Here is a 142,128-nt window from a genome sequence, read left to right as displayed (position 1 = left end):
AAAACATCTTATTGCTAATATTGTTTACTTTACAATACAATGCAACTTTATTTGTATAGCCCATTTTACTACAGCAGAATTGACTTTGACCAGTATTACTGATTAAGGTCCTGGATAGATGACATGTCAGCTCACACATTGAGGCTAAATATGTTTCGGAAAAAAAATCAAAAATAAGTCTAATAACATCCACATGATGGAACTGAATGTAGGACGCATATATTGTTGAGCAATACTTGTGATAGCGTTTAGGCTAGCAAAGGAGGCTTCACTTAACTTCCATCCATTAGCCGGTCTGCTTATCCTCACGAGGGTCGGAGGCATGCTGGAGGCTATCCCAGATGTCGGCCGGGTACACCCTGGACTCGTTGCCAGCCAATCGCAGGACACACAAAGACAAACGACCATCCAAAGACAGACATCACACCTCGGGACAATTTAGAGTGTTCAATCAACCAACCATGTATGTCTTTGGGATGTGGGAGGTAACCAGAGTACCCGGAGAAAACCCACACCGACACGGAGAGAATATGCAAACTCCACACAGGAAGGGCTGTGCACCTTCAAATTGTGGGGCAGACATGCGGCAAAATGCGACCCCTCTGACAAAAAAATAAAGTTATATAATGAGAAAATATATTGCATCCAAAGATTCCTTCCAGTGCAAATGTCAAAATATAGGCGGCACCGTGTTCCACTTTTCTTTTCTTTGTTATCAAAGAGATATTCTTAAAACAAGCATAATCCTTTAAGACCTGAAGAGACTTGTATATCATAGCAAGGTGACATTTGATAGACAAGCTTTGAGCTGTCAAACTTGAACAACAGAAACGCGGGAGGCAAATAATTGAATGGGGAGCTCATTATTTGGTTTGCCTGCTCAATTATATTGCAGCTTTCTTAAAGCCCACATCTATGGGGCATTACTTGGGTTTCGAGAACACTTTCTGGACCATGAAGTGAGCATACCGCAAAGCAATAATGAAGCTTGAGAGCTTCTCAATCCTTTTTTTTTTTTTTAAATTGTGGAGAAACCCATGAGGGTGCCTCAGGGCAAAAATGAACTATGAACCTCCTTTTGACCCAAGCGCTCCTTCAATTCCCAGTGCATTGTGAATGCACACTTTCATGGCCAAGTATACAATCAACACACAAGAGGCTTCACACAGCAGGTTAATTATGTTTTGCCTGCAGGCTGAGAGCCAAGCAGAAGTCATATATGGAAAGCTTCCTGTTGCTAACGTTTTGTGTATTACTCATTTTCTAAAAGATGTCAAACAGATAGTTTGTTTTTAATCAGGGGTTGCATAATATAAACACGAAATTGAGATGAGCTTTCAGAAATAGGAAGGAATTCAAGATCCAACTAATTATGTACTAAATACTTCCTTTTTTTTTTCTTTTTAAGTTCATCATATTTTTTTTTCAGTGTACCAACACAAATGTGCGGCACGGTGGATGACTGGTGAGCATGATGGCCTCACAGCGCAGAGGTGCACGGTTCGATTCCGGCTGCACACTTCCTGTGTGGAGTTTGCATGTTCTCCTCGTGCCCGCATGGGTTTTCTCCGGGTACTTTGGTTTCCTCCCACATTCCACAACCAAGCATGGCAGGGTGATTGGACATTCTATATTGCCCCTTGGCATGAGTGTGAGCGGGGATGGTTGTTCCTCTTTGTGTGCACTGCGATTGGCTGGCAACCAGTTCAGGGTGTACCCTGCCGACTACCCGAAGACAGCTGGGGTAGGCTACAGGACCCCCGCGACCCTCGTGAGGAAAAGCGGCACACATAATGGAAGGATGGATAACACAAATGTCCACATGTAACTCCACTGACCCACTCCACAAATCAACTATCACACAGTCAGCACATATTTCCCTAATACAAAAAGCCTCTAGACTCCGAATCCATACGGACATCATATTAAAGTGTCATGGGTGAACTTACATTTGATGAATAGATTAAATACACAAACAGCTGTAAAGAAAAGATCACCAGACTGCCTAATTGTCATTCCCTTAACAATATATTTTTCTCAATTGAGACTGTGCTGTGTGCCAGTCTACTGCAGTGTTCTCTCAGCTCTTGTTATTTACAAATAGAGTGGAACCTCCAGTTGCAAATGCTCCTTTTTACGTACAATTTAAGTTACTACTTTCATTATATGAACGGTCTTGACAAGGACGATCGGCTCTATGTTCGTCTCACCCTGCATCACCATCATTGGCAACATGCTTAATGCATTGCTGTGATCTAAGGACAAGTGATATTATATATATATATGTATATATATATATATATATTTTTTTTTTTTTTAATTCAAGTTGGGGGAGCACAGCCTGCTATGGCTCGCCTGTGGTGACGGATCCGTTTATGTGTATATGCTGTGTTATTAGCTAAGTATTACCTGGTCATTTGCAACTGTTTTAGTCCAGGTTTAACTCGTTGGGTTAAAGTTGACATAAGACATCGTTTCCTGATTTACTTAACCAATTCTGACGTCAGTGCAATACCAGGGCTGAGCGTTGGGGCTGAAGTTAGAGGCAGTGCAGCAAGGTCGGAGAAAGGACACTATCAACTCTATTCTGTTTATCCGGAGGTGTTTTATAATATTTGAACTGCAACCTCCTTTGCACAATTTTTTCATGACAGGTTGGAATGGGCAGAATTAATTTTTAATTTTTCACTTTTGATCTCCGACGAACACCGCCAATTACAGCAACTGGTGAGAATCAAGCACACACTCCCCACTGGTTGTTCTTCATTCATGTACACCGCAGTGTGCATTGATTTGTTGCGCGCTGCAGGCATACATTGCTAACTGGTCCTTCTTCGTTCATGTTCGGCGGCTTCCACCACGCAGCAAGTTGGGATCAAAATTTAACATCAAAATTACACGACTCCAGCTCTATCTGCTGCAAGTGATAACTGGATCTGGCCTAAAAAACTCCCATCTGTAATTATATTAACCTGACTTGGTCTCAAACGGTCTCTTTTTAACGGTGTAATGCTTGGCCACTTATGGTAAACATGAGCAAGCAAATATAAAGGTTTTTTTATGACCAGAAATCGCTTGTATTAACTTAAGAATTCACTTTCTGCCTTTTTGTGTTGTGTGCATAATCATGGAATATAAAAAGTCATCGTTAGTACGGTTTATTTGTTTTCCCTATTCTTGGATGAACTGCCATTGCGCTTTAGACTCGTGTAGTCTGTAATAATTAATTTTGCTTTCTCCGGAACAGGAGCTAATCTGTTTTAAATGTGTGGGTGCAATGACAACCATGTCCTGAAGAATAGCACGAGTGTGATATGCAAGCTTGTTGGGAACAAGTGGGAGCTGTGACAATGTGCGTCCTTGGAGAGTGGGTGAGCGTGTTTGTCATGTAAGGTGAATCACAAACACCCCTCTGTGAGTGTGTCAGGTAAGTTGTGATTAATGGTGCCTTTTAACTCTCATACAAAGTCAGTGTGGATGATTAGGTCCTGGCAGAGAAAATCAAGGTCACTTTTTTGTACATGTCAAAGGTGTGATAAGGAGAAAGTCAATTGTTTGTTTGCTGTTGATACTGTAAATGTGCATCATTTCTCAGTGAAAACTGTTTAAGGTCAGTCCATTCACAAAGTCTGCACGGGATTGTCTTGGCATGATTGTCTTGGATCCAGCACAACCACCTTACTTTTTAAAGTCATGCTGTCTTTGTCCAACAGATTGAAGGAGGTCCATATGTTCCTGAATTTCTGAACTTTCTTGCACAAAATAAGGTTCATAAAAGTATAGTTGCAAATTGAGCGCTGACATCTTCTGTTAGGGTTGCCGAGTAGGACCCAAAAGCGAGATGGAGAGAGTTGAGATTTGGTTTAATTTTTTTTTTTTTTTTACACTGTACATGAGCTGGCTCCAATCGTGAATCCAAATCAGGCAGGGAGTTGGTGGAGTTGTCCAGCGAGGAGTTGAGGCGTGACCCAAGGTTGGACTTCATTAATTCTCTGGAGATCCGTATTGTGAGAGCAGGAATCATCTGGTCTGACTGTCTCTTAAACAGTGTTGATTGAAGATAGCATGCAGGTGCAAAAGGGTGGCCACGAGAAAGAGCCACGCCCAGCCTTAAGTGTCAACCCACGCAGGACAGACAAGGTGCAGAACAGGAACTAGTCCCGCCAAAATGAAACCCGTAATCCCAAAACACCACATTTACAACATCAATAAACATTTGGGATTAAAGATTGGGAGGCTATCGTCAATGATTTGTGAGTGGAAACGTTTTGGTTCTATAGCTAATTTATAGTGAAATATTCAGAAATGCGCATTTTCGGGTGCACAATTCTTCCATACATCAGATTGTTGGGCGACTGGTTCGCTCAACTTGCTTGACATAAACATTGATGACAAAAAATAAATAAATAAATCAAGTCATGCAACCGCCAAAAAACACAAATAACAAAATTGTTGGCTTTCTGCATTGGAGGAGTTAATACTGACGTCAGATGTGGAAAAACAGCTTTTATATGTAACTCAAAATGTTTCAGTCTGTGCACTTCAGAGCATCTCGTTTGACGCTTGAACAACTCCAAAATAGAAAATAATGATCTGATGTCATAACTCCAGAATGTCTATCTAGCGTCAACAGGTTTGTTCAGCACTGTGGGGTCATTTCTTTTGGTACTATTTATACTCTGTTTTTCTCCGAATCTTTTCAAAGGCAATTGTGCTTGTCATGACATGTTTGCGTCCCCTCAAATCGAAAACAAAATCACAGCTTTCAAACAACCCGGCCCTGTGTCTATAAAGTCCCCTGCTGCATTAATAAGAGACAGTTGGAGTCTACATTCAGTCTTTGTTACACGCTGCCGTCAAGACAGAGCCCCTGCAAGGGGAATAATGGCTGTTTGCTTTGGCTGTTAGAAAAGGCCTCTGTGGAGGTGGCAAGCTCATAGATCCTGCAACTGATGGGCACACGGGTACCAAAAGGGGGGGTTGTTGACAAGATTATCTGAACTGAGGTGTTCGGCTTCACTTTGATTTGGATGCACCTGAATGAAAAGATAAACTAACATTTGCAGTGAAAGGTATCCCATCACTGTGCTGCAACACAAACGCGACTGTAACAGCCACAATAAGGAATTATTGGCCTGTGCAGCTGCTGCCGGTGTCCATATAAACGCAGCATGCCTTTTTAAATAATCATTTATCATTTTAGAACGGCTTCTTCCTTAGCCAATGCATGACCCCTACTCAAGTTTTGTGTCAATCTGTTCAATCTAATTGTTCATACAGTAATTCTGGTCAATGGACTCAATGGAATAGTAACAGTAGCGCACAGCAGCCGCAAAAAAATAAAGAAATAAATACATTCAAACGAATACTGGTCCTTCCACAATATTTCACTTAGATCACAAAGAAATCCTAAATGTTAACGTGACATAAAATGGCATCTAATTGTTACTTGATCTGGTGAGATTTGAGAGACAGAAAATAGTCAAATGAAATGGTCCAATTATAATGTGAATTGCTGCAAAAATGCAGAGTTTGTTCATCTTAAATTTAGTCCGGATTTTGAAAAAAAAAAAATCTTTAATATCGCTGGTGATCCTCAAGACTTTTGGAGAAATATTCTGTGGACTGTTGAGTCAAAAATTGAACTTTTTGGAGGGTGTGCAGCCCGTTACATCTGGCAAATATAATGGCACAGCATTTGATGGAGGGGTAAGGACGGAAGGATGCCCAGGTCCCGAAAGGCAAAATACGGTAAAGTTCCCGTCTCTGACTGCAAGAGAGTTCCTTTTGTTGCAAATGCCAAAATGTGGATCACAAGATGTACTCACATTGTGAGTGTGAGTCGATCAACGATTGATCAACAGACAAGCTGAGTTTCACAGTTAATTATATTCATAGCTCGTATGTCTCTTTCATACTAAACTGAATACCGGTACAATCAAATCTAATTTTTTGGGGGAACAATTTCAGCTGATCATCAACTCAGCATGCTTTTCAGTCCACTCTTATTCCACCTCTTATTCGATGATTCTCACCTGCTGTCCCGACATGTCCAGTTCAGTTCTGGATAATGAAAGCCCATCAAGAAGATATCAAGATGAACATAAAAGTAGTTGCGGGTTGACAAGAAAATAAGAACCATCAATCAAAGGGCTTGGCTACTTACAAAACATGTCAGAAAGACCTCAGGGTCCTGAGCGCCCAGTCGGACTGTGTTTATTTCTGGACACTCAACTAAATCATCACATCAGACAGCTGGACACGGACATCAAACCAGAGAGGGAAAGCTCTTAAATGGCTCTTAACAGTGCTGACCAGCTTGTGGCCCAGTTGTCTCACCGCTGTGGGAGATAGTAGAGGAGAAAGTATTCATCATCCATATCACACTATCAGCATCATTCCTCTTATTCCAGTTCCACATTGACGGGGCTTCTTGTTTTCATAGTCATCAACCTATGGGTTCATGTCGCGTGCACACATGAATGGAAAATGCAGGCTTCATCATATCCGTGTCATCGCCTATGTCACAGATAAGGAAATGTTTATACAATTTTGTCCTACCTGCTAGTGTGTGCTACTGTTCTGATTCATGCCAAATAAACGAATCCCTATCTACAACTTCATCTCGCGTTCGTCCTGTTTAATAAATTCCCTTTAGGCTGTCGCAAGCGTTGGGTTCACATACATAAAAGGATAGTGGACAGGAACAAAAAGGCAATTACAGTGCATGCCTTTCTACAAATCAATTCAAGGGCAACATTACAAATCGATAATGAGGGTAATGATGCAGTATATTAGGTTTGGCTATCTGTGAATTGGGCGTGATGATATTGGAAGGTCATTAAAAGGGGAGGACATTACCTTGAGTATATTTCAAAACCACATTTATGAATCGCTTCCTTCAAGTCAATACTTCATTATGAGGAAATGTTAATGTTCCCAATGCAGATTTGTGTTTACGTAAGTGATAGATTTGTCACCGACAAAGCCATTCATATTCCGCAACACAGCCATGGCTGCACTCTGATTCCTATTCCTGACTAAACAACAACTCCTTCATCTGTGTACGGAGGCCAATACCCTCCATAGGAAACAAAATATCTCGGGGTGCAAATTAAAAATATCTCTAAATGAATTCGCTTCAAATGCGACCTGCGTGCCGCACAGCGAAATTGAAAAGTGGCGTGAGATGCAGTGTAGCATTGCATTAGAATATAATACATTCAGTCTATGGCAGTTCAATCAGGCGTCTTATTTTGGAGGTGATTATTCCTTGCAAATAAAAATGCATACTGAAATGAGATCAAATACATAATAAATCTGTTAACTGAGGAAAAAAATAGAAACAGTTCAGACGACTATCCTGTGTTCGCTACTATAAATTCACCATCTAATCAAACGGGAAAAAAAAAGGAAAATAGCTATACATAATGATCATTTGTCCAAGATACTGTTAATTTGCATCGTTTAAGCATGCTCATCATCCAAAGAAGTGCACTCATCATCAAGAGGAAGAAAGAAGAAAAGAGAAAGAAATGTATTTAGTTATTCTCACTATTGCTGTCTGGTAGTAATGCGACAATATCAAAATGTCACAAAACTATTCCTTCAAGGTATTAATGTGTATTGTTAAAAAAAGTAGTAATAACATAGCAATAACAAGAGTAACAGTGAATTGGTTTGCCATAGCCAAAACATATTGTATCCACTTCAAATATCGAGAATATTTCCTAACCTTTGACCTGACCTCATTTTTAACAATAGGTCCTTCTCATGCAGCCAATATATGAATATATATGCAGCTATATAGATAGACTAAAGATATAAAGATAGATTAATTAAAGTATGTCTTTGTTTTGTTTCCTAACCTAAAAAAAAAACTAAGATGTTGATTATTGGCCCTTAGCGTCGTCGTTCTGTTTAAAGCTGCCCTCCTCTGGATTTTGCCCCAAAGTATCTTTACAATTTCATTTGACCATTTAGGACTCACATTTCTTATTTATTAGCAGTTTAACACGTCAGCTGTTCACAATGGGTATTCTTGCAAATCTATGGAAAATAATTTTCAGACTAGAATCGCTCTTTCTGCAGATGTCACGTGATGCGGGTTCTCGTCATTGTCTCACAGAGTCGCAAACAGAAATTTGAGCGGTGTAGAGTGCTGGGATCGGACTTGGGCTTGAAAAGTAAGGCACAAATGTATCTATCTACAGCAAAGGTAAGAGGTGAAGATATTGTCATTTAGAACATGCATTGTGCATGCGAAGAAAGGAATGTGCAATTTTTTCGGCAGTAACCAATAGAAACACAAAATACTGCAAAGTGCGGCTTTAAGAACATCACTCAAAGATTGGACTGTTGCCGCTGAAAACATATTTAATTGCACTTCATTCGCACCCACGTAATTTAGGATGACATGCCTTGTACATGTGAAGCGTTCCCACATTGCTCAGATGTCGCAGGTCGTAATGCTTCCCGTCAAAAAAGAGGCATCCACGGGAGTGCCAAGTTTACACCGGCTTTTTCTGGGTGTTATTTGCGTCACTCAAACAGAGTGTGGTTATTAGTGCTGGCATTAGTGAAATACACATTGTTTATCAATCAGGCTCATTTGCATAGAGGTGGGCTGTTTATGCGCCAAATACATACATATCAACAAATTTAAATAAGAACAAATACCGCCGACGCACCAAGACGCACTGAGCTTTTTACCTCAGTTAGTGACGCATTTCACCATCTACGTGGCCTTTGTGGATTGGACATTATTTGTTTTCTCAAATTAGACCCGTTTCAAGTTTCAAGATGATGCATAGCACAAAGTCAGCCCTGCTATGAGTTTTGAATTATATCCTCCTTGCAAGTAACACTGGAGACTATGTGTCTTTTTTTGCTGCAGCGTTCGATATGGTGGACCACATTATTCTTCTGGCTCCTTTACTGTGCCAGGTGGGCATTAGAGGCAGCACTCAAGAGTGGTTTAGATCCTATTTAGCAGGTAGGACTTTTTGTGTTAGACAAGGTTGTGCTCTGTCCTTCTGTCATATGGTGTTCCACTGGGTTGTGTTTTGGGGCCTTTGCTGTTTTCATTGTATTTGCTGCCCCTAGGTTCCATCCTACGAAAACATGGAATTTCCTTTCACTGCTACATAGTCTATAGTCAATTTTGTCCTCGCTAGAAGAAATTAAAGACTGGATGTCACTGAATTTCAGTCCCAGTGGCCCTTCAACATTCAACCCTGTTGACCTGGGCCCGATGACATCTTATCTCAAACTTGGGTTTTAAATTGGACGATGATTTGAAATTGGACCAGCAATTCAGTACAGTTGAAAGTTTCATCTTCTTTCATCTTCAGCAGCTGGTTAAGGTGAAGTCTTCTCTTTCCCAGCCGCACTTAGAAACAGTAATGCATGCCTTCGTTATATCTCAGCTTGATTATTGGTTTGGAATCAACTCATTTTTCTTTTCTTTTCTGTTCCTCTGGAATGAGCTTCCATTAAATGTTAGGCAAGCCCGCTCTCTGTCCACCTTCAAAACTCGTTTCAAGACAAAGCAAACAGCATTTTTATTCTTTGGCTTTCCACCCAACTTGAGCCTATTCACTGTTCTGCTGTTTTCTGGTTCCTACTGTGCATGTGTTAGTTCCTTAATTTGTGTTTTACTACTTTCACTATCTTGGTTGTTGCATTATTTAAATTTTATTATACTGGAAATAAAGTTCTTCGTTACAGCACCGGCTGTTGCGAAATGCACTATATGAATAAAATTGTATCGTATTGCATGGTTTGCTTTGAAGAGCTGTTGGCACCTGAGCTCATTCAGGATGGCAAACAAATGAGATATTTCCTGTAAACTCCATTTTTTTTTTTCTGTTATTCCGTCTACATAAAAAAGAGTGAATGAATATATATGGCTTTTATTAGCTGTTGTGATTTGAGGTAATACATCAAAATAAGTATGACACTTTGAATAAAGGTGATATTGTATAATTACAGCGATCATTAAATGAGGTGTAAGTGGCACTTCTTTGTCTTCTCCACCGTGTGAGCAGTGAACCGGCTGTCACTGTGAAAAAGCAAGTCGGGCAGAAACCTGCAGTTCCCTCACGTTCACTTATTATCCATTCAACTCCATGGTTCATCCCCACGCTATTAATTATCTTCCGTGAATTGGTGAGAAGCTCGTGTGGGGTGGAGATGGAGACATATGAGACAAGTGCTGGGACCTGCTGTCTGTAAGCTCAAAAGTGTAGGAGGAATCTTAAAGTACGTACTGCAATTACTGGTTAAGCCACTTTTTTTAGGAACGTGTGCAGGCATCAAATTCAAAACGTGGGGAATATTTGGGGAAAACAAACAACAACCAAACAGCGTTCATCAGTTTGAAAGTTAATTAGTCAATTAAATCAATGCTGAAAAGGGTTTGGAAATAATTGTACTCTGTTTTCACCTCCAGTTTACACAACGTCCCAACTCCATTGGAAGTGAGGTTCGTACAGTGGTGGGCCGTCAAGACCTTCTCTGCGAGCCTAACATAATCAAGAAATCATATATCCCAGTGTTATATTTTTAGGTGAGAGTTTATAACCAATGACAATTCAGCTAGCTTGTGTTGTCAGGCAGATCGTACCAGTGGCACATGATATTTGTCCAAGGCCTTCCGAATGAATCGTACGGGCGTCTGTGCTGAGTGAGTGAACGGGCTCTCACAGTTGATAGACAGTTGCGATAGCCAATCAGATCAGGAGCTGGTTACAGTAAGCTTTCTCGCAGGCCTTACATTAAAGGTGCAACATGTCCTGTGATTCAATAATAAATTGTGAGAGGGCAGCGCTATGCGAAAAGCAACAACAGACAGTCTTTCCCAGCGACCGTCTGAAAATGTAAAATATATTCTTGCTTTTTTAACCCACAATGGTCAAAGAAGGGAAAAGTGTAGATTTGATTCGGTTATAACTTGCAAGGCCAGTTTCAAGACAGAGCTTTTTAGAAAAGCTAGCACTCCAGAGCTAAGGTGATATAACACTCAGGAGTGCATACGTGTGTGTCTGGATATTATTTCTCCAACCGTGGTGTCATAAATGATGGTATTATGAGCGGTATTATTTAAGTAGGACAAAGTAAGACTTCACTGAAGGCCGAGGTGTGAAATGCACGGCCTACCACTGGGTTTGTATAAGGACGGAATGACTGTTTGGGAATTTTTATTTTTTTTTAGAACTTCATACTGTCTATCAAATGTCTGCAGAATTTTCTGAGGTACTGGTTTCACCACACTTTTGAATGGCTGCATAAAGCGAAAGTGAGTAACGCTATCTGTGAGGTGTTATTTATATTTGCATTGTTGAGCAAAGGCCGTGCATTGTTGGATACAATAGTTTAGCGTTGTGCCAATGACCATATGCTTCGCCGGCAGTCCCACACTTCCACTGCCGTTATTATTTATCGTTTAAGTTTAGAGGCAATCACACTACAAAAACTAACGATGCGAGGGTAACCCGATTGGCAGATTGGAAGGTGAAATGCAAAAAAAAAAAGGCTACTTTGTCAGGTCAACCCCTATTTCCCATACAAACGCATGTGGAAGCTGATCTACGAAACTGGCGCAACCAGGCTTGTGACTGCCAAATATGCTAAATTGCAGCACAGTCCATTTTGTGCGATGTCAAAGGAGTTTATGGAACCTGATTAATTTAGCATGCGCAATGTGATTTATCAAATCCAAGACGAATTGCGCTGGCCGATATTACATCTTTAAATAACGTATCTGAAAGGCAGGTGCAAACCAGCAGACAAAGCGGTACCAGCCGTGCACAAACAAAATGAGAGGTGGCAGGGAGATTCTGCTCGCGTAAACATTTTTGGAATGCCAGGAAAAATTAGCGTCACATATCATTTATTTAGTAATGCAATTGTGCAGCTCCTGAATGAGTCCAAGGGCTGACTTGGGAATTTTCCATCGTGAAAATCTTTAGGGCGACCTAAAGTGCAAAATCCGCTTTTAAACATGGCACTCTCCACTACTTGCACACTTGGTGCCACAGCGAGGGCAATCTGTTAAAATGTGTGAACACTCGATTTAGCTCCCGCTATTAAGGCTCTGAATAAATCATGCCTTGTTTTCCTTGGAGGTCAAAAAGTATGATGAATTTATTAATTGCTTTCTCTAGGACAGGTATTTGGGGCAGTGGTCTAGACTCAAGATGCTTTTTTTGAACAGGCCTCGACCTCATGGTGTGTTATTTCGACGAACACTTCAAAGAGCTCATTTTTACGACTGCCCCATTTGCGTATATGGTAATAAAAATAAGTACACAAAGTTACCTTGTACATCAGCCACTCATGCATTCTTTCTCCTTCAATGTCACTTTGTCCAAATGGACTTGGTTTCTGCAGACAGCACTTCTTTTAAATGCCCCCGGTGCAATTGACAATTTGGTGGCTGAAAGTAGACTAAACTTTAAAACAGCTGGAAGCAGGTTGATGGCTACGTTCACACTGGAGGGCATGATGCCATCCATCCATCCATCCATTTTCTGTACTGCTTCTCCTCACTAGGGTCGCAGGGGTGCTGGAGCCTATCCCAGCTATCTTCGGGCAGTAGGCGGGGGACACCCTGAACTGGTTGCCAGCCAATTGCAGGGCACACAGAGATGAAACACCATCCGCGCTCCCACTCATACCTAGGAGCAATTTAGACCGTCCAATCGACCTGCCATGCATGTTTTTGGAATGTGGGAGGAAACCGGAGTACCCGGAGGAAATCCACGCAGGCACGGGGAGAACATGCAAACTCCACAGAGGATGGCCGGAGCCGGGATTAAACCCACGCCCGATGCTGTCTCTCACTGTGAGGCCATCGTGCTAACCAGTCGACCACCGCCCGGCCTGATGCCAATTCAGATTTATTTATTTTTTTTAAATTCATATCTTTTTATGTACTCATTCACAATACAAATCAAATGCAACTTCTAATATGATGACATAGTGACAAGAGACGAGTGGGCGGACCGGTGAAATTTATTGAGGGAAGTGATGACGGTTAAAATAACATGAAGGACTGACCTACTGTTGATTACAATTTAGATCGGTTTGAAAAAAAAAAAATGAAAGCCTGATGATGACGGACAGATAGTCAGGTTGCTAATGGATGACAAATGACGGACCGGCAAAATTCAGTAATTTGCCCATCTCTGCTTCTACCATCGCAAACATCCACTCAATGCTTAATTTTTCAGGTGGGGTTAAACTGAAGTCAAAGTTAAAAGGAACTATATTGCTCAAAACAACTTTTCAGATTCATGGACTCTGTTCAACTGTCCCCCAAGCACTCTCCCACACCCATGCATCGGTCGGATGCGTACGGATGAGCTTTTATAGTTATCGTAGATGTTCAATTTATATTCACCACATAAAATTCAAATTATTTGGGAGTGAATTGTAATGATGGTATCAATTATATAATGTTATAGATCTCAGCATATTGCCGCTTACTCGGACTGCCTGCATCTTTCAATTTAAGATGAATAATCCTGCTTAAAGTCGCAAATGAGTGTTCACTCCAACTGATCTTTAGATATATTGTAAATTAACATAGACCGACATGACTGCTCAGTAATTAACACAACTTACATTAATCAAAAACTCAGTATATAAAAAAGTATGTTCGATAAATCTCTCAACATTATGCAGAGAGGTTCTCACTGTTTACGCGCAGTTTAACATCATAATTAATACAAAAGTAAAATGAAAAATATTCAATTGATATGAATGATGATATCAATCAGAGAACGCATGACCGATTAAATCAACGATCATATTACCAAAAAAAACAAATGTCTCCATTGTAATAAAATAAAGTCAGAGTCATTTTAATTGACTGTAAATCCTTTTGAGTCTGCTTTCACTAACCTATTATACCCGTCACACCTGTGTGCATTAATCCAACATGGAACAGAATGACATCAATTACTGAGATGGCAGCTTTAAATAGAAATACCTTATATATACTGAAGAAGGGTTATTATGTGCAGTGAGGGGTTTCGAGCCACAGACACAGAGGATTCATAAATCCAGGGGTTTTTATTCTAATTTTAGGATGAGAGCTGCACCCTGTCCAATTAGTTCTGGATGATACAAAGCCTCATAGATAAACTCTAAAATGTTTTCTCATTTTTTTGTTTTTATGAATATATATGTGACTTGATTTGGCTTTACCAGTACATTTAATGTAAACGGGTCAAATGATTCTGTGTGGGATAATATAGCTGGAATTCGACTGGCATGTTACAGGATAATAAAATATGGGCAACAAAATGTCTCATCTTAGACGTGCTCATCTCCCAAATAAAAGAGGATTTGATTCGTATCTCAATAAACGGGCTGCAATACGATTAAAGGAAGGTTCAATTTTCAAGTGGAACAATTAAATTCGGTTCAATTCAGTGGGATTAATGACTTAATCTGATGGGGGTTTTTTTGTTTGTTTGTTTTTATTCACCCCACCCCTTAGTGTAAACAGAGAACTGCAATAAATACTTATATTAATGCATTAATTCAGGACAAATATGCTATTGCATCTTAATTGGTGATCTTATACTCTTACTCTTCTTTGGTATACCGAACGTTGTGGTCACTGAATCTCGTCAATTAAGTGTCATTCAATAATGTGCTTTCAAGCAACCATGGTCAATTTATAAAGGATTAGTACTCGATAGATGCATTATTTACATAATGACCACAGCACACCACCTCATATTGACAATGCTTGCACCTTTTGTGCAGCCAAAAAGAGGTGATATTTTTCCCAGATAGTAAAAGCCTTTTATTTGAAATGAGTCAACCCTTGGGAAATAACAGTTTATGATTGCACAGCTGCTTGGAATAAATATGAGCAAAAGTGTGCGAAGGGTAAGCTAAGGTAAAGTACGAGGATAATACACAAAATAATGTCAACCGTTTACAGTAGAAAAACAGATGCGTAAATGCATGTGCACTGTATATGCATGAAATCTCAGCCATTAAGTTTCAAATAAGATAATATGCCTTGAACTCTTATGGAGCATGCTGCTCAACAAATTGATCTTCAATGCAGACTTGTACTTATGTGAGAAGTATTGATGTATACTCAGCCGAACGAGAAGAAGGCCCAGCGCAATTAAGCGCTACAGTGCTGTGAGTGTGCCTTGACGAGTATATTTCTCCTCTGGTTTGTGAGTAAAAAAAAAAAAAACGGCATGTCTCGGATATGTCCACGCAAGCCATTTACTCATGTTGGCTTCTTTATTTAATCCAATGTGCCTGGGTAGCACATTTTATTGAGCTGTGTGGGAGTATGCTTATGTCATTTTTCTACACACTGCAGCCAGTTTGTAAATAAATGTATATTTTGGACTTCTGCTCTGTCCATCACCCAAGAGGAGGAGTAGGAGATGTTGGGATCTTGAGTAAGTGCTGCATTTGAACGGGCAAACTATTGGTTATGTGCTGTGTGGCTGTTCTGATGCCATCAAGTAGATTTAGTAAAGCATGCCTACAGGGTTTACCTTGAGCACTCATCGTAAAAGATTTATAAATATATACAGTATGGACTATTTTCTCTTCTTCCCATGAAATGGATAGTGGATTAAAAGCCGGCCATTTGTTGCCAGATTTAGCACCTCAAGAGACAGCGACATTGATGTTTCATTCAGCACATCAAACAGATTATAGTGGGGAAATTACAGTGGAGGAGAATTTCCTATTCAGCTCTTTCCAGACAGCTGACCTCCACACCTTTAGCTCAGCTTGCTTCACGGGCTTGATGTAGTGCACAACAGAGCGGGATCCCTTAAACGGGGCAAATGAAAAAGAGAGCCAAGCAAACACAATAAACGGCCATGACGCCTCATCTTCATTCTTTGCATCTGTTCTTCTCTTGTGCGATTTTGTTCTAGCGGGCTTTCATCTTCAGCTAGATGAATAGTTAATTGAGTGAACATTCCGCCATCTTTAGGAGGAAAATTCATTTAGAATATTGGTACATCACAGAAACAACACATAACCTTTCCATCCTAAATGACTTCTGCAAGTCAATTCATTTGTCTTGGTCACTTATCGGCGACTTCGTTAGGTACATGTGCCTAATCAAGATCAGAATGGATAATTTTGCATTTGGGGAATAAGGCATTCTGTCTGACAGAGTAAAATTCTTGTGTTTTCAGGCTATGAAGCAGCTAATAAATGTTTTTAAATCTGATTTGGAATAGTTTAATATGAAATCTTATGCTGAATTCTCCCGTGGAACTTGAAAATAGGAAAATTCATACTATTTGGATTCAGACCAACATTTTCAGGACAGAAACCCTACTGTAAGCCTTAAAAGTTGTACAAATAGTAATTAAAAAAAATGTGTATGGCATGACATTGTTTTAACGTTTACCACATTTGCCATGAATGCTAAAAGAGCAATTGTCAAGGACGGGCAGGGTCTAGGACCCAAAAAACAAGGAAGCAAAGGAGCAGTGCTCATGAAAGGATTTCATTTCCGGAATATAAAAGGACATGCTCCCAATATATAATTGGGTGAGCAAAAAGACATCTTTACGACAAGTGAGTGTGTGGTCAGTTACAAGCATGAGTGCCATAGAAAAGTGATTGCTGCTGAAATGAAATGGAATTAAAGGTACGAGGACGGCGGGCGGTTATTTTTATGAATAAGGACGAAAGTGTAAGGATGGGAGGATGCCCAGCCCATGTCGCGGACGGAGGAAGCGGGACAGACCGGCCAAATAGGGTAAAGTGACCATATATGGTAAATAACCATAACCGTAAGCTTAGAAACCATAAGTGACCTGTTAAGTGTTTCATTGTTTAAACAATATGACTGGTTAGCTTCTTTTTACAGTTCAACAAAACAATGTTGAAATGTTGCATAAATCATTGCCTGTGCAGTTAATCAAGGATTTGTGATGGCAAAAGTTTGACTGATGAATTTCATTTCCATTATTTGCTTTAGGCAGTGGTGGGCAGTGAGGGCCCTCACTGAAGCACTGACCTACATTTAAACCCAAATTCAAATATGTATGCCACAAAATGAAATTAATTTATTCCCAAGAGTCAATTCTCTTCATTTTTTTTTTTTTTAACTTTTCTCTACTACACTGCAGCCAGTGTACGGATGTTAAGTTTTCGTCCAATCAGATTTCAGCCTTAATGTGCTACCGTGTTAATCTATTCTGCCCTGAGCACTCCGAATCACGAGTGCTGGCCAATGTAACTTAAACTATATTAGCAATGGGGCTGTTTCTTAAACAATCAGATTTGCCTCATAAGGCCACAATATTGGCGCCTTCTGATAGGTTGGACAGAGAAAATGTGTTACAGGACACTTGCAATCTGCACACTTTAATATGTGTATTTATTTTATTATATATTTGTTTTTGTCACATTATAAGATCAATAGATTTTGCGTGTTGACAATTTTCAAAACTCGTCTTGAAAAACATTTTTACTCTTTGGCTTTTGCATTGTTTTTAGTTTTATTGTGTGTACTGTAATTTGCTATTAATTTATTGTTTCATCTTTTTTGCTTTTTATATGTCTTATTTGTTCTTTTTTACACAGCTGTTGTTATTAAAATGCTCAACGGAGTTCAATTGAGTTGAGCTTTGTGTAGTGTTGATGGTTTTGAGAATTGCAAAGTGAAAGTGGTCCTGTTAATAAATGGTGGATTCCAGTTGCTACTTTGGGCCCAGGTACCAAATGTATTACCTGCAACGGGATTTTTTTGGGGAAAAAATCTGAACAAATTGCCTTCAATTTAGTTCCCTTGACTCCAGAAGTAATTTCCCACCTGTATGAAAAGTGTGAGCTTCTCTGTTGCTCAAACAACAACAGACGGGGCTTTCGTCGTTAAGCCTCATTTTATCCCTTCAGGTTGATGCTGAAACATTAGACATCAGGGAGTCCTTCAGATGTAGTTGCACAGTGATAAGTGTTTTGTTGTCCTCCCTGCATATCAAATTCTGTTCTTTGGAGCCTAAATCATACAAGCCGGTAATTTGGCTTTCGTGCACAAATGCTAATCCATCTCAGGCAGAATTCGGAAGTGGTTGTTTTGTACATACAGCAATAGATATGTATTTAACATTGTTATTAAGTGATCAGAAAAGTGTTCATGTTTCTATCAAAAGCAGTTATGGGGAGGTCTGTGGCCACCTGATTATTTTTGGGGTTGTTTTTGTCAAACCCATTTAAAAAAAATGAAAAAAAACAATGTACTTTTTCCACAACAAATGTGGGGGAATCCTGGGAGAGAAAAAAACCCGGGAAAAATCCAAAATATGAAAAAAACAATTGAAAAAAATTTGCAAAACCGTGGGGGCTGGACTGTAAATATGCTGGGTCAACTGTAGTTTTAAGTTGTAATATCACCAATTACCACTAGATGCTAGAAATGTATAAGTTGCGCATACACTGGGTCTATACTAGGTGAGTCGGCCTTATAATTTTTTGGTGGATTTGAAATTATATGCAGGGGTGGTCTGGTTATGCCTCACTTGCCTACCACAAGTCCCTCAATGCTAAGGTATATAAAATTTGATTGATTGATGCAGACTCTGTACTGGTCTGTCATGTTGAAGATGGAACTGAACCGAAAGGTGAAGCCCTCAATTTACCAATTTACCCTCATTTATGGGGACACAAGAGAACAAAATCAAAGATATAAGTGGCCAAAATGAGTTTCCTCCACAGGATGTACAAAATTTCCTTTGGGTGAGAAGCTCTGTCATCCTGCGGGCGGCTCAGAGAAGAACCGCTGCTCCTTCGCACGGAGAGGAGTCACATGAGGTGGCTCGGGCATCTGATTAGAATGACTCCTGGACGCCTCCCCAATGATGTGTTCCACCAGTAGGAGGCCTTGTGGATGCTGGAGAGACATGTCCTCGGGCAGTCTTGGGAATGTCTTGGGATCCCCCCGGAAGAGTTGCTAGAAGTAGCTAGAGCGACGGAAGTCTGGGCTTCTTAAGAGGCTGCCCTTGCGACTTGATAAGCAGAAGACAACAGATGGAAAGTTCCACACAGACATCAAGCTCACTTCCCCATATAAAGGAGAAGTTGATTCTATGAGAAATAAAATGAATGCAAGCCCCATTTCAGCCCAATGACAAAAGTTTTAGAGCACAGCAGCTGTCACGAGTAACGTGCAATACACTTGCAAGTGATGAAAAAAAATAAAATACTTCTACCAAAGTATCAGTAAAACTTTCTTTACTAAGTAGTTTAGTTTCACAAGATGTTGGACCTTAACAACAAGAGTTTTGCCAAGTAATTAGTCCTGATTGGCTATTGTTCTCAGTGCACTAATTAGCCTGGTCTAATGGTGCTCCAAGATGTCTGAGAATGTCTGAACAAAGCATGGCGATTCATTTTAAAGAGTCACCCTTTTCGGCACATTCCCGTTGCAGAATATTGTCAGCTCCTTTTTTTCTTTTAATTGCCTTCCTGCACGTTCAGCCTGAGGTGGTGCTTCAGTAGTTGCAGGAGAGGTAAATGCTGAGGAAGTAATCTGACGTTAATCCCCATTTTTGGGATTATAGTTGAGTGTGAGAATAATATGTCATAGGAGTGATTTATATAGCAGTTCAATTAGTACTTACGCACGCAACCTTCTTTGGAGAATTTGGAAACAGAACGCAGTAGAAATAGCCACGTTGTGATTTTAGTGCCAGAACAATGGTTTAGTTCAGCGTGTTTGTAAATTTGGTAAATGCGCTACGCCTCACTGGAAGTTTCTGCCTCGCCCCTTATAGCACATCTGCAAATTTGATTACAAAAACCAGGTTCAATTTTAGACGTGCTTAAAGGGGTCTATTTTGCAGCACAGGTGGTGGAAGTTGTGGCATTTCATTCATAAATATGTACCAGCGTGGGACAATGACTAAAAACTTTTTTAAAATAGTCTTTTGTAATCGGGTCACTGATGGTGGTGTGGTGCACTCGCCTGGCTTGTGCAGCATGTGATCAGGTTCCCGTTCCCTGATGGTGTCCATCTGTACCCTGCGACTGGCTGGCAATCAGTTCAGCTTGTAGTCCGCCTTTTGCCCAAAGTCAGCTGGCATAGGCTCCAGCACCCCCGCGACCCTGTACAGGAAAAGCGGTGATGAGGATAATGATGATGATGGTTATTGCAATCTCTCTCCTGTATGTCCAGATCCTCTTCCAGAGCCAGTGCAGGTTGTTGGGGACCACTGACATCCCCAGGCCATATTGTACTGAGCAGCCAGGAAAGAAGTGTGCAACATTTTAGGTCATTACCACAATTTTCCTCTTTGCCATTACTTGTCCCAGGGGCATCACTCACCAAAAACACCCCCCCCCCCCAAAAAAAAAAAAAAAAAACAAGTCAATGAAAAAGCAAATCACACTGTCAGAAATTCATCCATTAGCTGCTCATAAACAATGCTTAAGTCTTATCAGCTATCCCGTGTTATGTTCATCTCCAGATGTATTGCATGACTGTGAATAGAATTCTAAAATGTATAGATCATTTTATAATGTTTATAAACAACGGCAACCAGGATATTTCTGGGTGTCAGAAAAGTGATTGACTAGTGCTAACATGAACTGAAACAATGATAAATACCTGGTGTGTTTGGGGGTTGAAGTTAACTATACGGCAAAAAGGTTTTTCTTGCCAAAAAAATAAAAATGTTGCACAAAAAAAAATGCATTTTATCCTCATTCTTCCATGTTGTCAGATACAGTGATGTAACTGTCTTTTTTTTCTCCACAGCATTTTGTGATCATGTGCAACAAAGGACTGCAACGCAAGCATTACTTCAACTCTCCTAATTGTACATTTAACTCCAATTTAGAGACATTTAGGTCTCTCGGGAAAACCTCAGGCCAAACACTCCATATTTTAATAACAATTTCCACATCGTGTAGCAGCTAATTATTAAAATGGGCGCTTTAAAAAAATCTTTACACACTGATTAACAGCACTACCTTGTGGTAAATCTATAGTATTACAACGTCAGACAAGACATGGCCAATTGTGATGGATGGAGATAAGAAAATAAATAAATACATAAAATATCAAGCCTAAATTTGGTTTATGAATAAAAAGGTTTAAATCTCTGTTACTTTCATCAACACCTCTGCTGTGGAAGATATTTCAGTGATATATTGTCACTTTAGCAATATACTTGTGTTTCAAGGGATCATCTTGCCAAAATGGTCCATTTTTCAACAACAAGCTCAATTTATGATTATTTTTTTTTTCATTTTTTTATTAGTAAGATTATATGTTTAATGGTATTTAAAGCCCAATAGCATTCAAATTTGTTAAAAACATGACTAAAAGTCACATATTTGTATAGTTTCCATATTTAACATGCGGATAATCTCACACCACACCACAAAACAAAAATGTCCCAAAAATTGGTTAAACTTTGTCAATGCCACCTTGGTGAAGAGCATTTATTTTATTGTTCTGCCTATCACAAAGATGGGGGGAAAACAAATATACATTATTTGCAGTAAACAAATGATTTTTGGACCAATCAAGCGAAACTGAATCATTTCCCACAGCAAGCCTGCTGATCTGTCACGGCGCACTAACACACACAAGAAAATGAATGGATTGAGCTCCTAATTAAATTATTGCAACTACAAACTTTGTCTTTATTTTGTTATTTTTGATGGGTGTTTATTTGGGCAGGATGCCTAAAATCTGCTTGGTGCTTTAAGCTGCTAATGCAAAAGATAATTGTCTCTTTACAGAACAATAAAATCTACTGAGATATAAAAAAAAAGCTTCGGGGGATGAAGTTGGTAATAATGGATAATTCTCCAAGGTTTTATCAGATTGCGTATTCAATTTACATAAAAGTGGTGATTGTTACAATAAAAATAACTGAAAAATAGAAAAACAGCAGTAAACTTTATGGAGATAGTTTACTCTCTACTGTGTAATGAAAGACAACTATTGTTGCATTTTCTCTGTGCTGTAAATATCGTTTAAGACTTAATAGCGCAACGCATCAAAATAAATGATATCACAAAAGACCTATCAAACCATTGTTTTGCTTTTTTTACAGTAGCATCCAGGAATCAGCAAACCTGAAATGTTGCATCATTATGCAATGTATAGCTCAATGACATAATTATGCAACCATCAAAACTTCAGTAGGGACTGTGATCTTTCTATATCTGCATTTTATGGGTTAGGAAGGCTGCATAATGAGCCACGTCTCACTCTCAACTCATATGTCGTATGAAAGGCAATGACCGTAAGCTCTGTCATTTGTCAAAAGTTTCACAAAGTCAAACAAAGTAAATCCTACACAACTTAGAGTTAGATTCCATGTGGGTTTGGGGTAAGAGGGCATGGGTCACTTTAATATACTCTGAAAGTGAGGCTTCAAATGCTGCTCCGTGATGCTGGCCAGTGGAGAGGTAAAGAGGCGCAGAGCAGAAGAGCAACAGAAACCAAAAACCAGGACGAGAGATGAGAAGAGAGCCAGCTGGAGAGAGTGAGTGACGCATTAAAGTGCTGAAAGGAGGACCAATGACCAAAAAAAAAAAAAAAAAAAGGGCATGGCACATGGGAACTCGTAAATAAACTTGTGACAGTAATAAATATTATTTGATAGGTAATCAGCAGAGTTAGGATTTGTCCCTCAAGGTTAGTGCATGAGCAAACGCTTTTTTCGGACAGTGGGACTGTCCAGTGTCTCTATGAGGCTGAGCGATGGACATCTGATCAAGGCTTGGTGTCGAGTGAGATGCTGCAAAATCCCCAGAGGAGAAGCTGAACAGTGCTAAGAGTCGATATAACCTTTAACCTGTGCCGTAAACGATACGAAAAGTGAAGGATCGAAGCCAGCGGCAGGAGCTATCAATCACCTGGCATGGAGAAATATTGGCTGTTATATACGGTGACAGTGATCAAGCCTATCTGGAGGAATGCTTTAATGTGCATTGTTTCTAAACGGCCTCATGGGCAACGACAGCAATATCTCGTCCACTGTGCCACTGACAGATGCTTACATTCTTGCTGAGTTTTGCACAGCTGCTCACTCTTGGAATTTACTGTATACTGGTTGCCATTTTTATTTTTGGTTCGTAAGCAGGATCTAGCAACAACTACTGAAACATTTTCAGAAAAACTGTTTTTAAAGTGCATTGGCCATTAGGAAGAAGCTATCAATGTTCAAATGTGTAATCCATCCATTAATCCATAATGAGATCCAATGCAGCTGGCCTAAACATTATCAGAGGCACTGACCTCCATTTACATCTTTCGTGAGTGACGAGCAACTGTGACGTCAAAATCATAGAACATAGCAAATTTGTTAAATGACATGTTGATTGAAACACATTTTATCAGTTAAAAATTAAAATGTGCATTATGTTGCACAGCAGAATGGGCATGTCAACAATTCCATGAAAAATATGTTTAAACCCTTTTTTTCATGCCAAAAGATGCTAAAACACTGAGGGTATTTTGTAATAATTTGAACGAAAGGGTTAACATTCATATTGAGCAAGAAATTACAAAAATCCTTTTGCTAGAATAATAGCAAAACCTTCAACTTGAAACGTCTGCACCAAAGTTGTTTTAACAGCCACTCCCGCTTCTGAATTGTGGCATGATGGAAAGTTCAACCTTGGTTTCACAAACCTAACAAAAACACATTTAAAATCTCACAAATGCTAAAATGTGTTGTCATGTGACAAAACCAAGGTCGAAAATATTGGCCATAACTCGAAAAGATATGTTTGGCTTGAATATGAAACTGGTCATGACCAAGAGAAAACCTTGCCGACAAAGTAGCTTTATGTTGGCAACATCATGCTTTGGGGCTGCTTTTCTTCAGCTGCAACTGCAGCCTGTCATGGTGGGGTGGGGGTGACCACAAAATCTTCAGGCTTCAGCTCAAAAAAGTCCACTGGAAGGGCTGAAGTTGTTTCGACAGGAATGAACTGACACCCATTTAACATGCATTTGAATTTGGGTGGTTAATTCTAAAAACAGCCACATGATTAGTTACAAGAGGGTGTGCACACTAATGCAATTACATCGCAAACGATTTACAGTATCTTGGTCTTTTTTTTTTTTTTAATATCATAAAATCTTGTCTTTCAAACCAGGCTGTGTAGACTTAAAATCCGTCTTTTGGGGTGTGTAGACTTTTAAAATCCATGTAAAGTTGAAATTCCAGTTTCACTGACCAACGAATCTCTCATTTGATCCAGAAGTGAAACTGCCGCTGCTCCTCTGTGATGAAGTCAATGAAAAATAAAGAATCAAATCAATTAAATTAAAAAAATAATAAAAAGTGCCAATTCCACCCCACGTGTGACAATTAAGGTGTTCTAACCCATCTCACACTTGAGAACGCAAAGGTTCAAATCAAGGTTTCTGTGACGTTTGCATGTCTCCTCGATGTTTGTGTGGGTTTTTGCCGGCTTCCTGACACAAACATGGACACAAGGTTAATTGAAAACTGGATGCTTGTTAATGCAGTCTGTGCTCAAAGGCTCCAGCTCACCCATGACCCGAGTGAGGACAAGCGTGACAGAATACGGATGGATGAGGCAAATAAAGCCTTTGATATAACAAAAAGGAGTTGAAAATATACCATCTGCAGCAGAGGAAAAGATGAAATTTTTTATTGAGTATAATTATGTTGGGTTTTTTTTAAGCGTATAGTGTGCTTGCCCCATTTTGTTGCTATTATCCTTGCATTGGATCTCATTAGATGGTTCAGGTGTAAAGAAAAGTAATGTTGTGTGCATGCAGGATAGAACTATACCGTATGCATCGTCAAGAAGCTTCTGGCAGTTGAACGATGAAGTTTTTGGGCAGCTGAAGCAGATGTCTTAATCATTATAGAAAGATGTCAAGCGCGGTTTTCTGGTTCTCCTGGAAAGGTGGAGGAAATTGCGCTGCACTGAGATTTGGCTGCAGCTAGTTATCAATCCAGCTTGTCAAGGTTGCTCTAAATGAGACACAGAGGTGCTATCAGAATGGTCGCACTGGGTTGAGGCCAGACCCATAGAGAAGAGGAGCAAGCATCACATGAGAGCCAAAGAGCAAGTGAAGAAATTGTCGGCTGCTCAAATTTTACGTTCAATCATAATCAATCACCGGACATAAAATTGAGGTTATGCTCAAAGTGGCGACTCAAGTGTGACGCTCCCCTTCTGCAGACTGATGACTGAATCAGTTTTGGGGGGGAAATGGAATCCCCTTTGGGTGTTATAAGAGTGTTATTAAATTAGGTTCCGTATAATTTAATATTGCATTTATGCAGGTTCCCTTGCAATAGGTCCTTAAGAAAAATCTTAATGTCTACTAAATCCAAATCAATCATTTGAACAAAGGTCTTTTCTCTTTTTGAAGTCAACTTGTAAGCAATTTTCCTGCGCAGACTTTAATAGCCTTTGTCAGACAAATCCGAAAGTGAAGGGGTCCAGGATGAACCACAGGCCAGACAATAGACCCGATTGGATTTTTAATTGTGTTTTTCTATTATGTGAATGATGAAGCTGAAGACAGAAAATAAAACGCTTGGAAAGGAGAGTGCACCACAAATCTCTCCTAGGTGAGGACGAACAAAACAGACGTGATCTGATGATTCAGCAGACAAATGAAAGTGAAAGAGAGCATTATATCAAGGGTGCATTTTAAACAGCAATTTCTCAAGCGTTGCAAACGTGTGGAAAAAAAAAAGTCAACTCTGTCGTATATGCAGCCATCTATGTGTTCTCCTCGTAAGATGGTAGAGTGAAAACGGCAAAGTCAATTACTTTGTTTTTCGTGCTCGAGTATCAGATCAAAAGATTAATTTCGTCATCCTCTTGAAATAATGGCCAAAGCCACATTTTGGCAGTATTTTTTTTTCCTGCCTTAAACATGTCAGGGTGCTGGGCACATTTGCTAATATTGGTTAAACCTGCCAATTCTAAACAAAAAAATAAAATAAAATACATTTTAAATAAAAAGGAAGTATTTTATTAATTTAACATTACATTAGTGGTTAGAAAATGCACATATGTAAACAGTATAGCCCATTCGTGTTCCAGGTGTCAAACACTACCTAATCAATATTGTTTTTCATCAACATTGTGAAAAAAGTTCAAATTTCTATGAATGTCAACAAGGGAAAACAGCCATTGCTGATCAGCCACCAGGATTTTCTATGAATTCAACTGTAAAGCGACGGGGAAAAAAAATCTCATGCAGGAGATGGGAATTATTAAAGAGGACGACTTTGGTGAATTTCCAAATGATTCCGTTGTGTTAATCTGTGTGTTCTACTTTACATTCCGCGACTTAAATATTTGACCCTGTACCCAAGGGGCAAATAAGGTCGGGTCCATGTTGTTGAATTAGGTTAAAGCCTAACCCTTCATAAAACTATTTGCTCAAATTGTGTGTCTTGGCTATAGACCCAATGTGAGCTGTGCAAGCAGGAAAAAGCTGCTGAGGCACACTGACTAAAAGGCCATGGTCAATGTCACTGCACATACAAAACTGGTGATGCGCTCTTTCTGGGCACTTATATGTTGATAAATGATCACATAAATGCAGAATGGTTTGCAACTTTTTGCATTTGTGTGATCATTTATCTTCCACACAAAACCTGATATTTGGGTTAAAATTACATTGGAGAGCCGCACTTAGCTTTATCAGCATTCAGCTTTTGAAAGGCTACATTTGCCATACATGACATAAACAGTAATGGATTTTCTGTTAAGGCTGAAGAAGGTGCCTTGAACATTTAAGATCCCCACACTCACTAGCCTGCTCAGTGTCACCACCTTGTGGACAAAAGATAAGTTGTCATTCTACATGTAACAGAGAACTCATAGAATGTTTTTTCTCTGACTGCATCACTAAAAGCAAACCTAAAAATCACACCAGAAGAGCCCAAACATGTTTAAACTGAAAACACCAAACACCGAAATGACTTGAAAAACAGAACTATTAAATAGGTGCAGTATTATATTTTAATCTCATATTTTACGGAATACAAAGCCCTTGCACCCCACACACTCTTACATTCACCCCAACCCACCCCACCCCATCAAGAAAAACGTGTGCACAACATAATCTGGTGGAATCTACTGTAAAAAGAAAAGGAGGGGGGACAACAGCTGAGTGAGAAAACAAAATAAATTGCTTTCTGTGCACAAATGCAGCTCCAAGTGATCTCAGATTTTATATATATATATATATATATATATATATATATATAAAATAAAAATAAAAAAAGTCAATTTAACCCTTGCAAGCCAAATTTGAATATTGAAGACATTGGCCACTAGAGTACAACAAAGTGAAAAATCAATTTTCAAATTTCATTTAAAAATAAAAATAAAAAAATAAAAATCACCTATTTCCAACTAGGTTTTGCAGTATGACAACAAGCACAAACTTAATCATCAATAATTTAGATGACTGTTAATTCAGTCACTTAGCTATTTTACACTCACTTGCTACACAGCACAAAAGGAATGAAACATTTCTCCCCAATTCGGGTATTAGGGAAACACGTTTTACAGTTATTTAAAAAAAGGAAAGAAAAAAAAGCAATTATAAAGCAGAACAGATCAAGCAATCACATTAAATTGACCTTATCATACTAGCAGCCGTCCTAGGTCCAATAATGTATGCTCCCCCTAAAAAATGGCTTTCAAACATCAGGAGTTACTGTGATTACCCAGTGCAGTGGCGTCAATGGAACATAATAAATTCCCATTAATTGGAATACCAACACTTGAACTTTAGAAATGTCGGGTTTATCTCATATCCCAACATGAGAATGAGCTGCAAGTTGAATGGAATGGTGATTATTCTGAGGGTGAAAAAAAAAACACAAAAGTAATAGTAACATTGTTGCCAATGAAGCCATAGATTTCAGAAGCATGACTCATTGGACATAAACCAAAGACGTGTAAGAGGCTTGGAAGGCGGATGTGACTGACAAGGCCATGATTCATTAGACACTCATGGGCAATGTTATGGTATTTTTGAAGAAAATTAACTAATCTTGTCCTGACCACAACACCTAAACACACCTGCAAACAAACTGTACGATAAACACGATCCAAGAAGGTGCCGTTTGATAAGAGCCTGAGGTCCTCCGTGTCCAGCTTGGTGAGCCATCCTTTCACCTTTCAATGAGAGCGACTCGCATGGAGATTGTGGGGGGTGTGGAGGCGGGGGTGGGGGGGGGGGGCGGTGGCAGACATGTTTCAGGATGATGAATCTCACCCTTGGAAAGCTGCTGCCGTTTAAGAGCCTCTCTCAGTTGCTCTGGTGGGGGCGATAAACAGGCAAGAGCAGCTGCACTCGTCTGGCCAGCTGTTTATAGACATTGTAAGCCATCCGTCCCACTCTGGTCCATCAGACCATGTAAGAGTTCTGGTTCTTCAGCTTGTCCAGCTCTTTGCTTTGCTGCCTCAGAAACAGGATTCTGCAGATAAGGTGCAACAGGACCGTCAGCCTAACAATGAGTAGCATCAGTGATAATCCAGATATTTAGCATCCTCTGCCTCACCTTTGTTCCCTCAGTGTGGCTTGAATTTCACTGACTCGGACCAGTGAGCGAAGGTTTTTCATCTCGGTGCACAGCTCCGACATGTACAGGCTGCCCATGTTGTGGATGTCCTCACGCAGCCGGGCCGCCTGGCACAAAGGCAATGTTTATTGTGGGGAAACAGCATGACGATCGCTTCATCTCTCGCAATCGCGAAACAATACACTGCGTAGACATCTGCCCGGGATGAGCAGACGACAATGGAGCAGCTGCAGTGCAGTTCATTAACTTTAATCATTGCAATATACTGTTGGAGTTGAATAAAAATGGTAGAGTGCGAGCACATTTCAGTACCAAAGGATGACATAAATGTGTGCCTGTGATACAGTTCTGCTTAAAAGTTGGTCAGACCTCAAACATGCTTTCTTGTACACAGACCATGTAAAAATACCAAAAATGAGTTTTAATTATGTCTGTCAAATTGGAGTATTGTTCATTGCAATGGTGACGTACAATAATAGGCATGGTTAGCCAACCGGTTTGACGATTTAACATGCTAAATCAAGGTTTCACTAACCGCAAATACTGTATTCTGTACCAGCGATTAAGTCTGGTAGGTCGGCGCATCAAGCGCATTTCTGAGGCGGGGAAAACCGAAGCAAACGAGTGTTTCTGGTCATTAAAAGGGAATTTAATTCTGAATGAAACAATCTCGCCTCTCCCACACGCCATTTTGGATGTTGTGAGGATGGACTTCCGCCGTCGAAGAGTGACGTTACTCATGAAGCAAGAAAAAGGAATTTGAAAGGACGGCTCGTTTTGAACCGAGGCCCAGACGCGGTGGAGGGTTTGGTCTCCAGAAGACCCACTTTCATTGTGGGAGTGGTTTGCTCAATCTAACATAATCCCACCACACACAAAGGTTTGTGAACAATTTTTTTCAATGCATCGTTCGTCGTATGAAAAAAAAGATTCTGCATTGATTCAAAGGTATTAATAATCTATATTTAAAGTTTAAATTAAAAAAAAAACGAATAAATAAAAGCCATCGTTGTCGGTCCACATATATAAAGCGTATGTGCGTTTATACGTCAGTCTGTGCTGAAGCTGAGTTAAACGTGACAAGATGGCAGAACTAGCAAAACTCACACGAGTGGTGCAATCCTCGTTGAAACAAAGTTAAGTAAAAGTAGCGCTCATTAAGTTACTCAGATGCTGCATAAAGCACTTCCAAGTATTAAAATACAAATTAAGTCAAAATATTTTTTTTTAAATGTTTTGTTATAGGTGAAGTTTGACGTGTTCCGGTAAATGCTGCCATTGGCACTTTTTTGAAATTTGTTTTAACACTATGTAAACCAGGTTGTCTTGCCGCCTTAAATGGTTAAAAAAAGATTAACCAAAAAAGTTTTTGGAGCCTTGGACCCAAATATGTACATGAACATGAAAATATAAGCACGGCACTCACAATCACAGGTCATTTTATGTTTTATATTTACTTCTATGGCAACGATTGATTCCAGGGAATTTTACATTTAGGAAAAAAAAAATTGCCTCTATGGGGAACTTTTGATATTGCTTGTGAAGCAGATAGCAAAACTAGAACACTATCAAATTAGAGTCAAGCAGTATACGTGATTATCAACACGTCTCCTTGGCTGTTTTATTTCATCTGCTACTCAGGGAATCAGGTCACTTCAGCAGTCAATGTTTCTTTGGTGAATTTATTTGTTCGGGAGGATTTTAGAGGCATCCTCATTGCATGTTTTTGAGAAAATCCCCCAAAATGGTTGTCACTTGTTATATTGCTACTTCATTCAGACTGCAAGAGCCCGTAAGAGGATCTGGACAAGCCAGACGAGGCCCGCCCATAGATTTGCCCAGGTCTGCTCGAGACTAACAGAAACCGACTGAAAAAAAAGTTTGTTGCGATAACTTTGGCTGTCTACCTGTTTCTCAGTGTTCTCTGAAGGCCATCCTTGGATATGTTTGATGAGATTCTCATCAAAATGAGCTGCCAGGGAGGGGGTGAAGGACATGGGTGCGTCAGGTTGACTTTGACTGGTGGTGCTGGAAGCGGGGTGGGACAACGTTGCACCAGATGTGTTTGATCCCGTGGAGAGAATCTCCTGGCTGCAGATGATGCAACAACACGAAAAAGTTCAACTTCCACAATATTTGGCAAAGAAATCCCAACACTCAGGACCTATTATTCAACACATTTCACTTGTAATTCACATCCTGCCTCCTTACCTTCTTTGCTGGAGAGTCCTGGGGTCTTCAGGACGCTTCTCTGTGGTCTGACCCGGAGGGCCGCAACTTTGTTTAGCTGAAGATGTATTGCCCTACAGTGACAAAAAGGACTTCAGATGAGGGAAAATGTGACACAAGCAGCAGCTACGGTAAATATACCCAACAAACAAAGACGAGTGTTGTCACAAATATCTGGATTTAAGAAAAAAAACAGCAGTTTGGAAGCTTGAACAGGGTTTCTCACCCTAGTCTGCAAGGATGCAATGCTACTCGGGTGAACGCTCAGAAAGTTTTTCTGGTTACTCTGTGGCGTGCCATTCCGTGGTGACGAGTAAGGTCGTGGTGACGAGGCGTCCGAAGTCAGAGACGCGGGGGACTGACTGGAGTGCTGAGCTGAGGATGGCAGAGGAGGACAGTAATGGAGAGGGTAATGCATTCATGTCACACGAGCAGTGACCCATAAACACTGGAATGTGCTGTGCAAAAGTATCGAATACGCTTCACTTAATTGTAGGGAGAATGTTTGTCTGTTCGCTAATGTATATAAAACAACTACTTTGTCCGCCAGCAATATATAGTGACTGGCAGAGCATTAAAATACTCTTCCATCACCTTCATTAGCAGCCCTCGGACTTTTTACAGCTCCTTTTCTTCTCCGAACACTGTCAAATGACATCTAGATTCTTATCTAACTACTCTGCTGGCTACAATTAGCCACCTTTCATTTGTAAATGAGGACATTATCGGCCAAAGCAGCAGTAGCAACAAAAGCGCCTTTTCACACCTTGATGTAGAATATTACCTAAAAGCTGTGGTGTCAATGGACAGAACTTCAGTATCAGTAGGTAGAAGTAGGGCTGGGCGATATGACCTCAAATCAATATCGCGAGAAATTGAGCAATTTTACCTCGATAACGATAAATGAAGCGTTTAAATCCTGTGCACGTCACTAACTAGAGGAGCTTTATCTTTAGCTATGTGCTAGGCTATCGCATCCACCTCTGAGACGTTCTCTCGTATGGTGTCGCCTCCTAATGGGCTGTTGTCACTTGTCGAACCTTGCTTCTCACTTTGAACTTTCAGCACAGCATGGTTGTGTTGTGGGTGGCGAAAAAGCTTCTGGATTTGAATCGCCAGCTACGACAGCGACGTCTGTTTTCTTTCTCGATCAGACGGGTGGAGTCACGTGACTAGAGGCGCTGTAGCGGTCTTAAAGGGGCATGAACATTGCCGCAGACAGAAAAGGCTTTTCTTTTTTTTTTAAATACCGAATTTACCGACATGGGCAAAATGATTTCGGTCATTGTAATGAATTTCGGTAACGGTAAATTTTCGGTTTATCGCCCAGCCCTAGGTAGAAGTGTCAAATGACCGTCTTTGGATTGTTCTAGTGCTCAACTCATGGGCCACCCAATGGCCAAAGGTACAATTGACCCATGTATCCATTTGTTGCCATTCATACAACAGAATAAAAGGATTGTATTCAACTAGAAAACTGAGACGAGTTTATCATTACTAGTAATAGACCGATTTGCTTTTTTCAGGGCCGATACAATACCTATTAGTAGTAGTCATGGAGGCCGATAACCGATATTTGAAGCCGATATTCGTTAGTTGAAAAAAGGGTTCAAATGGTGTCAACATTTTGAAAAATAAAAACTCAAAACTTGACCTGGTTTACATATTTATTAAACAACGTTAGTGATTTACAACATATTAAAGCTTTTTTAGATCTTAGAAAAGAGAGAACTTAAGTTTTAAAAGTCGAACAAAAAGTACACAGAGCTCCCAGGCTCAGCTGCAGGTCTTATAGTTCAATGAAAACAAACATCTCTTTAAAGTTTACTACGACAAATTATTTTCTATTGGCTGGGAGTTGTAGTAGACTTGACATTTATTAAAATCTCGGCAAAGTCTGTTTCCTTTCCTTCCTACGCTCGCGGGACCACTCCCGTAGTGCGTGTGACTCGAGGTGAAAAAGCAAACAGGCATCTTACTGCTGATTGGCTGCTACAAGGAACCAATCAGATAGTGCTGTGGGCGGGACAATCTGCAGGCAGGGCCACAAGCAGAGCAGAGCGAGAGCGAGCGCAAGAGCAAGATGTGTGCTACAGCGAGTCAAAATAAGCCAACGTTTAATTTATCGGCCTAGAACATTAAAAAAAAAAAAAAAAACAAGGCAGATGCCCATAATCGGCGAAATGCCAAATATCAGCCCCGGTAATCAGTCGATCACTAATCATTAAACTAGATACTGCATAGACCTTTTGGAACATTTTTGTTTGATGGAGTGATGTGAGATTTTTTTTTATAGAAAATATGTGCCTCGGCTCAAACATTAGTGTGTAGAATATGTTTTGAGTATTCAAATACATGTCATATGCCAGCTTGAAAAATTGCATAAGGAACAAGTCTGTGATATTGAAACTAAGTTCACTTTCAGTAAATGCAAAACGAGTGTGTGTCTGAAAGTCAATGACATCACGGAGGGTTTTGAGAACGTTAAAAGCATAAAGGACAGCAGGACTTTTGAAATAAGTGTTTGGTTGGCAGCGACAGATGGTGAGGAACAGCGTGGAGGTCGTACCTTGGTTGGCGTGCTGTGCAGCTGAGAGCAGAGCAGTGATGTTGAAAGCGGGTCCAGCAGTGAGGAGCTTGTGAAGCACAGACCGCAAGGAAGCTTGGGTGACAGCAGCGGCCAAGACTGGAGGGATGAAGATGGCAACGCGCACACACACACAAACAGGTGAGTGACACAACATGTGAGTGCGACGCAAAGTACAGCAAAGTCAGAAAACAGTGGAAATAAACGTCACCGGCAATAGTCACTTTTAGGCACACCCTGGTTAGGAACTAAAGAGTGGGGTCATTAGGCGTGGGAATCTATGGCTACCTCACGATTCAATTCCGATTCACAGGCCGACGATTCGATTGGATTCCGGTACATCACTACATTTAAGAATTTATCAAGTTCATCCATCAAAGTCAGAGGGTTGGTTTAATGCAAATTTCCATATTCCAACTCTTTCACATTCTTCAGACCTCAGCAAAATATTTGTGGCTTGGAAGCTGGGTCAGACGTTTCCAGCATGCTTTTGCAACGTATAAAATAAGCACTACGTCTCTGGAGATGCGCAACGTGAGTGATTCCATTTGTTGTCAAAGAGAATACAATGCAAAATTAATTTCTCTCATGACTGTTTCGTTGCGAGATTTAAACTCTTGAGTTGCTTTTTTAGGAAAATGCTTGTTAGAGGGGTCAGGGAAAACGGTAACACGTCAACGCAGATCAGCTTTGCGTGAACTAGCAATACTAGCTTCGCAGCCATGTTAGTGCAAGCAGTGCACGTCAGTAAGAACAGAGCAATAGAAGGAGATCAAAAATATTTTGTCTTTTACATACATCCTGAGCTAAAAACTTGATTTAATCAATAGAATCAATTCAAGTGTTATCAATCGCAAAATGCTGACACCATTTTTTTTACATCATTGATGGACGAACAAGATGCATAATTTGGATTCAATAACATCCTAATGGCGGAACGAAGACATCCACTAATGTTTGAAGGTTCAGCACAATCCATTTGTCATTCTCACCCTCATTGAGTTTGGCCATGTCCATCCCGCCGTTGTTCATCTGCAGAGTAGCTTGAAGTGCAGGCAGGAGTTGGCGCAGCAGGGCAGGGTCCTGAAGCAGTGCGGGGGATGAGGACTGCACACTTTGACTCAACTGCCCAGTCGAGGAGGAAGAGGAAGACGAGGATGTGGTAGATGTGGTGGAGGATGGGTTCAGGGTCTGAGAGGAAGAGGACATGGGGCCAGAAATAGACGCATTGGACTGGTCTACAGAAGTGTTCTCTGTGAAGACAAGAACAAACATGCTGACAATTTAGGTGGTCAAAAATAAACAAGTCGCATCAAAACTATTTGGCCATCGCCTTAATTAAAGTGCCTCTGAAGCATAAGCTAGTACATAACTGGTTAATTCTGAACACCACATCCCCAGAGTATAAGGGAGAGTTGCAAACATGGCTTACGCTAATGATGGGGAAAGTTCTAAAATGGTTTAATCATCGTCTCTCTCATTTAATGTCACAATAACGTGGCATATGAAGAATGTCGAGACAGATTTTCTACATCCACTGTATGTGAAATGTCTTCGATGAACAGCAGCACATCATGACGATTCCCGAATGTCTTTTATTGACTGAATGCCACTGGGTTCATTAATAGATGGTTAGCAGTTATGACTGTTGGTTCAATGCTCAGCTGCATCTTATCGGCTTAATTTGTATGCAACTAGGCTCAGCGCTCACAGCTGTCTCCTTGGGGTACTGGTGAACTAAAGAAGAACAGCACAAAGATTTATTTTTCTGCCCGAATGAACAATTAAATAGGAATACAAAGGGGACGATTGATGAATCAATTCTGAAATGTTGATGTCTTCTCAGACTGTAAACAGTAACCTGTGAAGTCTGATCAGAACGAGGGAGAGTCTAGATATTTTCAACAACCTGCAAACACGCTCTTTGACCTATTAATTTGTAAGAACACGAAACAGATTCTTCATGCACCTACAACACTTACGATGACGGTGATTACGAATTGAGCCGTTGGAAAAAATATATGTATATATATTTTTTTTAATGCCCATAGTGTGATATGTACTGCATTTCATTAAAGTCAAGTAGCATTTTTTTGAACATGACAGAGTTAGCTTCTGTCTTACTTGTAGCTTTGTCCTGCAAGGCCTCTTGTCTGTAGTCCATGTCCCGGGGGAAACTGTTGGCCGCCAACTTGGCAGGGTCTTTCTGCCGTTGCTCTCTGGAGGAGATGCAAAACAGCAGTTACTACGGGTAAGAAACAATGTGTTCTGACTAGGCGCAAACACATGTCGGTTCAAGTGGTGCATCCACCGCTCTTATCACAAAACAACTGAACACTGAATAAAGCTCTTTGTTTAACCACGTTACACTCAATGTTTGAATTTCATTTAAGATGGCTTGCCTCTCCAACAAGTCCTTGGGCTTCTCCCACTGGGAGATCTCCGTTCTACAGTTGTAGTAGTACTTTTTCCCAGAAGAGCTGATGTGTTCTGTCCAGTCATCTGCTGGGTCCTGCTCATAAAACACAGCATATATTTCATCATTATTAGAGCCAAATAATGTTAAAAAAGGAAAAATACTGATGTTATGTTTTAAGTGAGGAAGTGTTCCCCAACCAGGGGTAACTTGGTGTATGCAAGCACAATGCAAGTAAAATGCAGAAACATTTAATAATGTATTTCCTAAAAGATTAGGGAATATTTTCACTCATTTCCAGCTCAAGTGAACATTTAAGCAAAGACGAGTCATTAACAGTTTATGAGGGGACACTCCACACAGGTGACATTAAAAACAAAAGCAAACGCCATGCTGAATATTTTTAACAAGCAAGAGGTGGGAGATAAGCTTAACTGCCCGAGGGAGGGAGGATCTAGGAGGACATATTAGTTACAGCAGTGGTCCCCCAACTACCAGTACACAGCCCATTTGGTACCGGGTCTGCCACACTTCCTGGTTGAAAGGTTATCCACAGTGATCTTGTGACAACAGACCATCCAGCACTGCATCTTTCACATCAAAAGTGAAATCTCACTCGGGACATTTTTTCATAGTAATGGCAGGAAATGATAGCCTTTGTACATAAGATTATTTGTCAATAGTTTGACATATTTTTGCTAGAGAGTCAACAGCTTCAAAAAGAGACTGAAGGTTTAGCAATGTGGCCTAAAATCCATCTCATCATATTAAGTGAATTTCTGGTCCCAGCAGTAATGGCGAGTGCAGAAATCATAATGGGAGTTTTTTGTGATTGGGTTACTTAAAAGTGAAAAGGTAAACAATTCCTGTTAAAAAAAAAAAAAGGTCGGAAAGTAAAATATTCATTATTCTCTTCATTCAAATTTAACATTTTCAGGTAAATATGTCTGCTTTTTCTTTTACAAATAAACAAAATTGTTCCGAAGCAAAGTTAAATTGACTTAAAATATAATTTTGTGATCTATTATTGTGTAGATTTCCAAACTCTGTGGTGCAAAATAATGCAAAGAATATTGTTGATACAATAAATGCTTAATAAACATTTGACATCGAGCTCTTTGTCATAGCTGCCGTCAGCCGTTTCCGCGTTCCGGTCTTAGCGCTTCTGATAATTTGTAATGCAGACGTCATCTTATTTTAAGTCTAGATACGTATTGATATTCATAGCTGCTGGCTCTCTGCCTTAACACTAGCCAGACTTCTGTAAAAAGGTGACAGTACACTTAAGCACTTATTTTGAGTCTTTCTCAACTCTGCAGTTCACTTTAACGATTAAAACGTTAAGCGACTCCTCGTTCGTGTGAAAACGCTCTTTGTTAGTGGGGTAGTTTGTCACCATGAAGGAGCGGATCCGTGCGGGGACTTATATAGTACATATAGTACAAATAAAGCCTGTGCTGCTATGGCGCAGGCCATCATAGCGCCGAGCATTCGAGCAGCTGTGATAGAAATCAGTTCCGGGAGTACGCGCGACAGCGTGACGTAGATGGGGCATTTTTTTTTTTTTCCACCAGTTCGGCGCTGGTGTGACCTGTTCAAAGTAATATACCACTGATTCGTGAGCAAGGTGATAAGAGCCCTTTAAAAAAATACGCAGCTTTGATGATCTCAGAATCAGAAATCCCTTTATTGTCATTGTACTCAAGTGTGCAACGAGATTAGAGAGAAATCACGTCGCAAAATGCTACATATTTCAGTCCTACTCTGTGCTCCTTTTGGTGTCTTAGTGTGTGTTTCGGGTTGATAACACCACTCTATGTTAAGCAGCCTGCATATAGTCGTCAGGGTCTTCTGAGTTATGAATTAAACTGCAGAAAAACATCTAAGGGAAGGGAACTGATCATGAGCTCGGTGAGGCAATAAGCAAAAATGCTTGAGAATACTTCTGTTGATTCGGAGTCAACGGTAATTAACTGTACACAACTATATATAAATGTTACACCGTGCCAGGGGACTACAGATGAAAATTAGCCTATGGCTATAATCTTGACGAATTTTCATTCATGTTATCTTCTTTGAAATAAATAAAAGCAAAATTGAAAACTATATCTATTATATATAAAGACATATTGCTGCATCTCGTGATCGGCTCGGTGATCGCTTACTGTTTTTTTTAAACTCATTAATCAGTGACAAGTGTTTGGCCCCAAAAATCATGTAAAGACCATTAATAATAAGTGATATTCATATGAAGACTGATCATGTTCATGTTTAATCACAAAAATGATCAATAAACATTGACAGTAAATATGAACATAAACAACATTTGGTGAATGCCCAGAGGGATATTATGTGTGTATTTCCTATGGGAAAATCAGCTTCAAAATAAAAATGTGGAAAATTGACCACCATCACAGACATATCATTTTTGACCTGTGTGTGTTCATGTACTCAAATGAAAGTTCAATTGAAAGGCTCACCCACTGATGGCAAACAGTGTTGTTACTAAATTGAGGAGAAAGTGGATAGAATCTTACTCGATCTGCTGGCTTGCTCTGAGCTGAATGTGAGTCGGCACCATGGTGGGAACTGTTGTTTTGAGAGTTCTCATGAGGAGAGTCGCTGGTCCCTGCAACAAAGCCATTCATAATGAATACCAAAAAAACGACACTGCTAATCTAATGACAGACACCAGTATGAAATATACCGTATTTTACGGACAGTTTTCACAAACCATCAAAAGTAATCACCAAAATAATGCATTAATCCAAATTAATGATCCTCTGTCGGTCACTTCACACCAACAAGTGACACTGACTGGGATGCCAGATTGGCGTGAATGAAATAATTTCTTCTTTGTTTCATGCTTGCTTTACTTCCTAAAAAGGCAAAGTTTGTTGAAAAGGCAGACCTCAACTATAAACAAAAAAGAACTTCAAGTCATGCATTTCAAGTTTAAGTCAAGTCGAGTCAATTTAATAAGGAAAGTCGTGCCCAAGTTTTTTGCAAGCAAGTCGCAATCCAAGAAAATGCAACTTGAGTGAAGTCATACGACTGCAATCTCCGATCTCTGGTACTTTCCACACAAAAAAGGCTGGGATAGCCTCCAACACTCCCAAACCCGAGCAAGGGAGAATAAGCGGTTCAGAAAATGAATGGATGAACATCGGGTAGAATATTACTTTGTATTATTTACCAGCGCTTCCTCGTTCGTCAGTCAGACAGCTTCTTAGATTGTCTACATTCCGTGACAACACAGTTTACGGAGTCAACCAGGTCGGGAAAAGTCGGCTATCCCCAACAGACGAAGACTTTTGGTCGGAAATATTCAACACGTTCACTGATACAGGCTTACCATTTTTAGCTCGAACAGCGTGGGAGATTTTTGCCTTGCCATGTCCTGTGCTGTCTCCATGTTTGCTGACAGGGCTTTCATCTGACCGGCGCAGCATCTTATAAGGAGGCGTCGACTCTGATGAGCCATCACGTACCTTGTCGTAGCGGTGAAGGCTGCTTGTCTGGCTCTTTGGCTGAGATTTATGGGTCTGCAAACCAGAAACATAGCACAAAGCCATTAATTGGATTCTGATGTGTTAGATATTTCATGGAGAATGTATAGTGCAAGGGAATCTGCGCAGGATGTTTGCAAAAATGTAAATGTTTTCCAATTAGAGGGGAGATGATCAAATGTCATGTTGATATCGGTTCTTGTATAAAACGGGTACTAGCAAATTGGCCTGACTAGCCATCATATTGAAGGATATTTTTCCTTCTTTTATTCATACCTGATAGGACTGGGAATCCCTTCTGTCGGTGCACCTGTGTAGATGGGAAAAAAATAATGTTCAAAGCAACACAGGCTCCTATGACAGTCAATGCTTTTCAAGAATTAAATCATGAAAAAGCAGCTAACATGTAGCTTAACTCGGGATAGCATTGGCTATTTCAATCTTGTCTTGTAGCTACATTCAGACACGTCCTTTTTTTAATATAACCAAAAGCTTTGGAATGTAGACAGTTTAGCTCTCTCGATGTTTAGCTAGCGGCAAAGCTACAGGAAGCAGCCGCAACTCTGAACCGATTACAAATTGTTAGCATTTAGCATTAGAGGCTAACCGCGACCAGAAAACACAACACTACTGTCTACATAAATTAAATCGGGATGTATCCCAAACATCTAGTGTTACAGCATTAATCTAGTGCTTAATTTACCCATCACTGACTCTTGCTGGTTTCCTTGCATACATCACCATCAAGGCCGGAGTGATGTGTGCGTGTATGTGTGTGTTAGCGAGATGGGGGCCTCCTGTGTGTCTGTCTGATCTGCTCTCGGCTTTCTTTTCTGAAGCTTCCTGGATTCACAGACAAATACCTAAAAACAGCGCACCGACAACCAGCGCGACATAGCGGGTGGTGTTTAGTTAAAACCACGCTGTGAGCATCGTTTGGCTATTAGACACGATAAGCTAGGCTCGGTCGACGTCGCTAAGCAGATCGCAGCAGTGACGGGGGGAGGAAACCAAGACGATATCACAGAAATGTTTAGCTAAACTCAGTTCCGTTTTTTACTTTTCAAAATAAAAATAACACTGCGTTAAAAACGTGGCGAAATGAAGCAATTACGTCAGTGATGCAAATTGGGGCGTGTACACAAATTAAATGTACATTCTAATTGCATAAGTTGGCAGTGTCAACCTGGAAAAATTAAACAAAGAAACAGTAAGGCAGGTTAAAATTCAGTAGATGTCGCCACACAAACAGTATGTTATTATAGTTCAAATGTCATGTTATTTTCTGGATGATATATTACCTCTTTTTTAGAGTGATCGTTCCATGAGTGAACTTTATATTGAAGGAAAACATTGTATTTCCGGTATGTATACCGCTGTCATTGGATGAATGACGTAGCCGAAAAGAGAGCCTGTTCTTTGATGCCTCTGTGTCGATTGTTACCGACACACCCACGTCGGCTCGTCTCTCTCCTGCAATGGCCAGCACATTCATATCCGTTCCCAAGTTTTATTTATTTATTTTTTTGTGGTCAGTAAAGACCAGATCATATCACTGGTACTAGATTGAGACTAACGTGTGTCGTGCGTGTGTGTGGATCTGTGTTTATATTATGATAAAGTACACGTTGTAACCCTACATCTGTCTTTTCCCCACTAAAAGTGTAAATCGTGAGTGATTAATAATTCCAGTGCTGTTCATGAGGTAGTCCATACATGAATGTGGCCACAGAAAACGGAAGGATCTGCAAAGTCAGTAACCCGGTGAACTTGATGCAATTACTTCACAATGCTTGCAATTGCCTTCGTGGTCCGGTCATCTAACCATTATTATCTTAAAAACCTTTTGCGAATACTGCTATTGTAGTTGCTCTCATTAGTGTGAGTATCGGGCCTGTGAATATAGGTTGATGGATGATGCTTTACCAAAAAAAAATAAATAAATACAATATATTAGAATATATGAGGCCTCATAGTTAGCACATCCGTCTCACAGTTGATCTGCCTTCTGTCCCTCTACTGTGCCGCTTCAATTTAACCAAAGAGGCAAACAGTCAATGTTCTGTTTGAGGTTTCTGCATTTGTGTGCCACAGTTTATCATGTATGAGGATTGTGCTTCTTGATTAGGCCAATGTGTAAATGAGATGACTTCTGGATTGGTATTGGCGAAATAAAATTGGCCTCGCTTGACTCGACTCCGACTCGCACTCCTGTATTGCAAAAACATATAGGTTTGGTTCATTGAAGACTCTAAATTGTCCACAGGTGTGAATGTGAGCGTGAATGGTTGTATTTCCTCAATGTACCCAATTGTCAACCAGTCCAGGGTTTAACCTGCCTCTCATCCATAGCCAGTTCACCCATGACCCTAATATGGAGCTTTTTTTTTCTTTTTTCTTTTTTTTTTTTGTAGTAAATATGAACCCGCCGGAACAAAGCGCCTCAGGCCTGATGCAGTTCAGCTGTATTTCTCAGTTTTTTTCTGTGGTGTAGAAAATGAACAAGTGTAGGCTGTTATGTTCACCACCTCATAATTGGTGTATTGATTGTGTGCTGGCTTGATTTAGGTCAGCACTGACATATATTGACCGAACAAGAGAGTCGGTTTTACAATCTCACAATAGCGCTTTACAACTTCTCTGTGCAAGTGAGTGTGGAAAACATTGCGACTTGCTTCCTCTATTCATCATGACTGGTAAGCGTAATTCTGCATTATTTTTGCTTAACTTTACAATGGCGTGGAAATTAACCAGCCCTTACAATACACTATCCAAGTAGATGCAAGCCGTGCCAAAAGGCTGCCTTTTCTAAAACAATCCTTTGAAATTTGGATTGATAGACAGGTTTAACATTCACAAAATGTTTAAAATTTTAGTTTATAGTGTTTATAGTGTATAACTTCACTGAACTGTACGTAGAATAACTAAACTCAGACGTACATATGAAGACATCTCGCAATATAATGTAAAGCAGTTCTGCACAACTACACTAGTTTTAAATCATCACAGTTACTATAGACTAAAGTGATCAATGATCATGTTGTATATAGAATTTTTTTTTCTAGTGGAAATTTAGAAGCACACACATTTACTACTACACATTTACAACTATTTACTACGAAAACACGTTTCACTCTTGTTTGGACTTTTACGCGTGTTATTACTGTACGCAAGAACGTCCCAGCAATTTATTAAAAACTGAACTATCTCACACAAACGATAGGGGGCAGTAATATCTCAGAAGTTGGGATCGTCTAACTTTTCATTCCTGTCATGTCGTTGACTGTTGAATACCCATTTAATGTGTGAATATTTAATGACTGTTGGAAAAAATAATCACCGTTTTAATTTATTTTCAGTCCCTTTGTGGGACTTTTCAGTGTGAAGAAATATATCAGAATACTGAGGTAAGCCAGAATTGAAGCAGGTAGTACACCACGAGACAACACCTAAACGTTGAGTTCCATTTGGGATTTTGTCTTCATCACTGCACGTCTTCCATCTGAACAATTTAAATGCACTTTCTATACTCTGATCTTTCCAAGCTGTTATCATCAGTGATGTCTGGCACTCAAACCGGCCAAGAGGAGGACTACCGTTTCCTCCACAGCACTTTGATGGAGAAGAAGCTCCACCTGCTTTTTAAGGTGATGCTATATTTATTTTATAAAGATTTTTTTCACATTTTTTTTCATTCCTTTCATCCATTCAAAAGACCAAAAAATGTAGGCTAAAAGGCCTTAAATATCAAATGAGAGCAGCAGCAGCTCATTGTCCCGATATTGGGCAGCCTCAAACACACACACCCCCACACACACTGTATGACGTGCCGCCTTGATATGAAATCCAAATACATGATTACTAACATATAGCAATTGAACATGTATCAGGGGCATTTTTTTATCACACCTAACTTTGGGAAGGACAAACCCAGAGAGACTCTACTGACTGAGTAAGCTAGACATTGTAAAACTGTACATTTTGCAAAGGTTATTGAAATATCATGAAAAAAAATACATGAATGTGTAATCTTGTGAGAATATTGAAATATGTATATAAAATATGTATACACATTTATTTAACAATATTTAATTACATATTTTTCACTATCACTAACAATGAGGCATTCATTGAGCAAAATTGCTCATTTCCATGCTTACAATTTGCAGTAATTTATTCTTTTATTACTCAATTTTATATTATATCTAAACCAGGGTTGATTTAGGGGTGCTGAGCTCCCGGCCAGGCAAGGCATACATTCGACTCTTTTTTACATTTTAAACAATTTCATTCACACATTTCTGAAAGTATAACACTTTGGGAAATTCTGTGATTTTCTGTCAAATTTCATAAATGTTAGTTAATTTGTGAGCTACAGCAAAATAGGAATGCATTGGAAATATAAAATAAACATGGTGTAATTCAAGTACTCATGATCACCTCTACATACATATTAACAGCGTGCATTTTCCCACATAGTAAATTTTGTAGAGTACATATTACTTTAATAACACAATAGTTGGTCCCAGTCTAAACAGAGTTCATTTTACATTTAGAAGAGACTAAACTAGTCAATTTTACTCAGAGCAGTGGATTAATTGTACTCCAAATGATTAAAATCAAATTGTATTTGATGATGATAATATAAGTTCCTCATCCACATTTTACACCAATGAAAGCCTCATGTTGTCTGAGTGAAAAGATTTTGATCCATTCCGAAGATTCACTCCTGCTATTGAACTAAATTTGGAGTGATAACTGCTTCAAAAAATGAAGAAAAAATTTTTTTAGTTGAGAATCGAATTGCATATTATGTATTACAGAAGTAAAATTTAAACTATGATGGTTTATTAAAAAAAAAAAGTTGAACATAAAGTATTTTACGCCCACCTGTTGCACTTACAACAGTATTTTGTCATTCAGTGTCCTTTGAGTGCATTTACGATATTTATTGTTATACTTGAAATGGCTCCACAGATCCACGAGCAGCTGAGGCGCTTTGTGAAACGAGGACCTGCTCCCATCCAAGAGCGTGCAACCAGTCTGGCCTCGCTTGTAAGCGACTTTTCCTGAGCATCTTTTGCAGACAATCACACCGTTTAAAGATGACGGGATAACTGCAGAGGCATCGGGAAAGATTTGTCATGGTTTGAATACTTTCCTCCTCTGTACAGATCACTTTACTGTCACACACAAGCAATGAATGGAGCGGAGGATTTTAAAACGGAAATTGTATCTCTAAACTCTGTGAATGGTGTCTGGAAGCAGATACAGCGTCATTTTTAATCTGGATGTGGCGAATTCGGTCACTGAGGACAGTGTGCAGGCTGCTAAACTCATTTCGTGTAATGTTTCACTTTGGAGGAATACAATTGATTTCACATTTAAGACAAAGTGACACTGCCCAAACACACACATGCTCACAATGCTTACCCAAAGTGGCACACCCCATCTGTGCTATGCATCAAGTTTCATAACCACCGCTTTATGTACACCTCACCTAGATAATAAATGTGAGACCTCGTTTTCCTGTCACCTCCAAAACAAATACCATTACATTATCTCAAACTGGCGTTTCCAGCATGTGTGCTATTTACTATTTCATGCTGCCATTTTTCCATACTGACCATCATCTCCTATCTTTGTCTCACTCTTATTGCTTCTGATTTCATCCGACAGTCACTCTCTGCCTGGCTTAAATCATCAGGACCTACTAGAATGGCCAAAGCAAGGGCCTGTTTCCCCTCAGAGACGCTCCTGTTTGCTCACAGTGGAAACTAATGACCTTCATAGTTGTGTCTCAAGAGTGTGCCTCGACATCTTGAAGCAGTAGAAGTCATTACAGTAACACGCTTGACAAGCGGGCGACTGCGCACAGACACTGTCGGTCAAGGCTGCTCTTTTTTGTCTGTCGCTGCAGCTGTCGTGTAGCCTTGAAGACGCCGGAGCTTAGTTTTTTTTTTTTTTTCCTACAGTGGCCAACAAGAGTTGCAGTGAGTTGAACGGGGCTGTTTAAAATACTAATGATGTGCCACTGTCGTCTGAATCGGGCTAAATTTCACTAAACCTTCCGGTTTCCGCCTCGCCCTTATGGCACCGTGATTTGAGTGGAGTGCAAGGCTCCGGTAGTGCAAGAGCTTACTGTATATAACCTTCTATTTTAAAATCTGCTGTCTGTTTTCTCTATTTCCAGTTATTTGAAGATCTGATGCGTCATAAATGGAGAGAGGAAGTCAAAGAACTTTTGGTCCTCTTATGCAAACCTCACTTTAAGGTGCAGTTTCCATCTCTAAATATTTTTTTTTATCTCAATATTTGCTTTTACCCCCTCTATGAGCTGTCACCTTATTGTGATGGAGGGTTTTGCGTGTCCCAGTTATCCTTGGAGCGAATATGCCTGGGGTTTCTACCCTGGCAGGGTCAACCAAGGTAAACAGGTCTCACCGACTCCCTATGATGGCTAACAAAAATGGACATCGCTTTCCCCCTTGGCCAGACCTGGGTCATGACGACCCCCCTCTGGAACCATACCTGGAAGTGGGGCTTGTTGGTGAGCTCCTGGTGGCCAGGCTTGCACCCGCCGGGCTCTGCCTAAAAAACCCCCACATGGGTTCCCCTTCCCATGGGCTCGCCACCTTTCGGAGGGGTCAAGAGAGAGGCATTCTTATTTTGCAACAAAACATGCTGTTCTTTTTGTTTTAGCATCCTAATATACGCCATTTCTTAGTTAATTCAAACCGTGTGAAGGAAGTATGTCTCGCTTATATTAGGCACCTTTTCCCAGGCTAAACCCTTCTCACCAAACAACAAAGCCACTGTAGTCACAATGTCATGGCATTGTTGTAAAATCATCCCACTAAGCATCCAATAATACAGTGCACAGTACTGGCTCGGTTCCGCTCTAATCTTCTCGAGTTGAAACAGTCAAGTAGATTCTCCACTTCAAAATGGTACCATGGGAAACTGTGGAAAATATGCCATATCGAACAATGGTCTCCTGATTATACATAGCTTTGTAGATCTTGGCCACAGCAAGGAGATACATTTTATTGAGGAATGAATAGTGTGTTTATTTTAGTATCCTGAAATTGATTTGTATCCTCAAAAGTCACAAATTGGCTTCCGACAAACTAGGCCAGCTGTGGTTCTATTTTCAATTCATACATTTCCGAAAAGGTTTTTAAGGTGACTTTAAAATGCACTATGAACAAACGAAGGATGTCATAGGATCCAATGTTGCGGGTTGTGTTTAAAATTGCTTGACGGTAAATGAACAATTTAAGAATTGTAAACAAACAGGCCCACTTTCTGTTCTGTGAGTTACAGTAACACTGTAGTGTTCATAGCTTAGACTCGTGCAATTAAACGCTTTTAACACTCCGACATTTCCTTCTTATATGGGTCATGTGAAATAACAAATTTGTTCAAATTGATTGCCCCTCTTTCTCCAAATGAGGGGTTGCTGCCTTCGATCAACCATAACCTTTCAGTTGTGTTTATTAGTGTTAACTGATGTGGAGGCCTACTCAGCCTTATGTCCAGACTCACACAATTGTCCTATGAGTGAACTGACAACTAGCAAGTTTGTTTGGACAGTCTTAATGACCTGCTTGTTCTTGGCCTAAGCTCATGTGGCAAGCATACTTCGTAAAAGACACCATGTTTTTAATATAGTATGAATGAATGTTTGTTTTTTGAAAACTTGATTGTAGCTACAGGCACGTCTCAGGTAATAGCGACGTCTAAGCAGAGCAACTGTTGATGGACAGAGGGATAACAAGTACACTAACTGACAAATGTGCTGGGGTCATTGTTAATGATTATAGGCAGATATCTAAATTCTATTTATGGTAATGTTGAAATTTGCATACCGAATACTTCCAACACAGAGCAACATTTTCCTGTAACAAATCCAGGATCTTTGACGAAGCACATTGAATTACCTGTTCGGACAACGATTGTAACATATTACCAGCATATACAGTCAGTGTTTTGCACTCAACACATGACATAAGACATGATGTTTTGAGCAGACCCACTTGGTGGTGTCTGGAGTTCTTTCAGGTGGCCCACACGCTGGCTGTACATTCCAAATGTAATCACATTTGGCATATTGCTGACCCAAAGTGCTGCATTTGTCCTAATTTGGTGTAAGGGATCAGACAGGCCAAGAAAACATGTTCAAATGTTTGCACTCATTCACCTCCCAAGCACCTCTCATCTGAAAGTTAGGCTTAGTTGCACCTGCAATCTTTTTGGAAGAGGACACAATTATTAATTCAATAGATTATGACTATCTAAGGTCATTGCCGACCGCTCTTTGTAAGCATGCCTAATAATAATAATAATAAAAATAATAACAACATTAAAAATAATAATAATAATAATTATTATTATTATTATTATACTATTATTATTATTACTATAATAAAGGGGTACTGTACACACCTGGAAAGGAATTTCCGAACAATGAGGAGAATTGGTACCGTGCTAAGCACAAAAGCATAGAAATGAGGGCAATTGTTTAGCTCGCCATTAGCTGGTTTGTTTGTTATTAATGAGGACTACGGTATATATACTTGACAGAATACTGTATATTTGATCAAATATTAGTGCAATTTTGGAGTCTAACTATTGTGGAGAAGCAGTACAGATAATGGATGGATGGGCGGATTTAATCATCCTCCTTGAACCAGGATGTAGCCAGCTAAAATACAGATGGATCAACTCAACTTGCTTTTGGTAAATCAAGGTTGAGCTCCACCGAGTGTCATTCTAGTTTAAAAATTTCACAGATAACAATAATGTACAGATTATGACCTCAACAAAGTCACTGAATGTACTTGATTCTGCTTTTATATTTGTCTTTGTTTCTAAGGTTGTTGTCTTTCAAATGAACACATGCGAATCCTGTAGTTCAAACTTACAATTTTTCTTGCTTCGATATCACACAATAATGTCACAAAGACAATCTTCCACATGGTGATTGTTCTGTGATTTTGTTTTTGTTGTGCAGAGTCTTTTGCACGTCCATGACGCAGTAGCTCAGAGGGATTATGAGCCGAATCTACCACAAGTACCTGATGTCATTACGGACGACGAAGAAGATTCTGTGAAGATTGTCAGTCTGGTCAAAACCAAGGAGCCATTGGTCAGTAACTATGTACTATACGGTTTCAAAAATAAAAGAACATATTTCTATGAAAGTTAAGTATTTTTTTATAGGTTAATAAGGCGAAAAGATACAAGTGCTACGCGTAGCCTAAAGCATAAAGCGTTGCGTTACTTGTACATAATGCACACAAGCTAGGCAAATATACATTTCTTTTTTTTATATTCGCACAGCCACATAATTTGATAATTGTTCTTAAAACAGTGCCATATGTTTTGCAACAAGAAATTCAAAGGTGCTGTAAAGCTCAAGTAGTCGAAGTTGGCAGCTGCAATTATGTTGTGCTGTCAAATGGGCATAAAGTGAAAGTCATGCGTGTCACGACATAAAGCAGAAAAAGCTTTGGGCCAGCGGAACGGGGATAACATACATCAAGTGAATATAAGAAAATGTGTTGTACCACAATAAAAATGGCACATTGTTGTTCCTAAACATCTCATGTGATAGACAGAGTTTGATTATTCTTGTCTGGTCAAAGCTTGTTGAAATCACTCGATCATTTCTCAGCATTAACGTGGACTGAGATCATTCTTGTGCTGCGTCTGATATAAATTAACATTCAAGGCTGGTCTTTAATCATGACTAATTTTCTTGGTCCTACCAGAATGTCTTATTCTGTCATGTTCCAAACTATTGTCACTTGTATCTGGAAAGTTCCTGGATCAGGTGGAACTGGACAGAACTGGGATGAAAGTTCAAAGAACACAACTCCACCAAGGCCACAAAGTCCTCTAATTTGTTATCCTCCTTAAAATAAAAAGGACCCGAATTATGTGGATTTAAATGTCGATCAAGGTCTATATAAAGTTCTTTTAGTGATTGTCCGCTCTGAGTAACATTTACCAGATTTTGTTCCGTAAGCAGGTCCAGTAGTTCATTAGAAAATCACAGCAACGTATTTAATCCCAATGGATCGTCATCAAAAGTAAAGCATTTGTTTCTTATCATATAGTCTTACTTCCCATTAAATGTTTTTGACATCTGTTGAGAGGATTTGAGAGATGTGGAAGATTTCAAAAGTGCTTGTGCTCATTTGAAATATGCTTCTTCAAAGTGAGTTGATTTACTAATTTGAAAAATATGATTAGCATTCAGGGTGAATTTGAGAATGCAGTAATTCACTTAATGAGTGGCATTTTCTTTGCTCTGTGAGAGAAGATTGAAACCAATAATGGGGAACAGACGCTTGTATAGATCCCAAAACCTAACTGGAAAGAGGGTGACCTTTGTCTGACATGCTCGTTGTGATTGATCCAACATGTTTCAGTTTTCCACACAACAGGACTACACCCGAGTCTGAGCTGATTGTTGTCAAGTACACAAGATGCTTTTTCCACTCTGATTTTCATCGTCTATTTAAAATAACGCAGATTTGGATCAACCTCGCCAACGGATGGTGTGTTACATTATGACAGCTTTCTAAATGGTCCCATCTTGATACAAATAACCTTCATTGGAATGAAGTGACTCATAATAAGAAGCTCAACATGTTATTTTCACTATCCATTGTTGTACTTACCGCATCTGCTTCTCCACATATCAACAACCTTAAGGGTGCTACGATTAAGAAGGATAAATCCACAGGGGCGATTGTTGTGGCAAGGGTCATGCGAGGAGGTGCTGCCCACAAAAGTGGTAAGCTTCTCTTCAATTTTTGGAGAGTGTCAATAAGAGTGGAGTCTCCAAATTTAAATCTGTTCCATCTGGTTGACTCCCAATTTGTTGGTTTTCATTGCAAATATAAGTATGTTTCTAAAATTCTACTTTCATATGAAATTTAATTGTAAAGCCGTGTACACACATACCCATTTTTAAATCTTAACCATCCATCCATTCACCTTTTTTTTTTTTTAACATGAGACTCATGCATAATTTTGACTATGTCGTCATGTTTTCTTACTGCTTTTTTTATCATTGTTGGTGTCTTCAAGAGCTGTTGTAATACCAAGACTGACTTGTTAAAAACATTAGAGGCAACCAAGATACAAAGTGATAGCTAACAAGCTAGGCTAACTGTTAGCTAACTGGTAATCACATTTGCAAACTCTTCTCCTTGTCATTTCTATTGCGGAAAATGACTTGGGGGGGGGGGGGGGGGGGCACTTTATACAAACGCTCAACACAACCAGTTGCTCCGCTCTTCCAAATAGTTTCACGTCACAATCACATAAACTGTGATTTACAGTTGTAAATGTCGAACAGTTTTAACCAGTTGCGATTAGAGTAGACTGGTGAGTGAAAATATCACTGTTACAGCAAAGGATAAATACTCAGGATGGTCTTTTAGAGATATTCGACAAAGCGTGTGTGAAAATGCAAAAAAATTAAGGTCAAACAAATGTGGTTAAACAAAGAGTAACTTTGGAGATTACACTGTACTTGACTGTAGTTCATAAAATATACAATATGTTCCTCTCTGAAGGCCTGATTCATGAAGGAGATGAGCTGAAAGAAGTCAACGGTGTTTCATTGGATCGCAGGAAGCCGAAAGAAATTCTTCCTCTGCTGGTTAGTTTCACTGCTTTTTCAGAGCTTTATGGTTACATCACACTGTTTTTTTCCTTTAGATGGATAAACACGGTATTATTTTGTCCTTGAGTTTGCACCAGTGACACCCAAACCTACAATGGTCATTCGTTACTTGGCCCGCTTTTACGGAGTCTCTAATGTTGAGGGTAGAACGCCACTCGTGCTGTTAGAATGATATTTTATTGCATAGTATCGCAGGGAGACAAGAGGCAATTTTGACCAGACCAAAGTTACTTTAAGAATCAAGATGTGTTGAATTAAAAATATTGTCTTTTTTATGGCTTTCCTGCACATTTTTAATTACTCTTATTAATGATTGCCAGACAATTATAAAAAAAATGCACTATTCTAAAAAAAATACTGGTCACGTCTACATTTGTTTTCCTTTTTTTTTTTTTTTTTTAAATAAAAGTTCAAACTGTTCTCAATCTTATAGTGGCTTCAAATTTAATCCAGTACAGTTCAAAAAGTGCAGCGTACTTTTGTTTAACTTTAAAGCACATTATAGTTGCCTTTAATATTTTTGAAACCGTTTGCTTTCAAATATGTATTTCGGTACAGTCTCTATATAAACTTTGTGCAACACATTCATATCGACAAAGATTTTTGGGGCATGAAAAATGGACGTTTGGGGACACGCAAATGATATTGTGCATCGAGCCTCAATTTGGGCGGCCTTGGTGAGCAAAGCACCTGCATAATAACAATTGTGGACCTATGTACTGTTATCGTCGCATTTTTTTATAATCCACATTTGGTCAGTTGGATAGTGTTTATGACAAAGCTATATTGTAGTTGTATAAGGAAACAAAGTGTCTCAATGTGTTTTTACAAGTTTGGACAACACAAGACAGACCAACAAAGTATTTCCTGTTTTGGCTACACAAACAAAATGTGTCAGTAAGATTAATTTCATGTTAGGTTTGGTCTTTTTTTATGGATTGAACCAAAATATGAAACATGATGGATTTGAAGCTCGGCTGGCCAAGAAATGCGTAGCTCAGTGTGGACAAAAACGTTTTAATGTATTCTGAAAGTGAAAAGAATATGCCAAGAAATTGTCTTTTCCTTCTAATTTGCATGAAATACGCCTGACATTTCATGTTGATTATTGATGGAAAATACAGATGGTAGACGGGTGGCAAATAAAAAGAATGAAATGCATGGACGATATTTTTTAGTCATACTCAATTTATAAGGTATGTGGAAGAATATTTTTAATCTCTGCAGTAGCTTTTTATAAACTATGCCAAGGTACATTGAGGCTGGCCAAACACTTTACACAGACACTGGAAATGTAGAAATCTTTTTTTTTTCTTCCTTATTTTTCACCCATATGTGGGAGCTATTCCACTTTTTTTGTTGACATTTTTGACAGATCTAGGGCTGCCTAATTTTTTTTCCCCCCTGTCCCCTGCTCTATTTCTCAATGCGAAGTTAACATCACCCAGCTGCACTTTCATGCCCTGCGAACAAACACAGCAGGAGTATCAATCAACTGATGTAACAAAATAACAAAGCAAACAGGCATATTTCCTAACTTTTAATGTGTTCCTTTAATGTGTCACTAATGGTGTGCAGGCACGCTCTCGGGGTGACGTTACATTCACAATTGTTCCTGCCTCCTCCAAGCAAGAAGTGTTATCCACTAAGAAGGTACAATAGATTACATATTCCCTTGTGGTATTTCTTGTACATGAGTCCTGCAATGTGGTTTTATGTCCACAACTGCCCATCTGGTTACAGTAAAAGGAAATAATGAAAAGTGTCATGTCATGTGTTGAGTGCTGCCACATCATGACAGCCTTCTCGGTGACTTCAACAAAAGACCACCATGTGTTTATGCACAAGATTTAGACTACTTATGGAAACTCTTAAATGAATCTGTTGCAATGGACTAGGACAAATTATCACGAGTGACGATGGTCATTTCTCAGAGCCACACTAACTTACCGTATGTGTAAAGCACCAGATGATGACGTGCTAATTTACCAAGAGAGGAAAAAGATATGTCTGAATACGGACATTGTGATATTCGTCAGTGTCATTTGTTTAAAAAGAATTTCCTTTTTCTTAGTTATTTGTGAGGGCTCTCTTTGACTACAACCCGAGTGAGGATCCTGCTATCCCATGCAAGGATGCAGCAATTGCTTTCAGAAGAAGCGACATCCTCCAGATTGTCACCACGGAGGATGACACTTGGTGGCAAGCTTGCCATGTCGGCGGAAGTAACACGCGTGCGGGGCTTATCCCCTCGCAGCAGCTCCAGGAGAGGTGATGTTTGACATTTTTTGATCGTTTTTGCAACTATTTTGTTTTATTAACATACGAACAATCACCTATTGTAATTAATCTTCAGGAGAGTTGCACTACAGCGACCCCAAACCTTGTTCCAACTACATCAAGCCAAGGCAGCAGGTGATCAACAAACATTTTCTTTCCACATCACTGATAAAAGAAGTAAAACGTTTTAAAATTCCAGGGAAAGAACTAACTCCTAAAGCTTGGCTTGAGGGGAAAAGTTCAGGTCAGAAAAACACCTGTTCTGTTGTATTCACTCTCGTTTTCTTCCACATGCGCTGCAGATGAGTGCAAAGGTACCTTCAGTTTTTGTTTTTTTCACATGTATATATTTGCCTGCACAAACCTTTGGGGAATCTAAAATGCAGTTAGAACCTCCTGACAAGACACCAGAAATACATGGAAATTAGAGAGAACAGGAAACAGTGGCAAGCCGTGCATTTCACTTCAGTGAAGTCCCACTTAGTCCGACTTGAATAAATCCAAATCCTCAAATTACCATCATTTATGAGACCACGGCTGGAGAAATAATATACAGACAACCACTTATGCACTACGACGGTCGAGCTAGCTTCTCTTGAAAGGTCCGTCTTGAAAATGGCCTAGCAAGTGTATCTTCAATTAAATCCACACTTTTCCCCCCTTCGCCCATTGTGGTTTAAAAAAAGCAAGAATCTATTTTAGATTTTCAAACGGCTGCTAGTGATTCTATTGCTTTATTCCAGGGGTCTTCAATCGTCGAGGGCCGATGTCCTGCCCGTTTTCCATCTCTCCCTGGTGCAACACATCTGAACGATCGTTATCTAGCTTTTGCAGACCTTGCTAATTATCTGATTGTTTGAATCAGCTGTGTTGCAGCTGGGAGGGATGGAAAACTTACTCGACACCGGCCGTCGAGGAACAGGATTGAGGACCCCTGCTTTATTCGAATGCTTTTTTTCCCTTTTGCCCTTTTAATGTCGCGCGCTAGTTACACACTTGCGTCTCGACATGGCGGAAGTACGTCTCCGCTATTAAGTGGGGATTTGGAGTCCTCCCCCCTCATAGCTATGCTGCACTATTTTCAACAAAATGTTTTCAGGTGTTGGTTGTCAAGTGTGAGAAGCGATTTGACATTTCGTTTCACATTTTTGGTTGAACTCCAAATCGTACCACCGATGGGGCATTCGACTTTTCAGATTCTGCTGGATGTGTACATTTTGTGACACTGTTTGACTTTCTTCAAGATTTACTTGCCAAAACAAATCATCTTGCAATGTTCCCACTCCATTTTTCCAACATGTGGATGATTCTGTTCAATGTTTCAACCGCTTTTTAAGAGTAATCTAGTTATTAATGTTTCTAAATTCTGGCTACCATTTCTCAATCCGGCTATAATTAGAATTTCCAAAGCAAAATAGTTGTACATTTCAGTTAGAACATGTGCTAATACTTTGAGCGAGACATTTCAGACGTTTATGTGTATGATTTCCCCCACTCTAGTTTTTCCAGTAGAGGAGGATGTTGACTATGGAGCTCTAACTGGAATCCACATTGGTAAGATGTTTGACTTGTTCCACATAAATCCCAATGATATTGGAAAGAGGACTCATGCAATAGAAGACAATACAAGTTGGGGTAATTAGACATGACAAGTCACAAGTACAGCCACCAAGAAAAACAGATATATGCGGCCGCTTCATCTGATGAAGCATTTTATGGGTTTAACGATTTAAAGGAAAGGACGAGAACAGCAATTGTGGTTTGAGCCTCCCAGTTTCCCCATCTGTCTCCAAGTCATGGATTGCAAATGATGTTTGCGCCGATTGTCATGTGTGCACGTGAGCAGCAAAGTGTACCCCTTCCTGACGGTAAAAATGTCATCCAGTCTGCACAGTCCAAGTTGCATTATAACCACGTGCAAATAGTGTGTGTTTTATCTAGTCTCATGTCAGATGGGTCCACGATGCTGCATTACTTTTTATAGGGGTGGTGAGAGGTAGACTAAGTATGATAGGCAACAATAACATCAATCATTAAATGCATTCCTCACTGACAGCGTGAATCAAAATGCAAAAATTTTAGTTGCTTGTCGCAGCTCGATATTTTTCTAAGCCGATGTGCTATTGCATTTCATTACATAAAGGGTCAATTACACTCAGTCGTTCCTTTGATTTCCTCACTCACTCGTGAAAATATACACTGTAAAAAATGTGAAATGATTTTGACTTGAAAAAGTTTTTTCACTCATAAATTCTAAGTAGGTTTTACAATAAGAGTTTTTGAGCACATTTTACAAGTTGAAAAAGTCACTCCAAGGTTGAATCAACATGTTTTTGTACACACATTTCATACTCAACGGAGCCCGATGCGGTAGAGGATTGAACCTATTACCTAGACAACCACTCTACACCTGAGCCATGCCACTGCTACAGTCCGTTAGTATATTATTGGTGTCTGGTGCAAATCTCTAAATCCTACCTCCAAAGCGACAGTTTTTGCCTCCTTTTGGAGAAACCACCAATACACTCAAGAGAAGTCGCTGAGCCGTAGCTCACGAGTGGAGCAGCCAACTTCAAATCTGGAGTTTGAGTAACCTTGTGTATGAAATGAGCTACGTGAAAGAGTCAAAGCTAACTTCCCTTGAGTGGCTTTTATTTAATTCAATAAACTAGGGAAATTTACTCCAAAACTCTTTTTGTAAAATTTTGAGTGTCTGAGTGAAAATACTTTTTTTTTTTTCCAAGGCAATACAATTTTTTTTACAGTGGAGCAAACTTGGAGGTTAACATTTGCACACATACCAGTACAAAGATAAAAAAGTTAAGAAACCCTCTACTGACCTAAAATTTGTATTTTTATTTTTAAAAAAATCATCTTGTCTTATTTATGTTCAAATTATGATTTTTTTCATTTGTTTAGAAAAACGGAGGCTCTTATTTTTACCTCTACTAGAGCCTCTGTTTGTCAGAACAAATTAAAAAAATAAACTATTTAGCATAAAGAAGACAAGATGAATTTTTTTACTATAAATCTGGAAGTGATTCCACCTGAAAAATATTTCATGATTAAGACTACTTTTTTTAAAGCTCCCAAAGAAGACAGCAGTTGCACATTGAAACTAGAAGAGGTAAAAAATAGCCTCCGTTTGTCTGAACAAGTAATAAAATCAACTACTATATTTTTATGACTTATTTATATTCTGGTTGACAGAATCTCAGTCTCACGTGGCAATTTCACTGCCACAGTGACTTTATCCTGACAATGCAAAGATGCTTTCTTCTTAAACTTGTTTTAACTCTGAGCAGTTGGATCTTTAACTTTAGTGCCATGTAAACAAACGCTTGAAATCTCCACTCACCGTGTCCCGGTGCAAGGAGAGGAAACAGACAGATATGCTTACAAAGTCAAATTACAGCCTATGTCAAAGAAAGCCTGGCATCATTGCGGCGCAGTACTTAAGATCATGAAAGACAGCGTGCAGACAAAGACAGGCCAGACCGCAAGCGCATGGCAGACGCTGGCTGTCAGACTGCGGACAAATCACCACTGGCACACTTGTATTCTTTTATTCTGGGGGGCCTGAGCCCACTCTTGTCTTATATTCACTTTATTTTTTTTTGTGTCAAAGAATGTTCACCTAACTTGCTGATTGGCAACATATTTTGTTAGGGAATGGTTTATAAGCCATTACTGTATCTTGTAAACAGGTCTTTAGGTCACACTTGTATAAAAGTTGGAGGAACTTCAAACAGGTAGATAGGTCCAGAAGGATTGGCCCAATAAAAGTGTTTGTGATTTTGCTACAGTGGATTTGAAATAAAGCAAGCAACATGATTAATGACTAGATTTTATCAAGGAGGAATCAAAGTCATTTTATGCAGATTGCCTCAATTTCCACGGCCTCTCAGTTTGGTTGGAATAGCCTCCAATAATGAAATAATGGAAATGAAATAAAGACTGGGAGGTGAGCGAGCGAGTGAGTGAGTGAGTCTACTCCGCATTTCTTAGTACGTCAGGGAGAAAAAAATAGAGGGAAGGATTGCAAATGCAACATGTAAATTGTGGTCGGCAATTTCATGAACCTAATTGTGCCGCCATTTCAGTAGAATGCGGTTAAAATCTCGGCCTTGCAGTCAGGTTTTCTTTGTGTTCATCAGCTTCAGCTTCCTCTCACATTCCAAAGAACGTGCACACATGCACCCAATGTGTATAAAAATAAATAAATGGTGGATATGGGTGCCTAGATGAACCCTTCTATGACATTGTTGCACCAGTACTCACCAATTAACTGACAAATCTTCAGGCCTCTCTCTCGCTTTCTCTCATTCTCTCAGCTGGTTTAAGAAGGAGTTTCCGACTGGGCAAGAAAAGCAATTGGGTCAAAGAAGCAGCTCGGTCCAAAAGGTGGAGCTCAGGAGTTCATGAGTCTCTTTGTCCACCTACCTACATCGAGGTCATCCCGTACCGTAAAGATTCCGAAGAACAACACCGTCTGGTTGTCTTGGTTGGTAAGTATGACTTGTGCTTGGAGGGTTTTATTTTTCAGCTCAATCAAACATTCAATTTGTATAGAATTAACTTTGCGTTCAACTCTTGCTCTATTTCGGGTCATGCCACAGCATTTCATTTCCCGCTAAGTAAACAGTTATTGAAGCAGAAATTGATCAAAGGGAAGAAAATAAGGCATTGATTAAGATTTATGTTCCTACTTATGAATGCAAGAATGATCCTTTCCCATCAGAACCACATAAACACTGTCAAAAAACGTCATGTCAGAAAAGTTTGTATTATTTTAAGTTCTGCGGTGGCCCACCCCTGATTTGCCTCTCTGCCAATCCTGCAGGCCTGCTTTATGTATTTTGGCTCCCTTGAGAGTTTACATTAAGCTCTGCTGAAGGTCTTTTTAACGTAATATCACGGCACAACGGTAGGTTATCGATAAACAAGGGAACACGCAACAAACGTGAAGAGATGGGAAGAAATAGAAGTAGAAATAACTGAGACAGGAAAACAGATACATGGAGCGAGGCCAATGAATTGATTGTGAATAAATTCCCTCAAAATGTCAGCCAAGTTCTCCATCTAACTGGACGAGTCGAAGCAGCTTGGATTTGAATCTCTTTTAATTGGGTTGGATTTTACCTGCACCCTGGACTGGATTTCACTGTCTGCAGTGAGGGCCAGAGGTCATCATTCAAAAAAAAAAAATTGGCATTGAAAGTAATGGACAGGAAAAGCAAAAAAGCAGGACACTCAAAGCAGGATCAGCCAGATAATCTTTTACCATGTTGGAAACGCCTTCCCACGCGCTATGAACAAAATAATATTCCATTATGCCCTGCATACTACTGGTGTAAATGTCATGTTAAAAAGTAAAGGTCAGTGGACAGTATCCACATGTCCCGATGTGGCTTCTCTCTGGTTCTGCAGAGCCACTGAGAAAGTCATTAGCGGTGTAAGGGCGGAGAGCCTTAAAAACTTTGGGTTTTGTAATGTACTGAGCCCATTCAGCACTGTGATGGAAAAGGCAGGTATTTCAGGAATCCGCCTTTTCATATGCGCTCCAAAGAGACTGATGCAATCTAGGACTGCACAAACCTACTTTAGAGGAAAATCCCAGATGCTACTGCGCGTGTGTGTGCGTCAGTGTTCATCCTGTACATCCTACACAATAATGACATGGATACGGTGTAACTTTGCAGATGTTACACATGCTATGGATTTTCCAGAGGGTACAGGGGCATTAATCGTGGCACAGGCAGACACAAAAAGAGTCAAATCGGTTGGAGAATGATTCTCAGAGCAAAAACAGCATGAAATCAGAGCTCTGTCTGTCTGACTGTTCTGCTCACTTCTTTTATTCTGATGGCAAACACAGATGCACTGCTGTGATCACCACCAAACCCATGTGATGCTGGATTTATTGTTAAAGAAACCATTAGTGCGCACTAATACAGAGGATTAAGTCTAAAAGTTGGAATCAGGCAAATTAAAATCAAAAGTGACTTTACAAATCATGATGGTGAAATTGTGGAGAGCGTGGCTGCAGTCAGCGTTAGGTTCACTGAGGGCTCTAAATTGTTCTAAGATGTAAATGTGGCCCCTCTACTTTCAACCCCGTTGACCTTGGCCCCCTGGCATCTTATCTAAAGCCGACAGGCTCAAACTTGGGTTTTAAATTCAACGGTGATTTTAACTCATTCAATACCATTGACGGATAAATACGTCAAAATCCATTTTTTTTTTACTAGGCTGGTCGTGAATGAGTTAAATTAGATCGTCAAATCGGTGCTATTGTTCGATCCATCTTATTTCCTCTCAGGAAGCTGGCTAAAGTGAAGCCCTTTCTTTCCCAGCAGTACTTAGAAACAGTAATCCATGCCTTCGTAACATCTAGGCTAGATGACTGTAATGCACTTTAATTTGGAGTCAGCCAGCCCTCCCTCGAGTGCCTCCAACTAGTGCAAAATGCTGCTGCTCGTCTATTAACTGAAGCTCGGAAAACGGATCACATAACCCCAATCTTGTCTTCAAATCTTTAAATGGCCTCGCCCCAGCGTAGCTCCTCCACCCCTTCGCACCTGCCCGCTGCTTCAGGTCTGAGGACTGCTGTAGGTGCCGAGGACTAAGTACAGCCTCAGGGGGGGGAATTGTGCCTTTTCTGTTGCCGGTCCTTCCCTATGGAATGATCTTCCATTAAGTGTTAGACACGCCCCCGCTCTGTCCACTTTTAAAACTCGTTTGAAGACACAATTGTATTCTTTAGCTTTCGACTCCACATCAGACTGTCGCTGTTCTGCTGTTCCTCTGGTGTCTATGTGTTGATGTGTTTTCATTTGTGTTCTAATTTTACGCTAATTTACATTACATCATATGGAAAGCACTTTCTTATAGCTCCAGCTGTTGTGAAATGACCAATACAAATAAAGTTGTATTGTCTTGTATTGTATAATTGTGAGTGTGAATGCTTGTTAGTCTTTGTTACTTGCGATTGGCCGGCAATCAGGGTGAACGCCACCTGTTGCTGTCAGCTGATAGCTCACATGCGACCCTAATGTGGATAAACGGAATAAAGAAATTGAATGGCTGTAAATTGTATGTAATCATCAGCGATGCTAATTAATAAATGCATGTGTGCCCATCGCTCCAGATGTGTTTTGCTAGTCGAGGAGTTTTGCGCTAACCAATAGAGGATTTATAAGCAGCTCTAAGAGGATAAATTTTGAAATATTGTTAGTTAACAAAGCAGTCCCACCGCTAATATAGTTTCAATTATATTGATTCTGAAGGCACCAGATTAGATTGTCATGTTTAGGTCCACTGAGTTCCCCTAGCTTGTCCTGATCATCCACCACTGCAAAACCTAAACAGCACCCTGTTTGTCTCTTTGTCTTTAGGACCTAGCGGTGTTGGCGTTAATGAGCTGAAGAGGAGGCTCCTGATCGCAGATCCTGACCTCTATGGAACAACTGTACCATGTAAGGCAAAAAAAGGCAATCTGGTCCCATTTTCCCCCAGTGAGCCCTTTTATTTTTAGGGCTGGTGTCATCAGCTTGCCAACATCTTCTCTTCCAGACACCACACGTGAAAAGAGAAGCCAAGAGAATGAAGGGATGGATTATCATTTTGTATCCGTCCACAAATTCGAAGAGGACATTCTCAACCGCAGGTACATTAAATTGTAGTCTGACATGTGTGTTGGTCATTCTATACTATTCATCTGTGTTTTGAAAGGAAAGGACATTTTTTTCCTTTCTGACTTTTACGTCCTTGTCTGCCCCTGTTAATGTCTACCTTTAGGTTTATAGACTACGGGACATACAGAGGCCACTACTATGGAACAAGCCTGGACTCAGTTTACCGTGTGATGGGCGAGGGCAAAGTTTGCCTACTGGATGTGCACCCTTGTGTGAGTAATGAGCTATCAGGAAAGGTTTGTCATGATGTGCAAACTTGAACTAAAGAATAATATCGTGATTAGAAGAACATTGAGGCACCAGATGCTGTCTGGAGAATCACTCGTTTTATGGTGTATAAGATTGGAATAAAAAAGAAAACACAAAAAGATGATATCTCTCGCTATCCACGGTGAGAACGCGTCTTTTATTGTGCCAAACAGGTCCAATATAAAAAAAAAACAAACAGGAAAGGGATTCCACCGATGACAGACATTTTGATCATAAGTTTAAGGAACTATTTTCTATTTATATTTTTTAAGTTTCCAATCAATATTCAGCACTGCAGACACCCCAAATTTTCCTAAAGCGCGCTGATAGACTAAATTGAGCTAAATATACACACTGACGCACCACTAAAGTCCACGCCTCCTTAGATACCACAAGATATCGACAAACCAGTAATTGTGTCTAAATAAAGCTCCTCACCTTACTGCGACAAAGGTGCCTTAGCAACAAGAAGGCGGCAAAGATTACAGCAAAGCATAACTATTCTTGCAATGAAAGGCCGCAACGTACTCAAACATTGTTCCCTGGTTGCAAGATACCACAAGATGGCAACAAAGCAATGTTTTATTGGTTTTGGCATGAGCACAAAAGCATTTTTGGCAAATATAGCAGAATAGGTTCCAAAAACGATCTGCAAACATGTGACTGCCCGAATTGCGACTTTCAAATTGTGAGTATGCAAGGAAACACTGTTTAACCAAAACCCACAAGCAGCTGACTCCCCTGCTAAATGAAATGTCTTGTGAAATACGGTGACGTCCTCCATGACATTTGTGGCTTGAAGTCCCAAATTTCATGACGTATTAATTAGGGGGGGGGGGACAAAAACCGATCTGAATCGTAAAATCACGTTTTCATTTAATCGAATCGTTTGACTTTGAAATCCATCACGCTACTTATCAAATAATTTTTTCATTGAAGAAATGACGAGAAAAAATGTATTTACATTGTAATTACATCATACCCTCTCAAACTGAGCCGACTCGAATGGTTCCACTTTCAAATCGAAACGTCCTTGAATCATTTCACACCCATCAAATCGTCTTTTGTTGAAGAGATGCGATAGAAATGTCGGTCCCTTAGGAACATTTCACTTATAAGGTTCCATTGAAAAGTATGTGGATTAGTTTCAGCACTGCTACTTACAACCATGTGACCATATCATATATTCTGGTTATTTCCAGAATTATTATTGTTTTTTTTTTTACAAGCACAGTAGGCTACCCTATGTTTGTCCTTTTCCACACTAGAAACTGAAGCGTGTCTACACGCTCGAATTCAAACCATACGTGGTTTTTGTGAAACCCCCGCGTATTGAGGAGTTGCGCCTCACCAGAAGAAGAGCGAAATTCATCTGCGATGAAGAGGACTCTAATCAAGTCAGGATGTTCTCAGTAAGAAACATATAAAATACATTGCCTTGGTTGTTGTGTGCAGTCAGGTGCACGTCTCGAGCATGCAGGCCGCTGTGAAGTCGCAAAACCTGACAGGCTTTGCACATGACTGGCATTTAAGAGACAAGTGGGGTCATAAGGCTGCTAAGTGGGTGGTATGAAGTGTGAGTTTTTTTTCTATTAAACAGTGATGTAATGTTTATTTGTGCTGGAATTCTTGTGGGCAACAATTTTCAATTCCCCGAAAAGTGGGTAAGTTTGCCTGTGTTTTGAGCAAAAAGGTAATTTTGTAATGTCTCTCTGGCCTTTCGCTGTCAAAGGCAACTCTCATTTATTTCCTTCTTTTAGAGCCTTGATTGAACTCGAAAGGAGTGACACACAGTTTGACCTTGACTTGGCCTTGTCAAAATGTTGAGGCCATGCCAAAGGTTAGCCATTGCTCAATACCTCAGGGATATGTTATAGATGCTGTCATTCTGACTTGTTGGTGTGTAACTCTCTTTGAACCACAACTATCAGTATGTACCACGTCCCAGTTGGTATTGATCACCTGCGTCAAACTCGAGTGACGTGGGCGAGTTCTAGCCCCCCTTGCCATTGATTGCGGCCCGCGAGAATTGGCCAAAACTTTTTCGTGACTTTCTTTCAAAAGTTGTTACCCATCATGAAAATAATGATAATTCAATTCAGTGATAATTATGTAACGTTTATTATTGGGGTTTTGAGACAGAACATAAAAGCAGGGTTGACTCAATAAATGGTTGCGTGGGCTTTCTACATCTTGATATAATAGGTTGCAGTGTGGATGCAGTTTTCTAAAACAACTTCCTGGAGCATGTTTGGTCACCTTGAGTCCAGGCTGCAGTTTATTTTTTTAATCATCATTCCATCACCAGCACTCAACCTTTTTGGCCGTAAATTGACTTAGTGACAACCACATCTGTCATCCTCACAAGAAAATAAACAGTCAAGTGCTTTCTTTCCACAGGAGGAAGATTTTGAAGACATGATTCACTCGGCCGAAACTATGGAAGCCCAGCACGGGCAAATGTTTGATAAGGTGATCCTTAATGGAGACATCGCTATGGCCTTCAGAGAGCTTAAGGCAGACCTCCAGCAGCTTCAGGAGGCAGAGGTCCGCTGGATTCCCGCAGAATGGCTTTGTCCCTCGCCAACAATGGCGAGGAGGAGTTGTGGACTTTTGGCCGGCTGGATTTGAACTTGAGGTCACAAGGGAATGACGCTACTGTAATATACGCACCAGCACTTCCAAATGTGTTAATAAGTGAGTACCTGCTAGTGGCATCAATTTATTCTTGTAGTATTCATTTCTGTCATATTTTAAATGTTTTTTCATCCGTAAACAAGGCATATGATCCCCGCACGATGAGTTTTCCATGGAGTTGTCCCTGAACACACTGCATAGTTAATTAGGTAACCAGACAACCTTTTCCCATTTTTGTCACAGTGCCAGTCCTCTGTTGGCATTTGGCTTAAGTAACGTCGGCTCGAACCATTAAGTTGAAAAAAGTTGGGAAGAGTGGTTTTGGAGGAGGGGGGCTTGCGGCAGACCGTAACCCTGCCCTGCCAAGTCGCAAACATCAGCATGGAATTATTCTGACAGCTGCTGCACTTCAATTAACATAATGTAATGCGCACCAGAGAAATATTATTAGTAGCAGGCGTAGAGACTGTACAATTTAGAGGCATAAACAAGAAAACATTCCCTTAAATCCAGCAGAAGACGTTCAATAGTGCATGTGCAGTATGAAGAGTCATCTAAAACGTTTCTTTTTGGATCAGTCAAAATAAATTGACTCACTCATTATTATCATGCTAAAATGGCATCTTTGCTGATCTGATTCACTTTTTCTGGTGGCTGGATTCCTTCACTAGATTTCCTTCCTTCTTTTGGATGTTTGAACAAAGTGGTGTTAATGTTTTTGGGAGGAAGAAGGAGCCGCTTGATGCGAGGGAGACAGTAATTGCTTTCTTGGGGTTTCGGCCTCCGTCGAAAGGTTCAAACCACACATCCAAGCGCCACGAGCTCGGCAACAGTGGATTAGGCCTCAGGGATCATGGAAAAAAATATCAGTTGTTAGTTATATCCATGTCTTCAGTATTCATTCAGACGGAGGGGCGGAGATGCGTTAGTTGCGCAATATGTCTGATCCCCGAAACGTTCCAAACAATGTGTCAGAAGAGCAGTCTCGCCATTGCCAGACGCGACGTCCGACCTCAGCAGAACATGGCAGCGTAATTTCATCACAACACTGACGATGTGCAGGCACCCTCTGAGATCATAACAGTGCCATGAAGACAGCAGCACGATCCAATGAAAAGCCCCCGTTTTATGTTCGTAGCAGATCCAACTTCAAACACGACTATGATGTCAGTGGGTTTTGGATCATTTGGCTCAATCATGTAAATGCCTGTTCAAAAGTATGAAAAAATAAACAAGATTAATGTTAAACAATATGATCATAATTGAATGACATTAAACACAACTTGGTGAAAACGGGACCTGAAAGCGTAAAAGATCTCTTTTGCGTTGCAGAATAATAAACACATTAATGTGAAAATGTGTAACCTCGAGCAGAAGATCCTTCTTCAATTCGACATATTCTGTGGTTTCTGGTATGAATGCTGGCTCACAATTGGAGCCCGTCAGCAAACTCAAGATAGATTCTGCTGTATAAATGTCACTGCGTTAAGACAGCTTGTCTCATGTTGCATTCATCACTCATCCACAGAAAGGAAAGTAATGGCTTGAATGAGCACTGTCTGTCGCACCAGCTGAGAAATCAAGCAACAAGATATGGAAGTAAAATAAAATATCTCCTCAAATAACTTCCACTCCCCCGGGAAGACTTTTTACAAGATCTTCCGCACCAAACGCAACCAACATGCCGAAATGGACTTGATTTGTGGAGCAAGGTCATGCAGGAACACAAAAGACCATTCTTTGAATTAAAATTCCACAAAATTGGATGCAGTGAACTAAAACTCTAAAAGGTCTTGTAAATATGAAAAATTAAGACGTGGAGGGGGGGAAAAAAATTCAACAAAGTCAAGTCTGACTCATGTTTAATTTAAAAGTTGGTCAAGACGGGGGGGCTGAAAAATGGTGTCCATAAAGTGCAAAAACATAATCCATCACAATGAAGGTGCACTCGCCATAATCAGACTTTTTGCCAAACGTCCTGTAATATCTCTTGAGATATAACGAGACTGTCCAGAAAGCATTTTTTTTTTTTTGTCAAAATATCCAAAGCCTTACTCGTGCTTTAATCTACACATCGATGTTTGCCAAAAATATTTTTTTCCTACAATGGTCCCCATTTTTGTGCAACCCCCTCTGTGCTATTTGTGTAATTCTGACGGTCAGAAGACAGCAAAGGAAAAAAGTATGATAGTGTTGTTTTTGCGTAAATGTGCTGACAGATGGGCACCTGGAGTGCACAAACCTCCCGAAAAGCCAGTTGAAAAGAAATGCTGTTTTTCTGGGAGCTGCTGCTTTGAATGATCGCGACAGAAAACTGACAATAGAGCAAATGCATAAAAAATTAACTCCTATGAAAAGTCTGCTTTTTATCCATTTCTCCGCGGACATGATAACCAACTGCAGCAGCGAAAATGAGTTAATTCGACGGATTACGTTTTAATGAGTGCAAGCGAGCAGCTGACTGTCAAAAGTCACAGCAGGTGTTTGAGCCGTAAATCGGGCGTTCCATTTCCAAGGACTCACTTTTTACGCCTTTCTGTGACTCTTCTCTTTTGCTTTGTGTTAGAGAATAGCAAGTTGTGCAAAAAGTACAGAAGGTAAAATTAGGTTCATTTCGTTTGAGGTTCATCTAGAAAATTTCAATTAAACGCATCCCAAATGTTTTGTGAGTCAGTTTCTTTATTTTTGTCATATATTCCAATAGAGCAAGTTGATAATAGCACAGCTGCAGGTTACACTATTCATGGTGTATTACAATGTTATCAACAATTTAACAAACGTATGTTTTGCCAAAGGTTATTGTGTGTTTTTTTTTTTTTTGTCTCAAGTACGGTTATAAACACGCAAAATGTTCCAAATAAAACTGTCTCCTGTCTTCCACCCAAGTTTTTTTCTCATCTTAAATTCAGAAATCAGCATGCGAGAAAAGCTGTCAGTTCTCTTTCTAACCGCAGATTTTCCTTCTTGTTTTTATTTCCCCCTTGATAAAAAAAGAACATGCCTCCGATATAATTCTTTTGTCAAGCAACACTGTTTTCACTGATACCTCATCTGCAACCGAGTTTGTGCGTCTCTGCAAAACACATACAGAACATCCACACCTCGTACACGTTGCATCCGATCCAGACTCGAGGTATACTGTATCTCCTTGCGCTGTACTTTTTTTTTTATCGGTCTCTGTGCTATTGGAGGTGGGTGTGTTTTCTGCTAATGTCAATACACAAGCCAGAGAGGGAACATGTCCCTGAGGGACAGGACTAAATGGTGTGTAATCGCATGTAGCAGTCTGACAACTGCAGAAGAATGTGAGAGGAGGAATTTATTACGGGGAACAGGGATGCATCTGCTCCATGTGTTTTCGAGCTGGGTTACCAGTCACAACTGGAACTTCAAACTGCTCAACTGCGAACCGGGAAGTGAGTCAAGTCAAATTAATGAACAAGCGCTTGCTCGGAAAAACTGTTTTACAAACATTTTATCACCACTCAAATAGTTGAATACTGTATTGAATATGACTAAAGTATGATGTTGCACGGAAAAGTCATCGTTATGTAAGATTGTTTTGATATATCAAAGGTTCTCTCACTGGATCAATAAAATCGACCACATGTGCATTTTACTTTTTCTCGCGACCTCAAGGCAATATGATATGCTGAATATATACACCTCTCAAAATGATGTGGATATTCTGCCTCCAGGTGAAATTTCAGGAAGAATCTTAAAAGCACTATAACCTTTCGAGCGAGAACCTTTGAATGCATAATAGCGCATGACTGTAACAAAAAAGACCGTACAAGCTAACCGTAAAACAATTTTACGAAGCTGAAAACACATCTGTTCATCAATTACGTAACAGTACGTAATGACGACCCAAAGTGCAAGATGTGTTCTGTTCAAATAACAAACATCCATTCAGCTTTCCAGTTCAGGGTTGCTGCGAGCTGCAGCTGATTCGTGGCGAAAGGCAGATCACATCTTGGATTGGCCACCAACCGCAGGGCACAAATAGAAACAGATAACTATTATCGCCATCGCTGAATGGTGGTGGTAAGAAGAGTACACGCTGCCTGCAAAGAAGTCAGGCGGGTGATCCAGTGACACAAGCAACAGGATATTTATTCGTTATAGTCGCGCCTAAAATACAGCACTAGTTGGCAATATTGCTTCACAAACACCTCCGACTTCCCACTGCTTTCCCTCAGCTTCGAGGAGTTTTACTCTGTTTTGATTTTTTTTTTTATGTTGTAAATGTTGCACATTTTTGCGCAAATTTATTTTACCTCGGCTTTTGCTCGAAGGCAGCTACAACGGGCGCCAGCTCACCTGCATTCCCCATAAGGATATGTGGTACAGAAAATGGATGGATGAATGGAGAGGGCGAGAGAAAGAGAGGGATGGATGGATGAAGAGAGAGAGATAGAAAGGGAGAGCAAATGAGAGAGAGGGGAAGTATAGAGGACAGGATAGATGATGGGAGAGAGGCAGAAAGAGGTACGGATGATGGATGTATGGGTGTATGGATGGATGAAGAGAGAGAGGAAGAGAAAGAGGGAGCGAGGGAGGGATGAAGGTAGGGATGGAGAGAGACAGAGAAGTATGGATGGATGCATGGATGGGAGAGAGAGAGAGAGAGATGGAGTGAGGGATGGATGGATGGAGAGAGAGAGAGGGAGAAAGGGAGGGAGGAATGGATAGTTGGAAAATAATTTTCTTGAAATTCAAAGCTGGAAGTGAACGAATGTTACTGAATGGATTTAGTTTAATTTTTTTTAGGTTCCACTGGAACAAATAAATGGAATGAAATACTTCACATAAAGACATTACATCTCCAGAATTCCACAAAAAGAATGGAATGAATCTATCTTCTTAATAAGTTATACCTTCATAAATCTGAATGATTTCCCTCTGGTTTGTGCAATTCACAAAGTGTCACATTGCTACGATGTCACACTTCTTACACCACTTCACCTCTCAGCCTCCTGCCGCCTCACCACGTGGCGGGAACACAAGCCAAGTCAGGGTTCAGCTTCCCAAGCCATCCCGAAATGATACAGTATGTCCCACTTCATGGAAACAGCTTAAACATTCCCCCAAAGAAGCCACATTGCGCAGACTGCAGACAGTGCAAAAGCTTTGCAATCCCTAAACCTCACTGCACATAGTTGCGCGCAAAATAAGCAGCACTTGCTGAGGATCGGATGAGCAGAGCCAGTGCTATTTTCCAGTGCTGCTGTTGACATTACTATGGCCCAATTTGTTCTGAAATCCAACATTCGCTGCCTAGCACGAGGCACCGCTTGGTGGTTTTGCTGGTTATTAGGAAACTTGTAATTCCAGCTCCCGAATCCCCTGGTAAAACATGCAGTGTTATTTGCTGACACGATTGTTGGTCAAACCGCAAGCTGCAAGAGGCTCGTATGCCTCATGTAGAAAATATGAGATCATGCTGAACTGCTCAGCAGCAGACAAAATCTAATAACCACATTTGTCATGCAATAGTTTGCATATCTTGGGCTGCTCCTGCTGCTGCTCGGCGAGGGTTCCCTCAGAGTCGTGATTGGATGGTGGGCGGACCAATGGGTAGGAGGGAAACAGGTTATTTGAACTCTCCAAAGTGCTGCTCAACAAAACCAGACAACATCCACTGACTTTTCAAACATTTTTCGCTCTGTAACTGCAGCTGACGTACTGTCTTCATTTTCAGAGAAAAGACCCACGGACTATTTTCCATATTTTCCCCTCATTTTTACTTCAACTTTGTCCAGGATGGGAGCGTACGGCGTCTATTTAATTCTGTAAAACTACCGATGCACCTGCCGATTTGGGACAAATCTGCTTTGTTGAGAATGAACACAGTTGTTGGGATGGCATCTGATACTCTTCTTCATTTGGAGGATGAACAGAGGAGTAGACTGAACTGTGTCGCTCACACCAGCTTAGCGAACGGCCAGAATGCCAAACTGCTGCAATACCAGGAGTCCACTGAAGACGGCTCCTCCATCAAGTACAGAAGATATGGGTATGCTCATTTTCTTTTGGGAGACTTCTTTTGTTTCTGTGGTGCAATATTTAGATGCGTCAATACACATATTTTACTTTAAAACAAAGGCGCAAAACCAAATAAAAAAATTTAAAAAATCACATAAATGTTAATTACCAAAGATCTATTATTTGTAATCATTTTTTTTTTCCTGGACCAATCCGCAGCACAACTTTTACAGCTCCTTAATGTGCCACTTTTTCTTGATTTTGGTCCTGAAAATGCACTGCTGTTTATTTTTTTCTGCAATATATTATAATGTGCACTACAGTCTGATCTTCTGAAATCCTCCAGATCTCGCTTGGGTGGGGTCAAAGTTCGCCACAAGAGACAGGTGCTACAGGACATGGCCCGGCCTCTCAAACATTGGCTGTACAAACACCGCGACAACCCGTACCCTACCAAGACTGAGAAGGTTTTGTTAGCTCTGGGCTCCCAAATGACTCTGGTACAGGTGAGGCAAGACAAGTGTCGGCCAATATGGAAATGGTCTTTCACTTTTCGCACTTTTCTAACTGTCAAACTCTGCTTAGGTGTCAAACTGGTTTGCGAACGCCCGACGGAGGCTGAAGAACACTGTGAGGCAGCCAGACTTGAGCTGGGCCTTGAGGATCAAACTGTACAATAAATATATCCAGGGAAATGCAGAGAGACTGAGCGTCTGCAGTGATGACACCGACTCAGATGGTGAGGACAAATTGAATCAATACTCAAAAATCGCTATAATGATTCTCAGACCGCTCCCGCCATGTTTAATATTCCCAGATTCTGCAGAAGTTGCTTTTGAGCGTAGTTGATCATGTGATTAATTTCATATGAGGCAAGAGCCCACTGTCGACTCTGACAAAAGTTTTTTGTCCATGCGCTTTGGTGCAGATGATGACTGTCCATTACAAACGCCGATTTGCTCATCAGACATGGGGAGGTCCTCATCCCACATGTGTGGGATAAAGAACCAGGGAGCGGTCCTCGCCATGGCTGACCCCGCCAACAGCGACGATAGCGCCTCGCCTCCGTCAAAGTACAAGAGCAGCTTGCTAAATCGCTACCTGAACGACACCGTACGGCACATGATGGCAGGCAAGGCGGATCGCGTCGCGCGAAAAAGGAGGAGCCACTCCGAGTCCTTCAGTTCAAACGAGTGTGACCGAGACGCTGTGTCCCCGGCGTCATCCTATGACACAGAGACCAACTTCATCTACCAAATGGGTAAGAGGCTCCAAAGTGTCACACATCATTAACATTTCATTCACACTGAAGGATTTCTAATTCCATTTTCCAGCGGTTTCCACACAGTCACTTTGAAGTTGCCCAAATTACAAAACAGGACATTTTGCGAGATTCATGTTAATTCCTTAGTGAACCTCAATTTCGGTGGCGGGCCAAGGCGTCAACAATCAAATGTATCCTACCAGAAATGGTGATGATGATATTTATTCATGTTTACAGACTACTACAGACAAGTCAAACTACCACATAAAATGCTGACGTTAGTTTGGGCCAGCTGTGAGGTGAATTACAAATAGGATTGGCTAAAAATAAAAAATTCAATAAAGAAAGAAAAAAAAATCTATATAATTATGAATTACACATACGTTAAAGACCCTGACGAGATACACAGAAGCTGGGATCTGATTGGGCAAAAAAAAACAAAAACAAAAAAAACATTTACACACATGTACTGGAAGCAGTCCAGCTAATAGAAAAATTACAAAATGAATAGGATAGACATTGAAATGCGCTATAAAAATAAAATTCTTTTGTATTGTATTGTATTGTCCAAGTCCTTACAGATAAGCTTCTGCTGCCACAATAATGATGATGATAATATTATTATTATTATTATTATTATTATTATTATTAATAATAGTAATAATAATAATAATAATAATAAGAATAATAATAATAAGAATAATAATAATAATAATAATAATAATAATAATAATAATAATAATAATAATAATATATTATGTTATATATTACATTAAAAAGACCTGTGTTCTGTCCGCTTGCCCATCTGGCACATCTATGCCAGTATGACCACTATAGATTGATGATGAATATATTTGTAACTTTTCAATAATCAACTAGCATGACATTCGCATGCCATTATCTGATAGATGAAAATGTGCCAGTTTCCAACAAAAAGAGACATCAGCTATATCATGATGAGTTTTTGTAGAAAAAAAAATCTTATTTATTTTTGCAACATTAGAACATTTTTCTCCTGACAATGACACTTTCCTCCCGTAACTTTCTTTTTCTTAATTTTGCCATTTCAATGAGACCCGAATACTCTTTGATTCATACTGGCTTGACTGAGTGCCTGCTTAGTTAAATATTTATTTTTTAGTGGAGAAGACTAATAAAAGTTCAGTATGAAGTGTAGTAAAACCAAAATAGAACTTGACTCTTCAGGGTTCTTTGGCATTTATATATTGCTGGTGTTCAGTAGCAATCAATAAATTTTAACATCTCGCTTGCCATTTATGACGAACCAACTACTCATGGAGCCAGATTTATTTTATTTAATAGTTTTTTATGAACATTACTAATAAAATTCCTGCAAATGCACAAATCCCTTATTTGAAAATTTGGAAGGGGCTGATGCTGGCTTCTTCTACTGCACACTGCAAATATCATTTCCATACAAGAGAATGTGCCATTTGTTCCGCTTCAGCTTCTTGCCATGGTGGAAATGTCCAGTTGGGCCTCAAGGACAATTACAGAATGTCTGAGATTTTATTTTTCCCCGGGTGAAAAGTGAAAAACTCAGCCAAAACATCAAGAAATAGAGCAGTTTGTCAGCAGGGCACACAAACATCTCAGAGTGACAACTCGGCTTTGAAAGAACACAGCCCGAGAGCATTAATATCCATTTGGCTCCGTCCCATTTGAGTTTTGCGCTTGAGTCATGTACACGTCGGCTGCTTGTTTCTCTCAGTCCTGCTTCCCTACTCAATCTCATTAAAAAGTTACATTTCTACAATTGTGAGCCCACTATTCATTGGTTACAACGATGCGATATGCTCCATTTTTATGACTCTCAGCTTCCCCGAAATCAAATAAATCTTTGCAGTCGGACAAGTTTTATTTCGGTTATTGTCTGTGAAAACACTTTATCTTCAGTAACCTTGAGTTCAACCTCAGACTTCCACTCAAACTGATAATGCACAATATAAAAAGAATAATGAAAGCTATACGTTACAGCGCCATTAGGTAAAATGCAAACACTGCTTTTTTTAACGAGACTCCGTTGAGAGCCCTCCGCCAAGGCCATATTAACATCATTTGGATCATCATCATAATCACATTATGTCAAATTCATCTGTTATGCTTTTATGATTAATGTATTACTGTAATCACAATATATTTAGGAGAAGAAAAAAAAATGAAAGGTGTATCAGCGCCGACCACAAGTTCTTAGAAGTGCTGACAGGATGAATTTAGAAAAATAGAATTTTTAGAAATGAGTCTTTTTTGCATCATTTTGCCATGGGATGTTATTTGACTCTTTTATCAGCTGTAATCATACAAAAGGGAATGTGTTCTGATGAATAAGGAATTTAAGAAAACCAAACGACACTCTTAAAATCATTCAGGACTTATTGCGACAGTATTCACGAGGCTGAACGTAGCCGAGCGAAAAATGGAAACTTGAAAGCCCACCACAATTCTTTACAGCGCAAGGAACATGAAAGCATTTAAAGTCACATGTTTTGAATCAAAACAATGACAGGTAAAGTTATTTCCCAACACTAAGCTATACTACTTAGCTCCTGGTCACGTAGCGTCATTTCAACTCGGCACTGACTCGGGGGTAAAACGTAAAAGTATTCCCCTAAACATGTCAGTTAGAGCACCTCAAATCATATTTCCTTTGGACTATTCTGTGCTTTCTTGAACTCATTATTCACCGCGGCAGCACAGTTGAAATGTTTGTGAACACTTTTAATGTATCCCTGCTGGTTCTATTATGACATTTTGCAACCTAGCGCGACTCCTCTATGGAACTGAAGTGGAAAGTCAGTCTGCCAGATTCATGACAGGCCCGAACAGAACACCATTAAACCACAACGGTAGTATAGCTCGACAAGGCTCAAACGGTCGCGAAAAACGTTTGAACAAGTGATGGATTTTAAAAGTGATGTCACTGCTCTACTCTACAAGGTCACTTCAAACATATTTGTCGAGAGTTCACAGGCTGGAAACATCATGTTACCTCACATTTCCATGAAAAAAAAAAAAAAGTGCGTTTCTATTCCTGTACAAGACGTGTGGTGCTTACACCCTGGTCCGTGCCTCCCCTGAAAACCCCGGAGGGCCATCAATGTCACTAGGATTGTGTTTTATAACACACAGAGCAATGAAAAACCTGTTTGGACTCATGCCTGGTAGCACTATGCCCCCTTTTTGTTTCAAATGAAAACATCCTTGCCAATGGGGAGTTTCTCGTTCACACATTCATATCCATATTGCTCAGTCCATCTTTATTTGACATTGCAGAGTCCGATGGCATGCATGTAAAAATGTAACGGTTGGATAGAGCGAATTTCGTGACTTCTTAAGTCTAACTCAAATGCGGCAAATTTCCATCCATGCATTCATCCATTTTCTATACTGCTCATACTCATTATGGTCACAGATTTAGTGGAGTTTATCAGTTTATTTGCGACTGGGCGAGACTGGTTGCCAGCTAATGGCAAATTTGAATATGGAATATGTTTTGGTTTTTATGATTTAATTCAAGAGTAAATAGCTTTTTGGGGTTGCAAAAACAGACTTAATGGTAAAATAAGACAAAGTCTACGATGCACCATTGAAATTTCCTGTTATCACGTTGACACAATTGTCCCAAAACTACAAAGAAATACTTTATCTCCATACTTAGTTTGTCCTTTTTTCTGAAAATCTCAGCTCAGGCTATGTCTTGCTTGAAAGAGGAAGTGCAAATTCATCTCATTTCACTGAGCGTATATTGCGTTCCGTTATGCATAGTGGGATGTCATTTGGAGTGTGAGTCACCAGAAAAACACATTTTCTGATTCACTCACCGTGGCAACACATTTCCATCTTGTTAGAACATGGTGATTTGATACACTTACTGAAGGTGTCTTCTTTTTCTTTTGGCCCTTTCTCATTAAGGGTCAGCACGGTGCCTCAACCGGTTCCATCTGTCTGTCTGTCTGCATCATCCTCCAAGAGCAACTATCCTCATGTCTTCCCTCACTTTCAACCTTCTCTTTGGTCTCCCTCAAATTCTCTTGCCTGGCAGCTCCATCCTCATCGTCCTGCTGCCAACATACTCTCTATCTCTCCTCTGGTGTGGCCTCAACACAGTCTTAATAAGATTCCCATTAATCCTAGCAGAGTCTTCTCCCACATCATATACTTGACAAGGTCTCGGACCGCCCCTCCCTAAATGCAGGGCATTTGCGCCTTTGTGCGCCATTGTGGGATGGAACTTAGTGTTTTATGGGTCAATCCTCGCTGCATCACTAATTTGCAGCAAAATCAGGGCGTTACAATGCAGAAAAATAAATTAGACTCTCTTAGCACCTCGGATGATGTAGTTGGCTGTGTATGCGATGTGGGCAGATGGAGACATGTTTAAAATGAAAAGGATTATAATCCGGTCAATGAATTGATTTCTACAATGGCTCAAAGGGATTGTGCCATCCTGATATCATTTTGTGAATTAAATACAATGACGTCCATTACGCACACCTTGAGCAGCGCTGAATTTGTCTACGCGCACCTGGATTAAATACACCAAAATTGCTTTAGACCACCTTGCTGCAAAACAAACCACCTTTTAGCCAGTCTAAAATGTAGTCTACTTTAGTCTACTTTTTGTCACCAAATCAAAAATGATTACTGTTTTCTTTTCAATTTCCTTGTCAAGAAATAGCCTGGGGGGCGTAGAAGTAATGCCGAGTGAGGTTTAGCGGATGTACCATCATCACAAATATGCTGAACGAGATCATTGCCCCAGCACAAAAATGAAGATGGGCCCATTTTTACGCCAAGCACACTTAGTTTCTGTCAATAAATGAGCAGGTGCATCGGCGGCGAAGCTGCTTGGTGCTCCGGGACACATCCAGACAGGCGCAACACGGCCCCAAACACGCTAGACGAGACTTGCGCTGGCACTTAAATGAAGTTATGCACATTTTTAAGCCGTGCGCACGGCACCTGTCGTGCAAAACAGAGCCCATTTTTCCAAATTTTGTCCTTTTGGACAGGCGGCAGGGTACACCCTTGACTGATTGCGAGTATAGAAAAGGACTAATCATTGCGTCCATAGGTGCAATATACACACAGGTGCGACCAATCATCGTATTTTTTTCCTTTTTTTCAAAATAGTATGTGACTACCGGGTATAAAGTTTAAACCTTATCCTTCTACCTTTGTGTTTTCCGTACTCAGGATGTAATTTTGCTCGATGTTGCCATGACAACTGTTAGGATTTTACAAATCATTGTTCGAAATCAAATATTGTAATATTTGCCATTTTGGTGACGCTAAAATTTGAAAAAGTTGTACAAAATCCTTGTTTTGTACAGTTGGCAGGCCCACTCAAAATTTCCAGGGGAATTTTCATATTTTTTTTATTTTATTTTTTAGTTATCCATCTGTTGTCTTTCATACAATGTTCCCATTCATACAATAGAATTTGATTTAAGTTTCTTGCATCAGCGTTTCTATTTTGGGGAAATTTTTGTTAGCAATTTTTCTAATATAAAAATGGTTGCTTTTAATTGGCTCAATATAGGTTGAGGAAACCAATACACAAGCCCAACTTTGTTCTTTCTACAAGATACATTGTGAGAAGAGTGTTCACGAAAACCACATATCTGCATTTTAAATGTGTTGGTGAGGGATATAGAAGGTATTTCATGTAACGTAACTGAGGTAGTTCCTGTTTACAGAAAGATGTTGAACTATACAATCGTTTCATCTGTTTGATTTCCAAAGAACAAAAGGATAAATCACGATAACAGTTTTCTTTTCAATTACCTTGTCAAGAAATAGCCTGGCCAAAATCAGAAGTTGTGAAGTACTTATGCAATACTGCTGGTCAATTTACCATTCAAAAAAAAAAGCAGCAATCCCTTTCATTACCTACAAGTTCCCCATGCAGTAAATTTTAAAACTGGCAAGAGGTAAAACAATGTTTTCTCGCCGTATAAAATAAGAGGTCTAGAAATAGTTTCTTGGAAAAGGATGTTGCGGCTAAAGAGAAAAAAGTTTGAGGACGTTCAGAAGCAAGGAGAAAAAAAAAACAAAGCATAAATGATTTAGTCAATTGTTACACTTGACTCGTGGCCAACTGAGAGATCCGAGATGGAACACTTAGGGGCTTAAATCTATAGGTCTACATTTCATCAACTTATTTTTGCTTCATGTAGACATATGGAGGGCAACACAGTGAACTCGTGGTTCGCTGCCACACAGTTCTGAGGTTGTGAGTCCTTCCTGTGTGGAGCTTGCATGGGTTTTCTCTGGGCTCACCGACTTCCACCCACATTCCAAACACATGCACGTTAGGGTATATTAAGACTCGAAATTGTCCATAGGTATGAATGTCCGTGTAAATGGTTGACTATCCTGTTTGTAGCCTGCAATTGGCTTGTGACCAGTCCAGTCAGTAACGGATGGATGAAATTCTACATTACACAGAACAAGGATAGTGTGTGAGAGATTTGTCATAGAATACAAGGCCTAATGTCCTGCTTGGAAGGTTTCTTTTGAGAGAAATACAGTAATGGCAAATACTTAATATAAACATTATTTGATGTCATAATAATGACGTTAGATCTGGGTCTCAAAAGTTGTCAAATGTCTTCTAATGTGTTTCAAAGAGTTCCCTATATAAATTAATACCAAAAAAAAAGTCAATTTCCAGATTTGTTTCTGTTTTTAACACAATCACTTTACTATCATCAAATAAGCTGATTTATTTGGTAAAATGTCTTACTTTATCTTGCAGAGACCTTGGACTATACATCATCTAAATGTGACAGGTAATTATTAATTTCTCTTTTTCTATTACCGCCGTTTTAGGATTGTTTGATTTTTTTTTTTAACCATTTTTTCCTGGATATGTATCCAGTGGTCAGCCTCAGGAAAGAGGTCAGCAGAGTCAAAACAAACAAGACTGGCGAGAGATCAATGCCGCCGTGGCCCTGACCAGTCTGGCCCACGGGCAGAGCTGTAGGAACAACAGAACGCCGCTCGGCCCTGCGGCGGGCCAGATCTGCCACAGAGAGCCCCTGTCCATCACGAGGACCAACATCCCTCGTAGGATACCCATCACGGTGCCCACCTCGGCCCTGAGGCAGTGCTGCAGTTCTGAGCGGTCCACCCTTACCAGCCGCATCATCCAGAAGTCGTCCCACATCTCCGAAGTGCAGACTATCAAAGTGGGCCTGGCTAACAGTGTGTAGGAATTCAACGTCAACATGCAAGACTAAAATAAGCCTCAAGGTAGCCTCTGAGACTTTTTCATTTGCAGTGATGAAACTGTTTGTGAAATGTAAAATTATATATATATATATAAAGTATATACTGTATTATTCGACATTCTTTTATGTATTTTTGCCCTTTTTATTACAATGTTGCATATGTATTTCTATTGTGTTTTGTTGTACTGAAGTAAGTTAACTTCTTTGAGACTGGATCATCATCCAATGTCGTTAAATTGACAGCAGCTTTCCAATAAAGTCAATGCGAAGTCTCTTCATCAGTTTTGATTTGCAAGAACTAGTACCAATACAACCTTACTATATTCAGATGTAGTCCTGTAATTGTGGGCTCATGCGCATTGGTGTAAGAACTGGCCCATCTATTTTTCATATCAATGCAAACCTCGGTTTGTTAAGTGTTTGTGAATTTGGCAGAACACGATGATGCGACACCTTGAACTGGTCGACTGTTTTGTTTTGTTTTTTCCATAAACTGCAACTCCGTTAATTATAAAACATTAGCAGCAATGAATCATGCTAACACTAACCTGGAAATGAAATGAGGAATGAAAAACGTGCTAATGCCTGGAAGATGAGTTGATTCTATGTTCCAATGTACATTTCATCATTCATCTCTTTATCGCCACTTCCCTGTGCGTGTGTGTGTGTTCACCCGGGCTGGAAGCTCACATTGTTGATTGCAAAAAAAAGGGGAAAAAACATGCTTATTAGGTTAACTGAAGACTCTCAATGGTCTATAAATGTAAAGGTGAGTGTCTACTCTACTGTTTATGTGCCGAGCAATTTGCTGGTGTGCACACCAGAGTGTATGCCACCTCTGAGTGTTAGCTGGGATAGGCTCCAACTCACCTGCTACAACCCTAACCACATGACATGAGTTACACCGAGAAGAAAAGTTCACCAGCGGTGGGACATTGTAATTTCCTTGGAATGTTTCCAAAGAAAAAGACTTGGAGAGATTTATAGAAATTTAGTAGTGTTGCATAGATATCTTATTGTGAAAAATCCTTGTGATTAGTGTCTACACCTAGATTAATATTAAAGGTTATTCTTAATAACTTGCAGTTAAAAAAATGAACCAATTTGTTATGTCAGAAATCTTGAGGTTAATCAATAGCCAAGAAGTAGCTCAGAGTTTCAAAAAGGTCAGTGACCCCTAAAATAGATGGATTGATGTGTTGCCCTTTGCAGTAACTTTTCTTCTTGGGATTTCAAAAGTGTTTTTCTTGCATGCATAAGGCATAAAAACAACAGATACAATCTGCACATATGGACACGCATAGAAAAAGAAACAGTGCAAAGGAACTGTGCAAATGGTATACAACACTCCTGAGGAGTTTTAAGTCCCTTACTCAAGATCAACTCTGTTGTGCTAAGGAAGCATCTGACACACAACCAGTGTCAGTTGGGACTAATTGTTTGTGCTGCAGCAGTCGTCTGAACCTTTTTCTGCCCGACATATTCCTGTCTACTACTTGATGGGGACAAAAATGACTGGACGAGGTCCAATACCTAACTTAAAGGTTGTAACAGACAACTAAATCATGTGCCAAATGTTTCCTTTCCATGATATATTTGTCAGTGTCATATTAAGTTCATGCTTTTGCTATAGCCGCATTGAAATTGTTTTTAACTATCTGGAAGAGGTAACAATATGGAAAGAACCCACTCAGAGATTGGTTTATGAAGTACGTAATTGTTTTTTTGCCATGACGTTTGAAGCATGTAAACACAACACAAGTCGCTCAATCATTTTTGGCATTTCGGGGGAGGAAAACAAATGTTTTCTTCACAATTGACACAAAGGTGAGTTCATCATTTGTCCCACAAGAATGAGCCCTTTAATTGTAATTACTAATTGTTTATAGTGCACCTCTGAGCTGACCCAATTTAAGAATGTGCAAACAGTAATTGCCATTTAGGACTAAGTTGGCCATGAGTGTTCTAGCTTCAGCAATACACGAATCACCACCATGTCAGACAAAAAAAAAAAAAAGAAAAAGAAAAACACTTTTGGTCGCACAATTTCCAGGTTTGAATGCAATATACATTGGAGAGATGACTTACGAGTTTAATTTACTAACCTATGATCACAGTTTCTTTTGCCGCCTTTCAGAACTGAATCTTTACTAAAACAGCCAGTTTTTTCTAAAGAAAAAAAGAAAACTTTAAATGTTATTTGCCTTGTAATCATGTGACCTGTGTTTCTGGATTGACTTTGAAAAAAAAAATCAAGTTACTAGCGTAAGCCTCATGCTAGCAAGACAGAGCGTTTAATGTTCTTCAGTGAGCCCTGAGTAACTGACAACCACTTAAAAAAGATTTGTAACAGCCTACAGATAGCCACAACATGGTGGCAACACACTTTTTAGACAAGGATGTACCCTGATAAAATTAAGCTCCATATACATAAAACATCACCAAAGCAATATTTGACCTGAGCCCAAAAACAGTAAATAGGTTTTCTACCTGCAAAAATAAAATTGCTAGGTTACCCCAAAAAAAAATGGGCACATTTTCAAATGCTGAACTGCAAACGTGTGGTGGTTCACTGGAGATTTCTGGTGAAAAAGATATGCAGACAACAGCTCCAAAAGTGGCACGATTTGCCAAGATGAGCGAAAGCTCCTCAACCCGCAATGGTCACGATAGACACCACATGCCGCAAGGGCTGATGACAATCCAAGCGAAAAAAAAAAAATGCCTGGTACGCTATGTGTGCCTTGAGTCGAGAGTGGAGCATCCTGTTCCATGTGAGCACATCCTGACACCAAACATAAGCTTGTAATCACACATCAACCACTGCATAGTTATTTGACTAAAGATCATTAGCAGGATCTTTCCACTCACGACCTACTTTTGCTCTTTTTTCTTTTCTTTTAAATTTTGTACTAAGAATATTTGCAGACTCGCGTGTTTTCATCAATTCATCAACTGAGCTGCCGATGGAAAGGCACACCGCGCGCTCCTGCACCTGCTCTTCATTAGTAGGGCCTTGAAAGCAAATGGAAACTCCATGACAAATACATGAAAACTAAATAATAGTGTCGAGTGACTGCACCCCAAATGTCATTTATTTCTGTTTGAAACAGTACAATTTTGACAACACTGAAAACACAGCATGTCATCCATTAAGGCAGGTTTCATTGTAACATTCTGAATTGCGAAATTTGATTGAAAACATTCGCAGAAAGGGATTGAGATAAACTGATGGGGGGGGGTGAAAACAAGTTGACCAATAGCAACAGAACAACAAATGTTTACACTGTCAAACAGAAAGCGCAGGGAATGATCTTCCATTATGTCTGAAACCATCACCTTGAAGACTACATATGGACCACATTGCACACAAACAATAAAGTCAAATGAAATAATAATAAATGGTGAACTGGCCAACATAATGATAAAGGGGAAAAAAATGAGCTAAGCATTTGTGATAAAGCATTTGAATGCAACTGGTTTGAATACATATGTCCATAAAGTGAAAATAACAATACGGGAGATAGTTCCACAAACCTTTTTAAGACCGAGATGATCAACTAGTCTGAGGATTGTGCATTTCTCAAAGAATGGGTGGATCAATCCATTCTGATACCAATAATTTAATGGATAAATCTATATCCATGAACATAAACTGAGTTAACTTTAAAAAGCATCTAAGTACTATATGCACAGTGTTATGGTAAAGGATGAACGCATTTCATGGCCAGAGGTTACATGTCGGTCAACCACCCAGTCATATTTAAATACTGCTACATACAGAGGATGGTTAGAGTCGGCCATGTCACCTAAACATTGGTTCAAATTATCAGCTTCACTCTCACATTCACTATTGTATCGTGACATCATGTGTGTTCCACCCTAGCATACATTTAATTCAAACTCTATACTTACGGGGCCAAAAGGCTATTTTTAGCTGATCCATTCATTTAAACAGAAAGAAGTGTCATGTGCAAAGAGTCCACCCCTGCTTGCTCTCTTACCAACTCACGTTATTCATCTCCTTCCTGGTTCTGGACTGTAGTCATTTCTATCAAGCTTTTTATGTATGTTTTGTTCACTATCAAGGTATGGAGCAGTATCCTCCACATGCCCTGCCGCCATCTTGCTCTTGATTGCCCAGGCGCAGCGTCTGGCCCTGGCTTTCGCTCTCCCAAAGCCCAGGGGTTTGTAGGATCTTCTCTACGAGCTCCTCAAAGGCACACTGGACACCATCTTTGGTCTTTGCACTTGCCTCTGAACAAAAAGGAAAGGGGTTACCATAAAACAAAAACAAGAAAATATACAAAATCATTTAACATAAAATAAATAAATGGATAAAAATGGGGAAACTGGCAGCATGGTAACAGTTGTTGCTCTTCATTTCTATGGGAAAAAAAACCCTTCAAATTTATTTCTTCAATATGCAGGTTTTAATGATAATGACATTTAAGGAACACTTGCAAGGATTAGGAAAAAAAAAATAAGACATGATGACTCAATTTAGGAAGCAAAAGACATGCAGTAGGCTCACAGTGGATCAAATCGACAACATATTCTTGTCTGGCTCACCCCAAAGCCACTCATTAATGTCGCTGCACTAAAATGGAAACTCCAAAGCAAAGTTAACCTAATTTCCCACAGAGGGCAAGTTTGGGTATGAGAATTAGAAATTGAGGAAAGCGTGCAGACATGCATTTTAAGTAACATTTGAAGCCTATCTTGATGCTAATCATAATGCAAATGATTTGAACAGGCTGCATCCAACTCAAAAGACCAAAGCAGCAGAAAATCAAAAGCATAACTTGCTGAGTGACACACAAGCATTTCCCAAGTGAATAACTAGGGCTGGGTGATTATGGAAAGAAAAATTTTAATTAAAATTGTTTTGATTGAAACGGAAATCACAATTAATAAAATGTTTATTCATTTCAAAACTCAACTACACAAAACTACCATTCCATCATGTCTGTTCCTTCCTGAACGTTGAGCACTTGATTCCGGAACACCATTCTTTTCGTCAAGTACAAAATCATCTTGTAAATATCATGGGAGGGGTTCATCCTCTCACATTTCTCACATAAAGTTTATTCTTGTAAACTGTTTTCATTTGTTTAACACAACATCCCAACTTTGTTCATAGAAATGACAATGAAATTTCGATTAATTGCCCAGGAACCCGGAACTACCTGAACTCTAACATGGACACTTACCGATAAAAAGCATTGAGTGCTTTCTCGCAAACTTCAGGCCTTCATTTCTGTCCACTTCAAGGTCATCCTAGAGGGAAAAACAAGGAATCCATATTCGTAATTCCCATCATTATAAGCATTTTTTTAAACGCGTTTACACTGAGAAAAAAGTGGTTGCAGGAAATAAAATCATGTGGTTCCAAATAAATATTTGAATTAGACTATACAAAACAAAATTTTAAAATAACTGCTTCAAAAAATACATCTAGATCTAGATTATTTTATTTTGAGCAACCACTTGATAATAAAATAAAATAGTCTCAATTCAACAATTTATTTTTTCAGTGTAGATTTCAGAATGACAGAACCCTTTATAGTGAAATGTGCTCTATAAATATGCTTTTATATTTATAAGAAAGAAGAGTCTTTTACAACTGTGGAAGCAAATCCTCTTTGAACTCACCCTATCAATCTTGTTGCCTACAAGCATTTTTACAATATCGTTGCGAGTTGTGTAGGTTTCCAGTTCATTCAGCCAGTTTTCCAACTTTGTGAAGGTGTCCCGCTTCGTAACGTCATATACTGCCAACCCAAAAGAAATAATAAATAGAAACAGACTGCGTTATACAATTCATGACATTAAATTTGCACATTTAATGAGCCATATGTAATTAAATGACCGTATTCCTGGGATGCAAAAATAATTCAACATTAATAAAATGTTAGGGGAAAAAAAAGAAAGAAATTGTGGCATACAGATTACTGGAGTGTGATTGAAAAAAAACAAAAAAAAAAACACTTACCAAGTATAACTCCCTGGGCGCCGCGATAGTAGCTGGGTGTTAGCGTACGAAACCTTTCTTGTCCAGCCGTGTCCTATAGAAAGAGGGCAAGGTAAGAAAATGACAGACATATTGGGAAAAATATTGAGAAAAAAAAAAACTATTTGTCTTTGACTTTAACTTAACTGCCCACTGTATTTACACAGGCAAGTGAGCCAGTCGATTAAGTCGGAGATTTTATTGCAGGATAAACTAAATATTAAGGTCTTTGATTAAGTTATTATTGTAAATACATGCACACGATGAGTTACTGTACTTAGTGTTGAATTTCTATGCTAGACAGCCCTTTGCAGCATGCAAAAAACAATACTATGTTATTTTATTTGTTTGCTACAAACATTTTGTCGTTGAAGAATGGATATTTATATATATGAATTTCAGTGTTAATATAAATTCAGATGTTGTTTCATTAAAAAACATACATTTGTGTATATTTTGTCCTTATTTAAAATGGCATTTTTGTCATACATCTGGCTAGGAAGTGCGCAGTCCGATGTGGCCCCCTGCAGCGCTGTTGACAAACTGTAACCCCCACACTCCTCCATCGTTAAAAGTTGTCTCGCCTAGTTCTTACGCGTATGGCCTGACGTTTAAAGCAAGTCTCGCTTCATTCTTTTGTGTACTGGTCTGTGCAATGTCACAGCCCAGTGGACAGCTATTGCACTGCATCATGTTTTTCAATAAAAATATGTCATCATAGTAATCCGTTTTACCCATATGGCGAGTTTTGCTTGATTTCCATCGATGGCAAGTGTCTTCACTTTGAAATCCACACCTTATTCGGTGTGCAACAGAAAAGGAACAAAAGTCTTTTAGACGATTCCGAAATGTTCAGTTATAAACATGAAAAAACTTGTGGGTTTGTGTGTGACGTTTACCTATGGTCGCTGTCTGCTCTGGATCAAATGTGTCGTCTGTGAATCTCAGGAGAAGGCTGGTAGTAAAGGAAACGCAGGTAACAAATCATGGCCACACATAATGTTTTTTTTGCAACAATAAGCATTCCAACACGACGGCTGTAGATAACAATGATGGGCATCAGCCAAAAATAAACACGCAGTAAAAAGTTGTCATAATACATGTTTTGATATTATTACATCACAACAACACTACAAGGTTAAACTAATTCAAAAACACAATACCATTACGTGGCTGTCGAAACGACCGCTGGACAAAACAGTGCAAACAAACTAATGTCAACAGACTTAACAGGCTAAGCGAGCAAGCTAGCTCAGGGCAAAACAAACCTGGATTTTCCCACTCCACTTTCGCCGATTATCAACAGTTTCAGAGTTGTCAATACGTCGTCATCCATATTCCGATGTTTTGCTAGTTAGCCAGGCAATTTTCAACGTTTTTTTTTCTTTTTAAATGTTCAGTTTGCTTTAGTAATTCCCGTGTGAAGCTGTTGACAGCGTGCACTACTTCCGCCCAACGTTTACGTCTGACGTCACGGACAAGCATTGATCACATGTCACATGTCGTTCCATAGCTATTATAACCTTGAAAGTCTCTTAACATCTTAAGATTTTTTTTTGTAAACCTTTATCCATCCTGGCATGGTAGTGTTTTAGTATTATATATTTTTTGTTTGTTTGTTTTGTTTCTTAATTGATTTGTATTTAATAATAATGTTCTTTTTATTTATAGCCCAGTTATTGCTGATTGCAAATAAAGTAAAAAGAAAACATGTCCTTACGTTGCTAAAATAAAATAATGGCATGTGTATGTGTATCCAATTTAATTTAAATACATAGAACACACACATATATATATATATATATATATATATATATATATATATATATATAATTAAAAAGATATATTTACTATTAGCCACTCTAACACAGTGCATAGTTTACACATTTACACTGCTATCATAGTACAAAAATTGTCATTAAATACATTTTAAACTATTCATAAATGCAAACGTATATCCCTGCAATTAAAAATTAAATACATGTGAACTATGCTTCAGAAAAATACTATATATTTAAAAATTCAAAAATATACAGCATTGCAAAAGTTTAAATGGGATATAGTATATGCATGGCCACAAGCAATGTTCTTCATTCTCAAATGTTTGATTGTATTGCATGTTTTTAAACGTAGTAAACTTGATTTGTATTTAAGTCAGTAATCTTTTTTTCTTCCCCATACCAGTAGGTCGAGCCCATGCACCACTAGTGATACATCTGCCACACTTTGAGTCATTGTTTCCCTCCTGAGTTCTTGCATGACTAAAGAAACCTTAACATCAAGCATTGAAAAGAAAAGACCTCAGGGCCAATCCAGTGACAGTAGCAAGCATTGAGGAGACTTACTGAGCCATACTACACCTACAATTACTCCTCAATAGCCTCATTGACTGAACTGCCCTCCAACCTTTTCCCACTATTATTGATTTCAAAGGAGTTCAACACTGTTATCAAGGAAACATCACAGGACAAAGCACCTAAAAAGAGTCCGATGCACCATAAATACAACTGGTAGTGAGTTCGCACAACACTCTACTGTCAGTTAGAAATCTCACAGGAAAGGTAGAAGTAGTAGTCTCATTGTAAGCTTGAACCCAAGTCAGCAGCCATGGCCGGATGCCACACAAACTGCATCGAGACACCTTTACGCTCACGTTTTGGGAAAATGGGAGCTTTTATTGGATCGTATCCTTGGTGGTTCCTCATTGCCCCACTTTTTGTCTCAGCAGGTTTGGGGAGTGGGTTTTATTTTCTCGAGGAGAGGCTGTCCAACAACATTGAGGAGCAGTTCACTCCTGATGACGGTCAAGCCAAAGCGGACAGGAAATACATCCAGGAGACATTTCCAGGAAATGATTCCATGTTTTCACCTTTAAGACTCAGCACAAATGGCCAGCATGCATCCGTTATCGTAACGAGTGACAAGAATATTCTGACAGTGGAGGCTCTTCATGACATCTTGGACCTGGACTTCAGAATAAGAAGAATTGCTGTGCACTATGACAACCATTCATTTGACTACATGGACATTTGTGCTAAAGTGATGGGATCCTGTTACTCGAACACCATTCTCGATATCATCAGCTACAACGCTTCGAACATCGACAAAGTCAACCTGACATATCCTTGGTATCACGCTGGTTTGAGGGATATTCCCTTGCATCCAAGTTTAGGTGGCGTGCAATTGAAAATGCAGAGGTCACTGGTTGAAAACGCAAAAGCGCTTCAGCTCCACTATTATCTACAAGAGGATGACGAAAGAAAAAACTTCCTGTGGTTGCAAAGTTTCATCAATTTACTCTCTAATGAATCATCTGATCACCTCTCGGTATGTTGCAAAGGCCCAAAATAAATTTCAAAACGAGGCCTTATTTTCTTTGTAAAAGTGGAATTTTGGAGTTTGATTTCATTGGTTTGTGCAAGTGGGGGTGTGTGTATACATGTACATGTTGGACTTTTTCTACAGAGCAGAACCTGCTTAATGTACTCACTCCATATGTCTTTCCTCGATAGCTAACATACTCCACCTCAATGTCGATGCAGTGGGAATTTGAGAAATCTTCATCATCTGTGATCAGTTTATTCTCCATCACCTACGCCATTGCCAACACATTTTCTGTCCTATCATGCTGCAGGTGAGTAAAACACCAAATAAGATTTAGGAAACATACTGTATCTAGTTGTGGAAACTTGGGGCTTTTCAATTGACACAATAAGCAAACGTTGTACATTAAAGCTTCTTAAAAATGTATATTTTTGATTTCATTAGGTTGGACAATGTCCGTACGAAGGTATGGGTGGCCATCTGCGGCGTGCTCACCCCAGGTCTTGCAGTCCTAAGTGGTTTTGGTGTGCTGCTGCTGCTGGGACAACCTTTTGTCATTACAGTTGCCTCTGTTCCTTTTATGATATTAGGTAAGTACACTTGATTGCGGAATTTAGTACTTAGCATGAACATACAATGTGCATTTTGGCTTTGCAACATTTTTATTTGATTTGATACAGTATGTGCTGGTTTGTCAGATAGTTCAAAATGGCCTCATAAAATAGTCGGGAACATTTTAAGCCACGTTATTTCCCGGCCACTTATGACAGACAATGAGCAAAAACAACAACAACAAAAATATCGGAACTTTATTTTTACAATTGCATCCAGGCTTTTATCAGTCTCAGAAACATGTATATACATTTCACAGTAAAATAGGCATGTTGTTTACACTTTTGTTGTGAATGTGAATTCATGAAATTGATGAATGGCTGGTTATTAATATGCTGTCATGTCATGATGTGAAATATCGTAAGTCTCTGCAGTGTGAATATTTGATTATTACCCTCTCACCGAGTATTCTGGTTAAGAAATACGACGGTAAGATGGTTTGCGATAAACATGCTGTACTTGTCTAAAACTGCTCAGAAATATAGAAATAAATATATAATATAATCTTGACTAATATATTATCGCTGTCCTGTAAAAAACACTTATATCAATTCCTTTTCTTATTTTTTGTAGTTTTACATGAATGGGGTTTCTGTTTCAAAGGCATCCCTTTCAGGGAAAAAAAAGTCAAAATTGGACATACATGTTTTTCTCAGGACACTACCGTGTATAATCGGTTAAAAAAAATAAATAAAAAATAAGTCCTTGAAATAAAGAAGATAGTATGTCTTTGTTTTGACTCCAGAAGCTTAAACAATAAGTGAGCGCAATCATGTAAAGAAATACCTAAGGGGGAAACAAGTGATAACTGAGCAGTGAGACGGACTCACTGAGCCATTCGATACCCACTCGGGTACCGAATACGATTCAATTTCCTGTAAAAGTTTAAACCTGTATAATAAACAACACTACACTATTTACAATTACAATTTCTGGATTGAAAACTAAAAAGGTCCTGAATTCCATGTCTTCTAGGTGTTGGACTTGATGATATGTTCATCATGATCTCCTGCTGGCAGAGGACCCGTGTCATGGACAGCGTTCCCAATCGGCTGGCTGACACCTACAGGGACTCTGCCATCTCCATCACCATCACCACCCTGACCGACGCTCTGGCTCTCTTCCTGGGCTATAACTCGCCCTTTGGCTCGGTCCGTTCCTTCTGCCTCTATGCTGCGATTTCAATTTGTTTCGGCTACCTCTACAACCTTACATTCCTCGGGGCTTGCATGGCTCTTAATGGATACCGGGAAGCGGGGAACAAACACTGGTTGACCTGCGCCGCAATCTCAGAGGACTCATCATCCGCACCATCAAAATGCTCCCGTTTGTGTTGCGTTGGAGGGAGCTATGATGGACTCACGCAGAAAGAGGAGCCTGAGTTCATGAGTGTAATATTTGAGCGTTTCTATGGGCCGCTTTTGACCCACAAATACATTAAAGTATGTCTACTTGTCATCTATGCTGTTTATCTTGCTGTTAGCGTCTATGGTTGCTGCATCTTAAAGGAAGGACTGGACATCAAGAATCTGGCTCTGGATGACTCTTACATCCGTAACTATTACGACAAACAGGCACAGTATTTTTCTGAATACAGCTACACTGTGATGGTGGCAGTGAAGCAACCATTCCCATACTGGAATGCAGAAGAATGTAAGCGTTTCATGGGATGCATTTCCAATTTTGAAAACCTGGACTATGTAAACGGTACTTCTGGTTGGTTTTGGTCTTTCGTGCAGTATGCAAATGCAAATAATCTTAGCATGGGATCTCAAGAGGCTTTTCAATCCAGCCTATCTGTTTATTTACAATTGAAGAATGAATTTAGTCTGGATATTAACTGGACTTCAGACAAAAACATTCAGGCATCACGGTTTTTCATTCAGACGCTTAACAAAAATGCAACATATGAAATGATGACAGGACTCAAGAAAACTGCAGAAGAATGCCCCGTTAGGCTTCTCGTGTACCACCCTGCTTTCATTTACTTTGACCAATATGCTGTTATTTTCGACAACACCATTCAAACCATCCTGGTAGCTGTGTTGGCGATGTTGCTCATCTCAATCCTCCTGATCCCCAGTCCATTTTGTTCTGCATGGGTGGCGTTCGCAATCTGCTCCGTCATCGTTGGTGTGACCGGCTTCATGTCTCTGTGGGGGGTAAATCTCGACTCCATTTCTCTGATCAACCTGGTCATGTGCATTGGTTTCTCTGTGGATTTCTCTGCACATATTTCTTATGCATTTGTCTCAAGCCCCAAGTGCGATGTCAATGAGAAAGCCATGGATGCTTTGGCCCATTTAGGTTATCCAATCATGCAAGGAGCTTTGTCGACTATTTTAGGAGTGGTGGTGCTGTCCTTATCTGGTAGTTATCTATTTAGAACATTCTTTAAGATTGTGTTCCTTGTGATTACATTTGGTGTGCTTCATGGTTTGATGTTTATTCCTGTGTTTCTAACAATATTCTGGAACGGGAGGAATTGGTGTATGTGAAAGAATGTATGTGCTGTCGAGCGATTAAATTTTTAAAAATAATTAATCTCAAACATTTACATAATTGAACACGATTAATCATGTTTTTCAATTAAGATTTTTTATGAAGCTTGGAATCGATATTTACTTGAGTAAAATCTTAGAATCAATATGGAAAAAAATCTACAAGTATATTTCTACTCGGAGTGTTCTAAAAGCTTTCTTTGGTCTTTGAATATGATCCTTTTACTATAAAATACAGGAAAACAGTTGAACGATACAACAAAGATGTACAACTAATATGGTATTTGAATTTGGCTTTGCAAAGGGTGCAAATTATCTTGGATTCCTCCAATGAACCGTCGAGCAAATTTTTAAAGTAAAACTATCTAAAAGTCCGTCTTTACGACAGTAACTCCCCTCAAAGTTTGACTGCACAGTGAGCAGAGGTAAACTGCTACAGGAAGTAAATACAACTGAGTTAACTGAGTTAATTATTTTTAATGCGTTTATAAAAATTTTAATTAATCTCCATAGTTAATGCTTTAACTTTGACCCGTTCTAAAACAGACAGACAGATAGATAAAATTGGTTACTATTTAAAAAACAAACAAAAAAAATCTTTTACCAAGCAGGATTGGAGTTATTAGGTCTATGATAGTTTTGTCGGCAAAAAAGGGTACTTTTTTCCAAGTACCAGTACTGACGACCCTCATAACAAGTGTAGTGCACAACATACACTCTCACACAGTTGCTTTTTCTCACCACTCAGTAGCATTTTATGTCACATCTGGACACCCAAAATGTACAGGTATGTTTCATCTTAAAAGTGTCAAGACAAACAATTATTTCATAAAAGATAAACCTTACATACAGTATACTCCCTAAAGGCCACCTTATTGACAAATTTAACAGAAACAGTAGTTGAGTGGTAGACGTTTTGCCAATCAGACATGGAGCAACAGACGACATACACAAACGTGTAGATAACGGATATACACTATGAGGGAAGAATTGGATAATTGGCTCCCATTGCTTATGTGAAATGCGCATGCAGCTTATTTAAACTTAAATAATTCTCAACCAGTCATTTACAGCTGGCAGCTTTTTATGATTCTGATGAGTATTTACATTCATGTACCAAGTGAGTGTCCCGGGAAATATTCACAACGTGTTTACTATTCTGCCAGCATGATGACTCAATGTATTTTGGAGGCTTAAGCACATCCAGCAGATAGAATTCATTATGTTCATGCACAAGTTTAAACTTTAGCACACTTACACCTTTAAGTAAATGAGCATATAAGCACTAAGTTTTTCTAATACAGATTCATAGCTCTTTTCCACAAGCCCTGAGTCCTTAAAAAAATCCCAAACCAGCCCTGCTTCGTTGTGTTTGCCTGGCTGTTTTCATCTGGTCTCCAGGGTCTTTCCCTCCAAGACAAGCTGGATCTCTTTGGCATCCAGCGTCTCATACAAGAGCAGCGCATCAGCAAGGTTCTTGTGCTCTTTGGCATGAGACTTCAGGAGGGCTTTGGCTCGTTCGTAAGACTCCTGGTCAGAAGAAGGCCACGTCAATTTAGAAAAGGCGGAAAGACATTCTGATCCTGTTTCAGTCAGCTGTCTTTAAACAATACTACTGACCCCCAGTAACAGTCTGACTTCATGCTCCACAGCAGCTTGAGTCGCTGGACTTTGTTCTGCCATGTTTTTGTAGGTCATCACACCTAACTGTGTTACAGATGAGAAGAAATATAAACACATGAACACGCATCATGAATAAGTAAAACAGCCGTAGCTTTTGGGTGTTTCTTTCATATCAGCTCACCTTTTCGCACATTCCAAATCTTGTCACCATCATCCTAGCAATCTTGGTGGCACTATCAAAGTCACTTGATGCTCCTAGCAAAGGAAAGACACCAAATGAGACAGAACTTTCTTGATCACAAATTCTTCATTTTTGTGATTCTTGCATTAATTTGATATTTTCATATCAAACCTGTTGTGATGTACTCATGACCAAATATGATCTCCTCAGCGACTCGCCCTCCCATGCTGACATCCATCTGAGCAAGCAATTGAGAGCGTGTCTCACTCCAGCGATCATTCTCTGGCAGCATTGAAACCTACAAAGATGATGGTGAGGCAAAGACTTCATTTTTTTTTGATAGCATGTGTTTTGAAGGATACAAGTTTACTTACATGTCCCAGACTGGGGCCCCTTGGCATGATAGTGGCTTTGTTGATGGGCATGGCGTCTTTGGTGTAATAAGCCACAATAGCATGGCCGGATTCATGGAATGCTGTGATGATCTTGTTCTTCTTGTCGATTTCAGCACTCCTTCTCTCGGGGCCTTTAAGGATGCAAAGGTAAGGAAAGAAAGAAAAATAACCGTATTGTGCCACGGGTCGAAAATGGGGCACGCCGTCTCAGATATTTTGTAATTTTATTTATTTATTTATTATGATATCTTGCTGTCAACCCTGATAACTGGACTCACCCATGAGAATTTTGTCCTTGGCAAACTCCAGCTCCTTCATGGTGACCATGTCTTTACCATCGACTGCTGCCTTCAAGGCAGCCTGGTTTACCAGATTTTCCAAGTCAGCGCCAGAGAATCCCACGGTGCCCCGTGCAATAATCTTTGCCTCAATGGCTGCAAGAGAATTATATTGGCGAATCGAACAATGATAGCACCCATGTACAGTGCTACAAAGATTTGCTGATGTTTATGCCATACCTGGATCCACTTTAATCTTTCTGAGGTACCAATTGAGAATCTCGGTTCGTCCTTTCACATCTGGTTTGGGGACGGTCACCTGCATGTCAAATCGCCCTGGGCGGATGAGGGCGCTAAAGGAGAATATCAACATGTTACTTATGGTTTCTTTCTGCGGGACAGTTGGCACATTTGTTGTGTATGTACTGAATATAAACATACTTATCTAAAGCCTCTGGGAAATTGGTGGCGCCAATTATGATGACTCCTTCGTTTGGTTTGAACCTTCAGCATAAGAACAAAACATTCAATGAAACTGTCCATTGAATCAGGTCACCGTCGTGGTGAACACGTGATTTTAAAGTTCTTTTGCATTTTTATCTTTGGCTATTTATTCCTGTGAAAAAAAATCTAGACAATATTCCACAATAGGCATGGGCTGATAGTAGATTCCGATGGTACGATAACTTAGCAAAAATATCACAGTTTCACTGTGCTGAAATCATAGCGCTAAAATGTCCTTTTTAAAAAATATTTGGGTAAATAAAAACAGTGTTTTCTTCCTCACAGAACACAATCTGGTTTAGTTTCAAACAAAACATAAGATATTAAGTACATTATGAGACAGGCACCATGATAAATAAATGTTAACATTCTTCCTTTTTAATTCTTCGCAAGTCATAATAGTGTCTCATCACTGGTGTCCTTGGGTGCATGCTGGCATTTACACATGTACTTGTTTTTTTTTGTTTTTTTAGCAAAATACAAAGACACCCATGTAACTAACTGTTCCTATCATGTAACTTCCCGCCATCCCCACCACTCCCTGCTTGTCCATGTATAACCGCTTGCTCAGTAGTAGAAGTTATTTGGAGGGAATTCAACCCTCCAAGCAGCTCATCATTCTGTGTGCCGCTTACAAGTCCCCTCAAAAAAGAAAAGAAGAGCTCATTAATCGGTGACGGACGCCATTAGTGGTTGCTGAAATGGTCAAGCTGCTTACCGACCCCTGCTTAATTCCACAGTATTGCTCCCGTCAGACGAAATCCTTGCACCTCGAAAATCACAATTTTTCAAGAGACCCGAAAAATTGCATGTTTGTTTAATCATTAACATTGCAGCATCAAAGACAGTAAGCCATTTTCAACACTTAAGACGAGACAATGATTTGTAAAAATAACACACATGCAACTATATGATTGAAAAATGTAACTTCCATTAAAATCAATACATAATCATTCAAGCAATTACCCATCCATCTCGGCAAGCAGTTGATTGATGGTTTGTCTGGAATAAGGATGCATGGGAGACTCAATCCTTTTTCCACCCACACTATCCAGTTCGTCAATAAAGATAACGCAGGGAGCGTTGGCTTTAGCCTCCCCTGGACAAGACCGGCAAGAACAGTCAATCATTTAATGTGAATGAATACAAATTTTCCAAGCAACTAAAAGTGGAAGTTACTTGACAAATACTGATAAAAGACATACTGAAAAGATTCCTGATTCGACTGGCTCCAACTCCAACAAACATCTCATCAAATTCTGACCCAGAGGCATAGTAAAATGGGACATCTGCTTCTCCTGCCACCGCTCTGGCCAGTAAAGTTTTTCCGGTCCCTGGTGGGCCCACCAGAAGAACACCTAAAGAGTTACGTGGAAGATGAAGAAAAATTTTAACGTAAATAAATAAATGATCCATAAGCACCCGATTCAATGATTTGTGACATTATTATGTAGGACAATCAATTTTGTTTGACCTTTTGGCAGTTTTCCCCCCAGGTTTGTGAATTTATGGGGGTTCTTCAGAAACTCTACAACTTCCTGCAGCTCATTTTTTGCTTCATCAACGCCTTTGACATGCTCAAATGTCACATTTTTCATCTGGACAGGATCCACTGAGGAGTCCAGGCCTGTTGTAGTTCGGAACCGCACTGTGAAAAATGGTAAGTTCGAAATCACACTGCACAACAAGTAATATTTCTCTTTCAATTAGGGTTAATATGCTCCACAAAAATGACTGTAGTTAACAGTGGCATTGGATTACAAATGATTTAAGTTTAAAAACGAGAGGTACATTTTACCTGATATGAAGGGGATCTTTGAGATGCCATATAGCCCAACAAGAAGCAACACCAGCAAGATGAGCCGATTCCTTCGCAGGGAGTCTAAATAGGTGAATGCACAAAGACATCAAGTCTCTGCAGAGCTTCTGCAACACTTGCACAGGCAATTATTTTCCTGTGCCCGCCACGTAGGATCAAAGAAAATGAAACATGCGTATGTCTTCACATAACAAGGAAGCTTCATGCAAACAGATCATTCGATCCATGGTGATGTCCGACCAAACGTTTGGTGTGATTAATACCACAAGTCAAACTAATATACTCACATTCAACACTACATGGGTGGGAGAAGAGAGGCCCAGTCCATGCCAATTCCTTCATGAAAGCGACTATTCTACTCACAAAAGAAAATATAATTCATCAGTCCTAACTTGCCTTGCGTGCGTTGCGTCAGCGTTTGGGCTTTCAGGAAACCCTCAGCAAAGCCTCTCTTAAAAGCATCCTGCTGTCCATCGGGTATGTTCCCACTCTTTGTTAGGCTGTCAAGACTTTCCAAATCGATCCCTTTGTCTCGTGTCAGGAAACCCTATGAGAATTTGATATTTACAACAATATGATACTAATTCACATTTACTGGCGCCAAGTTCATTTTACTCAGTATTTTTATTTTAGTGTGTATATATATATATATATATATATATATTAGTATATATTATTTTGAATTTTCAACAGGCTTGACAGAAAATCTTTCCAAGAATGTAAGGAAAGGACTGCTGTGTTAGAGAATAATTTAAACCTGAATTTCAATCTCATAGTTCAAAATGGAAGGTACACAAGTTTGAAATGCTTCTAACGTACAAAAAATAATTGCATCACTGTCAGAATCAGAATCAGAATCAGAAATCCCTTTATTGTCATTGTACTCAAGTGTGCAACGAGATTAGAGAGCTCCCCTCTCCAGTGCAATACAAAAATAATTCAGTTAAATATATAAATTAGATAAATAAGATCAATTGTGATATCCATCCATTGTAAGATCCACTTATTCTATATGAATGAGAAAATTTCAGTGCTGAAACGTAAAAGTCTAGCGTTCATAAAAAGAGACGAAAGTAGCATTTTACCTTCATGAAAGATGGAGGGAAGGCTTCAGATTCCACTGGGCGTTCAAAAGTGGCCTGCAGTCTTTTAGTTTTGCGCCGTAATGTTTTAAAGCCTCTGTGCTGGATCCACACTTTGAAAATAAAAAATACATCATTTTACATTATTTTTTCAATTTGGTTAACAGATCACTCTGTGGTGTTTAGCAGCAACTTCTTAACTCATTCAATGCTATTGACTGCTATAGAAGTGAAAGGTCCATTATTTTACCAGGGCTGGGAGTGAATGTTAAGGCATGTGATCCAGTGGGTGTCACCTGAACAGTTTTGCAACTCTGTGCAGACTGACTGAAGAGGAGAAGGTCTCTGCCTGGAATAGAATGGAGTGGACATTCGAAGACGAGAAAACCCTAGTAAGGAGGACAGGTGGGAATTAGTAACATTCATTTTACTTGACCTTTTTTCTGTGACCTTAACTTATGGAAATGGTGGTAAAATTCGAATCTCCATGTATATTGGATGACATCTTGCAAAACAGATATTTTAAGTATTTTTAGCTCTTCTTTAACCATTCCACTACAATATAGTTTAATTCTGCATATTTGGGAGATACAAATATAATTACACAATTCTTAAGAGGAACAATATGAACTGTGATAGGTCAAGTCAGAGCAAAGACTACCAAAACTCACCATGCTTGTTTACAAAGAAAGAGTGCGTGGAAAGGTGGGATGTTCGCCAGATTGTCCGACTACCCACGACAGGGGCTGGTGCTTCCTCTAAATTCAAACGCGGTAACACACTAATTGCCAACTCATTCAGCTGCCGGGTTCCCAGGTCAGACAGGCCAAGGTCCCGTAGGTTCCACAGAGGCTGTACACATAACTTTCATGAGAATTGTCAGACGGCCAAAAGTACAACAACATAATCAGAACACATACCTCAGGGTAATGTAGTTCTGCCTGACAGGCATGCTCATTGGATAGTCTTGATTTGCTGAAGGAGCTGCTGCTGCCTACTGAGGTCTTCAGAGTGTGGAGAACATTGAGGAGGTGACTCAGAGGAACAGTCACCTGCCATTTGAAGAAAACAAGAAAGTTTAACATTTGACCATTAAAGGGGAAGTCAGGGAAATATTTTCTTTCCAAAATGTTCAATGTGGTCCCTGTACTCACAATACTTTGTGTTGCATTTGTGGAATATGAATGAGGCAGCAAAATCTACCTGATTTTAATTAATTCATTCAGTATATCGACAATTACTCGGCTTGTGAAATCAAACATTTTCTTGTTGTGTATCATCTTTATTATTTGGTCCACACGAGAGATTGACATTTTTTCGGGATTCCCGGGTGGGATTGCTTTGAGATGGGAGTCAACTTTAACTTTTATCACGGGAGTGGGATGGTAGAGGATAAAAAGGTAACGGAGCAGACGTAGACGGGACAGGCCATGAGAAAAAAGGGACATCCATCCATGGATCCATTATCTTTTTCTCACTAGAGTCGCGGGGTGCTGGAGCCTATCCCAGCTGTCTTCGGGCAGTAGGCGGGGTACACTCTGAACTGGTTGCCTACCATTCGCAGGTTACACGAAGACGAACGACCAGCCGCGCTCAGACTCATTTATTTAGAGTGTCCAATCAACCTGCCATGTTTTTGGAATGTGGGAGGAAACCGGAGTGCCCCCACGCAGGCACTGGTAGCACATGCAAACTCCAAACAGGAAGACCGGAGCTGGAATCAAACCCACAACCTCTGCACTGTGAGGCCATCGTGCAATCCAGTCGGCCACCAAAGGCCATTCTATCCATCCATTATCCAAGCCGCTCAACCTCACAAGGGTCGCGGATGTGCCGGAGCCTATCCCAGCAGTCTTTCCATTGTTTTGAATTAGAAACAAGACGACATTTTTGCCCTCTTTATGAAGGCCTTAAAAATGTTATAACGTCCTTAATTTTTAACATATTGACCACATTTAAACACCGTTTGGATCGTTTATTATAGCTCTTTTCGGTGACATTGGCTTTGCTGTGGGAAAAAATATAATTTTGTTGTCATGTAACTTTAAGTGTACATAAACAAATATACAGTTGCGTCAAAAATATTACGAGTAAGGCATCTTTGCTTAAACTCATTCACTGCCATTGACGGATATAGAAGCCAAAATGTAAATTCATTATACCTGTGACGCCAGTGGATGAGTTAAGTGCGCCTTTGTCCTTCCAGTAGTGCACTGTAACAATTGTATACAGCGAGGACAAAGAGCGTACAAGTACATGGACGATCCCCTTCATACCGATGATATCGATGAATACTCAAAAATCTTTGCAAAGTGTTCGAATGTGGTTGCTCACGTTTAGCGTACAGGAGACCATCATCTGGATCCCTTCAGTAGACCGCACAATAATCACAGACTCCAGAAAAATTAGCGCATCTCGGGAGGAACATTCTTATAATGTAAATAAAAAATAAATAAACAAAAAAAAATCGATACAAAATGCTGCTGCGTAGTACAAATATAGAAAGCTATAGTTAAGGCTAGCTAGCTAACAGGTACAACTTGTAAGGGTTAGAAATAAATAAACACGGTGCTAATATTCGCGTGACAAAACTCCAACGTGTTCTCACCTGTGGTTGAACAGCCGTTGACAAAGAAAGCATTTTAAGCCAACAGCGAGCGTGAAACCATAAAAATGGAGTCTTCACACGTATTTGTCCGTGGCTGTCACTTTAACTTTTGCAAGCGCTACAGTTAGCACGGAGATGCGGATGTGACGTCATTGTTTTGTATCCCGGATAAGCGACCCACTTTTTGTGAGGATTTCGATTACTGCGACAAAGATGTTACCCGAAGCTCAAAAAAGTGTGGCAAGAACCCCCAACAGTGTTGGCCAGAAAATGAGTAATGTTAGGAGCTTCCGACAGTCCTACCCTAGCATGGCGGCAGCTTCACGTCTCTGCTTGACGAGGGCACTGCCGTCGGTGCGACTCAACACCAAGAGGAGAGCAACAACATCCAACAATAGCCTTGATAAAGTGGACCCCCAACATTTGGCCTCAATGATGAAAACACAATGGCAGCTTTCCTATGTCACGCCGCTCTACCAATTCCGCTACAGCCAGCTGAAGAGCTACTCCGGGCAACTGTCTGCATTTCTAACTGCGGAGAAGCGCCAAGGTCTGGCAGGCGTGGAGGGAGGTACACTAAGCTTCAGGGTCTCCTTCTCTGTTGTTCATGGCCTGGCTGAGACGGATGATGATGCTGAGACCGTCTTAATACAGATCGACTTGAAGTCTTTGTTTGCTGGGCACGATAAGGACAAGACATTATGGAAAGGTTGGCTTTCATGCGTCAATGGCAGCCCTGACTACATTAACTCACTACCAAAAGAATTCATTTCTCTACCACTGTTTGGCAGCTGCGGGCCGGAGGCACTCACTGCTTTGGTCAAATCCTGGTTCCAGAAGAACTTTGACTGCTGCTTTGGTTTGTTGGAGATCAACCAAACTTGCTTGCAGTGGTTGGTGGCATTATGGACCAACTGCCACACGGAGTCCAATATCAAGCAACTCAATATGATTTGGACTTTTCCGCTGAAGCCATTACTTCAGGTCACCTATGCTGTAAATCCTCTTGACGCTTGGGAGCTATGGTGCAGTGTGAAAGGGGATCAGCCAAGCAACGCGATTAATAGAGAGGATTCAATAAACCTCATGAAAGGGCTCATGTGCCACTTTTATCGATTTTTCATGGTAGATCTGTCAGCTGGGAGCCTGAGCCATGTGTCAACAGCGCTGGGCACAGCCGACAGTAGCGGCAGTATCAAGATTGCCAACAGAAAATGCCTAAAGACCATGCTGACGCTGCTAACTGAGTGTGCCCTCCTCAAAATGCCCATTTAAGAAATGGGGGGCATTTTGAGGAGTGCGCTGGAAACACAATTGAACACTGCGCCCACATCTTCTTCTGTTGAATTGACACTTAGCATGCATTATTGCCACGGAGCGTGGTCTCCAGCCACCCAACCTTCATATGTCGCTTGTCCTAAAACGTTCTATATGATTCTTTTTCTATGTCATATAGAAAATTCTCTTTAGTTTTCTGCATTTGATGTCAGTGAATAATTACATTCACTACTGTTTCCTGTTGAGTATGGGCTGACTGCATTTTTAAATTAGTGTACTAATTGTGTGGTAGTTGTACAATAGTTTATTATTTTGTCAAACATTTTCTGAAAAATTTAGAATTGCCTCCCTCATCTCCGTTCCCTTCCTCTTGCTACTTACTCAGTTGTCATGTGATTAAATGGCTGATTTGATCTCTGCCTGTTGTGTTACCCTCTCAACAACCAAACTAACAATAAACAAACATTGATCTGTTAAAAAAAAAAAAAACACTTTTTGTGAGCGTATCAGAGAAAGTACATGCAAATATAGTGAGAACATTCAAACTCCATACTCAAAGGCCACAGGCCTGAGTGAAGATTCAAATCCACCTGTTCTTTCTTACACAGGAGAGACTCTAATCTTAGCTTTAACTAATTGTGCATCACGTGGATGTTTTATAATCGTTCAAAAAAGTACACGTTTTTAAACAGTTTCATTTTATTATTGTAATATTTACAATTTTATACAACAGCCACAGCCCTGACAAACTCTCACTGGCGACCACAGCCCTTCAAATTCCAAATGTTATAGTACCCACGTGGAAACATGAATCATAACCAGAAAACAATGGGGCATCTATACTTGTTGATTTGTTTACTACTCTGCAATTGATAAGGCAGTAAGAATTAAATTACTAAATGTAGATTGTCTTTACTTTCTTCCATCGCGCATAACGATTATACAATCTAATTTACATCAAGTAGTTCACAAATGTGTTCTCTAAAGATCTGAATAAACAAAAAAGAAATAGATAAGTGAAAAAATCCTTTGGGACAGTGTAAAACAAGTTATAGGTTTTTCTCAGTTTCTCTGTTCTACAATGACATTTACTATTGCGCTGAAATTGAGTGGCCAATTGTCAAGCTCTCACAAAACTTTCAAATCAAAGTTCCTCCATGATGCTTCATCTGTCAGACTAACAAGAGTGCAGCTATTTCACGCAAGGGTCATGATTTTTAAGAAATGATTTTCCTGGAACACAAAAACACACTTTTAGAAAAGACCAAGACATACTGCATTAAAATCAGTTTCTTGCTTACTGTCTCTTTCGCTGTGAATAAAAATGGACAAGACCATATGCAATTACAGGCCAAAGTGCTGTCATCACCATGGTAATTGGAGAATGGTTAAACGGCCACCAAGATGGTGTCAAAAACTGCAGCGAAACAGAAACAAAATATACTATTAAATAGTCACAGTGATAACAAGAACTGTCCATTTTTTTTTATTCAAACGCTTTGACAGTGTGTTAATACCTTTTGAGCTACAGGTAGAGCATCTGCACACCTTGATAATGATGATCTTGGCTTGAAATGGTAAAACACACAAAGGTACTGGTAAAAAAAATATATATATCAACACCAATTGGACACACACACGTGTAATGAGACAACAGAGAAAAACTCAGTTTTGATTGGCACTGTGCAAGTGATACAACATGTTCACTTCCACCCCACTGCAAATAACAACCACACTATATTCGGAATAACTTCTCCGAGAGTGATGCTCAATTTTCATGTTTTTAAAAAATATATTTTCAATACTCATCATTTTTTTGGGTTTTTGTCAATATGTTGACTGGTGACACCATTTACAGTTAACTTCAAATACTGTGAAAACAAAGAAGATACATTTAGTTGAATAAACTAAACCACATCGAGTTAACAAGGTTCACACTTATAACAAGGCAATAGTACGAATGGTTTGCTATTTACTTTGTAGAGCGGAATAATCTATCTGTTTTGGAAAGAGCCAGAGCTTTACCTGCCCCTCCAAAGTGTGCAGCCGATGCAGCACATCTGTCATGTCGTCCTGCAATCTCATAAGAGCTGTCACTATTTGCTCATTGACGTTCTCCCAAGTAGCAGCGCAGTGGCGTGTGTGCTGTGACACACCGTCATGCAACCACAGTTGAGAGCTGCAAGCAGCCTTTGGTGACGGAGATTCTGAAAGATAAATCAGAAAGTGAGAGCTGAAGCTACTGTGAGCAAGATATGGCACCCTTTAAGTAGGCCATTGAAATATATTGTATTTACCTCGAACACATTTGTGAGGCTCTTTATGGTTAGAATTGACTCGGAGTGAACAATCTGCTTTAAGGGCGGAGGAGCTCTCAAACCAAAGATCTTGCTCCTTCCCCAAAGCCGATGATGATGATCCACCGGATCGTATTTGCGATGTAGACAGGATCTTGTTGGAGAAACATGACATCATGTCAACTCTTCTCAATTTTATTTATAGAGCACTTAAAGAAACAAAATGCAGTTGAAATGAAGTGCTGCACATAAATACAAATTGCACTTAACCCAATATAGAAGCACACACTACATCTACATGCACGGCTTATTCTCACTAGAGTAAAACAATAACAACGTTAAAATAATCCAAACAAATACGACATGAAAACAAGTGCAGCTGTGTTAAAAGTCAAGGAATAAAAAAATGATGATATGATTTTAACTATTCATACGGTGGACGTTTTACTTCATTTAGACACACAGAAGTGAATTTAACGTTCATTTAGGGGTTACAATTGCAGCTGTGCAGTTGCAGCTGTGAACAAACTGTTTCACAGCTGCAGGGAACTTTCTCAACTCATTTTCAGAACAAAAAAAAAAAAGAACAAATCTTCCACATTGTGGAATGAAACCCTTCAATGTGGAACAAACCTTTTCCATGGCTGGATCATCCATTGAATCACAGAATTCCTCATTGTCAGAGTCAGCCAAGTTGTAGTTCTTCTTAACAGCATCATTCTGAATGTGATCTAAAACAGAAATATATAACACAGTAGTGCTTCTGGTCAGACTGATGAACAATAATAAATCGGAAACTGTAAGACAACAGATTAAGATGAACAAACTAATTATTACAACACTCCATACAAAACATGTCAACTTGTACAAAGGGATTTGCTTTTCCATTTAATTTGATTGTAGCTTAAAGTAGTTTAGTAATGTACTACAACATACTGAGATATATTGTTCAAGTATTTCGATTACCTTATTTAGTTACAGCAATTGTACACTGCTGAATAGAACAACAATAATTAACATAATTGTTATTTTAATACCTCTCAGTCAATCCTGAGAATTATTAATATTAACATGATATGTGTGACAAAATTTGGGATATTTAGTAACTGTCACTTCACGGGTAACCAACCATCAGCCATCAAAAGTATGTTCAGGGCTGCACGACTTATAAATCACTATATATTTGTCTATAAAATGTATCCTAATATGATGAACTTTTATACAAGTATGTCTGTAGTCGTATTTTAAATGCAAATTGTTACCGATCAAGTGTCCATTAAAGTCCATGTCGATGGGGCTGCATCTGCTGTGCTCTTTAGAGTAGGTCAGCTCTTCCTCCTCCATCTCACTATTGAGGGAGCTGTGGGTCCCGTTGGTCAACGAGGACATGCTTGGTTCCGCGCTGCTGCTGGACCCGCTGGTGGAACACCACCATCTCGTGTCCTGTGGCGTGTGCAGTCTAGGCTCAGGGCTCCACTCTGTGACAAGAGTGGAAAGCAAAGCTAGAAATCATCTGAAAATATGGAGGCGTATCATTTTTAAGATACAAATCTTGTAATACCTTTTCCATCTGTCTTGTCTTCATCATCTGTATTGTCTTCTTCACTTATTTCATCTTTTCTCAGACATTCACGACTTTCCTTGTGTTCTACTCCCTCCGCTCCATTAAAATTCATGACATTTTCTTCTTCTTGAAAGTTTTGTATATCATCCCATAGATCTCCATAGCCTGTAAAGAGACAGGAAAACTTGTAATTAAATCTACATCAAATTAGAAGACGCATCAATGAACTATGCATGTATTTGCAGACTTCAAAAATTGGTTGGAAAAAAATATAGGTGTAAATGTCAGACAAAATACGGAGTTTGTGGGAGACACCTTTGTTCTACTAACTCTCCCAACAATATATTTGAACAAAACAAAAAATAAACAAAGTCCAATGAGTGCCACACAAATCACATGTGACTTTTGACTTTGAGGGCCATCTGATTATTTGCTGGACAAAGACATTTGCGTGACACTTAAAGTACTTGCCTTCCATTGTGGGTTTCGTTGGACTGAGCAGCTCTACAAAAAAATAAGAAAGAAAAACAATAAAATAAAATAAGTCATAAGACTAATTGCAAGTTATGTGACGTTAAGACACTTCAAAGAAATATTTGCATCTGTCTGGCTCCTGCTTAATTAGCATGGAATCTTAGTGGGTGTGGCTTGCCAGACTATCTTAATTTATACCTGTTTGATTTGCAAAAGGCCTTGTGAAAGGTCTGCTCTCCACCTCATTGTCTTCACTGCCGTTCTCCTCTTCTTCCAAGTAGAAGTTGCCAAGCTGCTGCACCAAGTCAGAAACCTCATTTGAGACTGGCATAGTCTCCAAAATCTGGCATAGTACAATTGGAATAATTTTAGTAAGGAAAAAAACATTATATATAGTGTATGAATAATACGCAGTGCTTAATAAATGTATCAGACCACCACCACCTTTTTTCAGTAAGCTCGCAGTAAGAAATTATAAACAGAATTCAGCCCACGCAAATCAATGAAGCATGATTTTTGTTTCTGATTACAGACAATGAAAAACAAATATATACTCAACTAACATATAACATTATTACATAATATGTACATGTAACGCAATCTGCATTCAGTTTTTGTTGATAAAAGTTGCGCATGACACAAGCTTTTGTTAGAAACTGACTGCTACGTTTATAAACTGTCATTTAAATTAGGACACACTTAAACATGTATTTGACGATTTTAGGCAGGGTTTTCAAACTAATTTTTGTCACAAATTGACGGATAGATAGTTTCCAACTCAGAAGCTAATTAAGTATTCATTTTTAATTATTCATTTTATTCTAAAAGAGGATCTGGAAATAAAAACATGAAGTTGACACACATAATTTGTTTTTAGCGGGCCACATTTAATGATGTGGTGGGTTGGATCTGGCTCCAGGGCCGCCAGTTTAACTCCTGTGATTTAAGGCATTGGTGAACTTTTATTAATGTTCTTACTGATTCCATACCAATTTATTAACACGAAAAGAACAAAAGGTTTACCAGCTGGATGTTTTCAACATAATTCTTCATAGCTTCTTCCTTCGTCATGTTTCCTAAAGAGCTCCATGCATCCCTGTCAAAAAAAAGAGGTGGTAGAGTGGAGGCCATACAGTGGATGAAGGCAAAACAAATTACATTTTGAGGGAACATTTATGCAAAGTCGGGATGATAACATAGCACTGTATATGCACACTTGAGTACAATGACAATAAAGGGATTTCTGATTCTGATATATATAACATGTTCACTGTTGCATGGGTGTAAATTGAAGCAGCAATTTCAAAAGTGCTTACCATTTGTTTTTTTCATGTGACTCCCAGAAACCAGTTGGTCTGGTAAAGGTGCAGGGCCCCATAGTGGCTTGCTTGTAGTAACTATAAAACATCAGCATCATGTCATCTGACAGCTGGAAAGGACCTGCGGGAGATAAGTGTAACATGAACATTGTGAACATGGGTTCGTTTCAATGTCTATTGCAATACATGTGAGCTTCTGGAGGTGTTATTAGACTAGTTGACCGGTCAGTTAATCAGCTTGATGAACAGAAGGTGAGCCTTAAACTCTGCATGTAGGTCATCTTAAACTACAGTGTTTGTTTACCCAAGAACAACTACAGCATGTCATTCTGTGTTGTAAAAACGTGCTCACTTAAAAACAACGAAACACTATAGTGTTAATTCCTTCCCATGATGTACAGACTAGTCAACCTTCTTTCGGCAAGCTCCAGATCACTTTAACCGCAGCAGCAAATTTTGCCTGCAGGGTGTGTTGGTCTTCGTGCGCCATGGTGACCGTCCACGCGAGAGTCCTCACCTTTCAATACATGATGGAGAAAATGTCAAAATCGAACTCCAAGGCAAATAACGGAGCGTTTCATTTGTTAATAAATACAATCCTAAATATGATTCTATCCCATACATCCCCGTTTTGTCAAATTAACGATAACTAATAAGCAAGTTAGAAATGGAGGAGCCCTGTTTATAACTCACCGTAAAAAGTACGCCTTCACAATGAAAATCTGTCAAGTGCAGAATGTTAAAAATGTATCTCGACTCAGAGGATCCAAATTAGCAGGAGATGCGCAGCATAATCATTTTGGGAAATGTAGTTATTAAAATCAGATGAGCGTGGGGGGGGGGATTCCTCCATTCCCACAATGCTTTGGGAAAGGGGGATTTAAACCGCAGTAATTTGTGGGAAATGTAGTGCATTAATGTGGTGTTGCTTGACAGCCATAATAGCGAGCGCAGTTGACAAGACATTCTCTTATCGGTACCTATTATTTCATATAGTTATTCAATTCAACCAAATGAACAATTTAAAAGTATAAAATGAACAGGTAAAAATGTACAATGGTTAGATGAATTATTATTATTATTATTATTATTATTATTATTATTTTTATCATCATCCGATGCGTTTATCCTATTATTATCATCATTTCTTAGTCTGTCATTGCTTTTGCCATTGCCCCCACCCCCTTCTTTTTAACGTAGCTCGGACTTCGTAATGGATGTCGTGCATCGCAGGCTACGGCTCCAATTCCAGGCGGGGTAGCCCCTCTCTCTCTCTCTATCTCTATATCTCTCTCTCTCTCTCTCTCTCTCTCTCTCACACTCTCTCTCCACCACAGAGCAGCATCGTCGCCTCGCCTCATTGAACAAGGCAGGGAGAGGAGAGAAATGCAAAGGGATGTAAGATGGCAGAGCTACAAATGTTGTTAGAGGAGGAAATCCCTGCCGGTAAACGAGCTCTTGTCGAGAGCTATCAGAACCTTTCCCGGGTGGCGGAATACTGTGAAAACAACTATGTTCAGGTAAGATATATGCCTTTCCATGCGATTATTTGATGATTCTCTTCGTCGTGTCTGCGGTGCTGGGGTGGGAGAAGTGAATGAGACCACAGCGACAGGAAATACGCGTCTGTGTGAGAAATATTCTTCGAACCGATTCAAAAGTGCTCCTTTCACCCACTCTAACGATTCATTAGTCTAATGTGGTGACAGTAATGCGAATACTTTGTAGGTGTGGAAACCGAGCCTCTCTCTCATCGGTATGTTAAAAGCTGCTGCTGGTTGTAGAGGGTGTGTCGTTGTTCTGGCCAAGTGTTTAGTCACTGACTGCAGTTTACGACAAAACGTGCGACCGGACCGGTCGCTTTATTAAATAACATTTGCTATGTCTTTTTGCCGGTTATATCCACTCAAATGCCCCATTGTCACATTGTTGCGTTGTAACATTTTTTTTAGAGGGGGGGGCATCGTACAGCGTTTTCTACCCGTTTGAAAATGGTGAGCTAGCATCCGATTTTTACAGAACACTTCCACTTGAAAAGCTGGCATTCATTATTGCTTAACGAATAGACAATAATTAAATTAAATTAAATGTATGATTCGGGTCTCCTGCAAGTCATTATAATAGTCTGCAAATATTACAAGTTGAATGTGATGGAACTGAATTCATTTCCAATACAGGTGAAGGTTAGTGAGAGGTCTGTAAACTGTTTTTGGTTATATACGGATTTAATGATCCATCGCAAAGGCTCTGTGTTTATATTTGCGTAAGAATGCTATTTATTGAACAGATGGGCGTTTCCAACACGTTCCCTCTTTTTGAAGCTAAATAAGGTAAGCAAAATACCTGGAACATATCTCAGTATGATATAGTGCAGTTCTACACCACTTGGATCTGCAACCACAGTGATACATATTTAAGGTTAATGCTGTGACAATAACATAACTCAAAACTCATACAAATCAAGGAAGAATTTAACATAAGCATGTAGTGGATATTTTTAGACTGTGCAGGTGTACCTAATGTGTGCATGTATATGAATGACGTAGGTGATGCATGTCTAATGCAGTGGTAATGATAAAATGTGTGAAATTTGTGGATTACAATTCCAAAGACCTGCTTGCTATACCTTTTATTAAATCAGGTGCTTCACCTCACCGTGAGTGCTTTCAGAAAGTAAACATGGGCAAGAACCAGGACAAGCATAGTGTGATTTAAGAATAATGAAAGATACAATTGAATAACAACTTCAGTACTAGGAGACATTTCAAATACAAACTGAATTATAGTCTAAGAAGTGAATGTCTCTTTCTCCTTAGGCAAGGTCATAAATCCTCACGTTAACTGGTTGTTATCATCTGTCTTATGCAACTGACACCCCCTCAACCGCAGACATTTTGCTTTGTCTCTCAGGAAAGTTATAACAATATCAGAGAACAGAACAAGGTCTAATATGAGGCTATGAGCTGTTATAAGAGACATAGGTCAGGGTGGGCAACTTAAATGCTGGATGTTTGTCATCAATGTTACTCGGGGTCCACAGACTTCCTAACCAGATGTCTGACAAAAATGCTATTTTAAATCTGAACAAAATACATGCATATGTGAAAAATACATGATCCAAATATATTTCATTTTCATCCATCAACGTATGCGGAAAAAAATCACTATCCTAACCCCAAAACAAAGGGTTTGAAGCAAATAAAGTAAACGCATAATCTTTTTTTTTCTTCCTGTGCAAATAGTTCTTGCATAAAAAATACCACCCAAGGACAGCACAAAACTTGCTGGTGCAAGAATTAATGTTGTACATTTTTACCCCCCAAAAAATCATCTTACTCATTTTATTTATATTATTGAGGTACTATGTTACTCTTGCACATCATTCCAAATAAGCAAAAACATTTTGATCTACTATATAGGGCAGTTTAAGATGAACTAAGCGTTGTCTGCCATCTTGTAGTGAACAATGGTATTACAACTTAAAACTACAGTCCATGAATAGTTGGACGTTGGCACCCAAGAATTCAAATATTCATTGATTTATTTGAAATTTCCCCATTGTTTTAAAGGCATATTTAACATTTAGAGCCATGGAAAGTTAATATTAATTAATTATAATTAATTTTATAACCATTATTTTTTCATATACATTTAGTAACACTAAAAACGATTTTAAAGATAACATTGTAAAGCTGGGCGCCATGCTCATTAAACAAGTAACTAGATAAAAGTCACATGTGTCAACGTTGTACTAGACTGCACAATGATATACACACAAACACAGAAACGCTGAATGTAATGAATCTGTAGATATAATCCTGGGAGACTGGAGCCATATCGTTTCCAGCCAATACTATGAAGTAAGTCCACAGAGTGAGATTCCACTTTCGATTTGAAAGATGCAGCGGCAGATTGTCTTAAATGCAGCAGACATGGTGCTCGTTCGTGAGCTACGAACGTATGGACAATGCCGGAATTACAATGTCCTCCTACATTGCACGCATGATGAACAGAGTGCTGCTTTGGTCCGGTGTCTCAGCAGCTTAATTGATGCATTATGGACATAATGACCCAGCAGCCGCAGCTTGCGCCAGGTTTGAAAGGAAACACAGAACCACCCTCTTTCAATTAAGATAATTTCCCACCTCTGGCTCGTTAAAAATACTTGTCACGTCATTGGTTTTTATTCTCACCTGTGTGGCGTGTCCCCTCTCAAACGATAAACGAGTCCTCTTCTCTGAAATGTTCTCTGAGCTTGTATGCGTGCCTGCCTTTTCTCGTGTACCTGGACAGTTGGGCAAAACTTTTTGTGCACTTAAAAAAAAAAGAAAATGTGGAATATCACTTAGTTTGCTGTCTGCATAGCAATTTACATTTATAACTTCCTAAAAGCTGGCGTAGGATAAATTCTCACTCACTGTGCTCTTCAAAATTAACCAGTGATTCTCAAAGTGTGGTACTTGGGCTCCCGCCACTGCTATTTGAAAGAATCACAGAAATTTTGATAAACAATGCAAAATATAAAACACTCTTACCAAAGAAAAACACAACAAAAAAAACAGGCCACAATTTAACAATACTGTAGACTATTCTGCTAAATTTAGTAATGTACAGTGTGCATTGCTGAGGCCTGGTGGATCTCTATGGATGTGGACTTGAAAGTAGGTGAGTTCAAATGCTGAACAGCAGCACATCTCAAAAGTGTGGGGGAAAAAAACACAGCCTACTCCAAAGCCTAAACTCAAAACTCTTGGAGATACTAAAATAAACTGAACCTTGAAACAAAAGGCAAACATGACCGGTACGGTACTCCAAATGAAATTGTTGGCATAATGCCTGGATCAATGGCCTCACAGCGCAGAGGTCGTGGGTTCGATTCCGGCTCCTGCCTTCCTGTGAGTAGTAGTTTGCATGTTCTCCCTGTGCCTGCGTGGGTTTTCTCCGGGTACTCCGGTTTCCGCCCGCATTCCAAAAAAATGCATGGTAGGTTGATTGAACACTCTAAATTGTCCCTAGGTACGAGTGTGAGCGCGGAGGGTTGTTTGTCTCTGTGTGCCCTGCGATTGGCTGGCAACCAGTTCAGGGTGTACCTTGCCGCCTGCCCGAAGACAGCTGGGGTACGCTCCGACACCCACGCGACCCTTGTGAGGATAAGCGGCTTAGATGATGGATGGATGGATGGATGTATATATGTATATATATATATATATATATATATATATATATATATATATATATAATAAATATAATAAAATATCAGGATACATTTCACTTCGAATGCCATGGATCAATCGACACAATGTTTAGTAATACATATCGTATCGTGAGGTTTTGGAACAGCACAGCATAGAGATTTTCAACTACAATGTCAAATACAGTGCCCAAGTTGGTGGGAAATTTTAAGGGGTTGCACTAGGACCAATGCAAACGAAATTCATATTCGCATGTGTTGAAAAACAGGTCACATTTCTCATACGCAAAAGTCTCAGGCATTGGGACAACCTCAATCTCAATGCCCAAAGTACAAATATTGCTGGTGCCATTACACTGACACATATTTCAAACGTCAGAAGATGATGAATCATCATGATTATATGCCATTTAAACAACACTGATGGGATTTTAGATTACAGCTTTGCTTTTAGAGGCAAAGGATAATCCCTGATCTTGAACAGAATAACATCAAATCCAAGTGTTAGAACCTTTTACAAAACAGCTGGAAATACGGATAATATGTTCATCTATTAGTTTTAGCTGATGAGATGATTAATTGTTTTTTAACACTCAAATTTTGTGTATATAGTATAGCACATAGACTATAATAATGACCACCATGGGCTGTTGATTTAATCAATTCATAATGGTACATTAAAATATTAGCTTTTTTTCCTGCTCTTAAATTTGCGGTTAACTAACGTTAGAAAATGTTTCCTTGGCTTTTGTGTCATATTCTGAAGTTGGTTCTGATATTATGTGTTGTGTCCTCAAAACTGTCAATCTACCTTTTGGATGAGGCATTACAGTGTTGCAACTTTTATCCACGCAGTTCAATGTGTATTTTACTACACGCTATTGAGTTTGTACCGGTAAACGCATTAATCCTGAAGCCACTAACCAATTCATTTGTCATGACAGAAGAGATGATTGTTGTTGGTCTTAGTCTCATTTAATCATTACTTAATGTCATTGCTGTCTGATGTACCATGTATTTTTTTTAGATGGACGTAGCACCAGACATTGCTGTATGGGGCACGTACGCATTTTGTTGAGTTATATTGAAGTGGACAACTTTATAACTTCTGTGTCCACATAATAATGCTTCTATATGAACTGATGTTTGAGACGTTTGTGTTTCTCTCAACTATTAAATGCATGGCAAGATAAAACGACAAGTTTCAACAACTCAAAAATATCAAATTAGTTTTTTTGTATTGTTCTAATATTGGTCAATTAATTAATTGTATCTTTTAATTTGAGATTTTTTATTTATTAGAGATTTTTTTTTTAATTTATTATTTATTTATTTTTTATTCTATGATTCTGCTTCTGTGCACTGGCCCGACCGATGTGGATTTTTCTTTAGGCCGATGCTGGTTTTCTGGTATAAAAAAATATAGATTACCGCTCATTCAGTTGATTAATTTTGAAAACACATAATGTGTGGAAACGCATATATTTTTCCACCAATGCATTTCAGTGGCGGGCAATTAAAAAAAATGTCGTACTGGCCTCACTTGTACAACGTTACATGAGAAAAGACTGGGAGAAATCTGGAGGGGTTATTGACCAACTCAAATGCTCAAATGCAGAGAATCATGTTGACAAAATGGTTATTTCCTCCAAGAGGAAGCACTTATTTTCACATGCCCGGACAAATATTGGTAGTGCCAGAAACAAAGTAGATTCCACTGAGGAAAAAAAAAATAACTTAACTTTTTAAAATAATTCCACTGTTGTTTGATTTTTGCTATGTACAAACTTTGGAAAAAAAAATCTGTAATCAGATATTTTATTTATTGTCTATTGAAATCTGCTCACAAAACTTAGGATTCAAGATTTTAAACCATTAAATCTTTCCTTAAAAGCACATTGTGCATTTTTCTCTGATAAGAAGTGAATATGGGCGATATGATGTCTAAAGGTGTCGTATTGAACACATGTTCTGGCAGCAACTGGGAAAAAAACAAAAACATATGTGCATAGATTGGATATGCGAGAGAACATGGACAATGCAAGGAATAAACAAAGTCAACATCATCATCAGATAAAGGATTTTAATAGGACATGTGTCGGATACTCTTATGGGTTAAACATACTAAGTGCATTTTTGTCATCAATGACCTAGCTGGTAAAACTGTTAATGTATTTTCCTTCTATGTTTAATCAAAACATTTCGAATTTGAGGCACTGTTGCTCAATGAATAGAAAGTGATTCACATACAAAAACAGCAAGAACTGATGTATGTTAAACATTATAGCCCTGACGACAGTACCGCCTCAAAAATCCTCCTCCTTAAAAGAGTTAATCAACGTGGAGCCTAGTTTTGCCTCCAAACTATAAATACGTCTTTCAGTTCCTCCGGCTATTTAAGGACACACGGAAACAGATGCTTGAAGCAGCCGGGTGAAGGTTTGTGATTCTATGAAATGTTTTGGCATACCTACTCACTTGACTGGTCTCCAGTCGTGCACCTGTCCCCTGTTGTCCATCTGGGAGACTCATGAAATTGTTACCCATTAGATACGTCAACGCATTGCTTGTCAAATCTTGACAGGGCTTTCCAACATTAAACAATGAATATTATCTTTACACAGACACTAGCCTGGTTTAGAATCGGGTTACGCTACACATAAAGATGGATTAAAAATGGATGTTTATGTGATGTCAACGTTGACGTGAGTATGTCACATGTCTGTAACAGGTCTGTTCTGATTAAAGAGAGAGCGCCTCATGTATTCACGCTCCTCTTTGTTCAGGCTCAAGACAAGAGGAAGGCCCTGGAGGAGACCAAGTCCTACACCACTCAGTCTCTGGCCAGTGTGGCTTACCAAATCAATGCCTTAGCCAACAATGTGCTCCAGCTACTGGACATCCAGGCCTCGCAACTACGACGCATGGAGTCTTCCATCAACCACATCTCCCAGGTACATAAGGGTCACGTAGAAGACCTGTTCACACCAGCGCCAAGGCTACTGCATTAAATCGGAGATAATACTGAAGTGACAGAATTTGGGACACAAAAGTAACTCTGCATATCTGAAATTTAGATCATATAATTTTTCACATAACATGAACCATAATCCATTTTTCTGTAGCGCATGTGCTCATTAAGGTCAAGGGTGAGCCAAAAACATCCCGATGCAGCCAAATGCAGAAGTCTGGTACCCTAGTTTGAAAGTCCAACCCTTCCTGGTCATTTTGCAAGGTTGTGGTTGTAATATTAGCATAATGCCACCGAGACAATTAGCATCTTAACATACGTCAAGAGTCCGTCAAAGATGGATGTCACGGAGAGAGGCCGGTCACTTTTCAAAAGAAAATATTTTTCAGCCTCGAATAATGAATGAACTGGAAGTACTGCATTTTTTTTCATTCATCTGTGCGGCCCGGTCCAAAATGGTCGGTACCAGATCATGGCCTGGTGGTCGGGGATCCATGGGGTCCATGAATTGTTCACCTCAGCGTCTTCAAATGTGTTTTGGAACAACTCAAGGCCCTTTATAGCTCTTGACTAAAGTGTTCTTTTTCATTAAGTACCAGCATTACTGTCTCTCAAGTTAGCTAAGGTGAATTGAAAGGAATGGAATTGCAAGGATGGAGGCTTGTCATGCTCCAGTACCTTCAGTCCCAAGCACTTAGCTTGCATGTATCAAAACTAAGTTAATGCCAGCCATCCATCCTACTATAAAGTCCAAAATGGAGTGTTAATTCTCACATTGGTCTGTGCTAAAAGATACTACCACACATACATGTAAAGGGAAGGAAATCACACAAGTGCTGCCAAACACCCAAAGCCCCGCAACCCTTTTTCTTCATTATTCCTTTTCTCATGCTTTTTCGTGCGTCACAAGGCCATGCCCCCTGCCTGTCAACCAGTGAATGTCCCCTGCCCGTGTGCTTCATTAAGCCTGTCAGGGATGAAGTGAAATCCCGACACTGGAACTCACGCTTGCTAAGCATTTTCAACTCCACAAGCTTCAGGACGAAGCACAGTACAGTGCTTTCTGCTCTTTGACATTTGTCCTCAGACATGGTCAGTTATAGTCTAAAATGGTCCTTCTTCTGTCTGATATTATTATTGCATTAATTGGGCACTGATGGCATAGATCAGTCACTCTCATTACCTGCTGAAGGTGAGACTGAAAACATTTGTCTTAGTTATCTCAAATGTTTTCCATCACTTCCATTTAAATCTATCACACTAGGGAAAATATAGCTAATGTAAACGATGGCTCAATTCTATCCAAATGTACCAATAAATCAAGTGAATTAATTTGTCAATCTACATTACTCAAGGATGGTTTCACATTCCACATGTGCTACTGATGAAGCATCATAAATAAATTGCTGGTCGAGCTGCTCCTGTAAGAAATCGTCACCTGAATGTCCAAAGATATATCTTGCATATTCCCACCTATGTTATCCTAAAGTAGTACATAGAAAATTAATTTTGTGTGGCGTATTTATTGCTCATAGCGTCACACAGCTGCTGCGCACCTTCTGTTGCCACAGACTGCAGAGATGGAGCAGATGACCAGATGTTAATTAGGATGCAGGAATTATAAAAGAAAACGAGATTGAGAGCAGGGAGGTGCATAGATTGTAGAACAGATGAAACGATGACATCATACTGTCTTTCGATTTGTGGACTTTTTCTATCTACCATGTGTTCATCACAGTGAAAGAGGAAAACTAAGATGGATGATGTGTTGGCTGTTCAAAAAAAAAATTGTAGCACACAGGTTCTGAGCACATTGAGGCACTCTACTTCGTGTACGTACCTGAGCTCATTGATTGCTATGATGGAAATCAAACTTACACTTCTTCCAGTGGTCATGCATGCAAAACTAAGTGAAGATAGACATCAATCGTATGCTATTTCCATTTGCTCTCGATGTTTCAGCTAAATTGGTCATCCAGGTTGTACGTTGATGGAATAAAAGAGTTCATCACAGACAGACCCAGAGTATGAATTATATCGAAATAATAGAAGACTATTAACAGGAAATGAGGGGACCTCTTCTTCAAACACATTATTGAACAGGCTACATTAACCTGTATCGTAAACGGGGAGAAATAGACTTAAGTGAATGGCTTTTTTTTTAGTCGCTGTCAATTTCCTGCTTTATCTCCCGCAGACGGTGGATATTCACAAGGAGAAGGTCGCCCGTCGTGAGATTGGCATCCTGACCACCAATAAAAACACCTCTCGCACCCATAAGATCATCGCCCCGGGCAACATGGAGCGGCCTGTGCGCTACATTCGAAAACCAATCGATTACACACTGCTGGATGATGTGGGGCACGGAGTAAAAGTAAGATTCATTTTGGTAACTTCTGTATGAATAAAAAAATTCTTTCAATGCTGTGTTTTCATGCTAAGAGGCTGTTGTTTTAGCATGCGAGTAAATTTGCTGGACAAGCTCACAATTGGCCCGTAGTGTAGAGTGCACAGGAAAGTGTCATCTTTGTCAAATGTGACCTATCACTTTCTGTGGAATCCGGAGGAAATGATTTGTTGACTCTTTCCTGCCTCTTGCTTGATGTGTATTCTCTCTCCGCATAATCCATCTGCTCCCCCCTCTGCGCATTTTTAGTCAAAGCCGTGTGTGTGCGTGTGTGTGTGTGTGTGTTAGTGCCCCTGTGAATGTGTCAACACAGTTATGTGCATTGATTGCTGGTGTCATTTTTTTTTTACCCCTCACAGCGTTTAGTCGGTCTCTTCATCCGGCTTTCTGTCTCTGTGTCTGCCAAGATTGTGTCTGTCTTTTGGTTTTCAAACAACTCCTGATTCAAAAACGGGGGCCTTTAGTTTGCTCCTTGGGGAGCGCACCCTCATAGAGATTAGGCTCCCCCGACGCCCCCCCCCTTTTCTTCCAATGGATTAGTCACGATTGCTGGAAATGATGAATCTCAGCAAAAATCACAAGTGGCTAAAAGATTTTTTTTTTTTACTGTGCTACTATTTCAAAACTATATCCAATCTGGGCTGCCACACATCCTATCACCATCAGTCTGTGCAGACCCGTTGCCAGACCTCAGTCTTAAGGGGTGGGGCATGAAAATGCTTGGGGCAATTATTATTCTTACCCGACTCACAGCACTTACTTTGCTCCATATTTGTGACGGACATAAAACAAAAACTCACAAATTCATTATGGAAAATGTGCAGGACTGTTGTCAGTCAATATTGACTTGCTTGTCACGTAAGCCTGCCGACTAACGCAGTGATTGGCTGTTACAGACTTGTCTGGCCATCAATCAAATAAAATTACACCATTGTTCTTTATTAGAATTAGAAATTAGAAATGTTTATTGTCTTTGTGATAAAGAACTCAACACTAGCATTTCTTAACATAAAAATAGCTACAATTATAAAGTATAATTTTTCGACCCCAGTGCCTTAAATGTGACTCGCACACCGCGACAAATGTGGATTCGTAACATATACGTCTGGCGCCATTTCTTAAAATGGCCCATGCTGAAAATAACAGCAACATTTTTTCACATGTAGCTTCAAATAGTTTTTAAAAACTGTTGGGAAATGGGAACCACTACTGTACTTTGTTACTTTTTTTGGCAGAACAGAATAGTCAGTTGTCAAGTGCCACCCCACCCCCAGGTTTTGGCATGAAGATTGGGAGGCAGATAAATAGGAGTCTTTGACAGGGCACATTTCCTTGCCAGTAGGAGAAGCAATTTGTTTTCCAAGTTTGAGCTTGAGGAACTTAGACACCCTGAGATGACTCCCCTTTTTCTTTAAATATGTTAAATCGAAACGTCACTGGTTTATCCAGCATGGACCTGAAGCTGAACTTGCTGTAGTGTAGCATGCATCTGTGATTTGCCTCTAATTATTTCTTAACAGTCTGTCACTTTTAATGTTGCTCAAATGAATGACTGCCTATTAAACCATTAACCAATGAGCATATCCTGTTTTCTTTCTTCTCTCTTTTTCTGCTTGCACTCAGTGGCTTAAAGCCAAGGTAAGAGATAGTGACCTTTTATCTTTTATCTTCTCTTTACCACAATGTATTAAACCTCACAATATTCATGCAAACAATGGATTGTACTTGTTTGGACTTTGTTCATCCAATAGGCACGCCTCTGTTCAGATCTCTCAGCCATTTTAAAGTGGAAGTCAATCCCCACAAATTTATTTGCAATAAAATGTTATATGTGCCTTCACTGGTCTAAACATGGCATTCTGAGGTTTGGAAAATATCCATTTGCTGAGCCCTGAGCAACTGTGAGGTCTTTTTCCGTCAACAGAAGTGACAAAATGGCCACCGCGTGACATGGCTAAAAATCTGTGGATTTTACTGCTTCACTTGTGCGCCACAATCACGATATTAATCAGAATGCCATGTTTTGAGTGGGCTGGTACAGAACATATTCTTTTGATCAACATTTTTGGGTTGACCCCTTTAAATAACGTCACTCTGAATCAAAGTTTTGCTCAGATTGTGCGACCCCTCAAAGTTAATTGTACCTGAAAGCGCACATCCCAATGTCAGTCAAGTGTTTTTAACCGTTCTTTTTCTCGCTAGCAAAATGGGAACAATGCTGCAGGACGAGGAGGAGGGACACTCTCTCGAACAAACCCACCAACACAGAAACCCCCGAGCCCGCCAATGGCTGGTCGTGGTACCTTGGGGTAAGTTCACGTGACTACCACAATAGACAATACTCTATCATTGAGACTCACCTGTTGTAAAAAGTAATTAAAGGAGGGGTTAGACCTCTCTGGAAGACCCAGCAAGTTCGCAGAAGCAGTCTGTTGTAACCTTTTTTGTTGTTTGCCAAGGCGCAACACACCCTACAAGACGCTGGAGCCGGTGAAACCTCCAGTGGTGCCCAATGACTACATGACAAGCCCAGCCCGACTGGGCAGCCAGCAGAGCCCTGCACGTACAGCCTCACTCAATCAGAGGCCCCGGACACATAGGTACAGCTCACCACATTCATCTATATGTGAGCTAATTTGCCCTAAGATGGCACACATGAAATTAAAATTAACCACCTCTTAAATTTTATTTTATTAGCACATTTCATCAGCATTATTTTAATCAGTATGAGAGGACAGACAAACCGATGCCAACAGTGACATATCTATAAATAGTCTTTTTTTTTTATTTTTTTTTTTAGGATACTATGAAGGCCTGGAGTGGGTGATTGTTCTTAATATACACTCACAAGCTACAAAATTAAGTACTCTCATGGATTTTTTTCTGACACAACTGCATAGCATGATCCCAAGCGGTTGGGTTACCTTATTTATTTACATGGGGTGGGCAAAAAATTAACCTACTTAAAGAAATCTCACCTGGTTTACAATTATGTTCCACCATACTATCTGTAATGATAAAACTAGAGTTTGATTGATATAAAAAAAAAAAGTGAAAGCAGCATAGCTGACTAGTGGTTAGTATCCACCGCACAGTTCTGAGGTTCACGGTTTGAAATCAATGCTCTTAATGTTGTTCTCCCAGTGCTTGTGTCAGTTTACGCTGTCTTGAACCCACATTAAAAAAAACAACAACAAAAAAAAAAATCAACATTTTAGGCTCATTGAATTGAGATATGAATGACTCCTTCAATATACCTACAGAACCAATCAAACACTTAACATCTTATGATGGGAGGCAGATAAATAGGTAGACCAGATTGGCAGGTGTCCAAACCTGATCTGGCATCTAACAAAGCTGAATCTCCTACCATAATGACAGGTTTCATGGCAGAAAGAATAGATTTGGATGGGATAGCTAATGTAATCATTAAGTTTTTGGCTCACAGAATCTTATAAATGCTTGTTTCTTTTATGTGCAGCGGCAGCAGTGGTGGTAGCGGTGGCAGGGAGAACAGTGGAAGCAGTGGAGTTGGCGTCCCCTTGGCAGTTCCGACACCTTCTCCTCCCAGTATGGGCCAAGGTGAACGCTTGCAGCTCTGAGATGCACTCTATGCTTCGGCCTTTTTGACCTTCTTACTCTTTGAAGTCTACTGAACGCATTCACTCAAATGTTAAAGATGCTCTTCGGAGTAAATCACAGAACAGAATTTACCGGCTGTAAATCTGCTATTCCTGCTCCAACAGCGCCAACATCTTCGGCCTCAGTGCCGCAAGGTCCCGGGCTCGGTCCAATCCCCATGTCCCAGTTTGGAACCATCTCTCGGCAGATCTCACGTCACAACTCCTCCACCACCTCCTCAGCCTCTATGGTGTCGGCCACGGGGACATACCGCCGTGCTCCTTCTGTTTCTTCTCAGCAGCCTCATATTAACGGTGGTCCAGCATTCCCACAGAATTCAGGTAACCGTTTGTTTAACTGCGTCCATTTTTATTAATTACGCCGTTCATTTCCAACAGTTAGCGTCTGTTTTGTGAGAAATTTGGTGCATGGAATTTTCACTCCACGATAATGTAAAATAGCTCAAAGATCTGATGTTGGGTGTTCATTATCGCTATTTCTGATTGAAATTTTAATCGGTCGGCTTTTTCAACTGAGGATGGAGAAACACAGCCATTTTGTTTTGTTGTTTGTTTGGAGAACAGCGCCGTTTATCTCGGCAACATCACTCTAATGGCTTGTCTCGTAGGACAACATAAAACAGAGAGGAAGGAGGTTTGGTCTCTCATGTGGGATATAATGACCCAGAGCTGCATCAGCAGGCTACTAAAACTGGGACATCCTCCTTGAGATTATTGAAATGTTTTTACAGCAAATGGACCTGCACAATACAGCTCATGCTTTCTCAGCTTAATTATGTATCTTTAGTGAAGCCACCCAGTGATATTCATTAATCAATGCATGTGAATCACCATCTTTGCATGAAGATAGCGTCATTCCTCTAGCGATAGATTTCTTTGGTTTTGTTTTGTTTATGTGTGACTTACAGTTGTTGTCATCCAGAAAGCCAAGGATGTTCTCAGGGATGACATGAACATTTAAATATATTCCAGTGTTTTAAAATGGTCATTTGTACTCATCAGATGTATTTTTATGTGTAATCATTAGATTTAGATTATTATTGATTTTACTTAATTAAATTCTAGCCGTTCTCTCATTGATTTAGAAATTTAGTTTGCCACCAAGTAGCCAATCTTCAAGGATATTAGCCTATTGAATTCATATCAATAAAGGATCATTCAGCAAGGAGGCTGCCCATGTTCTAAAGCAGGTGTGGGCAAACTACGGCCCGGGGGCCACAGGCAGCCCGTTAAACGTTTTAATCCGGCCCGCCGAACTTGAAAAAAAAAAAAACCTTGTTAATGATTTATTTTCTAAATACTGGGGTTTTTCAAAGACATATATATTGTTGTAAAGCTTTTGTTCACTTTCATATAAAATTACATGTATTTTTTTTTCCGATGACGTGAGGTTACCAAAACACTCCATCCATCTGCTCCTGGTCCGGCCCCTCTGTCAAATTTTAGAACCCATTGTGGCCCGCCAATCAAAAAGTTTGCCCACCCCTGGTCTAAAGCCAAGATGTGCCACGTCGATCCTATCCTTCAACAGAGCTATTGCAATCTCACTTCACACTCACAAAAGATTGCTCTTAGCAAGCAAAGCTTCCTGTACTACGCTTTATAGTTCTGTCCTCACCTTTCATTTCTCACTCTTCGGTGCTCCATCGCATCCATACGGTTGCTTCGCTCCTCACTTGTCCTTTTCTCTGTCCACCACATCAACATTCTCTCCGCTGCTGCCTCTTCTCATCTGGTGGGTTGCCGCTGTAGTGTCTGTGGCTCCTCCGCCTCCTCCCGTGGTCCAGCTGACACCACAGATCCCTCTGACCGGCTTTGTGGCCAGAATGCAGGAGAGCAGTAAGTAGACAATGTGTTGCTACTGGGTGTTTAACTATGCTACACATGTACAAGCTGACTCACTAATGCAGCTATGATTTCGATTTAACTGGAGCTTACAATCACTGGCCACAACATATATCAATATCTCAATATATCTGAAGAACATGCAAAAAAAAAAAAAGCAGAGGCAGACAAGCATACACGATTAAGTTATAATTATGGATTGAACATTGGAATTGATAAGTGCATGTTTTGGCCGGTGTTAGTAGAAACACCTTCCCTGCACACTCTCAGTGCAGTCAACGTTTGTCAGTATCCACATGCGGCTCAACATTGCCTCTATTTGCATGACGACTTTCACACTCATACCTCTGCTTGCACTGTGTGCTGGGTCCTTGGGATGTCTGTCTGTTGCCATGGCGATGGATCACATAAAGCTCACGACCTGTTCTAGCTTCACTGAGGGGTGAAAATGTGACCGGACGCCAGTTCCAAGTCCACCCTCAGCATGTCTGTTGAAAATAGTGATTTTATGCTGATAGTTTCTGGTTAACATGATGGTACAAATGTGAAAAAACAGAAAGAGAGAGAGAGAGAAAGAAATGGAAAAATTTAAAACACAAAACATGGACTGTTTGTAGACATGTTACGTTTGTGTCTGTAGCAATATGGACCCAAAAGAAACGGCCGAGGCAGAGATAAATCAGTAATTCAGTTAACCAAAGGTGCACATGACGTGATGTGATGAGGTGGGAAAAAAATGACACTTAACAAGATAATCTGAGGAATACCCGTAAAACTAACTGGTGATTGGGCAAAACAAGAGAGGAGATAGATGCCAAGAAAGGACTAACAAACTACTACACAAAAAAACAAAGCAGATTCTAAGAACGCCAAAAGAAAAACTCAGACGCTCCAGAACACTTAATAGTGCAAGAAGACAGGAGCCAACTTCCTCTAGGATAGCTAAAAACAGAGACCAATGAGAGCCTGTAATTACTTACGTGGACTAAACTAGCCATGAGAACTGGAATGTAGCAAAGCACAATGCACGCTGGCAAATGACAATATTCCAAAAACAAGCTCATCTCTCTCCCACATTTATAAACCTAACTAATGATGATGACAAGCAGGTGTTTGCTGGAGACTCCGCCCATCCATCTGACTGAAGGAAAAAAATACAAACACATAAAAGCTCTGTAGCAATCAGTTTTGATTGAGGTATTCATTTTACTGTTTTATAGTGTGTAGGTGTGTACTCTGCATCCCACTGCAAGGCAACAACACCTGAATAGTACAGTTGTAGAAAAGCAGGTAGCAATGTTGAACATGCCCCAGATTTAAACAAATGAACTCTGTTGCTTTCTACCAGGCAGAAAGATCAAAGCATCCTCCTTTCAATTCATCTATGCCTTTAATTACTGCAGATTTTGGGGGATTTCATGTTGCCGGACTATTTGCAGTGTCATATAAGTGGTTTTCTCCATTATTATCAGACCAAATACGGAAATATATACTTTTCCTATCTTTGTCCATCCTTAATGCGCTTTATGACGCTTAATATAGAGTAAAATGTGGACAGTCAAACTCCCCCCAACCCCCCTCATTTTCTATAGTGCTTAGTGAGTTGACTTTGTACGTGACACGGTCTGGTTACCAGCCAATATTACAGAGCACATGTTCACACCCACAGGCCATTTGGAGTCCTCACTTAATCCGAGATGCATGTTTTGGGGGTGTGGGAGGAAGTTAAAGAGCCCGCAGGAAAAATGCACTCAAGCACAGGGAGAACATACTTGACACAGGATGTCCGAAGTTGAGAGTCTGACCTCAACCCTCAGAACTATAAGGCAGACTTGGTGACCACTAGTTTACCACAATCAAAAAGTGAATGAAATGAAAATGAAACCCGAAAGCTTGACAAAGATGAAAACAGAGGACATTTTCACTGTTACTGTTTTAGTTTCTGTCAGCTATAACAACCTCTGTTCTTTTTGACCTCCAGTAACAGACAGCCCAGCTCCACCTCCTCCGCCTCCACCCGAGGCCATGGGTGTGTTTGAGGAGCCCTCGCCCCCACCTCCTCCTCCTCCTGTTGACTATGAGGAAGAGGAGGCTGCGGTGGTCCATTACAGTGACCCCTATGCCGATGGAGATCCCCACTGGGCCCCTAAGGCCTATTTAGAGAAAGGTGTGTAGAAAAGACCGCGTTTTGGGGCTGTGTTCATTTTGTTTTCATATTATTTTCTGTCATTTCCTAGTTGTTGCCATCTACGATTACAGCAAGGACAAAGAGGATGAGCTGTCCTTCATGGAAGGAGCCATCATTTATATCATCAAGAAGAACGATGACGGCTGGTTCGAAGGCGTCTGCAACGGTGTCACCGGACTCTTCCCGGGAAACTATGTTGAGTCCATCATGCACTATGCCGATTAGGGAAAAAAAAAACACCTAAAATGGGCTCTTAGGTAAAACCGTCAACGTGTACAGATGAATGCAGTTCTTACAGCTCTCATCTCTCCTTTTCAATGACGTGCCATGGCAAAATGTTTGGACATACAGTATACCACTTTGGCTTACGAGAAGCACAATGGCTGCTGAAGCTTTTGGAAGCGTGAATTCTGTTAGTTTACACTGTTGACATGAAGGGAAGAGATAAAAGCATTTCACAGGGCTGCCACCCGGTGGTGGGCGGCAGCAGTTTTTATTCCAAACTTCAACTCTTTGCCTCATGAGAAATGCGAAGGCTGAATATTTGTAAATGTTTGTGTTAATACGTTAGTGCAGCACAGTCAGTATCATGTTTGCGGTGTTAAAACCCAGTTCTTCCACAAAGTGCTGCATCACTGACAATTAAACTTATCATTGTGTTGCTGCGCACTCTTGCACTGTAGACCCACAAACTGGCCAGCTGTTCCTTCTACCCACAAATTCCATTTTACCTTATCCAGACTGAAATACAAAAATAAATAAATAAACATCAATAAGTGCATTAGCACGCGACTGAATGTCAAACTTGTTCTGTCTGACTCAAGAGGTGCAAATAAGCAACCTCACCTTTTCAGGGAATCACTGTGATATCACCTAAAACACTGAAAATGTTTTTAGCAGAAGATCTGCAGTGGAAAAGACAACATCCATTTTCTACCACTAATATTTGCTTGGGGTGAACTTGAGCTTATACTGGTTGACCTTTCAGCGAGAGTCAGGGTACATATACTTACCAGATCTAAAAAGTACAGTACACATTTTCTAATGTTTTAGATGATATTTGTAGGATCCCGTTAAAACTGGTCAACTGCGTGTATGTAGTATTAAAAAAAAAACACTTCTTATTCTGCTCTCTAACTTGTACATAAAGTGTGACGTGAGACGCTAACATTACGGTAAAGTGCATTTGTCTGTGTGTTTTTTTTTTCCCCCCTCTTGTGAATTTTCATCAGTTTCAGTACAGTGCCAAGAGTAGATTACACAATTTGATTATTTTGACTTGAATGTTCATTTTCTTCATCGGCCACAGTGCCGTCAAAATGTGTACCGTGGGATCCGTCACTCATATTTATCATCACTACTGCATATTACTAATGTGCTGTCCAGCCACTGTAGCGACTAGTGATGGGAAAATGAAGCTTCAAATTAGCTTCCTGAACCAGTTGTTGTATTTTTGAGTCCTGTAGATGTCCCTGTTGGTTTAAATAAAGGGTTTAAAAAAAATGGCCGGTCAGTGTGTTTCCAGCCCAATGTTGAACAGAGACTGCCATCTACTGGAGACCAAAAATACGACAACTGGTTCATGAAGCAGATTTGAAGCTTCATTTACCCATCACTAGTTGCGACGTCGTGTTTTGTCTTGAAGTTCGTGAAGGAGTCAAGTGTGCGTGAGATCACCACGTATCAGTAGTTGCACTGCTTTAGTCTTGTCGTTTTCTCTGACTGATTCCGACTAGTCCACAATCTTATTGCCTGCTAATTGAGTGCTTGCTGGTGTGGTGCTTTCCATCGGTGCTGAACAACAGTAATCGTCAACCCAAATAACCTCATTTCAAAAGAGAAATGTAACAAGGTCGCCTTGTTTGTTTGTTTTTCCTCCTGTGGGAGAACGATCACCCATTTGATTGTAATTGTCTGCAATGTAGCGAATGTAGTTGATCGACTGCAAAAGTGGCGGGATTCGCGCAAAGTTCACACTGTATGGACAGATGTATTGGAACCCCCTTTTCTAAAGTATTCTCGCCAGTTGGATGTATAGAATTGCAGTATCAAGAGCCCAAATGATCAAGTCATTCATTGAGCGCTTATCTTTACAATTCTTCTTTCCGTATAATGTCATGTGCTGCACATCAAATCACCAGTGCAGTACATAGCATGATTCTTCACATAGTTGCTGCAATTAAAATGCCTGAGGTAACTTGCTGTCTGATGCCATTATACAATCATTTACAGCGCTCAACATCAATGAGTACACCCCTACAGTTTCCTTTCAGAATCAATATGTCACGGCCAGGTTCTAAATGGATCTGTTTCCCACTATGTGAAGCCATGCGGTGGAATGGCAGATGTGGATTAAGTGGAAGAGTTCGATCATGTTGCATGCGAGCCATCGTTAATACTACCACAAAAGTACATCTTTGATTGTAAATAAGATTTGTTTATGTGCATGCACAAAAATGAGTGCACAGTGAATGCATTGCACAGCTAAATTATATATATGTAGATATATTTTTTTAATTGAATTCAAAAGGTGTCAAACTGTAGTGAGTCCAATATTCATCAGCGTTCCTGTGTTCAGTAAGTAATTGATAAAAATATTACTTCTCAAAGGGACTGTACACATTATGTTGAGCACTGTATACTAAAGAGGCCTATTTGTGAACTTTTATTCAGAAAATGAACAAAAGTGTGTATGCCTTTTGTTATGTACAGGTAGATAACCCCCCCCCCCAAAAGAAAAATAGAACATGCTGCCAATTTGGTATTTATTCATCCACATGCATGAACGTTTGTAAACATTTCCTGTGAATACATCCCACTCATGATTGTACTTTTCCATCATGCGCTGACTTGTGTGGGGAAACTAAAATTACTTTTCTATGTATTTCTAGCTTTGCATTCCACTTGTTTTTTACATCAACTGTATGTTTGGAGCAGCGGTCAAATGTTTGCTCACACTTTCTACGTAAAGGGTTTATTTATACTTTTTCATAGAGGAATCATGGGGCAACCTCTAATGTGCAGAACTTTGTAATGTTTATCACATAACGTCATTTCAGGGCATCACAAGTGTAAACGCCCATTTCTTTTTTTATGTCTTTTGTATGATGGGGAAAAAAGATTGGTAACTTAAGTGTTCATGAGAACAGAACTGAATATTTGTCTTCTCTCAGTTTGTACATAGATTGTGTTCATTGAAATTCATGTACAGTCTTTTTGTAATAAAAAAAATTAATCTGGAAATATTTGATTTATGTCATGCACTTCATGTTAATTATTGTGAATCTTTGACTGCAGTCATTTTCAGTTTTGGGGGTAACGCGTTACAAAAGTAACGCGGTACAGAAATGTATTTCATTTTTGCTGTAATCAATGAATATTACAGGCTACTCCCATTTTTCGTGCAAAATTATTAACGTTACTGCGTCCGGTAACGCGTTACAAATTTCAGGACCTTGACACTCATTTAATCAAATACTGCCGCGTTCCTCCTCACTTACTAAATAAGCTACGAAAAAGGCCCACGCATACTCCCAATCAGCATTCTTCGATTTCCTGCGTACGTAACGAAGCAAGTCAGATAAAGCGATTTGATCGTTTGAGCTCTCTCTGGTGAGATATGTTCAAGTAGCTAAGTATTTGATGTAGGTGCATGTCCACTGTGAGACCGATAAAGAAAAAAAAAGTAAAATCCCGAAATCACAAAGTATGATTTTTTAACGATTTATTTGTATGACACAGCTGCAAATTGTTAAATTCTCTCTCTCTCTCTCTCTCTCTCTCTCTCTCTCACTCACTCTCCCTTTCACTCTAACATGCTGGAGGTTGTCTGCTTGTACAGTACTTTTGGACAAAAAAAGGTTGCCCCCCCTGCAGTCGTCTATTGTTGGACGTTTACTTGTGGTTTTCTTTAAATTCAGCAGAGGGCGTAGTAAACCAATTCTGAAGTCTTGCAAGTTCCAGTTTCACGTTTATTCGGAGTCACGCCAATTCCGTTCTTGATAGCAGGGCCTGAGCATTGCTGTAAGAGTGAATTCTTCTACTCATAAATACAGTAAGAGCACCTCTGGGGGCAGTATTTTTATTAACGACAACACAAAACTGTGGCACAAGTGTCAACAACGTCACCAAGTAATATAGTAAATGGTGTTTATCACTGATAACTAAGGCTAATCTATGCAGCCATCAAAAACTAAGTACAGGCAGCTCTGCTTAGCCTTTGGTTGATAATTAGCACATTGCAGCACCATTTGGGTTTGTGCGTGTTAAAGCACGATAGTGCCTCTGCATGTCAGTGTTTCAGACAGTGTAGTTGCTTGAAAGTGGTTCAAGAGTATCTAGAGCTCATGAAACTAGTAAAGGAGTCTAACCTTTATGTAAAAGTAAGCAAACGTGCTGAAAGGCTCTTTGGCAGAGACATTGTCGGACATACACAGATAACAAATGAACTACAGTGAAGCCCCACTTCTCATGAAGCTGAGGGACTCAGCTTGAGTACAATCCAAAACTTTTTTTTATTGTCTTTACCGCCATTTTGTGGAATGTAAATATGTTTTTGAATGTAGCTCCTCCCCTCACTTCAACATCGTTCCGGGGCATTGAGATTTTACACGGCTTTAACCTGAGCTCAAAAACAAAGTTTTTTTCTGCATTTAATAGAGAATAGTTTGCCCCTGCCACCCAAAATAAATTGCAAATGCTGAAGCGCAAATATGTAGGGGTGCTCTGTATGAAAAATCAGTTTTTCAAAATCTGTCACATTAATCTTACAATAACTAAATTTACATTTAGGAATACAAATAGTGTCTCTTTTTTTTTAAATGATGAAATTACAGGATTTATAATCCACCTTTTTCACAAATTTGGGTTACAGATAAACAACATGCAGGTTGACCCACATTCATCCCTGGTCGTCATGGCAACAAAAGCCTATAGCCCCGGGTATGCCATTAGCCCAGCAGTTTATGGGGCGGGATGTGGGCTCATGTGCATGAAGCATGTATTGAATGTTTTGTTCATCTGAAAGTAGGAGAGCAAATAATAAAGTTTTCTTTTTTTAATATTTGTAAAGCTCATTCTTATTCATTCTTTTAGATCTGGCAATATCTTTATGTCTTGTTACAGACCTAGTCACATCATCAAGTATCAGCTGAGAGTGAAAACCTGGCACGTCTTGAGTGACCACATTTTAATTCCAATGTGTGTCTTATAGTTGTAGATAATGTATGTTTCACTGAGCGAGGATTTTTTGAACCTGAACTGAAGTTATTCACCAGCCAACATTAAATTGCGGGTGTAACACAGCTGTCTACAGACATTGGGTGGAATTGTTTAGCTTTTTTTTTTAACAGAAGCCAAAAATGAAACCAACAAAGATGTCAACTTTTGGTTGTTTCATACAGCATTTTATTGTGTTTGTGAGGGCAATAAAATTCGGTTGTTGGCGTAAGAATTTGTCATTTGCCAATGGCCAACCCACCAGGCCGTCACCATCAGGCCATCATTATTTCATTCAGATCCAGTCTGTCAGTCGTCGGTGACGGACGGCCAGTATTGACGAACTGCCTTCACTGTCATTTACATGCCCAATACTGCAAAATACACGACAAGATTGAAAATATGTGTTATGGGTTTGTTTGTCCATATATTTCTTTCAACTCACGTTTGAAGTCTGTGGGGATATTTGTTCATTCATCTAAACAAGGTCACAGGTAACTCACAATCTCACTTCTCCCACGTTAAGCTCATCCAATAATGCTTCATCATACAGACAGTCTCAAAAAAAAAAAAAAGAAGAATTCATAATCAGAACCGAATTGAGTCTGACTGTCATGTAGGATAATATTGTGTCGTGTTCTTCTTTTTTTTTTGGTTTTGGCTCACTGGCAGTAAAGCAGAAAATGGATCAAATTCGGTCAAGTGGTATTAGTTTAAATCCGTTTGTTTCTCCAACGCTGAGAATCTAATCACAATTCCGTTTGAAGAAACTGCAGTTCCAGCATATGGCAAGGAGGACTTCATGACGTTTATGGCTGATGTCATGATGATGACTGATCCTATTCTTCAGACTGCTCTCATTCAGCTCGTGCGCACAATAATGAATCAAACCTCGGGCTGTGATTGTCTCAGTCAGACGTAAGTAATGCTTAACTTGGCGAGTCACTCTTATACAATAAGAGGCTTATACGCTTTAAACGGAATCTGTGGCCGTGACCCATGGTCAAATCCAGATGCGATGACCTCACATCACCGTGTCAACCTCGAGTTTTTCACCTCAAAGGCTGCCAAGGGTGACCAGATCATTCCCAGATTGGTGAGGTGCACTCCAAGCGATTTGCCCCAATCACCTCTTGTAAGATTCTCCAACTTCAAAAAACATCATTCACGGACCATGTGGCAAGAGCTCATCTCACATGGTCGTATTTTCAGCAAGAATGTAACTAAAGTTAATTCATATCATACCGCTTTGGGGTTTCTCTCAGAATAAAATGACACAGGCACTATTTGCACGCTGACAGGAACTGGGGCACAGGAATAATCAAGGGTTGCAAAGTTTCACAGCTGATTATGATACAAATTGAATTGCAACCTGCTATTTTTATATGGCTCCCCAACACTTTTTTTTGTAATTTATAATTGCGAACCTTTAAGGTCATAGTACCTCAAACAAACAGCACGACTACAGCACAAGATGTTTATTAGTAATAAGTTATAATTTTCGTCATTTATTTCTTTATTGTAACATGTTTTGCCAGTGTGTATCATACTATTCTTAAGCCTGTTCACGTCACATTTATTTATTATTATTTTTTTTATTTTTCAATTTGACACATTCCGCATGCATGCAAGCTAACACTTACCCGTTGTGCTGCTTATCCCACAAATGCATGCTCCTTACAAAGAGGGCACCATAAACATACATTCCGATGCATACTAGAAGAATAATCTCCTAAACACATATTTCAGATTTTTTGGTGGTGGGGGGGGGGGTTGTTTCATGTTTATATTGACCTAAAATATAAAGCATAGGTCCTTGAATCCAGCTCAGTCATTTCAGCCTTGAGAATGTCCCCGAAGCTCTTAGGGCTCCCTTTGTTTACATACACTATAAACACACAGTCCATTAAACGATAAGGTGGTCTGATGAGATCCATATGAAAGTGGCATATTTGGATCAATGAGATGCATTTTCAGCAAAGTCATTTTTCACCTGTCTACACATAATGCTCAGTGGCCGCGACCTACCACACTCGCATTAAAATCAATCAGAGGTTTTTATTCCCCCATTCATTTGCCACCTGTTTGTATATTCGGGATATACAGGGAGCTTGCAACTCATTGCCCCAAGCATCAACTAATCAAAGCACATGTTGCTTATAAACTCCATGCTCTCATTAAAATGATTGCTGCCGCTCTCCCGTTCTGTGGTCTCACAAATGAACCAACACACAACTAGCGGCAAACAGACAGATGCCAAAGCCAAGAGCGTCGCATTGAAGAGTGTTTTATTGAGACTGAGTTGCATGAAAGGAGTCCCAAAGTGTTTCCTGCACGCAGTAAAATCAACATGTTTTCCCTTTTGTGTGGTTGGGAGCTTCTCACTCTTTTCTCATTACTCTCCACTGGATGCTGTGAAACATAGCCGGCGGGATGGAAAATTTAACTCTTGAATAGGCTCGCTAACTATGGTAAATATTGTACTGTCCGTATTAGTATTGTTGCAAATGCATACTTTTAATATCGGCATGTGTGTCTGCGTTTGAAAACAGACTATAAACATTGATTCACTTTTTATGTAGAAATGTGCAAATGTGAAACGGAGAAAAGTGTAGTTAGGGGAAACAAAAGCTTTGTAGACATTTATCCAAACACATGTTTGACCACTCCTATTGTTTTTCAGAGAGAGCAGGGGAGGAGGGAGAAGCATTCAAGAGTGTTTTGTGTGAGGTATATAGAAGATTAAATGAGTTGTAAATTGTGTGTTCTTTAATCCACAGTAATAACATATTAATAACATAATTTACAAGAAAGGCACTTCTGATGTGTATTTACCGTAGAATGAGATTTCACCACGAGAGGTTTTAATATTAAAAACAAACAATCGATTTAAATAGAGCGATACATACTTGTATTTTTCACTTTTGGGAAATTCAGTGCACACCCCTTACACATCTCGGCTCAAATCACACAAGCTGACTATGAGCATTTGGGCCGATATCTGGTAGCCAGCTAATTTGGAGCAGAAGAGCCCCAAAGCATACAGTATGTTTTGTGGTGTGACTTGGCAGAGTGGCATGTCCGGGAAAGCTACGGGTTAATTTAAGACTTGAAGCGAAAGCTGTTGCCAATTAGGTGCAGTGAACGCCACATGTGGGCCATGCATGCAGCTTTCACAAGGAGCAAAAGGGGGCAGAGACCATTGAGAGCACGAAAGCTCCAGATCAGTTGCTTGTTACATAGATGGACAGTTACCAAGTGAAGACAGACCAAAGACTCAGAAGAAGATAACCTTTCACAGAGTTCTACTTTCCAGCATATCAACATGGCATATGCATGTGCTATGCTTTTACTCAGTCTCACTTTTTTACTAAACAGATCTGAAAGTGCTTCCGAAATGTGCCGGGGGCCTCGATGCCTCCCTAACCAGGACCGGAGCGCAACACAAGGGCTAACGGACACTCACGCGGCAGTATCCAGACGACAACTTCACCTCTCAACACAATCCAGGCAAGGACAAGCCTACCCCAATTACTACCAACAGGATGCTCGTTATCATCACCAAACCAACACTCACCATCAAATCAGAGGCTTTGTGCAACAAACTGGTACTGATGCTACAAGAAGGACCAATCCGAGAACCATCACCGCTGAAGTGTTTCATCCTGGCTGTGCGGGCGGAACCTGCCCGACCACTGTCAATCGTCAACCGACACCCGATGACAGGGATATGTCACGGGAATGCAAAGGGAGTGACTGTAACGGGCATCTCCGGATGCACCAAAAAGCAAAACCTTGCCTTGGCTGCAATACACAAAAGGGAGACGACGCAAGAGGGAATTCTTCACCGGTTCATGTAAGAGACAGAGCAGCACAATTTATGGAGGAGCGATCAGAAGGCGGTGCATGGATACAGTTGACATGTGACATGAAATCAGGTTGGTGTTAAAATATTCAACGTCATTATATTTAGTATTGGTATAAGGAACAAGAGCTGTATCAATGTACTCGTTGCTTGGCAGTGTTAGAGTGTTGATGCCATAAAACCTGATAGGGAATTGAGGATTGTGATGTTTGTGATGGCAGAATGTGTTTATACTCGCACTCAGGATGAAAAACAAAGTTGCAGACAATACAGTAGCAAGCGATGAGCTTCAAACTGGTCCTTCAGTGGGAATTTAAGTGAGCTCTTCCATCTCTTAAGAACACCATCAGATCGTAAAATATGCCGTATTTGAAGATGAATTCCATTACTGAAGCAAAAAAAAAAACAAAAAAAAAAAACAAAACAAAAACAATTAAGTTTATCTTCCAATCAGGGGTGGGGTGGCTGTCGGGTATTTCGGTAATATATGTGAATTTTCCAGAGCAGCTGGTGTATTTCGGTCCTGGCCATCACGGCCGCGCAACCCACTCCCGCCCCTTCACCAGCAATGATTACATTTCAGCGCGTGATGGCTGCACGCCAACCTCCCATTTTGAGTGGAAACTGGTGGACACCCGTCAGTGTAGTGTGTGCAGTTTTCTTTTGTTTTTTAACCTCAAGTTAATAAAGCATTATCCTTGGTTCTAATTCCGTATTGACTGTGAACATTCTCATTCATCCAGATTATTTCATTCTCATAATTTTGCATTGATCACAAGTGGTCTGCCTTGGTGTCCTTAGAAAAAGTTTTTTTTTCTTTCATTGAAGTAACGTGGTGAAGCACTCCGGATAGATAGCTCCAGAACAGGGATAGGGAACTCCGGTTCCTGGAGAGCCGTATCCTGCCTCTTTTAAATTTCTCTCTACTTCAAACACACCTGATTCCAATAATCAAGATCGTTTCAGGCTTCTACAGAGCTTGTTGATGTACTGATAGTTTGAACAAGAATTTCAAATTTCCCCATTGTGGGACTAATAAAGGACATCTTTATCTTTATCTTTAAGAACAAGAGCAAGGTGGAGGAGGGAAAAAAAGAGGGACAGATTTGACAACATTGGCATTGTGTATGTATCAGGTATCTCTGAGAAAATCTTTCAATCAAGTCGTTAATCTCCATTCACATGGAACCTGGTAACACCCTGAGACAAAGGCTGGTAAACCTCTAAAACTGGACACCAATTACACACTCAAAGAGTCTGGCTTATGTTTTCCAGTGCAGTGAAGAACGCACTAATATTGGAGAAGCCAAGAAACCACTGTTGTGATTGCAACTTTTTTTTTCTCAGAATCCTGCAAAGTTAGCCTTTTAACTCATTGGTAGAAGCAAATCGATCAATAATTAATTCATCTGGTGAAAGTGGGGAAGATCTCTTTCCTATCAATCAAAGACTGATTGAATAGTGTCCAAGCCAATTTGTGAACTGAGAAAATCATGAACACGGACGCTTCTCTCTCTTGCTGCAGGGAGCAATGATGTTCCCTCCGATGATGCTGTCATCCTGCAGCTGCAGCTGTCCAAGGACCAAGAGAAGGTAGTTGAGGCTTTGAAGGGTCAGCAGGAAGACGTCAAAGAGATGCATCGGCTACTCAGCGAGCAACACGGGGAGCTGATCCACCAGCAGAGAGAAATACTGTCACAACAGAGGAAAATGCATGACTACATGGAGCAAGTGAGATGTTCATGGATACACATCAGAGTGATAGTCGTACTGATTGCTTGACCTGATTTTTGTGTTCTAGGTCAATGTACAGTACAAAATATTAATGGACACCATCAAGCAAATGTCCATGCAGAACCTCCAAGAGGAGCTGGACAGCCACAGGGAAGTCTTGAGTGACCCAAGCGGGCCTCATCGAGTTCAACAGGCCATCTCTTTGCACAAGGTGGACATAGAAGCCAGTGTCATGGAGGTAAACATTCATTATAATAAACTGCAGAATAACGTTCATGAGGTCCAGTTTTGTAGAATGCTGCTCAGAGTTGCAAGTTTGGACCAATGTGTTTGATGTCCACCAGGTGGGTCATTCCCTTGGGACTTGTGGGAGATGTGGTCCTGAGGAATATTGTGACTTCAGTAGCGGTCATCCACGCTGTGAGAAATGTACCGTCTGTCCTGCCGGCTTCTTCCTGGTTGCCCAGTGTTCAGTCCACACAGACAGAATTTGTCAGGTGAGACTGAAGCGGTTGTCGTTTGGCTGGTTTGGAAACTGTGCAGTGGGTCAGAAGAGGGAGAAAAAACAACTTTAGTTGATTTGGGTTCAACAGCACACAGTTAAGTGTACAATTGTGGTTGCAGGACAGAGATGAATGCCTTGAGCTTGCTGACCTTTGTGAGGATCATCACAAATGTATCAACACACCAGGTAACAAATGAAAGCCCTTCACAATTTACTGATTGATGTATTCTGGACCTATATGGCAGAATGTGAAGCAGTGAGCATGAACGATTTTGTAAGCTGTAGCACCGATGATATTAGGCAAAGGAAAATAAGCAACTGGACTTGTACTAGATTTGGTGAGTGGTAAGATTAGCAACGAAAATATCAGAGTCTAAGCAATTTCTCAATACATTGAATACAATGAACAAGACAATAGAAAACACAAGAAATAACGAAAAGAATATGAACACAATTTGCAAATGTACCTTAAAATTGCCCTTTTTGTTGTAATTCGTCTTATGTTGATTGAAGGAGTCAACAAAACTTTTTGTCTAATTTTAGCGATACACCTATTATGAGTTGCTTAATTCTTTAATTTTAGGCTTGAGCTCACTTTTAGGTTAACCCAATTTGCATTATTAAATGTATAGAAATACTTCAAATTCAATATTGTACCTCTTTAAAGGTCACAATATCAAAATCGATAATAGTAGGTTATGCAAATCAACAATACAAAGTATTATACTTTTATTTTAATTTGATAAAGAGTTTAAATAGTTTCGCCAACTTTGTAATTAGTGTAAAGCAAAAACTTTATTACCTTTATAAAGGCGGATAGTTTGCATAACTGGTTAGCATGTCAGCTCACAGTTCAAAGGTGAAGCGTTCGATTCCGGCTCCGGCCTGCCTGTGTGCAGTAGATTGCATGATCTCCCCCGTGCCTGTGTGGATTTTCTCCGGGTACTCCAGTTTCCTCCCACATTCCAAAAACATGAATGGCAGGTTGGTTGGACACTCTAAATTGCCCCTAGTATGTGTGTGAGCGCGAAGGGTTATTCGTTTATGTGTGCCCTGTGATTGGCTGGCAACCAGTTCAGGGTGTACCCCGCCCCTAAGATAGCTGGGATAGGCTCCGGCGCGCCCGCGACCCTGATGAGGATAAGCAGCTTAGATGATGGATAGATGAATATTTTGATGCGTCTTCTACTCTACTGAATGTTTCTGGGATTGCATGTGGTTAAGGTCATTTAACAGTAACTTTTTCTTTGCTGCCAGAGTGTCCGTCTGGTGAATATCTACAACTCCCTAATTCCATCATGCATGCTTTGTGCTTGGCATAGTTTTTTTCCTATTTAGATGGGAGTTGCACATGCACAGTACATACTCATATGTTTAATGGTGTTCCTTTTATTGTATATTATTCCCAGGTGGATTTAGATGTCAGGGAATGACCGAGCGAGATGCCAGAACTGGCATTTGTGGCCATGACTATTTCTACAACTTGGACATGGATGAGTGTCAGGCCTGCGCTGAGTGTGAAGGACAACCAGCGGCATCAGAATGTACCTTTACAACAGACACCGTCTGTTCTGGACACTCTGCTGCAGATAGTGTCCTCTCTCTTTCCTGGACCGGAGGTGTGAGTCTGCCTGACACCAAAGGCCAGAGCCTGGCCTCACCAGGCGTGCAGCTTTACATCCAGTCGGGGGACCATGCAAGCCCGGCATCGGCCGAGGATGGACACATGGTGATGAAGAAGCACGGGCTGGTCTGGCTGGAGCAGAGCGTCTCCGTGAACCACGGGTGCCGCAGCTTTGTTCAAGCGTGTTTGCATATGAACGTCAGCGACGGCTCTGAAAGTCATTACCTCAGCGGTGTCAGAATTGAGCAACAGGAAGTGAGGTCTTTCCGAGGCGTCAGCATCAGCACGGTAGCAGAGGTTGCACCGGGAAACGTGATCTCCACTTCCATTTGGAGCGCAAACCACCACTGCAACCAGAGCAATGGAGATTTGCGTCTTTATGAGCCCTCAGCTCCTTCTCTGAGCTTCATGTGGCTGTCCCATGACACCGGTGCCGTCGCCATGACGGCACAGGCTGAGCTGTCAGCTCACTATCATACAAATCATCGCGCAACCTTTCGTATCACTTCCACTTCGGACCCTTACGTGGTGGTTCTGACTCATGACGGCCGCGGGATCCGTTTTGCAGAAAGTGGTACTGTGCGCTTTGTATTTCAGCAGGCGTTGTACTCCATGGGCCAGGCGTGTGTGAGTGAGGGCTTCCAAATGTTGGCATACCTCAATCGTAACGGTACCGTTTTGGAGCTTTGCCGGACCTTCAAACCAGGGGTGCACTATCGCGACACATCCATTTCTCTCTCTGGAGCGACTGAAGTTGATTCTGGAGACACGTTGGCCTTTGAGATTCTGTCTCCTGGCCAGTGCAATGTCCGTTTCTTCAGTGATGACACAGGCATCAGTGGCCTCAGCTTGGTTTGGGTTCCTGCTGCTATCTCTTCCTCTATCTCTGCCTCTGTTGCTCAAACCGGCCTTCCCTCAGGGGCCGTCCGAAACAAGCCTTTGCTCTTCCATCAGACCAGTCCCCAAGTGTCTCAAATGGGGCTGTCCGGCAAGGGGTCTGCTAAATCCAGCCAAGATTTTGCTTTCAGGGAGAGTGGCACCGTCAATGTAGCACTGGACCTTAAACTGATCCACTCTTGCAGCCTGGTCAAGGTGACTCTACTCCAACTAAATGACCTCGAGAGACCTGGAGCAGGCTGGGAGGGAAGGGGCACACGGCCCATCCCGCTGGCCCAACAGGTAGGCGGACAAATGACTGAGGGTAGTCAGTGGGCCAGTTTAAGCTTGCGGGCGTCCTTCCAGGTACATAATGGCACAACGGTGTTCTTCACGCTGGACTGTGTACGAGGACGAGTCAACCAGGTCAGCCACCGTGCAGGAAGTGGAGTGTCAGTCCTCTGGGTGGCTGCATAACATCAGAACTTCTATACCGTACTTCACACCATATGGATTCCATTTCAGCAAACTGACTGGAAGCCACAAAAGAACAGACATATTTCGCTGTAAATTATAATGCCATTCTGACAGACAACTACAAAATTTGAGAAGTTTGCATTGTCTTTGCAGCTATAACAAATGGGAAGTTTTAGCCACAAGAACATTTGTGAGGCCATTAATGTTGGCTCAGAATCTCTATATAACCTACTCTTCGGTGTTAAATTCGGTTAAGGTCGGGGCTCTTTTTTTGTTTTTTTTAACAGAAACCAAATGGGATTTTCCCAAAGTGTTTGCATAACGTTGGAAACACAAAATTCTATGTAAGCTGAAGAATTGCTCTCACGTACATGGATGGGTGACACTTATACAATTGATTCCATATATGTATATAAATAATATATAGACTGTACTCAAGCGGATTTGAAGAGAAAGAAGCAGGTCAGATAATGTAGAAGAACGTTATTCTCATACATTTGTACTTTGCACATATTAAACAAACAACCTTTAGGTTGAGACATGTTCTTTTTTTGTATTTCATTAGTCAGCTACCATTACACGACCACTTCTGAATCTTGTCGTTTCATGAAGCCGGATTTAGAAACCTCTATCGAAAAACATGCTGTAGCCTTGTGTAATACCACAGCTCTTGTTGACTTTTATTTAAGCAATACAGCCAGAGAACCTTTCCGTCATTCTGGCCACATTTTCTGCCGCCATTCAAGCCCCCCCTCAACCCACCCCCAAAAAAGTAGTTGTTGTGAACATGTGTTTCAAGTTAGTCACCATTTTCTAATGTGAATATCTACTGCATGCCTTGTTTAATGGCTGTGTTCTGCCTCTTAAACAGACTCATGTGGTCCACAAAGGTCCTGTTAACGTGCAAATGTCTTTGGGAGACAGCACATTTTAATACACCATGTTAAGATGTAACTATCATTTATCACAGCAAAGAAGTATTACATTCATATTTGATTGTGATGGAAATAAAATATAAATCAATACGCCTTACCTGTTTTCCGCCGCTATTCTTGTCAGAACATTCCAGGTGGTTCCGATTAAACAGGAAAGCAAAGAGCTCATTTTTCATGAGTTGAAATGACATGAAATGATTATTTCTCAACCCCCGCTGACCTTCTGACAAACTTCCTTATTCCCTCGGTGCGAAATTGCTTTGGCATAAAATCAAGAGTTCCCAGGCTTATGAGAACCAGTTGAGTATTTGATGTATAGTACTTGTGAAAGGCCTTCAGGAGTGTGTGTCGGCGTGTGTGTGTGTGTTACTGAATAACACATAGGATGCTACATCGATCGTGTTGCCAATGTTTGTGTGTTGGCTCTCCACGACAAAATGAAGACAAATACGGGCGGAAAAATTTCATTGTGCTCAGTTACTATTCCCTTCAACTTGTAACACAATGCACACACACGCACACACACGCACACCCCCACACACACACCCGCACGCACCGCCCCCCCCCCCCCCCCCACACACACACGTCATCTTTTGATGGCTTCGGTTGCTCACAGTGACCTCTGGTGTCTCATTGAAATAAACAGGACACATCGTGAAGTCACGTGACTTTTGGTTGATTCCTCGACACTTGAAAGCCCATTGGCCCCACCTGAAGCCAACAACATTTGAATTAGACTAGCATCAGCAACAAGTGTCTGTCTACACGAAAAACTCCAATTTCATTTCCACTTAAAAAGTTAAGTGTAATGCTCGTACATTTAAACATTTTGTTGTTCTGTCCAGCTTTGGTGCTAAATCGAAAGCAAGATTCTGAACATCTCGCGGTAGAGTGAAGTGAAGCAACATCTGCCACTAAAGAGTTCGACTCACTCTTATCGTTCAGCAATTAAAATGAATATGATACCAATAAATTTATTACTTTCATGAAGAAAATATGTTGGACATGTGTGCATTTTTCTTTTAATTGGAGTACTCATGTGAACAGATAAAAAAAAAGAACACAGGGCCAGTTGTATTTCCAAGTTTTTATTTAAAAAAAAAAAAAAATCTCCATAATAGGTTTTCGGCGGTTCGTCTTCATGCCCACTATTTTTCTGTCTTAAAATAGTACAAAGAGTTATAGCGAGAGAAGAATTCCTCATTTATGAACCAATTACAACAAAAGCACAATGGAAACCCCCCCCCCCAAAATAAAATATAAAATCATAAACTCCTGAACACAAGCTCCAAACGATACTGTACACGGTGGCTTGTTGATTGTGTAGTTTTACCAAATATCATAATATATACACAGCACTGACCAAAATAAGTTAATGTAACCATTCATAATTATATCATTTATGTATTATTGTTTACGAGCAAGGAACACACACGGCCATAATTTGACATGAAATCCGTATGTAAATAAGCATTTGAAGCAATGGTGTATGGGGAGAAAATCTTGCACTGCTGTTTTGTTGCGCTTGCATATACATTTGTTTCGTCAGTATGTATGTACTGCTCTCCATTCTGGGTGGCTGGTGTAGCGTAGTCTTGTGTTTATACTTGTACCGTGCTGGTTTTATGAATACTTACTTTCATGTTGACTTAAACGTATAATGGGTAATTTTATGTATACAGTTTCAGGATTTTAAAACTGGAATTGTGCCACTTTCTTGGCACCCTTGTCAAAGAGACCTCGAAATTGCTTCATAATTGCGGAACTCAAATGTGTCTGCCTGCCTGCACAATCAAAACCACTAACATCGCATTATACCACTTGTGGCGCAACTTAGACCTACTTTCAGCTGGTTTAAAGTTTTGTTTACTTTCTGCCACCAAATTGTCAGGTGTGCTGGGGGTGTGTCACAGAAAAGTTTGTTCCCAAACAAGTGAAACTAGGCTTGCACCAGCATAAAAAGACCAGTTTTTACTGCCGAGCTGTATATGAAAATAGAGCCCTTGGACTTGCATTCTATGAAACATTCACTCTGACAACTTCACAAAAATCTACCAAAAAAGTGTGGCGTAAACAAGAATCAGTAATTCATAAACCACATTCCAATAATAATGATAATCATAATAATCACATAAAAAAGAATATGCAGCTTTATCACTTCAACTTTTCATGTGTCATGAAATAATGACATGTAAACATGTGAAATGATGCACTTCTTATCTTAAGCACTGAACTTATCTATACATTCAATTTCAAAACACATAATATACATACAATATGTAAGAAAATAAAGCCTACTGACGAACTATTTTTGATTTTGTGGAGGTGATCACATGAGCCCAAGTTTGATGTCAATAAATCTAATCTATTGTGCAGAAGGCATTTAT

At 39.9% G+C, this 142,128-nt stretch overlaps 9 protein-coding genes and 1 pseudogene across 14 annotated transcripts; 6 read left to right on the top strand and 4 right to left on the bottom strand.

Moving 5' to 3' along the window:
* Positions 1-27,089: 27,089 nt before the first annotated feature.
* Positions 27,090-40,327, bottom strand: LOC148325737 (WW domain-containing adapter protein with coiled-coil-like). The gene is made up of 13 exons (XM_088311869.1): positions 40,022-40,327; positions 39,595-39,628; positions 39,165-39,354; positions 38,347-38,438; positions 35,796-35,905; positions 35,518-35,612; positions 34,386-34,646; positions 33,376-33,492; positions 31,033-31,181; positions 30,789-30,880; positions 30,485-30,668; positions 28,557-28,684; positions 27,090-28,472 (listed from the first exon to the last, which is right to left on the bottom strand). Exons 1-13 carry the CDS (start codon positions 40,060-40,062, stop codon positions 28,403-28,405), a joined length of 1,563 nt encoding a protein of 520 aa, XP_088167995.1. The 5' UTR covers positions 40,063-40,327; the 3' UTR covers positions 27,090-28,402.
* Positions 40,328-41,942: 1,615 nt separating this feature from the next.
* LOC148325736 (MAGUK p55 subfamily member 7-like) lies at positions 41,943-66,699 on the top strand. Of its 3 annotated transcripts, XM_088311964.1 has the most exons (19): positions 41,943-42,014; positions 42,678-42,725; positions 42,864-42,965; positions 44,296-44,373; positions 45,512-45,592; positions 48,335-48,469; positions 50,044-50,125; positions 50,913-50,998; positions 52,601-52,675; positions 53,097-53,293; positions 53,379-53,437; positions 53,605-53,616; positions 54,803-54,856; positions 57,637-57,810; positions 60,700-60,780; positions 60,878-60,971; positions 61,103-61,211; positions 62,517-62,660; positions 63,649-66,699. In XM_088311964.1, the coding sequence occupies exons 3-19, from the start codon at positions 42,879-42,881 to the stop codon at positions 63,877-63,879; spliced, it is 1,779 nt and encodes a 592-aa protein (XP_088168090.1). In that variant the 5' UTR covers positions 41,943-42,014; positions 42,678-42,725; positions 42,864-42,878; the 3' UTR covers positions 63,880-66,699. The 3 variants fall into 3 exon arrangements, with proteins under 3 accessions (XP_088168090.1, XP_088168085.1, XP_088168086.1); XM_088311959.1 differs by lacking the exons at positions 41,943-42,014; positions 42,678-42,725 and having other exon boundaries at positions 42,750-42,965; XM_088311960.1 differs by lacking the exons at positions 41,943-42,014; positions 42,678-42,725; positions 53,605-53,616 and having other exon boundaries at positions 42,750-42,965.
* Positions 66,700-69,731: 3,032 nt separating this feature from the next.
* Positions 69,732-78,398, top strand: LOC148325735 (homeobox protein Mohawk-like). The gene is made up of 6 exons (XM_088311546.1): positions 69,732-69,904; positions 70,220-70,379; positions 70,459-70,612; positions 70,802-71,134; positions 77,919-77,952; positions 78,042-78,398. The coding sequence occupies exons 1-6, from the start codon at positions 69,732-69,734 to the stop codon at positions 78,373-78,375; spliced, it is 1,188 nt and encodes a 395-aa protein (XP_088167672.1). The 3' UTR covers positions 78,376-78,398.
* Positions 78,399-81,470: 3,072 nt separating this feature from the next.
* On the bottom strand, positions 81,471-85,883 carry LOC148325734 (ras-related protein Rab-18-B-like). The gene is made up of 7 exons (XM_088311924.1): positions 85,675-85,883; positions 85,306-85,361; positions 85,141-85,202; positions 84,389-84,461; positions 84,049-84,167; positions 83,607-83,673; positions 81,471-82,650 (listed from the first exon to the last, which is right to left on the bottom strand). The coding sequence occupies exons 1-7, from the start codon at positions 85,740-85,742 to the stop codon at positions 82,478-82,480; spliced, it is 618 nt and encodes a 205-aa protein (XP_088168050.1). The 5' UTR covers positions 85,743-85,883; the 3' UTR covers positions 81,471-82,477.
* A 1,130-nt stretch (positions 85,884-87,013) lies between these two features.
* ptchd3b (patched domain containing 3b) lies at positions 87,014-90,840 on the top strand. The gene is made up of 4 exons (XM_088311250.1): positions 87,014-87,733; positions 87,919-88,040; positions 88,175-88,320; positions 89,318-90,840. The coding sequence occupies exons 1-4, from the start codon at positions 87,014-87,016 to the stop codon at positions 90,838-90,840; spliced, it is 2,511 nt and encodes an 836-aa protein (XP_088167376.1).
* Positions 90,841-91,570: 730 nt separating this feature from the next.
* LOC148325732 (ATP-dependent zinc metalloprotease YME1L1-like) lies at positions 91,571-99,498 on the bottom strand. The gene is made up of 18 exons (XM_088311091.1): positions 99,334-99,498; positions 97,646-97,777; positions 97,397-97,577; positions 97,022-97,114; positions 96,729-96,838; positions 96,040-96,190; positions 95,623-95,706; positions 95,299-95,472; positions 95,030-95,182; positions 94,791-94,923; positions 93,762-93,824; positions 93,561-93,673; positions 93,321-93,476; positions 93,022-93,173; positions 92,819-92,945; positions 92,648-92,721; positions 92,464-92,550; positions 91,571-92,373 (listed from the first exon to the last, which is right to left on the bottom strand). Exons 1-18 carry the CDS (start codon positions 99,364-99,366, stop codon positions 92,230-92,232), a joined length of 2,160 nt encoding a protein of 719 aa, XP_088167217.1. The 5' UTR covers positions 99,367-99,498; the 3' UTR covers positions 91,571-92,229.
* On the top strand, positions 99,429-101,024 carry LOC148325731 (centromere protein L pseudogene; annotated as a pseudogene).
* Positions 101,025-101,298: 274 nt separating this feature from the next.
* On the bottom strand, positions 101,299-107,102 carry LOC148325730 (acyl-CoA-binding domain-containing protein 5-B-like). 3 transcript variants are annotated; one of them, XM_088311092.1, is made up of 14 exons: positions 106,959-107,102; positions 106,677-106,782; positions 106,263-106,386; positions 105,970-106,042; positions 105,145-105,289; positions 104,944-104,976; positions 104,470-104,637; positions 104,171-104,386; positions 103,542-103,639; positions 102,909-103,062; positions 102,637-102,818; positions 102,129-102,206; positions 101,913-102,028; positions 101,299-101,844 (listed from the first exon to the last, which is right to left on the bottom strand). In XM_088311092.1, exons 2-14 carry the CDS (start codon positions 106,753-106,755, stop codon positions 101,829-101,831), a joined length of 1,482 nt encoding a protein of 493 aa, XP_088167218.1. In that variant the 5' UTR covers positions 106,756-106,782; positions 106,959-107,102; the 3' UTR covers positions 101,299-101,828. The 3 variants fall into 3 exon arrangements, with proteins under 3 accessions (XP_088167218.1, XP_088167219.1, XP_088167220.1); XM_088311093.1 differs by having other exon boundaries at positions 102,129-102,179; XM_088311094.1 differs by lacking the exon at positions 106,959-107,102 and having other exon boundaries at positions 106,618-106,742.
* A 507-nt stretch (positions 107,103-107,609) lies between these two features.
* On the top strand, positions 107,610-127,751 carry abi1b (abl interactor 1b). Of its 2 annotated transcripts, XM_088310418.1 has the most exons (11): positions 107,610-107,785; positions 114,243-114,410; positions 116,625-116,801; positions 118,458-118,472; positions 119,037-119,143; positions 119,294-119,434; positions 120,316-120,416; positions 120,581-120,796; positions 122,228-122,314; positions 124,302-124,487; positions 124,558-127,751. In XM_088310418.1, the coding sequence occupies exons 1-11, from the start codon at positions 107,669-107,671 to the stop codon at positions 124,731-124,733; spliced, it is 1,491 nt and encodes a 496-aa protein (XP_088166544.1). In that variant the 5' UTR covers positions 107,610-107,668; the 3' UTR covers positions 124,734-127,751. The 2 variants fall into 2 exon arrangements, with proteins under 2 accessions (XP_088166544.1, XP_088166545.1); XM_088310419.1 differs by lacking the exon at positions 118,458-118,472.
* Positions 127,752-132,877: 5,126 nt separating this feature from the next.
* LOC148325728 (uncharacterized) lies at positions 132,878-139,377 on the top strand. The gene is made up of 6 exons (XM_088310417.1): positions 132,878-133,663; positions 135,116-135,321; positions 135,392-135,562; positions 135,669-135,821; positions 135,949-136,015; positions 137,239-139,377. Exons 1-6 carry the CDS (start codon positions 133,051-133,053, stop codon positions 138,804-138,806), a joined length of 2,778 nt encoding a protein of 925 aa, XP_088166543.1. The 5' UTR covers positions 132,878-133,050; the 3' UTR covers positions 138,807-139,377.
* The last annotated feature ends 2,751 nt before the right edge of the window (positions 139,378-142,128 follow it).

Source organism: Idiotropiscis lumnitzeri, chromosome 12, assembly GCF_059441095.1.
Source record: "Idiotropiscis lumnitzeri isolate Australia: NSW breed Sydney's pygmy pipehorse chromosome 12, RoL_Ilum_1.0, whole genome shotgun sequence".
Classification (NCBI taxonomy): Eukaryota; Metazoa; Chordata; class Actinopteri; order Syngnathiformes; family Syngnathidae; genus Idiotropiscis; species Idiotropiscis lumnitzeri.
The sequence above is the reverse complement of the archived record's forward strand: the minus strand, read 5'-3'. Positions and strand labels throughout refer to the sequence as shown.

What these genes read in the sequence shown, in the direction of transcription:
- LOC148325737 (XM_088311869.1), bottom strand. Translation starts at nt 40,062, where the DNA reads ATGGTGATGTATGCAAGGAAACCAGCAAGAGTCAGTGATGG. An exon ending in CCCAAGGACTTGTTGGAGAG is followed by an intron (nt 35,613 to 35,795) that starts GCAAGCCATCTT and finishes CATCTCCTCCAG; the next exon opens with AGAGCAACGGCAGAAAGACC. An exon ending in GCCACACTGAGGGAACAAAG is followed by an intron (nt 28,473 to 28,556) that starts GTGAGGCAGAGG and finishes CCTTATCTGCAG; the next exon opens with AATCCTGTTTCTGAGGCAGC.
- LOC148325736 (XM_088311959.1), top strand. Translation starts at nt 42,834, where the DNA reads ATGCACTTTCTATACTCTGATCTTTCCAAGCTGTTATCATCAGTGATG. An exon ending in TCAAAACCAAGGAGCCATTG is followed by an intron (nt 48,470 to 50,043) that starts GTCAGTAACTAT and finishes AACAACCTTAAG; the next exon opens with GGTGCTACGATTAAGAAGGA. An exon ending in AAGAAATTCTTCCTCTGCTG is followed by an intron (nt 50,999 to 52,600) that starts GTTAGTTTCACT and finishes AATGGTGTGCAG; the next exon opens with GCACGCTCTCGGGGTGACGT.
- LOC148325735 (XM_088311546.1), top strand. Translation starts at nt 69,732, where the DNA reads ATGAACACAGTTGTTGGGATGGCATCTGATACTCTTCTTCATTTGGAG. An exon ending in CCCAAATGACTCTGGTACAG is followed by an intron (nt 70,380 to 70,458) that starts GTGAGGCAAGAC and finishes AACTCTGCTTAG; the next exon opens with GTGTCAAACTGGTTTGCGAA. An exon ending in ACATCATCTAAATGTGACAG is followed by an intron (nt 77,953 to 78,041) that starts GTAATTATTAAT and finishes ATATGTATCCAG; the next exon opens with TGGTCAGCCTCAGGAAAGAG.
- LOC148325734 (XM_088311924.1), bottom strand. Translation starts at nt 85,742, where the DNA reads ATGGATGACGACGTATTGACAACTCTGAAACTGTTGATAATCGGCGAA. An exon ending in AGAGCAGACAGCGACCATAG is followed by an intron (nt 85,203 to 85,305) that starts GTAAACGTCACA and finishes ACACCGAATAAG; the next exon opens with GTGTGGATTTCAAAGTGAAG. An exon ending in GCACTCAATGCTTTTTATCG is followed by an intron (nt 82,651 to 83,606) that starts GTAAGTGTCCAT and finishes CTTTTTGTTCAG; the next exon opens with AGGCAAGTGCAAAGACCAAA.
- ptchd3b (XM_088311250.1), top strand. Translation starts at nt 87,014, where the DNA reads ATGGCCGGATGCCACACAAACTGCATCGAGACACCTTTACGCTCACGT. An exon ending in AATCATCTGATCACCTCTCG is followed by an intron (nt 87,734 to 87,918) that starts GTATGTTGCAAA and finishes TTTCCTCGATAG; the next exon opens with CTAACATACTCCACCTCAAT. An exon ending in TGTTCCTTTTATGATATTAG is followed by an intron (nt 88,321 to 89,317) that starts GTAAGTACACTT and finishes CATGTCTTCTAG; the next exon opens with GTGTTGGACTTGATGATATG.
- LOC148325732 (XM_088311091.1), bottom strand. Translation starts at nt 99,366, where the DNA reads ATGCTTTCTTTGTCAACGGCTGTTCAACCACAG. An exon ending in CAACGGCTGTTCAACCACAG is followed by an intron (nt 97,778 to 99,333) that starts GTGAGAACACGT and finishes TTCAAATGGCAG; the next exon opens with GTGACTGTTCCTCTGAGTCA. An exon ending in AAGTCAGACTGTTACTGGGG is followed by an intron (nt 92,374 to 92,463) that starts GTCAGTAGTATT and finishes TCTTCTGACCAG; the next exon opens with GAGTCTTACGAACGAGCCAA.
- LOC148325730 (XM_088311092.1), bottom strand. Translation starts at nt 106,755, where the DNA reads ATGGCGCACGAAGACCAACACACCCTGCAGGCAAAATTTGCTGCTGCG. An exon ending in CTTTAATGGACACTTGATCG is followed by an intron (nt 103,640 to 104,170) that starts GTAACAATTTGC and finishes TTTCTGTTTTAG; the next exon opens with ATCACATTCAGAATGATGCT. An exon ending in TGCACACTTTGGAGGGGCAG is followed by an intron (nt 102,207 to 102,636) that starts GTAAAGCTCTGG and finishes TTTTTTTACCAG; the next exon opens with TACCTTTGTGTGTTTTACCA.
- abi1b (XM_088310418.1), top strand. Translation starts at nt 107,669, where the DNA reads ATGGCAGAGCTACAAATGTTGTTAGAGGAGGAAATCCCTGCCGGTAAA. An exon ending in TCCTCCCAGTATGGGCCAAG is followed by an intron (nt 120,417 to 120,580) that starts GTGAACGCTTGC and finishes CTGCTCCAACAG; the next exon opens with CGCCAACATCTTCGGCCTCA. An exon ending in TAAGGCCTATTTAGAGAAAG is followed by an intron (nt 124,488 to 124,557) that starts GTGTGTAGAAAA and finishes GTCATTTCCTAG; the next exon opens with TTGTTGCCATCTACGATTAC.
- LOC148325728 (XM_088310417.1), top strand. Translation starts at nt 133,051, where the DNA reads ATGGCATATGCATGTGCTATGCTTTTACTCAGTCTCACTTTTTTACTA. An exon ending in ACACAGACAGAATTTGTCAG is followed by an intron (nt 135,822 to 135,948) that starts GTGAGACTGAAG and finishes TTGTGGTTGCAG; the next exon opens with GACAGAGATGAATGCCTTGA. An exon ending in CAAATGTATCAACACACCAG is followed by an intron (nt 136,016 to 137,238) that starts GTAACAAATGAA and finishes TATTATTCCCAG; the next exon opens with GTGGATTTAGATGTCAGGGA.